General features: G+C 34.0%; 11 protein-coding genes across 16 annotated transcripts; 8 read left to right on the top strand and 3 right to left on the bottom strand.

The window, feature by feature from the left end:
- The first annotated feature begins 27,374 nt into the window (after positions 1 to 27,374).
- Positions 27,375 to 31,047, top strand: LOC139520473 (ctenidin-1-like). Of its 3 annotated transcripts, XM_071313122.1 has the most exons (5): positions 27,376 to 27,530; positions 28,720 to 28,787; positions 29,528 to 29,554; positions 30,481 to 30,654; positions 30,712 to 31,047. In XM_071313122.1, exons 2-5 carry the CDS (start codon positions 28,721 to 28,723, stop codon positions 31,002 to 31,004), a joined length of 561 nt encoding a protein of 186 aa, XP_071169223.1. In that variant the 5' UTR covers positions 27,376 to 27,530; position 28,720; the 3' UTR covers positions 31,005 to 31,047. The 3 variants fall into 3 exon arrangements, with proteins under 3 accessions (XP_071169222.1, XP_071169223.1, XP_071169221.1); XM_071313121.1 differs by having other exon boundaries at positions 27,375 to 27,530; positions 29,528 to 29,557; positions 30,490 to 31,047; XM_071313120.1 differs by having other exon boundaries at positions 27,377 to 27,530; positions 30,481 to 31,047.
- Positions 31,048 to 35,218: 4,171 nt separating this feature from the next.
- On the top strand, positions 35,219 to 36,172 carry LOC139521523 (uncharacterized). The gene has a single exon (XM_071314999.1). It carries the CDS (start codon positions 35,219 to 35,221, stop codon positions 36,170 to 36,172), a length of 954 nt encoding a protein of 317 aa, XP_071171100.1.
- Positions 36,173 to 46,723: 10,551 nt separating this feature from the next.
- LOC139521522 (uncharacterized) lies at positions 46,724 to 48,999 on the top strand. The gene is made up of 3 exons (XM_071314998.1): positions 46,724 to 47,462; positions 48,003 to 48,143; positions 48,308 to 48,999. Exons 1-3 carry the CDS (start codon positions 46,724 to 46,726, stop codon positions 48,997 to 48,999), a joined length of 1,572 nt encoding a protein of 523 aa, XP_071171099.1.
- Positions 49,000 to 62,343: 13,344 nt separating this feature from the next.
- Positions 62,344 to 65,967, top strand: LOC139520474 (uncharacterized). 2 transcript variants are annotated; one of them, XM_071313124.1, is made up of 4 exons: positions 62,344 to 62,472; positions 64,633 to 64,688; positions 65,042 to 65,071; positions 65,464 to 65,967. In XM_071313124.1, exons 2-4 carry the CDS (start codon positions 64,634 to 64,636, stop codon positions 65,898 to 65,900), a joined length of 522 nt encoding a protein of 173 aa, XP_071169225.1. In that variant the 5' UTR covers positions 62,344 to 62,472; position 64,633; the 3' UTR covers positions 65,901 to 65,967. The 2 variants fall into 2 exon arrangements, with proteins under 2 accessions (XP_071169225.1, XP_071169224.1); XM_071313123.1 differs by having other exon boundaries at positions 62,352 to 62,472; positions 65,042 to 65,068; positions 65,458 to 65,967.
- Positions 65,968 to 70,926: 4,959 nt separating this feature from the next.
- Positions 70,927 to 76,610, top strand: LOC139521521 (uncharacterized). The gene is made up of 2 exons (XM_071314997.1): positions 70,927 to 71,112; positions 75,954 to 76,610. Exons 1-2 carry the CDS (start codon positions 70,927 to 70,929, stop codon positions 76,608 to 76,610), a joined length of 843 nt encoding a protein of 280 aa, XP_071171098.1.
- Positions 76,611 to 76,642: 32 nt separating this feature from the next.
- On the top strand, positions 76,643 to 77,518 carry LOC139521520 (uncharacterized). The gene has a single exon (XM_071314996.1). The coding sequence runs from the start codon at positions 76,643 to 76,645 to the stop codon at positions 77,516 to 77,518; it is 876 nt and encodes a 291-aa protein (XP_071171097.1).
- Positions 77,519 to 80,776: 3,258 nt separating this feature from the next.
- Positions 80,777 to 85,475, bottom strand: LOC139520471 (uncharacterized transmembrane protein DDB_G0289901-like). Its single transcript, XM_071313116.1, has 3 exons — positions 85,269 to 85,475; positions 84,310 to 84,374; positions 80,777 to 82,682 (listed from the first exon to the last, which is right to left on the bottom strand). Exons 2-3 carry the CDS (start codon positions 84,371 to 84,373, stop codon positions 80,791 to 80,793), a joined length of 1,956 nt encoding a protein of 651 aa, XP_071169217.1. The 5' UTR covers position 84,374; positions 85,269 to 85,475; the 3' UTR covers positions 80,777 to 80,790.
- A 19-nt stretch (positions 85,476 to 85,494) lies between these two features.
- On the top strand, positions 85,495 to 89,262 carry LOC139520472 (uncharacterized). 2 transcript variants are annotated; one of them, XM_071313118.1, is made up of 5 exons: positions 85,495 to 85,743; positions 86,452 to 86,558; positions 86,917 to 86,952; positions 87,727 to 88,947; positions 89,008 to 89,262. In XM_071313118.1, the coding sequence occupies exons 2-5, from the start codon at positions 86,453 to 86,455 to the stop codon at positions 89,205 to 89,207; spliced, it is 1,563 nt and encodes a 520-aa protein (XP_071169219.1). In that variant the 5' UTR covers positions 85,495 to 85,743; position 86,452; the 3' UTR covers positions 89,208 to 89,262. The 2 variants fall into 2 exon arrangements, with proteins under 2 accessions (XP_071169219.1, XP_071169218.1); XM_071313117.1 differs by having other exon boundaries at positions 85,496 to 85,743; positions 87,727 to 89,262.
- A 3,878-nt stretch (positions 89,263 to 93,140) lies between these two features.
- LOC139520469 (ubiquitin domain-containing protein 2-like) lies at positions 93,141 to 102,306 on the top strand. Of its 2 annotated transcripts, none has more exons than XM_071313115.1 (3): positions 93,141 to 93,519; positions 95,626 to 95,862; positions 96,526 to 102,306. In XM_071313115.1, the coding sequence occupies exons 1-3, from the start codon at positions 93,474 to 93,476 to the stop codon at positions 96,906 to 96,908; spliced, it is 666 nt and encodes a 221-aa protein (XP_071169216.1). In that variant the 5' UTR covers positions 93,141 to 93,473; the 3' UTR covers positions 96,909 to 102,306. The 2 variants fall into 2 exon arrangements, with proteins under 2 accessions (XP_071169216.1, XP_071169214.1); XM_071313113.1 differs by having other exon boundaries at positions 93,170 to 93,540.
- A 3,963-nt stretch (positions 102,307 to 106,269) lies between these two features.
- Positions 106,270 to 110,025, bottom strand: LOC139520468 (uncharacterized). The gene is made up of 4 exons (XM_071313112.1): positions 109,927 to 110,025; positions 109,020 to 109,134; positions 107,419 to 107,564; positions 106,270 to 106,665 (listed from the first exon to the last, which is right to left on the bottom strand). Exons 1-4 carry the CDS (start codon positions 109,979 to 109,981, stop codon positions 106,445 to 106,447), a joined length of 537 nt encoding a protein of 178 aa, XP_071169213.1. The 5' UTR covers positions 109,982 to 110,025; the 3' UTR covers positions 106,270 to 106,444.
- A 7,901-nt stretch (positions 110,026 to 117,926) lies between these two features.
- LOC139520467 (E3 ubiquitin-protein ligase RNF115-like) lies at positions 117,927 to 138,788 on the bottom strand. The gene is made up of 9 exons (XM_071313111.1): positions 138,672 to 138,788; positions 135,747 to 135,802; positions 133,108 to 133,168; positions 132,297 to 132,532; positions 131,134 to 131,184; positions 130,235 to 130,313; positions 128,191 to 128,284; positions 125,663 to 125,778; positions 117,927 to 121,029 (listed from the first exon to the last, which is right to left on the bottom strand). Exons 1-9 carry the CDS (start codon positions 138,753 to 138,755, stop codon positions 120,886 to 120,888), a joined length of 921 nt encoding a protein of 306 aa, XP_071169212.1. The 5' UTR covers positions 138,756 to 138,788; the 3' UTR covers positions 117,927 to 120,885.
- Positions 138,789 to 139,875: the final 1,087 nt, after the last annotated feature.

The following is a 139,875-nucleotide window of genomic DNA, read 5'->3' as shown; positions in this document are numbered from 1 at the left end:
TTCAGGCATTGTATTTTGATATCATATTAGAAACAACTTGAAATGAATTATAATTGACTCGAAGACAGATTACTGTGTTCAAGTAGGGTTTGTGTCTTCCTATAAACTGTTACCTTCTTGTGTACTAGCAGGTTTAAGATCCAGTTGAACAAGTTTGATGGCGTCAAATTATCTCCCTAACCTGGGACAGTAATGCAAAAGTACAACACCAGAACTTAGAAAATTAGTTGAATAGGCTTATCATCAGGACCAAGTTGCGCAAAACGTAGTGCAAAAAAAATTATCAACTAGACAGCCTTTCCATTGGAAAGCTATCCAGTGGTTGGTTTTTCATTGCTCAATCAATGGATAATGCTGTTATCCAGTGAATAATTGCTTTAGTCTGTGGCTTATTTCCCACAGTGCAGTGTCACTTGAAATAAAACAGACGACCAAAAACCTAAAAGAAAAAGATCGGAAGACTTTAGCAAAGCGACGTTGGCCTTAGTTTGTGAACAAATCGAGGGGAACATTGATGTTATAAGATCCAGACAAATTCTGTTACCAATGCAAGTCGCAAATTGATACAAAACAGGAAAAAAACACACGAAAAAACAAGGCAAACATAGCGTGGATGTGGCAGGTAATCTATATATCTACCACAACAACATAAATGACACAAAGTTCAGATCTGTTCATTCCACACTTACATTTTATGTCCAGGAGCTTAATCAGTTCATCTCGTCAAAGCGTATAAATCGTAGAACAGCGACAATTTAATCAATCAATTAATAAGTAAATAAGTTTCGGAGTTTTCTCACTAATTTACCTGTTTAATAATTTAATCTTTCTTCATTTTAGGAAAGGTAGTCTATCTTTAAATATTCCAAATGTTGAGAATTGTCTACTCAACAGATTATGTTCAGAGTCAGAGTGTGAAGAAGTGGGTTTTCGCCAACTGTCATTAAAAGAAAGATAATACCTTAACATCATTTGCAAAAAAGGGATATACACTATCTTTATCTTCGTTTCATTAGATGTCAAAACATTTCATGTTTGGCAAATGTGAATTTGAATTTAGATGCCGATTTAGTTATGGTTGTGATATTTTACTAAGAAGACGTACTTATAAAGATGTTCAAATTCTATTCAACTAAATTCTTAGTGTCAGTAGCAGGATCACGTTTAGAAATGATGAGAACTAAGATTTAGATATATGTATTGACTGGGAATTGAAAGAAGAGAGGAAGAATGAAAGATTCAACAGAGACCTGATTTTTATAGAAGCATTTTATCATGGGAAGTGCATGACGAATAATACAATAAAGCTAGATCACATAAGTTTGGGGATGATAGTTCAGAAAAGCGTATTCATGGTATCGTTCTTATGGAGCTCGTCTAATCGCGCATATACTCTGGTGTTATTGTAGTAAACATATTAGCAGACTGAACGAAGATGCACAGTTTGGATTAGACACATCTAGAAGATTGCATTCTACAGATATAAAAAAAAAAACTCAGTTCTTCCAGTAATTACAGACTTACAGACCCATAAACACAGAAGAGACGTGCTTCTCCTATTCAACGATGATGTTGGTGCTGCAATCAAACAGGCAACGAAAGCAAACGACGACGAGGCAATGAAACTGTATAAAGCTACACAGATAGTGCACTTTTTGAAGGAAGAACTTTATATGGAAAGTTAAAACAGTATTTACTTGTTAATATAGAAAAATTGCAATATATGCTATATCTGAAACTGATCTGTAAAAATTACAGCACAACAATAAGTGGATTTTTAGAATGTTGAAAACTAGATTCAGGAAATGTTTACAGATTTTTGTCCCAAATAGAAAACATGATGGACTTTTAATATAAAGAAATGGGACGAATTTGATAAATTATTTAATAGTCTAACTGTTTAAAATAGCCAGCTTATAAGTGAGAAAAATGATATAAACGAACAGTTGGTAGAAAAAAATCTTCCATTATAGCTCTGAAAAATAAAGCAACTCCAAAACATGAAATTTAGAGCGAAGCACTCCAAATATTGAGATCATTTGTTAAATTATATACTGCAGGTAAGACAACCTCATGTTTGCCTGATAAACAAGCTTTTGATGCTAAGCATGACATAAATCAGATCCCCCCAGTTGTGTGGAACTTTGTATATAAGGAGAGTGCAACTGACAATGAGGATAAAGAATTTATAGAAAAACTGTTGGTTCATGGGATCATCACTATATATGAGACCCCATTTAATGAGGGCATTTTCAAGATTGTATATATGTAGCTTTATATTTAATTAAATATGTACTAGCTGTATATTTAATTGTTAAAATGATCAGTATGTACAACCTTTACTACTTGTAACTGATATTTGTGACAAGTTTATTAATGCCTCATCTACATTTCTATCAATAAATGCCAGACTAGACCTTGGAGTGCCAAACGATTCCTTACGAAGGTACATTACCAACAGATATAATAGGTTAGAACAGCAGCAAAGCTTTCCGACTTCAAACTGTTTTGTTGTAGCTAGTTTCAACCACCAGGATAAAAATCAGTCGTATTCTGTTGTTGGTGTAGGCAAAGATAAGAGTGGTTTTCGTGGAAAAACAATACAGGTCGTAACTCCTTGCCCTTCTGTACTTACTAGTATCAGCAGTTCTAAGTCTTGTGGTACTGGTTTAGATGATAGTGCTGTTCCTTTGCGTGTTGGTAGTATTTCATCTGAAGCTAATGTTATTACTTCAGACATTGATAGCAGTTCATGTGAGGTAGACTTAATTTTAAGTGTTGTTGCTTTTGTTGATAAAGTTTAAACTTGCACAGCGTTATCTTGAGATCGTTCCCTAACATGTGATTTTATTCTGTCTATTGTAAATCCAAATGATAAATTTGAACCCTCCAATCCAACCGGGGGAATAAATTTGAAAATTTGAAGGCTTCATATTAGAATGTTACCCATAGAGAAGCTGCATCCTTTACTGATATCACATGTATAGGTTTACCAAATGTTTGTTACGTGTCAAACAGATACAGATACCTGGAATTAAGACTTTTCTATCCATTCCTTCAGAAAAAAATGAGAAGTCTAATTTTAATTTTCCTATAGTCAACTTTCCATTTCTGTGTTGCAACATCCCAGCGGCACCAGAATATGGAGTATATGTGTCTCAATTGATACGGTACTCTAGAGCTAGCTCAAAGTACGTTGATTTTATTAAACGAGGAATACTGCCTTCTCAAAAGTTGCTAAGACAGGGCTATGAATCAATCAAATTAAGGTCATCACTCAAGAAATGTTACGGTCGTCATCATGCGCTGATTGGCCATTATGACAAAAGTGTGTCAGAAATCATATCTGATATTTTTCCTCAGTCATAATAACCTTCCATCATTACCGAACTGAACAACGAAATAACACGACGGGTGCCGTATACGGTGCAGGAAATGCTTACCCTTCCGGAGGACCTACTTTCACTCCCGGTTTTTTGTGGAGTTCGCGTTGTTTCGTCATTATTATTTATAACTGTTGATGTAAATGTCCTTTGGTTTTGTGAGTCTTTGTTTACTCCTTGGTTTTTATTGTTATGGTCTTTACTGCTGTTGGTGTTTTAGATGATACTGCCGACAAAAAAAAACCAGTTCTTAAGGTGCTTAACATCTTGCACGCTAAATTTGAGATCGGTAAATCATGCAATTATTTTGTTGTAGTAGAAAGTAAAATCACAAAAATACTGAACTGAGGAAAATCCAATCGGAAAGTCCATAATCACATGGCAAAACCAAATGACAAAACACACCAAAAACGAATAGACAAGAACTGTCATATTCCTGACTTGGTACAAATGTACAGGCATTTTCAAATGTAGCAAATGGTGGATTTAACCTGGTTTTAAATAAAGGCAACAGTAGTATACTGCTGTTCAAACTCATAAATCCATGGACAAAAAACAAAATCGGGGTAACAAACTAAAACTGACGGAAACGCATAAATATAAGAGAACAACGACACAACACTACAATGTAACTAACACACACAGAAACGGACCAAGCATCAGACAAAATCCGATGAAAATAACAAATATAACATCAAAACCAAATACATGAATTTGGTATAGATAAGTACCGTGACACGTCTTATCGCAATGTCAATTTACACTCAAAAATAAGAGAAAACAAACGACGCAACGTTAAACTGTAACACACACAGAAACGAACTATAATATAACAATGGCCATATTCCTGACTAAACCTCTCACTTTGATGACAGTCTCATCAAATTCCGTTATATTTACAATGATGCGCGAACTAAACAGACATAATAAATAAAATAGTCAAAATATGGGTTCAGCAGTCATCATCGTGTAACAATTTTAAAAGGGACAATTTAACAGAACATAACAACATCTATCTACAAACACATTCATTGATTCGAGTGTGTGACGTCAGAAAATTTTATACGTCACATATATTTGTCGTTCAATGTATATATACAAACAATTTTAAAATTTCACATGGGCAATGTTAGCATACAGGGTTAAAAAATCAAAAGTATGTAAGAATTAATTTCAGAAATAGACCGAGATTTATAATAGTTCAAAAGTTATATAGAATTTATAAGAATCCACAAATAGTTCATTCCACTACGCGAGTGAATAATTTTGACGTTTGTGGTTCAACGAATGTTCTAATTCATAATAGAAATATATCATGACATATAATAGAACAATATCATACTGGCGGGATCTTTTAAAGTACAGAGTAGCGTTATAAGAACCAATGAAACACAAAAAGTCGCATATACAAAACACACCAGCAAAAAAAAGAAAGATAATACAAACACATTGACGGGATGTTTAAGTACCGAGCCACGCCAAATGGATATCACATAAAACAATCCAACAGTAAAAGTAATATTAATAATAGAACAAAGACAACTTAAAGAACAATATTACACGTTGTTAAGATGATAAACAACATCAGTACGCAGAAGCTATACATCAAGACCATCATTTATTTTTTGTGAAGTTGATACGAAATATTACCAAGGTCTTGGTACCTTCCGATGAACTTTTTTTTAGAAAAAGGACGAGACGTTCTTTGACATACCCCTGGTTCATCAACTTTCTACTCAGACACTGATGACATTTTACAAAGTCTAAATAAGAGCTGGAAGTCGAATAAGTTGGGAAATATATATCCCATGTGCAGGTGACGTCAAGACACGCAAATCAATGAATGTATTTGTATAGATGTTTTCGTGTTCTGTTAAATTGTTCCTTTTAAAATTGTTACACGATGATGACTGTCTTACCCATATTTTGACTATTTTATTTATTGTGTCTGTTTAGTTAACGCATCATTGTAAATATATAACGGAATTTGATGAGACTGTCATCAAAGTGAGAGGGTTAGCGCTATAAAACCAGGTTTAATCCACCATTTTCTACATTTGAAAATGCCTTTACCAAGTCAGGAATATGACAGTTTTTGTCCATTCGTTTTTTATGTGTTTTGTTATTTGATTTTGCCATGTGATAATGGACTTTCCGAATTGACTTACCCCTAAGTTCAGTATTTTGGTGATTTAACTTTTTGGTATATTGCTACTAAGGTGGGGGAAATTTATAATTTCAAAATTAAAATCGTCTCGTTTGTCATAGAATCTGGTACTGAGATGACTGTGTCAGTCAAATTCGAGATATAAGTCTAAAAATGAAGCTGAGGAAGCCGTGTCTGTTGTTTTTTTTTTAATTTCTAGTTCTGGGGGATATATATTAATGGAACTCATTAAAAGTTCGGATTGTTTATGGAAAGAAGATCATCAATATATCTGAATGTGAAATTAAATAATCTGGCTTCTTTGATCCTCTGGTTTTTGACAAGTGTCTGAAGGAACTCCGATTCATATGAAAGTAAGAAGAGGTCGACAAGAAGAGGCGCTCAGCTTGTTCCCATAGGAATGCCGACAATTTGTTGGAAAAGTCAAACTCAACAAATATGTTGTCGATAAGAAACTCCAGCATACTGACCAGGTGATGACAAAAGCTATGGCAATTTGATTAAATTAAACAGTGAGTATGATGCAAACTTGCCCTGGGTTCTTCCATACACAGGGGATTGGCACTTTCTTAAAAATCTGTAGCCAATATTTAAATGTGTGTTTGGATGCTGGTCTGAAACAACTTGCATCTAAATTACATCATGGCTCAACATACTGAATTGTAACAGATTGTTCTATATTTTTATTGCAATATCGATTCTTTGTGGACTTAAATATGTTCTAAGAAAATAGAGATTTTTCAGCTTTTTCAAATGATCTCCTGTCAGAGTTTAGAAACTGGAGATATGACGATGTTCAAAAAGTGACACATTCTCTTTTTGGAATTCTATTATTCATACAGATTTTATGAAATATCTTGGTTTTTGATGTTGCTATTAAAACAAGAAACTGGGAACGGAGAAATGCATGTTTGAAATAACTGGCATGCTTGTTTCATGCCTTTAACAATTATAATTATTCAAGGATGATACCTTATCACATTGCATATTTGCAAAACTTCCCGCCTCATGTTTTGGACTTTTTTTTCTAAAATGGTGTTTCTCGGTTTTTATTTCTGGCAAGCTCATGAGATGCAAAGTATTTGAAAAAAAGTAAAGAACGATTTAAATTCTTTCAGCCAGTCCTCGTTGGCAACATTAACATATTATCTGCCATACAGAGCAGAGACACTTGATAATTTAAAAACCCAATTAGGATTTAAACAGAGATTCTCGCCACCATACAGAAATGACAGTCCCATATCATATGTACATTTACCAGAAAAAAATATAGATGAATACTTTTCTCAGTTGGAGCAGTCCACATTGTTATTTTTAGATGACCAAAAAAAATCTACACCACATGATATTTGACATTAATCGACAGACGAACAACAGTCAGACAGCCTTTTGAATTACAGATGGTATGGACATGAGTACCTTATAAATTATGTAGTATTTTGGTAGATGCTTCTATAAGGAGAAGAAGAAACCTTATTACATTTTCTGTACCGAAGGTAACTGGTTGTAAACAGAAGAAGAAAATTAAAGATCAGAAGACAGTTATTTCCTGCCTGAGAAAACACAAATAAGTTTTATTCAAATTTACGAAAAAAGCTATTTCACATTAAAAACAGTTTCAGCAATTACCCAGGGCAAATATGTGATGCAGATGCAATACCAGAGAAATGTCAGATCCTGCGCTCCTTCTGTATTTAAGATGTATCCAGTATCCTTTATTTCAAGTTTACCCCCACCCCAACTTGATACTGACTATATAATTGAAACGATTCAGAAGAGATATAACTGACCAAACTGTTGAATTCGATCAATTAACCTATGATACTGATGCACCCTCTAACTGGAGGTAATTTCTTTCAGTGCATAAACAGAAAAGGCTTATGGTAAATTGTATTTCAGATCAATTCCTTACATTTGCAAATCAGAATTTTCTGAATGCTCATGCATCACTGCTGGTGGATTTGATAACGAGTTTAACGATCATAATACATTCATAGAGTACATGCTAACATGACACTATGGTGTGAACTGATGCAGTTACTTCAACTGCTCAAACAGTTGTGATTTATATTCCGGACACCGTTGTTTATTTCATAAGTCTTCCTCCTGTATTGGAAAGAAAACAATTTTTGATGTGTTTAGGGAGCATGCTACATTTATCACTGGTACAGAAACTGCATGTTTGTTAGATTTTGATTCAGAAGATGCACTGCGCAAACAGCAGTGTATTTTTGTCCATATTTCACTGCATTTTGCCACTGACTTCTTCTGTGAAATCCTAAGTTGACAGTCTTCATGGTAAAAATATTCATGATAAACATGTATCGCTAATATCTCAAAATTAGGGAAAATATGCAGGAGAGAATCTTTTCAAAACAGGAAATCCTGCCAATTCGGAGGCATTGAAATTTCAGTGGCCGAGATGAAGCTGGGTTTTTCAGTTGTGGGCACAAACTTCTGAAAATTTCCTCCAGTTCTCCTCTCTTTCACATTTTGAATGAGGGTAAATAATTTATTGGATGAATATGGGACACTGACGGAAATTTTCAGTAAGTATGCAGACTGACCGGTGGTAAACAAAAGGATGTTTATGTAAGACAGGTTGTACCTATTATCGCTGCAAATGCAGAAAATCTAAGTCAGGTTCTAAGGATGGTTTCTCTGGTCCTGGATGTAAGTGCACTAATTGTGGGAACAACATATTTATCTTGAAGTGATGACACATATTTTTGTTTTGCCTCTAAAAACGGGATGTGGTCGGCCATTCACAGTTTTCAACTTATAAAAAAGGGTCGAAATTAAAAAAATATAGTAATTGAAATTTTACGTATCTTTGACATATGTTTAAGAAATCGTCCATTTGGAATCATAACATGGATTGCACTGAGGACGACACCAGAGCAAGGGATGGTTGAAAAGAAATAGAACTACTCTTCGTCAAAATGGGTCAAATCAGGTCGCTAAATAATGTCAAGATTAAAAGTTGAAAATTGCGTGAATGATCGATTATATGGGTATAGAAACAAGCTATCCGTTGAATTCTAGCCGCCCGGCAGTTCAACCCTCGTGAAAGTGGCTAATATGTTTGACTGTGTGGGATTTATAAGTACACAGACACGTCCAAGTAATAGTGGAATTGTTAAATGCGATGTATCACACAGAGAGAGGGACATTGTTAAATGCGATGTATCGCACTGAGAGAGGGACATGCACACTATGCAATCAAGAACTCTTGCAACTAATGCATGTCCCATATCACGCTACAATAATTTTCAGCAGCATTCGAAATTCTCCCCCTTCATCCGAGGTGACCAACTATACAGATCCTACCTTTTAGAGAAACTTGTTACTTTTTTTCTCGTCCAGAAAATGCATGAAATATAAACCACTGGACGTAAAGCAAATATCACCAATCATTCATCAAGCAATACAATTGATAAAACAGATAAAACTGATGAAGTTATATATATAATTTAATGTTATAAGAAATAGTCAAGCTCAAGAGTTATCCCATGGCCATTAATCTTTTAAAATTAAATGTAGAATTGAATTGGTTTTTTTTTAATAGACTGATTTCTTAGTTTTTGTTTCAAGTTAGTTCATTTATAGTTTCTTATAGCCAAAGAAAAATCTTAGAATAAAATTGTTCTAAAATTTGAGAACATAACCAGGTCCTTCTTTGTCATAATAATTATGTACATCGTTCAATTTTCGCCTGGCGTACTAAATTATAATCCTGGTACCTTTGATAACTACTAGTGTGCTAATACCGGCCTTTGTAAAAATAAAACAGTAGGATATTCATTTAAATTGTCGTTAAAAGATTTTGTTTTGTGTTGTCACAAAACAGAATATGCATACTCTCTCAAGACATATTAGGAATAAGGTGTACTAAGAATGTAAGTGAAAATGGCAACCAGTGGCAAGATTTATTACACTTTTTTGGAAAAGTCATGTGGTACCAAATAAAAACAAAACGTGTCGATGGTTAACAAAGAAATACACGAATATTAGCATATATAAATACATAAACTATCAATGTATGCAAAACCTTAACCTTAACAGAAGGAAGAACCTTACAAAAAAATAAAAAAAAATAAAATATCAGCATGAAAACGATAAATAGTGAATATATGGTGGGCACTTAAAGTTAACCACCGAGAGTCGGTTTTTAGCCACGCCCATTGCACCTAAGAACGCCTACTTTTGGAGCTCTTTAGTGTGAAGATAGGAAAAGTATACGGACTTGCGGGGATGTCAACAATATTTTAGCTTCTTCTTTTTCCCATAGCTAGGATTTGTATTCCACCTCTACAGGTATGCTTTGACAACTAGGATTTGCATTCAACCTCTTTTTTGAAAATGCTTTGAACGAGAAGGAATGTTTTTCTTTTGCGACGCAGATGCATACACTTGCATTGGAGAACATGAGGTCGAGACGACCTCATGTTATTCTGCTCAGAAAAGCAGAAACCTTGGTGTACATGGTTAGATTTAAGTCTGTAGTGAAAAAAAAACCAACATAATTTTAAAATGAATATGTAGACGACTCCGAAGTGGATGAAGGACGCGACGTCCATACTGCCACGCCTCTATAGCCCAACTATCAAAGTAGTCCTCATAATTATAATGTTTTGCAACAAAGACGCCATAATTATTTGAACAAATATAGATGGACAAACTACCGATGACTAAATTGATTTTCCCTCCTTGAATAAAGTACACAATAATAAACTCTATTTTTTAGAAAGAACAAAGAACAAGATAATGCCAGTGGAGTATTTAAAAGCTTATGTTTGCTTTTTTTTATAAACACATTTTTAGGATGTGTTTTCTAACCAAAAGAGAGTGGTTTTGAAAATTTGTGACTTTACATTGAACGAGTATGAATTTTCTACACAGTTCAAGAATGTAAGCACAGCAGAAGACTTTGTACCAACTTTTGAACAACTGACACTAGTTCATTATATAATGTTCGTATATAATTTCAAGGGTTTATGTAGTTATTTTGTTTTTTTTCAGCATTTTTTTAGGGTTGATTTCAGCCAGAATTTTAAAATGATCGTTGTCTTAACTCTTAAGTTTTCAATAATCATGTTTGAACAGATATTTAATGCAGGTCTATTTATGTAACTTTTCTTATTTTACAGGGAAGGAGGCACAACAATTCCTGATACACCTGTACCATTAAATACACAGGTAAACATTTATATTTTAGCTTAAATCACACATTAAGTACTATACAACTATTAATCTTAGAATCTGCTGTCTTCTTATAAGTATTCAAAGACTAGGGGGTTGCACTTCAATGCTTAATTGATAGGGTGTCGCTGGGGTTCTATTATCCCTGCCCATTTTTCATATAATTTATATTTTAAAATGTTAATATTTGTATATATATTGCGTAGGTAAAGATGTAGCCTTCTCCCTTATTATTTGTGTTTCATGTGGTGTGTAATGTACGGATGGAATACCAAAGTACCAAAAGAGGAAAATAGGTTGATAAAAATACGACCGAGAACACCAAGAAAGATGACTAAGAAGTTACGGGAACTTTAATGACTTTATATATATCTAATAGTTTTCTCGACCTATTCACATAATTTTAAGCCTTATAATGTGACCCATTCCAACTGCACGTCCTATCGCCTAGTATATAGGAAGACAAGACATAATAGCTTACCAAGATTGGAAACCAGTACATATACACCTTGAAAAAAGAATTGCAACATCTTGATTTTTTTCACCTTGGAAAATCAGCCTCCTTTTTTTAATAGAATATGATACAATATTTATATAATGATATTGAAACATAACTACGAAAAAACTAACGGCATAATTTATGAACACAAAAAGAACGAAAAACAAATAAGTAACACATCAATAAACCACAACTACTGAATTACAGGCTCCTGACTTGGGAGACACCTACATACAGAATGTGGCGGGGTTTAACATTTTCGCGGGACATCAACCCTCCCCCTAACCTACATTTGTAGGACAGTGGTATAACAGTGCAACATTAAACGAATTATAAAAATCAGTTGAAAATGGCTAAATTCATCAGATGGATACACATAGAAATATATATAACAAAAACATAAAGTTGACGTGGCTGGGTACTTGTATATCACAACAAGACAATACGTACTGATCTGAGAGTACTCGCAGTTACTGACAGCTAGTTCAAAGCCCCTAACAACTAATTAAAAAAATCATGCATCGAAGACTAGTTTATCAATCAATACACATCCAGCATCCAATGGATTTAGTGTAAAAACGTCATAAACAGGCAGAGAAAGACATGACTGTGTGCAATGCCAAGATACAGGTATCGACAGATTGTTGATCAATAAATATGTAGATATATATAACAATAATAATTAGTTTGCTTTTAATTTATTGATACCAAAATCAATATTAATACCAATAAAAACAATATTCAATGATATAATTACAGTGTAGAATTGGTAACATTTTAGAATACATTTATTTAAAGGATCGATAAGTTTACCAGGATTGTTTTTAAATTTCCGGGCACGGTAAACAACAAATAAAGAACTCTTAAATATGTCAAGAAAGGGAAATTGTTGATATTTACATGCCTTCAGATTTCAAATCTAAGTTTCCGTCAACTTGATGTCACAGAGGTGCCATTCCAGAAACCATCCGACATAAACATTCAAAAAGCAACTTGGTCCTCATACAAGTACCATAACACAGTTAAGACAATGATTGGCTGCACACCTAAGGGCACGGTTTCCTATGTTTAAGACACTTATGTAGGCTCAGTCAGTGACAAACAAATAATTGAAAACTCAGATCTACCTAATGAGTCTGTGTTTCAGTAAGGTGCAAGTATAATGGCGGACACTGGGATTAAGGTGCAGGATTTGTTTGAATCACAGGATGTTATGGTAAACACATCGACAATGCTGAAAGGGAAGTGACAAGTCTCATTCGGAACGTTCCGATATATATGTTCTCGATAGAAGAGTTGCATCAAAGCGCATTCACACAGAGAGAGGGTTGTAGGCTTTAGCAAGAGATTTAAAATTTAAAAAGTGCATTGGCCCAAAGTCAATCCCTCTTAGTAGCCAGGATAACCAAAGTTTGTTTCTATCTGGTACATTTTAGAAAGTCGTTGTTGTCAAATTCGCATAATTTGGAATTTAAGTAAACATGTAAAATAAAAGTACCATTCATACCTATAGTTATTTGCCTATACCAAGTCAGGGTTATTCAGTTACATGTTTTTGCCACTATTCTGTTTATACTGTAATGGGATATGTAACAAATAAGACAGCAACATATATATATAATATAACATCCACACACGCTTAAAAAACACGTGTCTCATGTCTAGATTAGCCTTCCGTGACAAGGTAACACTACGACTATTGAAGTTATATTTTTTATATAGCGGATGTGGTCGAGTGGTCTAGAGCGCTGGACATGAGGCTAAGCGATTGGTGCTGTAATGTATCAAAGGTGTGAGTTCGAATCCCGCTGAAGGACGAACAAAACATTGTCAGTAGAAAATCTAACTCTAACACTGTTTGGAGTAATTTTCAGACTTATATATATCTTGATATATTAATTCATTTATTGGAATGCAGTATTTGCACATATATAAAGCAAGAATTACACTTTACATAAAGTAACATCAGACTTCATTTAGAAAAATACTTGATTATAAATGTCCACTTATAAGATGAAGGTATATTGCGAAAAATGTGCAATTAAAACATTTGCTCCAAACAAAAATATGAAATAATGACAATTTTCAACTTTATATAGAGGAACTTACAAAAACACATTGTATAAGTCCTATCAGTATGCTTTAATAATAGTGATACAATACAAAGTATATGTCTTACACATGTAAAATCACAAAAATACTGAACTCCGAGGAAAAATCTAAACGGAAAGTCATAATCCTGACTTGGTACAGGCAATTTCAAATGTAAAAAATGTTGAATCAAACCTGGTTTTATAGCACTAAAACTCTCACTTGTATGAAAGTCGCATCAAATTCCGTTATATTGCAACGATGCGCGAACAAAACAAACATAATAAGTAAATAAAGGCAACAGTAGTATACCGCTGTTCAAAACTCATAAATCCATGGACAAAAACAAAATCGGGATAACAAACTAAAACCGAGGGAAACGCATTAAATATAAGAGGAGAACAACGACATAACACTAAAATGTAACACACATAGACAAAATCCCACGAGAATAATATATATAACATCAAAACCAAATACATGAGTTTGGGATAGACAAGTACCGTGACACGTCTTATCGCAATGTGAATTTACACTCAAAAATAAGAGAAAACAAACGACACAACGTTATAATGTAATACACACAGAAACGAACTATAATATAACAATGACCATATTCCTGACGTGGTACAGGGCATTTTTAAAGGAAAAAATGGTGGGTTGAACCTGGTTTTGTGGCATGCCAAACCTCGCACTTTTATGGCCATGTGAAATATAACATCAAAATGACAACACAGGACTACAAAGAATCACACGAACAACAGCCAACAAGTTCAAAATTTTAATACGCCAGAAGTGTATTTTGTTCACACAAGACCTATGTGTGATGCACAGATACAAAAATTTGAAAGCCGAAACGAGTACAAAGTTGAACAGCATCGAGGACCAAAAGATCAAAAAGGTTGTGCCAAAAACGGCAAGGGTTTTCTGTTAAGTTACCAGAAAATCCCTATAATTTAGAGTAATTTATACTTTTGCAAACAGTAAATTTAATAAAATGAATATACAAAAGATGTACATGATAAAGCTGAAGTATTAACTAATTACAGGAAACAACTGAAATACATTTACATAACCAGACATTTGAAACACAAAAGTAGACACATCCGAATACGTTTAAACCTCTACGCCAAGTGACGTCCTATTTGAAACTGAAAAATGACGAAAAAATGACGTCATTTGAATTAGTAAAACAGAGCATCAAAAAATGAAAAATGACGTCACATAAGAATGAATAAGATAGAATTAGGATTAATTTAAGATTATATATTTGAACTAAATACTGATATTGCATTTAAAAGAGTCAAAATATGGGTACAGCAGTCATCCCTGTGTCACAATCTCAAAACAAACAAATATTTAACAAGAATGTGTCCCAAGTACACGGATGCCCCATCCGCACTATCATTTTCTATGCCCAGTTGAACTTGAAAATGGGAAAAAAACTATAATTTGGCATTAAAAATAGAATGATCATATCATAGGGAACATGTGTACTAAGCTCCAAGTAGATTGGCCTTCAACTTCATCAAAAACTACCTCGACCAAAAACTTTAACCTGAAGCGGGACAGACGGACGAACGGACGCACCACAGGAGTTTGAAATCCTATCAATAAGGGGGTAAAAATATATCAAAGTCGACTATCACAGTAGAGCTTCTCTCGAAGAGGTCAGGAATATGACAGTTGTTATCCATTAGTTTTATGCGTTTGAGCTTTTGATTTTGTCACTTGGTGTTGGATTTTCCGTTTTGAATTTTCCTACGAGTTCAGTATTCTTGTGATTTTGCTTTTTTAAGAATGTTTATGATTAAAAGAACTTCTCTTGTGTTAATCATATGATTGTAGTATTCATAGTTAGGGAACGACCATTTGATATTCTGGGAAAAGGGGGAGGATTTGTTTTTGATCGGTTGATCGGTTATTTATTTTTGTAAATTAAGAGGACAGATTATTCATTTTCTGCACTATTGAAGCAAGATTTTTCATTTTCATTAAAACAAGGGACTGATTATTCATTTTCACAACTATATTTATGATATTCGAAAACATACAATTTTTAAAATATTTGTTTATTATAAATAATACATGTATAGTCAAAAGTCATGGTGTACCATTTAATTAGAATTAATCATTATCTTCTGCAGAAATGAATCTTGTTTATCCCAACTGCATATACATGTATTGCCTACATACATAGTATAAAGGCCTCTTTTAATAGTATTGTTAAACATATTTCGCCGAGCGGAGCGTGGCAAAATTTTTTTGAAGGGTTTTGGAACCACTGAAGGCCCAAAAAGCTTTAGGACAAATGATGCAAAATCATGCTTTCTGGGTGTTCCCCAGACCCTTTCTTAATCTGAAAATGCAAGTTTTGTTTTAATAATTTTTTGACAATATTTTGGTCTCAAAGCAAAAAGTATACTTTAAATTCAGTGGAAGACTTAAGTTTCTAGGGACAACTTCAAAAGACCAATATGCATGATATAGCAAAAATGTAATTCACATATAGTTAAGTCCATGGCTGCTGGGTTTTTTTAAACTCATGATCAAGTTCATAACAAAATTACTAGATTACAAAAGGAATGCAACACTAACAGATTACAGAAGGGCAATCAATGAACAAGAGACAAATAAATAAGAAGCATTGATCCCAAAAAATCAGGGCTATGTCCGAGGGAGAACAGAGCTTGCTTCTTGCAAGGCACTCGCCGAGAACACAATTTGATATGGAGACAAGCGTTTGGTTTTGAAATGTCCTACAGGAGACATTTGCCTCAATGTAGTTACGACCCTGTAAATAAAAGTGAGGTAAGTGTTCCTGAGACAATATAAACTCAAGTTAAATGAAACCAATTTTCAGACATTTCAAGTATATTCAAATAACATTTATACTTTTATCATTAAAAGATTTGGGAAGAGTTTCCCGATTTTCTTTTTTGGAAAAAAGATGAATTTATGAAGAATTTGGTGCCACCTTATACTTTCGATTAGACCTGCTGAGTTATTTATTTTCAATACATTGCAAGTCATGTAATTTATTTTCAAACTACCACAGAACAAACCATTTATTTTTGTGATTATCAAGGCCGAGATATTTATTTTCAAAATCCTCCTGCCCCACCCACCCAGAATATCAAATGGTCGTCCCCCTACCAATTAAACAAAATTTTCGCCCAGTTAGGTTTGCTCCACGTAGCGATAATTCTGCCTTTAACTTTGGGATGGTCGAGGTACTGTAATTCGCCGTTGACATAGTTGATGTAATTCAAGCGTCTTCCTCAACTCAAGCGCTAAACTTACCACCGTTGGAACCACAACGACGCCCGACTGATAATGTCGTATTAAAATGAAAACCAATATTCATCAACAAGTGCGCGGACCAAGCATCTACGTCATAACTTTTGTGACGTTATGTAATATTGTTAATAATTTTATACACGTTCTTCATAATTTTCAAAATAATTTATACGCTACAATTTTCAATACAAAGTAATACATCTTTAACAAATCAATTACGATGGAAAAGATTGATATACAATTCTGCACTTCGACAAACCATTTTTTTTGTGTTTTTTTTTGTTGTTGAGTGAACAGATAATTTCGTTTTTGATACGTATAGTTATATGATTTTGCCATGTGATTATGGACTTTCAAAATTGATTTTCCTCTAAGTTCAGTATTTTTGTGATTTTACTTTTTAGAGTGTTTACTTTATAACACAAGAACGTCGATTTATATGCTCTGAAATTTTCAATGTCTCATAACTTAGTATTCGTATCAAGTAAAAAAATGATTGGTGTTTTTCATTCGTTGATGTGTTCGAGCTTTTGATTTTGCCATTTGATAAGGGACTTTCTGATTTTAATTTTCATAGAAGTTCGGTATATTTTGTTATTTTACAATTTGATAGAAGAGGGCGGGTTAAAGGGGTCCTGATCCCGAAATATCGGGCTTTAAACATGAAATCCCGAGGTCCTGAATTTAAAGAAATTAAAATCCCGACATCCCGAAATTCGAAAAAAAAAAGAATTTCCGGATCCAGAAAGGATCAATCCCGAAATCCTGAGCTTAAAAACACCCGATCCCGACGTCCTGAATAAGGTCTTATCTAACTTTACGAAATAACTTTTAAATTAATATGTTCTTTGTTGTTTTGCGGTTTACTTGAAAACGAAAAACGAACATTCTTCGGTACTAAATAAATTCATGAATTTACATTTACAGGAACATTTTGGGATGTACAAGTACACTGCCACGACTATATATTATTGCATTTTGTTTCATATATAGATATATTTCAAACCATGTCTGTTAAATAGGCGAGATGAAATCTGCAAATGAAACGCGTTAAATGTATTTCTTAAACAATCTGCGTACAATACAAGTTTTTCTGGTTAAGACGAGACAGACGATTTATTAGTTAGGCATGTTGTACGTAATACTCCAACGACCAAAAAGCCCTTACCGTTCTACAGGTGTTGTGTTTTTCTATCGTTGGGTCAAGGTATTTTATGTTTTCAGCAACTAACCATGATGAAAAGGAGGGGACAGCGATTTCGTTCTCTCACTTAAGGAACTTCTATGTTGTGTTTTTCCCCGAAAAGAAATTATTTGTTAATTTTATATATCTGCAGATTTTATTCATTTTATACATTTGTATTCTGCGTTGCAACCTGACCAACATTTGGTAAGTATAAATAATATTGCAAATTCTTGTACATTTTATTTACCAATGAAAAGTAACGCAGTGAATGGTATTTAAACATACGTGTTACATGAATGATAATAAAATGGAGAAAGGAAATGGGGAATATGCCAAAGAGGCAGTAACCCGCCCAAAGAGCAGATAACAGCCGAATGCTACTAATGGGTCTTCAATGCAGCGAGAAAATCCTTCACCCGGAGGCGTGCTTCAGCTGGCCCCTAAACAAATGTATTGATGTTTTCATTTGATCTTCGATTGAGTTGACTTAAATTATTTTTTGAGGACTGCATTATTTTCGATTAAATTGACTTAAACTATTTTTAGAGGATTGCATTATCTTTGATTGAGTTGACTAAAATTATTTTTAGAGGACTGCATTATCTTTGATGGAGTTGACTTGAATTATTTTTAGAGGACTGCATTACCTTAAAGAGATTTTTAGTTAGCATGTTCGTGTTTGTTAGTCTTTAGATTTCTATATGTTGTGTACTATTATTCTCGTTGGAATATAAATGAATGATAGGAGCTTAAAAAGTAAAAATAGCAAAATAATACCGGAAAAAAATGGAAAGTCCCTCAAATGGCAATATCAAAAGCTGAAACACATGAAACAAATGTGATATTCTTCACTTAGTACAGGCTTTTCCTTTACATGTAGAAAAATGATGGGTTAAACCTGGTTTTATAGGAAGCTAATAAACTCATCATAGATACCAGGATCAAATTTTTATATTTACGCCCGCGCGTTTCGTCTAAAATAGACTCGCCAGTGACGCTCGAATAAAAGAATAATTTAAAAGACCAAATAGAGTACAAAGTTAAAGAGCATTGATGACCAAAATTTCCTAAAAGTTTTGCCAAATACAGTTAAGGTAATCTATTCCTGAGGTAAAAAAGCCTTAGTTTTTCAAAAATTCAAAGTTTTGTTAACAGTTAATTTATAATCATGAACATATCAATGATAACTCAAGTCAACACAGAAGTGCTGACTACTAGGCTGGTGATACCCTCTGGGAAATAAATCTCCATCAGCAGCTTAACCCTTCACTTGATGAAAGTCGCATAAAAAGTAAGATCACAAAAATACTGAACACCCGAGGAAAAACCAAGAAGGAAAGTCCCTAATCAAATAGCAAAATCAAAAGCTCATACACATCAAACAAATGGATAACAACTGTCATATTACTGGCTTCGTACATGCATTTTCTTGTGTAGAAAATGGTGGATTAAACCTGGTTTGAAGCTAGCAAAACCTCTCACTTATATGGCATCAAATTCGATAATATTGACAACGATGTATGAACAATACAAACAGACATAATAGGTAAAAATGTCAAAAATAGGGGTACAGTAGTCAACATTGTGTTATAATCTTAATCACTAAAAGAACAAACAAGAAGCACAAAAAGGCATAGACAGCACAAATTAAAGACAATAATACAAATCTTTATCATAGCACAATGGCGGGATGTATTAGTACAGAGTCACGTAATATGTATCAAAGAAACACAACAAGGCAAATAAAGGCAACAGTAGTATACCGCTGTTCAAAACTCATAAATCCGTGGACAAAAAAAAATCGGGGTAACAAACTAAAACCGAGGGAAACGCATTAAATATAAGAGGAGAACAACGACAATGTAAAATGTAACACACACAGAAATAAATATAAAAAAGAAGATGTGGTATGATTGCCAATGAGACAACTATCCACAAGAGCAAAGCCCATACCGCCTAGTCAGCTATAAAAGGCCCTGATATGAACATTACAAAAATGAAAGACAATACAATTCTTTTTACAATATCACAAAGTCGGGATGTATAAGTACAGAGCCATGTCATATGTATCAAAGAAACTCAAAAAAAGGCATATAACAAAGCACACTAGCAAACATGGAAGACAAGAATACAACAATTATCATAGAACAATTAGTTATTTTTTGGGGCACTGTTCGGTGTGAGCCAAGGCTCTGTGTTAAAGACCGTACTTTGACCTATAATGGTTTACTTTTATAAATTGTGACTTGGATGGAGAGTCTCATTGGCACTCATACTACATCTTCATAGTAAAAGTAATATTCGTAAAGACAAATACAGGAGTATAACATGTTATTAGGATGACTATCAACGCCAGTACCCAGTCTACACATCAATACCATCGTGTATTATTTGTGAAATTGATACGGAGGAATATTTATAAAACTAGATATTGAGTGACAACGATACGGAGGAGTATTTATAAAACTAGATATTGAGTGACAACGATGTGTGATCATAACAAACACACATAATAGGTAAAAACAGGGGAACAGCAGTCAACAAATTACAATGTGTAATATTCTTAATAACTTTAAAAACAAACAAATATGTCATCAAAGAAAACAAAAACACATATAGACACAGTGCATTAGCAAAACCGAATGACAATAATACAAAAATTAAGCAAAGCACACACAATGACGGTATGTATAAGTACCGAGCCACGTCAAATAGATATTACCAAACATAAATTATACAGGAATAGCAATAATTTACAAGGACAAATTAAACAAAATATAAAACGTTTTTAAGATGATAAACAACATCAGTACCTAGAATATATACTTGAAAGATCATACATTTTTGGTTCATACGTGTCAAATTTGGCTTTTTTCAAATTGTTTTGTTATAAATTAGACGTTTGTTTTTCTAAATTGAATTGTTTCATATTTTTCGGACCCTTTTAAAGCCGACGAATTGGTATGGGGCTGTGCTCTGTTGAAAACGGTATGGTTGCTAATAATTGCTTGAACGTACTTCAATTTTACTTGTAGATAGTTGTCTCATTGACAATCATACCACATCCCCTTATTTTTATATATACAAACTGCAACAATTCAACTAAATGCTCCTGACTTAGGACAGGTACATACAAGTTGTGGTGGTGTTAATTATGTTTGTTGGTCCTCAATCATCCTCCTAAATAGTACAGTGAAGTAACTGTACAACAATAGAAATCAAACTGTACAAATCTGTTGCAAATGGCTTTACTCAAACGAATACTAGTAGTACGAAGAATTAACTAAATAATACATTGTTTATCAACCAAAAACGTGTCATTCATACTATTTGTCTAATCTACCAGAATCCGGTACTGATATTGGACAGCTGTATTAAACTAGCTGCGATTTTTTTTTAAATCATTAGATACGCATGTTCCACCTCCGACAGATAAAGTTGTTGTTCAGGGCCCAGTTTCACGAAGCTGTCTTAGGACTAAGACATGTCTTAGGATGGTCTTATGACATATCTTAGTCCTAAGCGGGTTTCACAACGTGGTCCTAAATTAGGACATCTCTTAAAGTTGGTCATAAAGTTAGAACTACACGAGAGGTGTCTTATGATGGTCTTAGGATAATCTTAAGTATATTTATATAAACTACACTCATTTTTTATATTAATTTTCAATTCATCTTGATGTTACATATTTATCTATTCTCCTTTTCCTGCTTATATCTTAATCTTTATAGATTGACGGATTATCATGATTTGTTGTCAACAATGAAAATTCAATGTATTGATATCAAGAATGCACGATTTTATCCTTTAACCTTTTATAACCGATACAGTGGAAAATGAATTCGATTCACTTGTACCAAGAAAAAAATGTCATAATTTTATTCTTTTTCCCTCACTTTTGTATTAAACATTTCATATATATATATAATGGTTAATTATTTATAATAGTTAATTTTTATATAATTATATCAATTAATACTTTAACTTTAAATACAGTAGTTTATGGTAAAGATATTCTACATTTACATGATTTTTTCCGCAAATCAATGTTTATATTTGAAAATTTTAAAAACTTCCGACAGGTTTATGATATCTTTGCTACGATCATCCTAAGACAGCTTCGAGACGAGATCTCAGATATGTCCTAGGATAGTCATAAGAGGATCATAAGACATGTCCAAAGATATATCTTAGGACAGGTCTTAGGATAGCTTCGTGAAACCGGCCCCTGTTGTTTTGGCTAATATATTTAGGTAATAATTTTATAACATATTGTTTTAAAAGCCATAATTGAAAATCCTATAGAATCCTATTAATATTTTCATAGTTGTTGACAGAAACAAGGTGCCTGACAAAATTTATGAAAAGTTGAGGGAGAATCATTTCCCGCCAAATTGTCAATGGCTTATATCTCGAAATCAAGCACACGCCCTCTTTATTTTTATGCCCCACCTTCAATAGTAGAGGGTCATTATGTTTTCAGGTCTGGATCCGTTCGTTCGTCCCGCTTCAGGTTAAAGTTTTTGGTCAAGGTAGTTTTTGATGAAGTTGAAGTCCAGTCAACTTTAACCTCAGTACATATGTTCCCTATGATATGATCTTTCTAATTTTGATGCCAAATTAGAGTTTTTACCCCAATTTCATGGTTCATTGAACATAGAAAATGATAGTGCGAGTGGGGCATCCGTGTACTTGGGACACATTCTTGTTTTTCTGCTTTTTTAGTAACTTTATTTATACTATCAACTTATAAATAAAGGCAACAGTAGTATACCGCTGTTCAAAACTCATAAATTCATGGACAAAAAAAAAACAAAACTAAAACTGAGGGAAACGCATTAAATATAAGAGGAGAACAACGACACAACATTAAATTCTCACACACACAGAAACGGAGTAAGCATTATACAAAATCCTTTGAGAATAACAAATATAACATCAAAACCAAATACATGAATTTGGGATAGATAAGTACCGTGACACGTCGTATGGTAATGTGAATTCACAAAATAAGAGAAAACAAACGATAAGAGTTTTAACTTTGTACTTGTTTGGCTTTATAACTACTTTGATCTGAGCGTCACTGATGAGTCATTTTGCAGACTAAACGCGCGTCTGGAGTATTAAATTATAATCCTGGTACCTTTGATAACTATTTACACCACTGGGTCGATGCCTCTGCTGGTAGACCTTTCGTCCCCGAGGATATCACTTGCCCAGTAGTCAGCACTTCGGTGTTGACATGAATATCATTAATATGGTCATTTGAATAAATTTCCTGTTGACAAAACTTTAAATTTTTCGAAAAACTAAGGATTTTCTTATTCCAGGAATAGATTACCTCAGCCGTATTTGGCACAACTTTCTATTTTTGGATTTAAATCCCACTAGTAGTAAACCCAAATACCGTAAAAATTAAGGCTCAATTTTAAATTCCCGGTATGATAATATCGTTAATATGATTTCGTTCAAATAACGAAAGCAATATGTGGTACTGGACGTTATGTATCTTGTTCGTGTGTCTTTAGTGATACTCCTAACTTAAAATTTATCAAAAATCAGAACTGTTAAAAAAAGAAAGTACATGTAAGTCCAGCAATACATCTGAAAGCCCACCGTGCAATATTCTGATAAATATAAAAGGCATCATCGGAGTTTATTAGTATAAAATTATTTACCCCACCATACCCGTATGAGTATTTGGACCATATAGGTATTTTATAACCCTCTTAGTGGCATTTTTGTTTTTCGGTCTGTGCGTCCGTTCATCCGTTCGTATGTCTGTCCGGCTTCAGGTTAAAGTTTTTTGGTTAAAAATTATTGATTCTAATGCAGTACTTTTGTATTAATGGTTCTGATTGGATGACAGTTCGCGTAAAATTCTCTATCTCCTTGTCTGTAACTGAGGAAGCCGACATTTTGAATTGCTGAATGTATTGACATGTAATTTCTACAATAATAAGCCAAAAAACTCACATGTTGCACCGAAAAATCTTCTTTTTTCAAATTTTATTACATTCTGAAGCGGCACAGAAGCTAGAAATCGCCCGGTATTTATATTTGATGCCGGAAGCATACGTATGACGTCACCTAGTGTAGGGAATTTTCTTAAATGAAGATTTTACACTGAAATAATGATTGAAATTTAATTATGAACTTGTTTTGCATTAGAATAGAGATAACTAACTGTATTGTATTTGAAGCTTTGCGGACGTCAATCGGTAGTTTTACTGTCGCAAATACCCGGCTACGCGACGCCAGGTAAACTAAATTTGCGACACTAAAACTGCCGATAGAAGTCCTTAAAGCTTCAAATACAATACAGTTATCTCTTAATTGACTGGTTGTTATTTGTTGAAGAATATTATAATTCATCCAGCTATGCAAGTGCATGGAATGGGGAGTGTGAAGGGAACGAATGAAAAACAACTTGTCATATTCTTAGGTAGGAATTTGCAGTAAACGTTACATACCGTAACGCGTCTTTTCTTTCTGAAATACTTAACAATATATTAACCGACAAAAAATGAAACTTTTTCTTCTCTTTTTTACACGGACGTCGCATTTAATGTTCCCAATCGTACCATTGCACTTTTTAGAAATAAAAACTAAAATAAAAATAAAACTAAGAACACATTATAAAAAAATCGAAAACAACACATTTAATAATTTCTTGCGTCCGAAGCGCTTTTCTGGATTTACCTTCACCAGGAACGCTCAAAGCCAAACATTTGAAATCCGAAGATGTATAAATCCCGAAACCGTTAAAGAGCTATATGTAAAACAAAACTAAAATAAATAGCCAAATTCAGCTAAAGCCAACTTTGCCTGAGGGAGTTGAAACCTTAGTTATTAAATAATTGCCTGAAAAACCTTAGTTTTTTAATAATTTAAAATTTATAAACTGACAATTTTAGTAAAGTTTGTTAAATCATGTCAGTACCGAAATATTGACTACTGAGCTGATGATATCATAGGGGACTGATAGTCCACCAGTAGAGGTATCGACCCAGAGATGTAAAAAAAAAATTGAAAAGAACACGTTTAATAATTTCTTGCATCCGAAGCTCTTTTCTGGATTTACCTTCATCAGGAACGCTCAAAGCTAAACATTTGAAATCCGAAGATGTATAACTTAGTAGACATACCGATAACAAGCAAACACATTCATCCTAAAATAAAACAAGAGGCTCTCAAGAGCCTGAACCGCTCACCTTAATTTTTTTGGTAAAATCTCTCATTAATGATTATTTTGGCTTTTCAATTTATTTAAATGTTCTTTGAATCGTCCTATTTTCTTCAAAAGCAAAAAAAAAAATCATTTTCTCCTAAGTTCTATTTTAGCCATAGGAGCTATGTTTCTTGACATACAAGGAAATAAAATATAAAATTTATACTAGATCCTCTGAAACTCATTTAGCCTAAGTTTGGCTGAAATTGATACAGCAGTTTCAAAGGAGAAGATTTTTTTAAAGTAAGTCAACATGATGAACAAATTGTGAAAAAAGTCTTTAAAGGGCAATAACTCCTTAAGGGGTCAATTGACAATTTTGGTCAATTTGACTTATTTGTAGATCTTACTTTGCTTAACATTTTTGCTATTAACAGTTTATCTGTATCTATAATAATATTCAAGATAATAACCAAAAACTGCAAAATTTCTTTAAAATCATCAATTCAGAGGCATTATACCTGAAAAACCAGTTACCCAATTCGGCTGAAAATTTCAGGACAGGTAGATCTTGACCTAATAAATACTTTAACTTCGTGTCTTATTTGCTGTAAATGCTGGAGTTTTTGAGATATAGGCCAAAAACTGCATTTTACCCTGTGTTCTAATTTTAGCCATGACGGCCATGTTTTTTGACGAAATAGAAAATAAAACACAAACTTTATTTAATACAGCCTACTGATCATTCAGTTGAAGTTTGGTTGAGTAGTTTTAGAGGAGAAGATATTTTAAAGTTAGCAAATATGATAAACAAATTGTGAAAAATTGTCATTAAAGGACAATAACCCCTTAAGGGGTCAATTGACAATTTTGGTCATATTAACTTATTTGTAGATCTTACTTTGCTGATCATTTTTGCTGTTTACAGTTTATCTTTATCTATAATAATATTCAAGATAATGACCAAAAACTGCAAAATTTCCTTAAAATTACTAATTAAGTGGCAGCAACCCAACAATGGGTTCTTTGATTCATCTGAAAATTTCAGGGCTGATAGATCTTGACCTAATGAACATTTTTACCCCCATGTCAGATTTGCTCTAAATGCTTTCGTTTTTGAGATATAAGCCAAAAACTGCATTTTACCCCCATGTTCTATTTTTAGCCATGGCGGCCATGTTTTTTTTCACAAAATGAAAAATAAAACACAATCTTTATTCTAGATACCCCAAGGATCATCCAGCTAAAGTTTGGTTGTAATTGGTTCAGTAGTTTCAGAGAAGAAGATCTTTGAAACAGTTTACGACGACGACGACGGACGCCAAGTGATGGCAAAAGCTCACATTTCCTTTTAGGAAAGGTGAGCTAAAAAGGAAGGTTTATTCAGTTAAATTTGAAAGTATACATGTATAGTTTTAACCACGTATCATATAAAGAAGTCGAAATTCCTATTCCCTCAAATTAAGGTTTTCAAAGGGCATAAATATTTGGCATCAATCATTCGTCTTATGAGGAATGTTATTTTCTCTCTCTCTTGAGACAAACAATAATTCAAGTGTATAAATCCAAACAAACATTCGCGAATAACATGAAGAAAAAGTATCTTTGATTTTAAATTTCTTTAAAATAACATTTTCAATAGAAACATTTTTTGTTCACTTTCTTTTCATTTTGGAATTAATCAATATATTTTAAAAGGCATCCCCCTAATGCACAGTGAATTATTTCTACGATATTTAATCTTCATGCAATTTGAGATTAGCAATCGCTTAACAACAGCTATATATTGTAACATCAGCATCTTTAGAAATTTGTAAACTAAAACCCCTAATTATAATGGCAAGATTGGATTATCGTTATAACTGATATCAAATAACTTTGTTATACTAGCGTTAATAGATATAAAAAGATGTGGGACGAGTTCCAATAGGACAACTCTCCATCCAAGTCACAATTTGTAAAAGTAAACCATTATACCCCAAAGTACGGTCTTCAACATGGAGCCTTAGCTCACACCGAAAACTTAATTGCAAATGCTATACTTACATAGAATGGAGAGTGAATTTCTTCTGGTTTATATAGTGATATTACTAAAAAATTGAAACGGAATTTGAAATTGTTTGTTTTTAATTGTTGTTTAATGTACAGTGGTAAAGTTAGATATTTTTTTTCTAATCGTGTAGCAAAAACTTGCTTGGGCGAATATTGAAGTAAAAGGGGATTTTCAAAATTCTGCAACTTTTACAAATTAAAAAAATAAATCGTAAACAAATTTTGTAATTTGCACTTAAACATAAAATGTAATTATTGTTTCCTGTTGCAAAACACAAAATGTTCATCGTACGACATCTCGTTAATTAACGAGGTTTGTAAATTTCCGCATGGCCGTAACTTCCAAACAGGTAGTGAGAGCACGAAACCTGCAGAAAAAGTCACCACAAGTCTGGTCGAATGGTATAAAATAGGTAGCTACACAACATCTTGATCAGAAAAGCTTCAAGGAAAGTCCTCTACCGCAGCAAAATATTCAGGTAAGTTTATAGTCTAGTATAGATGAAATTTGATATGAATTTAATCTACAAAATCTATCCATTGAAAAAAAAGTATATAAATTTTCAAGATTAAGTATTTTTCGCTTATTTTAAAAATTGCGAGGGCAAATAGTTGTCAATGTATAGGAATTTTATGAGACTGTCATACAAGTGAGAGGTTTAGCTAGCTATAAAACCAGGATTAATCCACCGTGTTCTACATAAGAAAATATCTGTACCAAGACAGGAATATGACAGTTGTTATCCATTCATTGATGTGTTTAAACTTTTATTTGCCTAGGGATTTTCTGTTTAGAAATTTCTTCAAAGTCGGTAAATCTGTAATTTTTATTTTTTACATAACCTTACTTTTTGCAAAATGCACCTGGACTTCATAAAAATGAAGCTTTCGGTGGCCGGGTGTTACGACCCTATATTAAAACTGACGTGGAAAGGTAACACCTGGCCACCGAAAGCTTCATTTTTATGAAGCCCAGGTGGTCGTGGGGTCTAGCGGGACGGCTACAGTGCAGGCGATTTGGTGTCACGATATCTCAGTAGCATGGGTTCGAATCCCGGTGAGGGAAGAACAAAAAATTAAAAAATTTGCGAAAGCAAATTTACAGATCTAACATTGTTGGGTTGGTGTTTAGACAAGTTGTATATATATATATATATTCACACAATCATTATTTCAGAGAATAATTTTGATGATCAAAGCTATGTCAAATGTCATTTTCGGGTCTTATGTACATATTTTTTTAGTCCAGATAATATTTTATATAATTTTGATTCTCAGTATATATTTCGGGCTAGGGTTATGTCAGTCCGCCCATATATCATTTTTTGGTAATTCGAATAATAACATATATTTTGTAAGTTTATATATATAATTGATTTGTCGACAAGTTGAAGGTTTTCATAATTTGATGATACAACAAAATAAAAGTAGTAGCGTGCATTCATATTAACCCTGTAACTATAAACTATAACACATTTAAAGAAGTAAATCCATTTTATATTTGAGTTTTGTAAAGTTCAGGGGGAATATTGAAATAGATCTTCATTTATTCACAATTAAGTCTAAATATTAAACAAATTGCCCTCAACATATCATCGACAATTAAACCAAATCTCCATATTTTTATATATAAAATCTGTGTAAACGGAATCTAAATTATAATTTCAGAATGCAGTTCATAGTTGCTTTGTGCCTTTTGGTTGTTTGTGTTTCTGCACAACAAGACTACAGGCAAGGTAAGAAACATAATTTGAAACTTAGTTCATCATTGTAAAGAGATCAAAAGAAGCCTTTCTGAATCAAATCATTTAATAATGTGTCTGCCTTGTGGATTCTTTACACATGCGATAGTACTTAATCTATTTACAATAAAAGGTCAAAAATTTCAAAAACTTTTCATTATAGTATATGTAAAATCATCAAATTTTCAAAAAAGAAAAATGAACATTGCAAAAATTCTCAAATATTTGAATATTTACATACTGGTTTAAAAAGTGAAGTAACAAAAATACCAAGCTTCACGGAGATTCAAAGATTTGAAGATTCACATACTATTTAAAAAAGTAAAGTAACGGTTTTCGAGCTCCAAGGAAGATTCAAAGATTTGAAGATTTACATACTGGTTAAAAAAGTGGAGTAATAAAAATACCGAGCTCCAAGGAAGATTCAACAAATGACCAAATAAATTTAAAGCTTAAAGACACCAAAATTGAGTCAGCACTTCTGTGTTGACATGAATTGTCCTTGATATGGTCATTAAATACTAAGGCTTTTCTACCTCAGGAATAGATCATCTTAGATGTATATAACAAAACTTTTAGGAACTGCTGATCCTCAATGTTCTTCGACTGCGTACTTTATTTGGCCTTTTTAACTTTTTTAAATTCGAGCGTCACTGTAGACGAAACGCGTGTCTGGCGTTTCAATCCTGATAACTATGATGAGTTTTTTTTTTTTTTATTCTTTTCTTCAACAGAATACAGAAGAAAGAGATCTGGATATGGTAAGAGATTCCTTTATAAATGTAAACCAGTTATTTGGGAAATATAATTAATAAAATTAAAAGTAATATACCGCTGTTCAATAGTCATAAATCGATTTAACTGAAACAATTCAGGGTCACAAAACAAAACTATCAACTATAAGAGGAAACATTGTATTATATGTAAAATAAACAAAATCATATTTGAATGCTAAATGGCAAGTGATTCAGAAGATCACATTGACTACTCTGCATTCTGAAACATTAAGTAATTTTTTAACTTCATGTTTCTTGCCACTTAAAGCATTAAATGAGTTTAAATAAGTTTTTACATATGTAAATACCCGTTTAATGGCTCCGCTAACGCGTCGCAAGTAAACTTAATTTGCGACAACCAAATTACCAATTGATGCCGTTGAAGATTTAAATACGATACAGAAATCTTCTAAATTGCGCTATGATCCTACATTCAACGAGAAATATAAATTTAAAAACTGGCGTAGAGTTGATTTTTCTAAATCTGGTGAAGAATTTGCAAAGAACGTATACAATCATTGCGAAGCAAAAATATAACGAAATACCGAGGCTATGGACATTAAATTCTTGGAAGAAAATAAATTGAATTTTCCTTTAAAATGTCACTTCAAATAAAACGTTTTCAACTCATGGCATATTGCCATTTCGATTTTAACATTACTATTAAGGTTAGCATGTGTACCATAGAGCGTCCTAATCACTCGTTAAATTTGTGACAGTTTTGAAAACATTTAAACATGGCTTTTTTTACACCATTTATGATAAATTAAAAAAATGAAAAAAAAAACAGTTTAGCTTTTGGTTGATAATAACAAGATTCTGCAAAACACTTATACAATAAATAACACCATTAAACTTTTGTCTTTATATCAGAGGAATCAGATCAAATATTTAAATACTTTTAACTATAGGTAGTGGTGGTGGTGGATCTGGTCACATCGGAGGTGGAGCTGGAGGAGGATTATCTGGTGGACTTGGTGGAGGATTGTCCGGTGGTGTAAGTGGCAAACTCGGCGGTGGTATTCGTGGAGGTGTTTCAGGTGGACATGGAGGACTTTCTGGCAGTGTAAGAGGTAACCTTGGAGGTGGTGTTCGTGGACATGGAGGAGGACTTGCCGGTGGTGTAAGAGGTAGCCTTGGAGGTGGTGTTCGTGGAGGGGTTTCAAGTGGACATGGAGGAGGACTTTCCGGTGGTGTAAGTGGCAAACTTGGGGGTGCTGTTAGAGGAGGACTTTCCGGTGGACATGGAAGTGGTATAAGTGGTGGACTTGGAGGAGGAATTTCCGGAGGTGTAAGTGGCAGACAAGGTGGTAGAATACATGGTGGTCTAGGCGGTGGTGTAAGCGGAAGTGTAGGTGGTGGAGGAAGAGTTGGTGGTGGAAAATATGGCGGCAAATCAGGAAAATGGGGTGGAAGTTCCGGAAAGTGGCACTAAAAACCCACACATGACTTCTTATAAAATAAATAAGTTCATTCAAGCTTTGATTTCGTTTTGTTAGAAGATTTTTTAACGCTGTACAGTTAAATGGTGATAGTATTCATTTACAGAAGCTTTCATACAGCTAGACATATAATTAAATATTGTTCATTATAACTGTTTCCATTTGGCCAGTTTTGCATCATTCAAAAATGCACAAGTAGTCGCGAAAGTATTTGATTAACAACATTTAGATTAAAAACATCAATATGTATATTCAGAATTCAAATCAAATTAAAAAAATGTGACTACATTGTAATGGCCAAGTTTTACAATTAAACAGTAAAACATGGATTTTAGTATTTAGAAACTCAGTTATATGAACAATATCTCAAGAAAGGTTATAAAAAATGGACGAAAGATACCAGAGGGACAGTCAAGCACATAAATCGAAAATAAACTATCAACGCCTGACTAAAAATAAAAAATACAAACAGACAAACAATAGAACACATGACACAACATAGAAAACTTAAGAATAAGCAACACGAACCCCACCAAAAAGCTAGGGGTGATATCAGGGGCTCCGGAAAGGTAACCAGATCCTGCTCCACATGTGACACCCGTCGTGTTGCTTATGTTATAACAAATCCGGTAAATTGCCTTATTCGAGGGGGGCAATGGGTTTAACTGTTATGCGGTTATGGGGCATTTTAATTCTTTGTTATCTGTTATTCTGAAAATATATTTACTGTTAGCTGTTATTGTCTTATTCTTTGTTAGCTATTATAGGACTATATTGTCTATTTTGTTATCTGTTATTATGAGAATCTATTTGCTGTTAACTGTTATTGAAAATTGGAATGTTAGCATTTTGACAGCCAATCTTCCGTAGAAATAGAAGATAATTGAAAATGATTGTGATTTGAATGGATAATAGTCTCATTGGCACGCTCACCACATCTTCTTACAATGTATATCTATTGGGGTCTTTCTACTGGTAATATCGGGTGGCCCTGTATTTGCAGAAGAATTTCAGTAACAGACATCACATAAACATATTAAAATCAATTGGACCCAGGACCATTCCAGTATATATTATTATTATCCTTTGTAATAAATTCCGTTGTCTGTGAACATGTAGCATTTTGTACAAATTATAATTCACTAATTACTTGCACAATAACTTATAGTATGGATTTTGTTATAAAAAAAGCATTGGTACACCCTATAGATTTTTTTTTATTCAATGACCACATAATAATCTTTATGCTGTACTATTACACCACTGCCCCTGATTAGGGGAGGATTGGACACCAACTAGCATGCTTAAGTTGATGCAGTCACATTCTGTATGTGCCTATTTCCAAGTCAGGAGCCTGGATTCAGTGGTTGTAGTTTGTTACTGTGTTACTAAGTTTCTCGTCCACTATTTTGTGGATAAATTAGGCAGTTAGTTTTCTCCTTTGAATTGTTTTACATTACTAAGTGGTATGGGTTTGAATTATCGCTTTGGGAATTATACAACATCTTTTTCTTTTAGCATTTATATTATAAGTACTACTCCCTCTCTTTTCATTTACATGAAAGAGAATCTTGACCACCATATTTTTAAAAGCTTTTTAACTGCTTCACATGGCGAAAATTGAAGCTCAGAAACCATTGATGCAAATAAAAATGTGTCTTCAGTTTAATTTTTCGACAAATTCCCTTTTAAAAATCCTACAGCTTCTACAATGCTGTAACCAAATTTTCCATATTCTATAATTTCACATAAGATGCATGATTGGTGTTTCACTTGGTGTCATCCAAATTTTCACTAGGTCCAATTTCTATTATACTATCAGAATTGTCACTTGAGTCAATTTCTATTATCAGAATAACCATAACTGGCATGTGTGTGTCAGTTACATGTCCTGTCTCCACTGATCTGGGTATTTTGTATTTTATAAGTAAGTTTTATCATGAGGTCATTAAATAAAAAATATATATTGTGCATCAATGTTTTTTTTTATTACTTTAAAGTACATATATATATATATTGCTTTTCAGAAATAAAAAATCTAAAAATCAAATTGATAATAAAGTGTCACTGGCTGCACTACTTTCAAAAATTAAATAAAAAAACCTAAATCATTAAAAATTGATCCCTCAAATGCCCTAGATTACAAATATCCGTATATCAAAAACAGAAACTAGTAATTTCGTTCGGAAAAAATCAACATCAATACTGTAACTTGCTTGTTGTACAAGTTACGGAAAAAAATCAACCAAGGCCGAACTGCCTCAACGGCCGAAACGTCTTGTTTACACAAATTACATTTTTCTAGGTCCATACCACAAGTTATATACTAAGATCTACGAGTCATCTACTGGATTGGTCCTGGACAGATTTATTTTCATATTTCATTTACTGCTATCTGTTATTGTCCCTTTTCAATTCCTTGTTATCTGTTTTTCACCAAATCAATTCACTGTTTTGCTGTTATGGGGACCCCCCTTGCCCCCCTCTTATTCGGTAGGTCATTCATAAAAGGGGAGGGGATTGTAGTTATAACGTAAGGAACATATTATCATATACTATATCATTTGTGAAACGTTTCCATAATGGTCAACCAACTCGTGATGGCGTCCGTAAAATTTACGAAGGGATGATTTCAACTTCACCATTTGGAACTCTTGGTTTAATAGCTTCCTTGTGAGCAGCAGTCGTCTATCAAGAAAATGATGATAGGAAATGCAAGCACGGGAATATCGTATCAATTGAGATTATAAGCAGTTTTCTATCAACAACTACTGAATGACATATGATATGTCGATCTTGCACGGCTAGGATGAAATTTGAAAAAAATAGGCAGGACAGGAATTTTGAGTAAAAAAAAGGCAGGATGAGACAGTTGCAAAAAAAAAAAGTCGGGATGACAATTTAGGTAAAAAAAAAGTCAGGATAAACTTTAAAAAAAATAAGGCAGGACCAAATAGAGTGAAAAATAAAAAAGCAGGACAGAGATTACAATTAAAAAAAATGCAGGACAAAATTTTTCATCCTAGCCCCCCCAAAAATATCAAATGGTAGCTCCCTAAATATGATAACATTTTTAAATTTTATGAAAAATTCCAATTTCTTTTAAGAATGCAACAGTATTTGTAATTGGAACATTATTAAATAAATTATACATATTATTGACATTGAAATGCTTCCTACGAATATCAGCAAAGTCAATGCAATTAATTAGAACATGTTTAGTAATGTACTTGCAGTTACAAGGTATACATTGTGGTTCTTCATTTTTCAAAAGATATTCGTGTTTTATTCTAGTATGACTAAACGACATCTAGAAATAACATTCTGATCTTTTCTGCACATGAAATTATTGAAAGGTTTACCTAAATTAGGTTTAATTTCAGGTAATTTATTATCATTACTATAAGACGTGTTACGGTACTTGTCTATCCCAAATTCATGTATTTAGTTTAAATGTTTAATGTTATATTTGTAATTCTCATCGGATTTTGTCAAATGTGTTAACGTCTTTTCTATTATATTAATGTGTTATGGTAAATTTATTTCAATTCCGTTATATTTGGAATTTCCCTATTCTATTTCTATCTTTAGACTTCAGAAGTGGTCTGATGTTACTGTTGTTTTCTGCACGAATATTTCGAGGGCGGTAGTACGGGTGGGGTTTTATAGGCATATATAAGTCCTGATTACGTTTGATTATTATCGATATGCTCGAGTAACTTTGATAGACGAAGTTAACGTTAAGCTCTGCATAATATGTCCGAGGAAGGCTCCGACCATGATGAACGCCGTGCTACTACTCAACATGCTGAAAATAGTAACGAAACAGAGTTAAGTACGGACGGGGCTATTTCGCTTTTCACTTCAGCTCTAAACAATGCTTTAGAGAAGCAAAAACATTCCTTGATTAATCATTTCGAAGCTCGTTTAGGAAAAAGTGTTAAAGCAACCGGTGTCGATCAACCAGAATTTGTATTCCATAGTGAGGGAATTAAAGTGCAACATTCGTTTAATACCGAGCGTCTGGAGATGCTTGCTGCCGTTGAAAGTTGTATAAAGCTTGGAAACGCTTCTGAAGTTAGTGAAATCATTTCCAAGGAAAAGGAAATCATCCGTAAGCGTAACAAAATTCTAAAGATAGCCGACAAGCATTGATGGGACACGGTTAAAGAATACTTGGATAGTCCGTTGGCCGACAATAAAGAAGATGCTAGTGATTTGCGTGCTGCTATTTCCAGGGCTTCTCGTAAAAGAAGTTCCAAGCCGTACAGTAAACCAGAATTTTCCAATAGTGGTTCCAGAAAAGGAGAATTCAATTCTAGGAGTTTTTTTCGTGGCCTTGGCCAAGTCAGTGATACCGAGTTCTCCAAAGCAGGCAAGTCAGAAAGTTACAAGTGTTTCTATTGTAACCAGCCCGGGCACTTTGCAAGGAACTGCCCCGAAAAAAGGATTCCTACAGCGACAGTTGGTGCAACAAAGTTCCAGGAACAGAACACAGGAAAGACCCAGTAACAAAACAGATACAGACATAGATGAAGTTGAGTATTGTTTTCAATTTGTTAACAAGTATGAGAAAAAATCTGGTCAAAATCTTATAAATGTGAAAGGAAATTTAAGAAAACATGCATTGTTTTGGAAAAATGTACATAACGCTAATGATTTTATAATGAATGTTATTAATTTTGGTTATAGAATTCCTTTTCTGAGTGAACCACCGACTATTTTTCTAAGTAATAATAGATCCGCGTTAAAACACTCAGAATTTGTAGAAAATTCTATTGAAGAACTTTTAACTAAAGAATGTATAAAAGAAGTAAATCGACCATTTGTCGTTAATCCACTTACTGTGTCGGTAAATAGTACGGGTAAAGAAAGATTAGTCTTAGATTTGAGACATGTTAATAAATTTGTCGAGAAACAGAAAGTTAAATTTGAAGGGGTTAAAGAAGCTATGACATTTGTAAATTTTAGCGGTTTTGGGTTTAAATTTGATTTAAAGTCTGGTTATCGCCATATAGAAATTCACCCTGATCATCAAAAATATTTAGGATTTTCTTGGCAATATGGTGATACAGTGCGTTATTTTACTTTTTCGATTTTGCCTTTTGGACTTTCATCAGCTGGTCATATATTTACCAAGACAAGTACGTGTGTTAGTTAAATACTGGAGATCTTTAGGATTTCCCATGGTGGTTTATTTAGATGATGGTATGGGTACAGCAGAAAATTTTGATACATGTTTTGAATTATCGAAAACAGTAAAAAATGATTTACTGCTTTCCGGTTTCATTGCTAATACAGAAAAGAGTGTCTGGGAACCAGTACAAAATGATGTGGTGCCGCTTATGTATACATAGAAGAACCAGTCCATATCTTACAGTATGCCAAGCAATACCTCTGAACGACTGACGTCACGAGGATTCTCTTCTACTTCCGTTTACTGTATTAACCACATGTATTATTATATTGCTGTCTACTGATTCATCAGATATACAGAGATTTACAGATATTAAAGGTATTCTGTTTATTACACATACACTTTACTTATTTGTACCATATCGGCACAACATTGGCGTCGTCGACAAAGAACGAATAAATTTTTAGCAAGTGAGGCGGACTCCACGAGGGCGCCTTTGCAGATTTGAAAACTTTTCATACTTCATTTTTTTGTAAATTCATTACGTGCGTATTACCATAAATTTACATCAGATTGATTGTAGATTAAATTGCATCAATTTTTTACAGTTTAGCACGTATGAAATCTTCATATTTGCTATTTTTCATCAGATAAGGTTAGGAACTTCCGGTTATCGCCATTAGGTCCTTCTTCACGGAAGTCATTTGTCTGCAAAACTCCATTGCGCAGACGCAAACCGGAAACAGTCTTCATTTCAGTAGATGGGTTTCGTATAATATTTTATACTGAACTTAAGACTTATATTTTATATTAAAGAAGGTATATACACTCATAAATATTTATGAGCAACATATTATACACCGTATAATAAAGTACAGTTTGTCAGCTGAGTCTCTGTTCCAGTTCTGCCCTATTTTGTTGCCTGCATTTTTTAAATTGTAAAAGTAGTAGCTTTTATTAAAAAGCTGCATTGTTTATGTCTTGAGTCACACATAAAAGTTGTGATTTTGAGATTTATTTGCCTTGAGTAATTACTCAGTGCATATTGTCATATTGTTTTGAGTTGCATAATATTGTAATTTGAAATATTTAAGAATATTGTAATTTGAAATAAAGACAACATGTCAGGAATTGGGGATGAGAATGAACTGAAGGAAAACATTGAAACAGAGGAGTTGATACATGATGACATATTCACAAAAGAACATATAGCTGATAATACTTTAACAGAACAAGCTGAAAATACCAAAATGTCATTGGAACAGCTATACCAAGAGTTTCAGGCGGATAGAAAAGCAAATGCAATAAGAGCTATTGAGACTGAAAACAGAGTGAAACAAAGTGAGGATCGCATTGAACAGATTTTTCACGGTTTGTTAAATATTCAAGCCGAACAAAAAGAAGCAACAAAAATCAGTTCAGAAAACATAGTGGCAATATCCCAACAAGTGCAACGGTCAGAACAGAGAATTGACGAGAAGATTGATGCTAACGGTAAACGTTTAGAAGAGTTAACATCGGATAAGTTTAATGCCTTGGGAAGACACCTAGACAAGATGGCTGCTGCTAATGATGAGGCAAGTACTGTGCAATTTAAGAGCGCATTTGAACACCCAGGTTCATTTCAGCAGATGGCATCAAGTGTCAGCACTTTGATTGACAAGAGGAATAAGGAAGTCAAGCTCCCTTCTATGGATACTCCTCTTAAACAGAAATCTGAAGCTATTCCGTATATTGCCAGTACTCCATTACTGCAAAATAAGCCTCCAGCATTTGGTCTCTCACCAATTATGTCATTTGATCACACTACACAGCCTGAATCTAAGGCAGGTACAACTCCAGTATCGAGTGCCAAAGGTAATGTGTTAGGGCCCTCGGCTCTGCACAACACAGTGTTGTTTCAACAGTCTCAGGGCAAAGGTATGCCAGAAATATTTGGTAGTGAGCAGGAGATTTATCATATGCAAGGTTCGTTGCCGCTACTGAGTGACAAGGGAAGCATGCCAGGGCCCTCGGCTCTGCACGGGACAACCTCAGGTATGGTAACACAACATCCATTCAAAGGCATAGAAGGAGCATCCACTGAATATAAACCCCAACATTAAACAACTCCAGCAACGGCTACTTTTGTATCGTCCTATGTTGGTACGCCATATGTATCTCAGGGTATCAATGTTAGTACACCTTTACACGTTGCACCAGCTACAAGTAGCGAATCATATGCAGCATCCTTAGTACAGAGTAGACCAGCTCTGTACCCTCATATAGGATCAATGATACAACAACCTCCGCCTGCGTTTATGACCCCTGTGATGACAACAGTCGCATCGACAGGCCCGTCACCAATGCAAATTGACACTAGCAGGTCATCAAGATCACGCACTAAAAAGCAAAAGGAAAGAAGTCACAGCTCTTCGTCAGACTCCTCTCTTGATAGGGAGTACTCTAGATGGCAGGAAAACTCTGGGGCGAGAGACAGGAGTAGAAGTCCCCAGCTTCCTAAAATGCAAGTTTTCACAGGAAGAGGTTTTCTTACGTGGGAAGCCTTTATCTATCAGTTTGAAAGAACAGCAGGAAGGAGACAATGGGAAAATAGGAAGAAAGTTTGCCGACTATTGGACTGTCTAGCTGATGTGGCTTTAGAATATGCAAGAAAGGTCAACATCGATGATGACTATAAGGCTTTAAGGAAAGCACTGAAACAGCGTTTCAGCAAAAAGGACGAACCTGTATCAGCAAGACGTCAGTTGCAGTACGTGAGGCAGCAAGACAGTGAAACACTGGAGGAGTTTGCTTAACGGGTCCATTTTATTGCAATGGATGGGTATGATAAATGTGACAATTCTGTCATTGATCAAATTGGCACAGAGGCATTCCTCAGAGGTTGCAAGGACAAGGAGGCTGCCCGTCACGTGATAGAAAGAAACCCAGAGTCCATCAATAAGGCGTTGAAAATCATGAAAACGTCCATAGCAAATCAGAAGGCTATTTATGGATCTAGAAGTCCAAATTTTGCTCACAGACAGGTCTCATTTGCTGATAGCGCTGGTAAATCACAGGATAAAGAAAGTGCTAGTACTGTTAATAGTCCATTGGAAAAGGAAGTAAGGAACTTGACTCAACTTGTGACCAAATTGACAGAGGTGATGCTTTCTTCTGATCAACATACACGTGGTAAGTCTCCTGAGAGATATACACCACCTAAGTACAATGCGTATCGATCACCTACACCACCTCCTAATCTAAGTTCATATAGTCCTCAACAAAGGTCATATAGTCCTCAACAGAGGTCATTTAGTCCTCAACGTCAACGTTCACCATCACCACGTCCAAATTCTAGAAATCCAGGCTACTTTAAACAACGGTCTCCCTCACCTGGCGACAGAGCTTATCCTAGCTCTAATCCAACAACTGAGTCGTTAAATGCCAACGGGTCGAGCCGGTAGGCCAACACTCGACTCTTAAATCACATGGCCAAGGGAAAATACCACCCGACAAATCAGGACCGAGGCCCACGGCTTCGTCTGATATTGTTATAAGACGTACGATTGGGAAAAGTTTGGCAGTAAGGGGAACAGTGTTTCAACAAAATGCAAGTATGATTGTTGATACAGCAGCTATGATTACACTCGTCAACGAGAAATTAATACCCGAGAATATAGAATGTTCCGAAACAGTGACGCTACGTGGTTTGGGCGAGCAACTGGTCATTGGCAAGATCATTAGGAACACACTCCTGAATATAGATGGGTTAGAAATAAGATGGGACGTGTGCAGGGCACCACTTACAGATGATGTCATTCTAGGTCTAGATATCCTGGATACGCTTGGTGCAGTCATAAACCTCAGCACTCCATCACTTACAGTTAACAACAGAGTTATACCTGCATCATTCGTTACTGGATCTGATGATAGTGCTTCTCAACAAGTCTGCATTAAGCGTACAATCACAGTCCCGCCAAATTCAAAAATGATCCTTAGCATTGATACACACAGAGGATCTGAACAAGAGTTTATTTTGGAGCCATGCTCTCTTGCCAGTGGAGTTTTAGTTTCGCATGTTGTCGGAAAAGGCAAATCTTGCCCTGTAGCTATTTTAAATGATGGGAATCGTTACATACGTATTCAAAAGGGTACACCGATAGGTTATTTAGAAGAGATTGGCAGTATAATGGAGGAGACTTCGGAAGAAAGTGAAAATCGAACTCCAGATGTCCGTCGTGGCATCGTAGAAACACAAACCAAGGTGCCCATGGCACCAGGTTTAAACCAAGAAGAATCGTCTACGTTGCCATCCCATTTAACAGACCTGTATGAACGTTCTATAAAGCATGTGATTAGTCAAGAAGATAAGTTAAAACTCAAGAAGTTATTAATCGAATACCAGGATGTTTTTGCACAGCACGACCTAGATCTCGGTTGCCTTACAGCTGTCCGGCATAAAATAGATACAAAAGACCACGCTCCAGTTAAACACCGGATGCGAAGAACACCTCTTGGATTCCAAGATCTCGAACAGCAACACCTTGACAAGATGTTACAAGCAGGTGTCATTGAGCCATCATCTTCTGAATGGGCCTCAGCTCCAGTGCTGGTAAGAAAGAAAGATGGAACCGTGCGCTGGTGCATTGACTACAGAGCTTTAAATGACAGAACAATAAAAGATTGCTTCCCTATTCCTATTATTGAGGATTGCTTGGACTCACTCCAAGGCACCACCACGTTCTGTACATTGGACCTTGCCAGTGGCTATTATCAGATTGAGCTTGAGCCAGAAGACCGAAAGAAAACAGCATTCATTACAAGATATGGGTTGTTCGAGCACACCAGAATGGGAATGGGCCTTTGTAACGCTCCAGCAACATTTCAGCGGGCCATGCAACTCGTTTTGAGAGGACTTACTTGGACACAGGTGTTAGTTTATCTTGATGATGTCGTGGTTCTCGGTCGCAACTTCGAGGATGGTCTCATTAATTTGAGGGCTGCATTTGAAAGATTTAGACAGTATACCCTGAAGCTGAAACCGAAGAAATGCCAACTGTTTCAGCCCGAAGTTGAGTTTTTAGGAAAACTGGTGAGTGCTAATGGCATCTCCGTTTCTCCTTCTAAGATAGAAGCAGTGAAAAAGTGGCCAACTCCCAAGTCAAAGAAAGAACTCATGTCATACCTAGGGTTTGTCAACTACCACCGGGATTACCTGCACAACTATGCAGAAATGACTGCATGTCTATACGACCTTGCTCACCAAACAGGAGAAGTTGAATGGCAACAGTGTCACGAAAAGGCGTTCCAACAGTCAAAAACGGCGTTAATAAGTGCACCTTGCTTGACATATCCTAATGCCAATGATAAATTCATATTAGATACCGATGCATCTGACACCACCATAGGTGCAGTTTTATCACAATTACAAAATGGTGAAGAAAGGGTTATATGCTTTGCAAGCCATGTTCTCTTGAAGCCTCAGCGTCGTTATTGTACAACAAGGAAAGAGTTACTGGCCGTTGTTAAGTTTTGTCGGCATTTCCGTCACTACTTACTTGGTAGACGTTTTATTTTACGCACTGATCATAACAGTTTGGTATGGATGATGCGCTTCAAGCATATTGAAGGACAACTAGCGCGATGGTTGGAAGAATTGTCATCATTCGACATGGAGATCATCCATCGTCCAGGAAAGAAGCATTGTAACGCTGATGGTCTAAGTCTCATCCCAGACGATGTTCCTGAATGTGACTGCTATCGGGCAGGACTTGATCCCACCACACTGCCATGTCATGGTTGCAAATATTGCCTACGAGCTCAAGAACAGTGGAGCAGATTCGGAAATGACGTAGACGACGTGATTCCATTAGCTACTAAGTCAGTGATAGCATCAGTACGCACTGTTTCAGTAGTCACTGAAAATGACAAGGACATGTCCACTGACCAAGAGCCCACGGCTCTGGCAGGGGATTGTCACTCAGATCCATCACCGAATTTAGACGACACTCTACCATATGCTGATGGCAACCCATGTAGCAACTGGGCACCTGAATACCCACCTGAACAGTTAAAGATATTTCAGCAAGAAGACCCTGATTTGGCTCCAATATTGAAATGGATGGAGGAAGACGTCGAGCCAACACAGGCTGAACTACGTTTGCAAAGTAGGGCAACTTGGTCGCTTTGGTTGTGTAGACCTTGCTTTGTCAGGTTTAACCACGTTCTATACTATAAATTCATAGGTTGTCCAGCACGCCAAGGTCTTTGTTTAGTTGTTCCATCAGAATTAAAAGGAGAGGTGCTTAAAAATTGTCATGACACTAAAACATCAGGACACTTGGGTCAGAAAAAAACGCTCGATAAGTTGAAGCAGGCTTTCCTGTGGTATAACATGCGCAAAGATTGTGACGATTATGTTAGTACTTGCGCCACCTGTAGTCAAAATAAAAAGGCACATGTGCAACCCAGAGCACCACTTGGGCAGTTCCACGCTGGGTATCCGATAGAGAGAGTACATCTCGATATTCTCGGGCCTTTTAATACAAGTAATAGCGGCAATAATTATGTTTTGATGATGGTGGATCAGTTCACAAAATGGGTAGAGATGGCTGCATTACCCGAACAGACTGCGAAGTTGATTGCTGAGAAATTTATTGTGCATTTCGTGGTGACATTTGGGTGTCCCTTGGAAATCCACACTGACCAAGGACGAAACTTTGACAGTGACTTATTTAAAACACTATGTGATGCCTTGGAAATTGCAAAGACCAGAACAACCCCGTATCATCCTTCATCAAATGGCCAGGTAGAGAGGTACAATACCATTGTATTGGCCATGATTAGATGTTTTATTGAGAAAAATTGTCGTAACTGGGACAGAGACTTGCCTTTCTTATCTATGGCAATGCACTCAATGGTGAATAGGCAAACTGGATTTACGCCGAATCAAATGATGTTGGGTAGAGAGACTATCCAACCTGTTCATCTTCTCCTCGGCATGCCACAGTACGGTCAGAACAGAATGACCCCCAACGTTTGGGTAAAACATTTAGTCGGTAGGATGCAAAAGATTCACGAATTTGCAAGGCACAGTCTTCACACCTCGCAACTAAGACAAAAGCGGGATTATGACCTAAGAGTTGTTGAACATAAACATCAACCAGGCGATTTGGTGTACAAAGCTTAAAGCAGGAAGCTTAAATCACCATGGTGTGGACCGTTTCTTGTCGTGTCTAGTAGACCCCCATTGTACACTATCCGAGGAAGAAAAGGAGACTCAGTAGTGCACCATGACAAGTTGAGACTTTGCAACGACAGGGATATCCCGACCTGGATCAAAAGACTAAGGCATGCGTTATTCCAAGCTGAAAGTGAAATGGATGAGAGCTGGGATGATCTTGATGATACAATACCCTATGGTGTTGACTTTAATGTTCAGGGCATGTTCGATGCAAATCAGCCCACTTTTGAGAGTGTTGTTTTACCCCAGTCATTAGATGACCCGTCCTATACCCAAACTCTGTTGACACAAGAACTGGAACAGGGGCCCCAGTGTGATACAGTTACCTCTTTAGATGCTACTAGTAATAGCATTGATGAACCTCAAAATTTAGACCTGGGGGGAATTTCAAGTTCAGATAACGGTTTCAATGGGGACATTGTAGATGCCGAACTCAGCAGCACAGATGACGAGAAGAGGCCCTCGGCCTCTCTGTCTTCTGAGCACACATCAAGGTATGGTAGGCCAATCAGATGCCCACTACGATACCAAACGTAATAGATATTGTGTGGAATAATTTCATATGTATATATGTATATATTTATTTTTGCGTAATAAATGTGCATCATTTTCGCTATTGTATTTCTAATCATGTTATGTTTTGATTTCATCTCATTCTAGGATGGAAGAGGGATCTCGTTCAGACCAAGATGTGTTGTCACTGAGTCCACACAGCGAGTGTACCGATCTTGACGTGGCAGATATAATGGTTATAGATGAAGTAGGGCCAGATGAAGACGTATGTCTAGATGAAGCAGTCGGTCCAGCTGAAGAAGTAGGTCCAGATTACCAGACTGCTGGTGTAGCTTCTGGGGCCCTAGGCCCTGTTGAGACACACAGCAGTGTGGGTATAGATACTAGTATTGGTATATACCATAGTGAGATCGATGAGGAGAGAAGCGGTGCGGTAGCAGTCTCGAAAAACAGATTACGGCAGTGTCCAATATGTGGGATGGTGTCCAGGGAAAAGACACGCCGTCATGTCCTCAAAAGACACCTTCCATGGTTTTGGTCGGGTACTACTGCCTGTTGGGATTGCTGTGAGCAGGAAATCCAGGCATCTTCTCTAGCCAGGAGACACACAGAGGAACATAGGATTGGTTGTTTCTTTGATGAAGAACACCTTCATCTGTGGTGCCAGTTGGTGAGTGGCTCTCTTCACCTTGTTAAATCGTGGTTTGGCTTAACAGATCTCGAAGGCTTGTTACAGTATGTACTTGACCGGCAATTACATGAAACCGTCACCAGTGGTTTCAGTGACCAACAGCAACAGCTACTGGTGTTCTATGCACAGAACTATAGTCCTGACCGCCTGTCGCACATCAGTGCTAACCCTCCCAACCATGTCATCAGTCTGACCAACTGGGAGATTATGACTAGCCTATTACGCAGAGTAGGACCTGCTCAACAACAGTCTCTGTTATCCTGTGATAAATTTGTTACTTACGAGGGTGCATGGATTGTGGACACTGTACCAGTACTTCTAGAGCCATTTGTCTTTGTAGACAGTCATTTTCATTTAGATTTAATCCTCAAGAGACTACATTTTAACACATTTTTACATATGAGCTCACGAATCTCTCCGGCTGAGCATAACAACACCTTTTACTACGGAGTTGCCAACTATGTATTCCCAGAACATTGGGACAGCTGGTCAGTACAAGTTGGAGCTGCAAAGTCAGTGTATGTATCATTCGGAATACATCCCCATATTGCTGCCAGAGGAGTCAGTCACAAGCAACTTGAGGACTTGGACCACCTGTTGGGAAACTACAAGTGCGTAGCAGTCGGCGAAATAGGCCTTGACTTCACAACCAGGTGCGGATGCAAGCGATGTCACACTCCACAGCAATGTCAACAGCGAATGCGGGACTGTCAGGAAAAGGCCTTGTTGGAGATGCTGCAGATCGCACAACGTCGACAGTTGCCTGTCATCTTGCACTGTCGTGATAGAGGTAGTGGTGATGCTGCAGCCCGTGTATTGGCCATCATTCGCAGTGGTTTTGCTGAATTGCACTATCATCGCCATTGCTTTGATGGTAGTATTGAGGAATTGAGAGAATGGCAAAGCCTTCCTAATGTTGTGTTTGGAATCACGGGCAAGTTTCTAAAGGACACGAACACAAACAGTGATGCGATCTCAAGGATCTTACCACATCAGTTAATCCTTGAGTCCGATGCCCCGTTTCTTTCGCCAAGGTCATGTTGTGAGGTGAACCATCCCTGGAATTTGATAGACGTTGCTTTGGCAGTGAGTCAGCGCAGAAACATTCCGTTGAACATTTTGAACTGGATGGCTAATGATAATGCCCTCCGATTCTACGGTATCCCAAAGTCGAGACAAGAGCCAGCTAGCTGGGGCCCTAGGCCTCGTTAGCAATTTTTCAATAATAACAGTTTTTGATGGATTCTGTAAATAGTTTTATCAGTACCAGGAAGGTTCCGATATATGTATATGCGTTTCTTTTGATATATGGATGACTTTGAGTTTCTTCGACTAAATATTTATACAGAAACTGAATATTTTATACAGAGTATTTTAATTTGCATCTCTAACTATTACCCGCAACATCAGAGAGTTATGAACTTGCGTTAAATTCTTGGCTGTATTTTATGTTGTTTTTAGGTTTATTTTTTAGTTTAAATATGTGACTGATTCTACATGAAGGGGACGGATGTGGTGCCGCTTATGTATACATAGAAGAACCAGTCCATATCTTACAGTATGCCAAGCAATACCTCTGGACGACTGACGTCACGAGGATTCTCTTCTACTTCCGTTTACTGTATTAACCACATGTATTATTATATTGCTGTCTACTGATTCATCAGATATACAGAGATTTACAGATATTAAAGGTATTCTGTTTATTACACATACACTTTACTTATTTGTACCATATCGGCACAACAATATTGATTGGTTAAGTTTTGCTTGGAACTTTGAAGATTGTACTTTAGAAATATCGCTTAAAAAATTATTTGCTTTAAAGCTGGTAATATCGAGCGTAGTAGATGGCAAAACTATTTTGACTTATAGATGTATTGCTAAAATATGTGGAAAAATCATTTCTATGATTCCTGCTCTTGGTAACGTTTGTCAAATGATGACGAAGCATATGCATATGCTAGTCTGTTGTAGATCTGCATGGGACGATGTCATCCCTATAAATGACAACATTTTGAAGGAACTAAAATTTTGGTATTTTGAATGCGAGTCATTATCTTTCCAACGCATTGTACCTATAAATAGAATACCACATCGTGTAATTTTCACTGACGCTAGTCAGTATGCCGGAGCAGGGTTTATAATGAATGATAACAAAATTGTACATTTTATGTTTGATGGTCATGAAAGAAGCAAAAGTTCTACATGGAGAGAATTGAAAACTGTAGAAAAGAATATTTCTTCTTTTAATTCTGATTTAACAGGAAAATTTGTTAAACTTTATACAGATAACCAAAATGTAGTACAGATTGTTAAAAAGGGTAGCATGAAAGTAGAATTACAAGACATTGCTTTAAGCTTATTTCATATTTGTTTGTCACATAATATTTTCTTGGATGTTGAATGGATACCTAGAGATAAAAATACTTATGCAGATTATCTGAGCGAAATTTTTGATTATGACGATTGGGGTGTTTCCTATCAAATTTTTATATATTTTGATAAATTATGGGGACCATTCACATGCGATCGTTTTGCAGATTCGAAAAACAAAAAAGTAGACTATTTTAACTCTAGATATTATTCACCGGATACTTCCGGGGTTGATGCTTTCGCATATGATTGGTCTGCTCATAATAACTGGTTAGTTCCACCAGTTTGTTTAGTTAGCAACTGTTTAAATCACATGCGATTATGTAAAGCTAAAGGCACTTTGGTTGTACCTAAATGGCCATCAGCGTTATTTTGGCCTATCTTAGTGAATAGGTTTTCAGACGGATTTAAATCTTTTGTTATAGACTTTAGAGAGTATGTAAAACCTATGAACTTTTTTACAAAAGGTTCACAAGAAAAGAGTATATTTGCACAGAGACCTTTTAACAGTAATGTATATGTTTTGTTGTTGGATTTCTCGAAGTATTGAGATTTATGCATTGAATGTTGTATACAGACTGTAGTTGATTTAGTTTTCTGCGATGGTTATTTGCCGCAGTTATCAGATATGAGACTATATTCGAAAGAACGTTAAATTTAACATTGTGATGTTTTAACTGCAACAATTAGATATGTCATTGTTAACATTGTTGATTAATTGTTTATGAATACAGTGAGGGTTAATGCCACTGTATATATATAAGTATATGACTTTTTTAAATACTGTGAGGTTGAATGCCACAGTAAGTGTGCGAGGAAAATGCCGCATTCGTTTGTTTGCGAGGAAAATGCCGCACTCATTTGTTTGCGAGGGAAATGCCGCATTCATTTGTTTGCGAGGGAAATGCCGCATTCATTTGTTTGCGAGGGAAATGCCACACTGGGTTGTTTGCGAGGGAAATGCCGCATTCATTTATAGTAGTAATGTTAATTATATTTACTTTGTTTATAGTTATTACTTGGTATTCATTATTATATTTATTTTACAGATCAATGGAAACAATTTGAGTGTTATGCCAATGATTCAAGATTTGCCAGTATCATACGAGATTTACCCTCTTTTGTCGAATCGTCTAGATCAAATTCTACAATTAAGAAATACAAGTGCTATTTTAAAAAGTTTGAAAATGGTGTGTTTCATGTTCACTTGAGTGTTTACCAGCGACAACTACTACGATTTCTATGTATATAGGTGGACTCATTCAACAGGGATCCAGTGTTGCGATTTTAGATGCAAGTTTTTATTCAATAAAATGGTTTCATGACTTTAATTTCAAACATAATCCTTGTTCAGACAAATTCCTTGGTCTTATTTATGAAGGAGGAAGGAGATTGCTAAGTAAACCTATAAACAAAAAAGAACCTATTACGCCAGATATATTAAGGAAAATTGTTTTGAAGTTCGGAGATCATAATAATCTAAAAAAATTGCGTGTAGTAGTATTATTTCTGTTAGGATTTTCTGGATTTTTGAGGTATAGTGAATTGGCTAACATTAAGATGAATAATATTGAGTTTCAAGTCAGTCATGTTAAAATTCGCATTGATAAAAGCAAAACTGATTTATACAGAAGGGGTAATTCTGTTGTTATAGCTGCAACAGGTACAGATTTATGTCCAGTTTTTTGGTTAAATAAGTATATCAATTTAGCTGAATTGAGTAAAAATTCTGATAGCTATATTTTCAGAGCACTGTCTTTTATGAAATCGAAAGATGTTTATAAATTATGTAATGTAAATAGTCCATTGTCCTATACCAGAGCGAGAGAAATTTTGTTAGAGAGTTTATCAGATATTGGTTTAGATAAGCTTAAGTTTGGGCTTCATAGTTTGATAAGTGGTGGCGCTTCTACGGGGGCTAATAGAGGAGTCTCTGATAGGTTACTTAAAGTCCACGGTAGATGGGCTTCTGATAAAGCCAAAGATGGGTATATTAAAGACAATTTAAAATCTCAAATGGCTGTTTCCTTGAATCTTGGCATATAGTTCTCAAATTATTTATTCCTTTGTTTTATCGAAGTTACTGCGAGCAAACAAACCTAAATTATGACTTGTCTCTTATTTAGCCATGTATTTAGTGGGTCTCATTGGGGTCTAAGCGTGACACGTGAAAGTCAAATTATTGTGGCGTGAAAACGGGAAATGAGGTCTTGCGGGACCCGGGAAATGACAAAAAAATGAGAATTGCTTACGTACATAGTGTAAGCGGGATACGGGAATCTGACAAAACAGTAAGCGGGATCCGGGATTGGAACCCCCCAATGAGACCCACTATTTAGTATAGAAATGTTTTAAATTCGGACGAATTCATGAGGGAGAATTTAAAGAAAATTAATCATTGCATTAGATTTTGTTCAACGTAATCAGTACGATATTTTACGTTTGAAGTTAGATTCAAAACAAACCGGACATAGCTTTATAATAAATAGCTAATTGCTTCTTTAGTTTGCTATTTATAAGTATTAAAATGTACATTGTTATTAAATGCAATATCAGTATTTAGTTCAAATATAATCTTAAATCAATCCTAATTCTATCTTATTCATTAAAATGTGACGTCATTTTTCATTTTTTGATGATCCGTTTTCAAATTTCATAAATTCAAATGTGACGTAATTTTCGTGCTTTTTCGCCATCGTATGTGACGTCATTATTATGATTTATTGCGTTGAAGCCTGGACTGAGTCGGGTGTGTCTATTGTGTTGGTCTTTGCATTATGTATTCGTGTTTGTTTTCTGTAATTCGTTAATACTTCAGTTTCATTATATATATCTATTATATTCATTTAATAAAATTTACTGTTTGCAATAGCATTAATTGTTCTAAATGATAAGGATGTTCTTATCCCAAGCTTAACAACATAGCCGTATTTGACATAACCTTTTTCAACTTTTGATCTTCAGTGAACTTTGTACTTTTTTTCACTTTCGATCTTTTATATCTGGGCGTCACCGGTGAGTCTTGTGTGGACGAGGCGCGTTTTTGGCGTATTGAATTTTAAACCTGATGCTTTTTGTTATCCATTAATTATGTGTTTCTTTGTCTAACACGTTTTCCTATTTATTTGTATTGTAGTCCTGTAATATTATGTTGTCATTTCAATGTTATATTTAACATTGCCATTAAAGTGCGAGGTTTGGCATGCCACAAAACCAGGTTCAACCCACCATTTTTTCCGTTAAAAATGTCCTGTACCAAGTCAGGAATATGGTCATTGTTATATTATAGTTCGTTTCTGTGTGTGTTACATTTTAACGTTGCGTCGTTTGTTTTCTCTTATTTTTGAGTGTAAATTCACATTGCGATAAGACGTGTCACGGTACTTGTCTATCCCATATTCATGTATTTGGTTTTGATGTTATATTTGTTATTCTCGTGGGATTTTGTCTGATGCTTGGTCCGTTTCTTTGTGTGTTACACTGTAGTGTTGTGTCGTTGTTCACCTCTTATGTTCTAGTTCTAGTTTGTTACCCCGATTTTGTTTTTTGTCCATGGATTTATGAGTTTGAACAGCGGTAGGGGAGAATGGGGTAAGTGAACACATTAAGCGTATACACACGTTTCAGCTCGCTGGGACATGGATGATATTTTCCACCTCCGTTCCAATAAATTATGTGTAGACCTTTCTTCATATTTTTAGGCATTTTTTTCAGTTCCTACCACGGGCTTGTTGGAAATCAAGGACTAGATCAAACAGCGAAAAAGGACCACTTACCCCATGTATTGGGGTAACTGGTCATATACGAGTAAATGTAAAAGAAGTGCTCTAAGTCCATTTTCTTGGGTTAATCGCCTCGATTCCACCTTTTATTCCTACCTCCGAACTCTGTCAGATTGATTGATCATAAAAAAAAAATGTATTTGCGCCCAACTTCCGACTGCCAACTGCATGATGCTAATATTAGCCAATATATTAGCTTTTCATACACCATGTTACGTTTTATCAATTCAGTGTCTATCTCTCCCTTTCAGAAATGTTCTGCAAATTTAGCAAGAAGAAATTCAGAAATTTTGCTTTCATATTTCAGTCATTGTCGGTTTTTTTGAAAGGGTATGTGTGGGATGATTTTCGAATATTGCAAATTTTGATTGGTTTGGGATTTTTTTTTTTTTTTTTTTTGTGTTTTGGATGGAAATTTAATCATGGTTATTTTAGTTTTTTTGTGACTTTTTGAAATATCCCAATGGGAACAACGGTTTCGTCATGATTGCTGCGTTCTAAAATCGACCAAACTCTTCCCTTTTAATGGTATGCTATTCTGTTCTGTTTAATTTGTGTTTTCGTCCTGATTATGCATGACACGTTTGTAACTAGATGTCAATCAATCAATCTTACAAATACATGTATGTATAGTTACAAGGGAAAATTTAAAGCCCTTCTGGAGCACCTGAAGTCGCCTATTAAAGTGGTTTTTTTCGGGTCCGTGTTTCTCATTTGTTTTTAGTTTTCGATGTTATATGTTGTTGTTTGTCCTTGTGTGTCTTGTCTTATTTGTTCCCGGGTTTGTCTGTTATCCACTTTTTTTGGATAGTGCTTCAGCACTTCTTTTTATGAATGTTTTGATTGGATAAATCTCTAAATTAATATTCAATGATATTAAGAGGATATAACATATTTAATGATCATGATAACTATTGACAACACAATCCACTATAATAATTGGTCATATTTTGAAACATGTCAATGTTTGTTACACACGAAGTGTGAAAGTTCATGCCCAAACTTTCCAGTACACGACTCGTGATACCAATCGCTACATCTCGTAAATTTAACCCAGTCTTCATCGTCAGAGTTGTCATCCATGTAGTTCCCGTTACAATAAGTAAAGGTGGAGTCAGACTGGTCTTAAGCTAGTGAACTGTCATTCTCCTTGTTTTTAGCCAAACGCTTCTTTGTATTCTTATTTGCCTTAATTCTCTTCTTCAATGTTTGATCCAGTTCTTTTTTCTTCTTCTTTTCCTCCCTCTCCATTTTCCTTTGATCCTTTCCCTCTTGAACTCGGTTTTTCTCTTCTTCTTTTCGTTTCAGTTCATTTAAAAAATTCTCTTTCTGTTAGACATCTAGCCTCTGTTACTCGTCTGGTCTTTTTCTCCGTTCTTAGTTTGACGACTTCAGGGGTTCTTTTAGAATTTCTCTCAAATAAGTTTTATCGGATGAAGTTGATGGAACTTGCGGGTTTACGGCAGAGACAGATTGCTCTTCATTGGCGGTTGTAGTTAGTCGCGACTGGTTCTGGTCTTTGCTAACATCATGGCCATTCTCTATTGATGCTTCAACCTCGACATTGAGCACATACGTCTTTGATGGTCCATATGCCTCAATTGGGATAGCATTCGGTTTAAATAGAAATATCCCAGTAGCTCTGAAGCCACTGAATATATTCACTAGATTCATTTTTTCATTAAAGGCTTGCTTGAATAAGCCACAAAAATCGTAGCGCGTGACTATTCTTCCTGGATTCTGCCTAAGAAATGCCTCACAGCATAGATTGTACGACCTTTTCAGCGGTCCAAATACGCTTCTATCGAGTGGCTGTGTCCAGTGCGTTGTATAGGGAGGAAGACAGAACATTTCTATCTGATTGGATACGGCTGTTTCCAACAGATTCACTGTTATGTGTGAAGAATGTCCATCCAGTATGAGCAGCACAGGTCTCTGAGGAGGAAGATTATGTATAAACAGCTTTTTAAACCAATTATTGAATAAATCTGAATCAATAAATGAACTCTTACTGCATGCAAATAATTGCCCATCAATGCTTGGCTTACTCTTTGTCCCTTAAAGATGAGCATTGGTGGTAGAACTCTTTCCTCTGCGTTCACACAGCATAACGCGGTTACATTTTCGCCTCGTTCTCCGCGTGTTTTGGAATGCACACTCTTTTTGCCTCTTTTCCCTACAACCTTTGATGGATCATGTACGGTACTCACGCCAGTCTCATCCGCATTGAAAATTTGCTGGGGCTTATCCTTAATGTTCAGTTTATCCATAAAAATTACAAGCTTTTGAAAGTAAGATTAAATGACATTTGGATTCAGCATTGAACTTCGTGCTGCGCTTAGACCCTCTGGTATGCGTACAGATAAACATGGATGTCGATCTCTTAACCCTTGCCACCAATCATAGCCGGCACTTTTCTTATCATTGTTAAAACAATGCTTTCTCCCCGACCTTACGGCTATCTCGTAGGCTAGCTTTCGGACATCTGTGATAGTTAAACCAAACCCTCTTTCCTCCATTCTTAGTATATGCCCAACCAAAGCTTCTTCATCCTTTATGGCAAGTACTGTGGGTTTTGTTGCTGGTGAATCCAGATCCATAGTTTTCAGTCTCCGAAGTAGTGTTGTTCTTGGTATACTATACAACTTTGATGCTTTCAATTTAGACATGCCCCCACTCTTTACATGGCGAACCGCTTCTTTCAGACCCTCTTTTGACCACTTTCCTTGCTTTGGAGTCCATCCTTTTTTCTTTCTAGCCATTTTGCTGAAATAAAAAAGATGTAGGTTGTATTGCTTTATATGAGTGTTTTATACACTACTAGTATATATATACATATTTAACAATTGAGACTGCCGTCGATATACAAAATTGCGGGAAACACATATTGTTTACAAACATTGGCTAGTATTTGCAACTTTTTATCAGATTCTCGAGCTCTTTGAGATGTATCCAATTAAACATGTTATTTACCCCCCTCCTTTTTTTTCTTTTATGATTTGTTCATATGTACCTACAAATCCTCTGGAAAACCTTTTATAAATAAAGGCAACAGTAGTATACCGCTGTTCAAAACTCATAAATCCATGGACAAAAAACAAAATCGGGATAACAAACCAAAACCGAGGGAAACGCATTAAATATAAGAGGAGAACAACGACATAACACTAAAATGTAACACATATAGACAAAATCCCACGAGAATAACAAATATAACATATATATATACCATCAAAACCAAATACATGAATTTGGGATAGACAAGTACCGTGACACGTCTTATCGCAATGTGAATTTACACTCAAAAATAAGAGAAAACAAACGACACAACGTTATAATGTAACACACACAGAAACGAACTATAATATAACAATGACCATATTCCTGACTTGGTACAGGGCATTTTTAAAGGAAAAAATGGTGGGTTGAACCTGGTTTTGTGGCATGCCAAACCTCGCACTTTTATGGCCATGTGAAATATAACATCAAAATGACAACACAGGACTACAATATAAATAAATTGGAGAACACAATTGACAAAGAATCACACGAAAAAACAGCCAACAAAAGGCAACAAGTTCAAAATTTTTAATACGCCAGAAGTGTATTATAACCTTTTTGTAAGTTTTCATAAATTTTGATGCACAACAAAAAACAATAGAAAAGTAAAGACACATACCAAGTATGTTTATTTTTTTAACAATACGAGTTGTCCACTTTCCCCATGGTAATGGGGTAAGTGGAAACCTCGGTTGGTATCGTGTTTTTCAAGAAACGGAAACACATTTATTCCTTGTCGACCATTTAAAGTGATACATTTTATTATGATGCATTTGTTGTGGCTATTGAATTATAACTAAGCATAAAGGGGGATTGTGTGCACTGATCTGCTTTAGGATATGTTTTATGCAAATTTTTGGCTTTTTTAATGAATGCTATGACGTCATATTGAAAGCTACTTGCAACACGGCACCGCTTCTTCTGTTTTACTCAAAGCAGCAATTTTCCGCACAAATAAATAAGTTTTTGGGTTTGAATCGTATTCCTTGATATCCAAGTTAGATCAAGTCAAGTTATTTTCAACGGAATCCCACATACATTTATTGTAAAAGACAATTTTGAGAACGTACATATTCGGCGGGTATACGACATGTACGCCGCCATATTGCAGAAGCAGGATGTTTTTATTTAGCTAGTTGTGTATTTTTTATGTCATTGTACTATCAAAATAATCATTGAAAGTCTCATTTTAAGGCCATATTTGTCGTTTTAAGAATCTCAAGTATGCATTCACGAACGTTTGTCGCCGAACGGGACAGATTTCTGTGTGTTATGTTATAAAAACAAACGTATGATTCATTAGAACTACTAATTATCTCTCACTTCCATTATCGCAACCAGCAAACAAATAATATGCCTGAATATTTACTGCTAATGTGCATTGACCTTCAATTTACCTTTTAACTTTTCTTTGACTTTGTCCGTTGTGTTGATTAGCTACGTGTCCGACGGGAGACAACTCGCATTAAGACAGCTACCGGAAATAACTAACGCGGTGACCACTTACCCCACATGTCCACTTACCCCAATCTCCCCTATACTACTGTTGCCTTTATTTAAAATTCCTCATTACATATAACTTTTTTTTTTTGTATTTTGTATAGCTTGTAAGCATGAAAGTGAATCAGAACATATAATAAATTTGAATTTATCTGAAGGAGCAATAAATTTCAAAGCTTCCGCTTCAGCAGTAAAGATGGATGCATCAGAGATCATCAGATTGCAAACGGAGAGTTGCAGCTCTGTCCCTGAAGACAGTAGCAGATGCAACTCTGTCACCATCTTTTGATCCATCGGTAAAGACAGTTGAAAAATCTAAATAATTGGCTTTAATTTAAGCACAGTGTTGCTGAATAAAAAGAGGATTTGTTTTATTTTTATTGTGTTCAAGGAGATCAAATATCATTTTTGGTTTGGGAAGTTCCCACGGAGGACATTTGCAAGTTTTTATTTAAGCAACATATTTTAAATCAAAAGAAGCTAAATGTGGTTTTAAACGTATACCTAACGGAGAAATTTTATTTTCATGTTTTGCAAAATTATCTTCATATATAAAATTGAATTAAAAACACAGCTGTAGGCAGGATTATCTGAATAGGCTTTCAGTTTGACATCATATTGAAGTCCAAGCCTCAATGGATTTTCTATAAAATCTCCGTATGTTTAGCGTTGAATCAACAGAGGGGTACATAATCCTTAAATAAATCTCATCGAAGATGCTAAGACATTTTTGATAAAAATTCCGCACCAACTTCACAAATAATACGCGATTGTCTTGAAGCATATATTCTTAGTTCTGATGTTGTTTATAATAAAAGTTTTCTTATTTTTTCCTTGTATATTTTTAACCTTTATAGTTTTGTCCATTTTTGATAGTATACATATGACGTGGCTCGGTACTTACTCATCCCGCTATTGTTTTACTAGTATTGTGCTATACTCAATTTTGAAATACTGTCTTCCATTTCTTTTTTCAACAAAAACAGCTGATCTACGTGCCATGATACATCGTGTACAGTGGTTCAACCTTAGAGACAGCCGGCGAGGAAAAGCGTCACTCGACTATAGATAGTTTAAATTTCACATAGTCTCATTGGTCGAATTGTATAGGGCGCTTAACACAATGCAGGCGGTGTCGCCACCATATCCAATAAGTTTGGTTGTTAACACGTGGAAGGAAAAACAAAAAAATAGCTAACACAAATATGCAAATTTAACAATGTCGCACTGATTTTCAGACGAAGCATTATAACTTATGGTGTTTCACCTCTATTTTCATATGTTCCCCGATGGTGAACTTGTTTCGTGAAGTTGTTGTAAAGTTAGACTTCAATATGTAGCCCATATTTGATTCTAATCTTATCCAAAAAAACTGTAAAAACAAACCTCAAATATTACATTTAGACGTGACTGCGTACTTTTACATCCCAAAATGTCAAACGATATTAACCCAACCAGTCCACTAACGCCTGTATGTCCATATGATTTATATCATTAATGCGACGAACATTGATTATTGTTTAACTGTTGCAGAGGGATTACTTGTGGGTCGTAAATTCATTATACATATGCCTATTTTTTTTCTTCGACTACATATATCTGAGGGACACGTAGACTGACAAAACGAAAAAACGGCGATCACTGCTATATTATAATCATAGTATACAGGCAGAATGACGCGAAAATAATTGTCCTGTCTCCAAGTAATTATGAAAATTATGTTTAAAGAGGGGTATCTGCCTGGAAGAAATGGGAAATCAAAATTGCCATTTCACGATGAACGATTAAAATTTGTTTGCACCTTGATCTTTTTATCGATTTCACGAAACACGATGAATAACGAATCTTTTTTTACGGCTGCAGTGAAATAAAAAGTTGCAAAACACGTTGCACGAAAATAACCATGTAACCCCTCTTAAAGTTTAAAATCGGAAGTCTTGTGTATGACTTAGAAGTCGGTATGATGACGGAAACAATATCCGGACGTCTTTTTCTTCGTTAGATGACAAATGATGATTAATTTATTGGATTGAAATGCGCATCTGATGCAGAAAAATTGGTACCGTAATGTTATTACTATAACTTGGTTGATGCCTCTGCTGGTGGACTGTTAGTCCCCGAGGGTATCACCAGCCCAGTAGCCAGTACTCCGGTACTGGCATGAAAATACGGATTTTTTTGTGTTATTAAATTTTGTGTTACAAAATATTAAAAATTATTATAAATTAAGGAATGTTTCTCCCTCATGCAAAGCTCTGATTCCTTTCACGGATTTGGCTATACTTTTTGGAACTTTTCGATTATAGCTCTTCATCTTTTATATAAGCTTTGGATTTTACATATTTTGGCCATGAGCATCACTGAAGAGACATGTATTGTCGAAATGCGCATCTGGTGCAGAAAAATTGGTACCGTTAATGTTATTACTACCACTGGGTCGATGCCTCTGCTGGTGGACTGTTAGTCCTCGAGGGTATCACCAGCCCAGTAGCCAGTACTCCGGTACTGGCATGAATATACGGATTTTTTGTGTTATTAAATTTGCTGTTACAAAATATTACAAATTATTATAAATTAAGGAATGTATCTCCCTCATGCAAAGCTCTGATTCCTTTCACGGAATTGGCTATACTTTTTGGAACTTTTGGATTATAGCCCTTCACCTTTTATATAAGCTTTGGATTTTAAATATTTTGGTCAAGAGCATCACTGAAGAGACATGTATTGTCGAAATGCGCATCTGGTGCAGAAAAATTGGTACCGTTAATGTTATTACTACCACTGGGTCGATGCCTCTGCTGGTGGACTGTTAGTCCATGAGGGTATCACCAGCCCAGTACTCCGGTACTGGCATGAAAATACGGATTTTTTGTGGTATTAAATTTGCTGTTACAAAATATTAAAAATTATTATAAATTAAGGAATGTTTCTCCCTCATGCAAAGCTCTGATTCCTTTCACGGATTTTGCTATACTTTTTGGAACTTTTGGATTATAGCTCTTCATCTTTTATATAAGCTTTGGATTTTACATATTTTGGCCACGAGCATCACTGAAGAGACATGTATTGTCGAAATGCGCATCTGGTGCAGAAAAATTGGTACCGTTAACGTTATTATTGGGGAAGGAAGAGAAGCGACACACAAAATAAGGTCTTCTCGTTTAATAGTATAGAAGAACAAAGCAGAATTTGTGAATTTGATTTCAGAATTATTTGGAATTTGGTCAAAGCTAGAAGTTAAATGTTTAGGTCCAGATAGTTTAAAGAAGCTAACACCAGACAGTATCAATTGTTTGCCAGTAGACAAAATCAGCACTGCGTATGGTCAGCTGACATTTCCTGCTGTGTTGGACAATTGGAACGCTGAGAATTTGTTCAAAGATGAATGGACAATTATAACAGAGGGTGGAAATAGGTATATTATAACACAGTGGTATGACTTCTGTTATGCTGAAGTAGTAAGCTCTCATCAGCATAAACATTTGTTATTGGCATAAACGTTTTTAAGTTAAAGATTTTATAAGGTGAAAGAAACATTTTTTTTTCTTCAAAATATTTTTTTATTTTTCATTTTTTTTAATGCCAGAAATGTAACAAATATTTATTATTCTACTGAATTATCATGCTTCATTTTAAAATGTCTAGTAAAATTAGAACAGTATGAGAAGGTCTTGTTGCAAATGGAGCATGCGTACATCCTACCAGTGAGTGCACTCCTGAGATGGCGTTGAAGGCCAGACTCGAATGTATAAGCTTTCCCACACTTGTCACATTTGAAAATGGACTCATCCTGGACAGCTTTTTCGTGGGATACAAGGTCTTTTTTGTGGCAATATTTCTTCTGGTATTTGCTACATGCATATTTTCTTTCCTGACAAAAAAAAATGTAAAAGTAAAAACAAATTATAAAACTCATTGTATACCATCTGAACATATCATTCATTATTGGAAAGAGTATGCAAGGTCTTTTTTTTCCATACACTTGATATTTGCAACCTCTTAAGGTCTTCTGAATTCAACTTCAAATATCTCAACTGTTTAACATCTACTTTTACATTTACAAAATTTTACGAATTCACCAAAGCAATTTTGTTGTAGACTGACAGATAAATTAAATTAGCTCGTAATTCTCAGTAAAATTGAAGTACATACATCAGCATGGAGAAGCAAATGAGACCTCAACAGAGTCTTTGAGTGAACCTTCTGCTGGCCTGCCCAAAAGTGTATCTCTGCTGATCATTATGCTCTGCAGTGTGAATTTTTTAGACCAGTGGCACTCAATACGATAAATCATAATATTTTCTATAAGTAACATGTGTTCTGTTAATTTTTGAAAAGTTCATTTGTCTCTTTTGATATGAACAACCGGTAGTGTGCGGTGTATTATCTCTTCTCCAACCTTCCATTCCTTTCTCATATATCCATTTTTCTTTTCTATTTTAATATTGGTTTACCTGGGTTTTTTTTCTCTATATTGTCAGCATATATTCTTCCCCAGCAACCTTTCCTGAAACGTTAGATATGTTTCTTATTTGCATTAATACGTGATAATGAGGCATAAGTTACAGTAACAGATTCAAAAAAAGGAAATGAAACATAAAATCTGAAAATTTATAATCAATTTCAAGTACAGAATAACTACCTTCCTATTATCTATCATAATGATGTAATATCGCACTTTTAAAAATGTATTTTTGATATAAATATTCTATTTTTTTTTTTAAATTTCAATGATATTCAAATCAAACTTAATTTTCTTATGAATCAATTAAATTCGTAATCAAACATAACTTTAAACAACAAGTAAGTACATTCATACACGCGGCATGAATTTTAAAATTCAAAATTACATTATTTTAAAATCCCCTAGTCCACAAAACAAAAAAAGCTAATTACAATCAAGAATATATGAATTTGGAAACTCGTGTGAAACAAATCAATTCAAAATGTCGCATAGTTAGGCGTAATTCACTCATAGCTGATTAATATGAACCAGAAGTTGCTGTTTGTGTGCTAATGAGACAACTTTCCATCCAACTCGCAGTGTATTTAAAGTTAACAATTATGAGAAACATCATTTTTTTCCCGATCGTGCCAGGGCTGAAAAACCAGTCAAGGTCGTTAAACACTTCCATCATCATCAAACATCAATGGATTGAAAGATTGCAAGTACTTCACGTCAGTGACAAATATTTCTAGAAATTAAGGACACTTGCCAATACATCATCCATTGAATTATGATCTTGTTCAATATCGTTATTAACAGTATCTTGAAAAAAAATAATGTTACGGTGATAATTTTTTTTTTAATTTTTCTGTTCTAGAAAAAACAAGAATACGAAAGAAAAGAAAAGAGATAAAAACCAGGATGATCAAATAAAAGTGTCAGGTACACACAGTACACACAAGATAAATTTTATCACTTACGAATATATGACACGTATTATTTTTAGCCAAACAATTTCAATAAATAATTTGTTTCATCTTAGAATTATTTGTTTTTTCATTGAACAGATATAATAACGCTTCTAAGTGATTTATTTGCACATCTCCTTTAAAACTACTGTAACTGTTAATAAAAACTATAAATTCCGAATTCCCCAAATTTAGCAGGAACTTGAAAGGTTCTATTGTCCCTACAAAGAGTTTGTCACGTTGTGTGTTGGAGAAAAAAGGAGGAAGTTTGTTCTTATTTTTGTGGGGATGTACCATTTTTTTTTATCAGCATTCACTGCAATAAAGTATCAATACTTAAATAAATGAATGTTTATCAAAAGAATCACCTTTATTTTTATAGAATATTGTGTTTATACACCAATACAAGAAAAATGACATTTATAATTGGTTCCACAGACAAAAATCTCAAATTTTACCAAACTGGTCACTAATATGAAATGTCCAGTACAATATGTATATAAGATATATGATATCAATACAAAGTTGTAAATTCTAAGGCATTTCAATATAGAATTATATTAAAAAATTACTAAATCTCACAAAATTAGAACCATTATCTGTGCACTTACCCATATACCAATCAATATGACGTTACCTTCCCCTGCAGTGGTCGTCCCTCATTATTATCACAGCTTTATATCTGATTACGTACCCTTTTCGCCTACCAGACAACTGTTTGAAAAAAAATATACGCTGGAACAGACGATTACCATCAACTTAAGTAAAAGTTACTAACATTGTTGATAAAAAATAAATAGAAGTTACGATCATCATCGGGTTGTTTTGGGTTTTTTTGTATCTCGATTTTCGTTCTTCTAGTTAATTTTCCATCATTTCGGAAAAGAACATTCAATGACCATGCTTGAATAATGATATAAATCTGAAAGTAAGTTGTTAAAGTTGAGAAATTGGCCATATAAAATTTACCTGAATTTGCGTCAGCCATATTGGGATGATCGTAATTGCAGTTTCGATCACCACGTTGACAACAGCGAATAGACCACAACGGCTATATTACTTCATTTGGTTACTATATATATACTTGTATTGTCGTCGGACAATAAAGATAAAGATATCAATGGGCCATTAAGCCTTATAACCTCGTAAAAAAAAGAGGAAAAAAGTACCATTGCCTCATAAGGTTTCCAAACTTCTCAACGAATTTATCTAAGCTAAAGAAAATGAACACCCTCGCTCTCTCCCTAAACGGTTTGATAACTCACAGTAAAAAATATAACGTTTTTTAAAATTTACATTCTTACGATTAGTTTAACAGTTCTCTTGCCAGCTGGTATTTTCCTTCTAACATTTATTCATTGTGATAGTTTTGAAAATATTAAAACAGTTAAGTAAAATGTGCGTCCGATTCGTGTATGAAAAGACTAAATTTAACAAATATCGGAAGTAAAAGGGGATTTTCAAAAATCTGCAACTTTTGCAATTCTAAAATTAATAGTAAACAAATTGTATAATTTACACTCTGACATAAACTGTAATTATTGTTTCCTGTTGCAAAACACAAATTGTACATCTTAAGACATCTCGTTAATTGACTAGATTTGTAAATTTCCGCATGGCCGTAACTTCCACACAGGTAGTGGGCTAACATAACCTGTAGAAAAAGTAACAACACGTCTGGTTGACAGGTATAAAAAAGACGCTGGAACATCTTCGTCAGATAAGCTCCAAGGACAGTCCATTACCACACACAAAAATCCAGGTATGTAATTTCCTATTACAAAACTTTTTTAAAAAAATCGGAAAACTAGGGATTTTCTTATCCCAGGAATAGATAACCGAAGCCGTATTTGGCACAACTTTTTGGAATTTTTGGTCCTCAATGCTCTTCAACTTTGTACTTGTCCGGCTTTAAAAAGTAAAATCACAAAAATACTGAACTTAGAGGAAAATCAATTCGGAAAGTCCTTAATCACATGGCAAAATCAAATAACAAAACGCACCAAAAACGAATGTACAAGAACTGTCATATTCCTGACTTGGTACAGGCATTTTCAAATGTTTTAACAATTTTAAAACCATTTTGATCTGAGAGTCACTGATGAGTCCTATTAATTTTTTTAATTTTTTTAATTATAATCCTGGTACCTTTGATCACTATGTATAAATGTGACAGTATAGTTAAATAAAATTTGATTAAATCTAGTTTAAAAAAAATATATGTTCATTTTCGTGATACCGGTCTACATAAGTATGTGTTCGTTAATTTTAATAATAAGAAGAGCATGCATATAATCTTTTTATATGACAAAATTGTCAAAATAAGTGTATTTAAGAAAAAGATATACACATATGAAAGCAATCATTGTTTTAAGTATCTGGCAGTTTAACTTGTGTGTTTCCAAAGCTATGTAATATTGCATAATGCTTTTATGTAATTCGGATCCTGTGAACATAATTATTATGTCAGTCCATTCAGATATCATTTTAGATACTGTGGGTCCTTAGTATATAATTGGTAGGTTTTAATATCAAACTGATTCGTTAGATAAGATAAGATAGATAAATACGTTTATTGCAATAAGCACAATTATGCTATAGCACATTTAAATTACAACATTATCATGTGTAAGCAACATGAAATTTATATTAATACATGGGTATACAAAACTGCAGAGAACATAATTAACATATGAACATTTTGTTAATGAAAAAGACAATTAGATGCATATATATAACTATGTTAATATGAAAGTTCTGAGTTTCCAACTTTCACGCAAAAAACACATCGAATTGTAAATAACAGTTTTTGTTTGAACTTGTAGTAGTGAATACAGTGTTGATATTTGGCCATGTATGATAATGTTTTGAGAAGTATTTAAGTCTATACTGTCTATATGCTGGACAAACCATAATAAAATGATATGCGTTCTCTATACATTGCATAGTACAACATTTACAAATTCTATCCTCCCTTCGTTGTTTTATGTAACGACCAGTTTCCATATTTAGTTTTAATACATCAAATCTTAATAAAGACAACATTTTAACATTGAAATTTTTCAATATATATTGTTCCATCTTAAAACCTGTTTTTATCATTTTGTACAATATTAGTTTTTCAGAGCTCTCTACAGACTCACACCAGCTCTGATAAAATTGATCTAACAGACGTTCATTCAAAATATCAAAGTTTACATTAACATTCTCTTGTGCATACCATAAATGATTAAATCCAAGTTGAAAAAGTAAATTACGAACATTTGTGGCCCAATTTTCTTTACCATTATCACAGTCAGCAACTAGAACTTGATATATTTCATATACAATATCTGGTTTCTTGTTTATAATATTAACCCGGTATTTCAACAACTTTTGTTTCCTAGTAACATACATAGGTAAATGACCAAGATCGCCAATAATACAACAGACAGGCGTTGGAAAGTTTAGGATCATCATTATTTGACAAACATCGGAATGCAATTACTGTAAAGTTTTAAATTTGTTGCATTTCGTCATAGACATAGTACGTTCACCATGTCACATATTTAAAAAAAAAACAAAGATGAAGTTGAATCAGATTTTTGCAGCATAAATTAAATTTGATTGTAGTGATGTAGAATTTCGGGGAGAAATATTAAAATACACCGTAACATCTTCATTTTTTCATATTTACAAACATGTTTGTGCAATTTTCATTGTTATTCAACATAAAATAATTATCTCGGGCTCGGGGATCTTACCATCCCTTTTGTTCGAGGGTCTTTTTTTAATATTTTTTTTATCAATACTAACTTATTATGGACATTTTACCAGCACTTGACCACTGCTTTAAATCTAGCATTGTCAATCATACCACATCTTCATATAATTTTTTTTTTTATCGAAAATCAATGTAATGAAATCTAAATTATAATTTCAGAATGCAGTTCATAGTTGCTTTGTCTGTTTTGATTGTTTGTGTTTCTGCACAACAAGGTAAGAAACATAATAAGAAACAAAGTTAATCATAGTCGCCGACTTGGTTAAATACTCCATGCTTAATCCTATGATCCTATCCCTTTACTTATGTTTTGGCGTGTGGATTATTTATAGAGACAAGTACTTTATTTTATCAATATAAATTTTTTTTAAATGGAAACAATTCTTATTTGTTTCAATATTCCTCTGATATCTTTCGCTTATAGTTTATTACATTTTAAGTCAAAAACGCGATATTTTCAAAAACGAATTATCGCTATTTCAGAAAAACTCAAAAAGATCTGAAAATTCAAGCAATGTTAAAAATACTTGCATATTCAACTGAAAAAAGTATTCTTTTTCTTTAACAGATTACAGAAGAAAAAGATCAGGATATGGTAAGAGACTACTGAAACGTTCATTGAGACAAAGGTGTTTCTTGTAAAAACAAACAAAATCATATTTGAATGCTATCAAAGTACGACAACTAAAATGAAGATCGCAGTAACGACTCTTCATTTTTTTTAAATTTAGAAGTCCTTTATAGCAATGTCATAACAAAAAAGATCGAATACTTTTGTAACATTTAATCGCAGTGACAGTTTTGAAAACATTAAAACTTTGATTTAGTAAAAATGGAATAAAGATCAGATAAAAGAGTTTTAAGTTTGGGGTTGATAATAATCAGATCCAGCAAAAACTTATACAAAAAACTCTTAAACTTCCGTCTACAAATTACGTTTATCATAGGAATCAGTTCAAATATTTAAATACTTTAAACCTGTAGGTGGTGGTGGTGGTGGCGATGGATCTGGTCACATCGGAGGTGGAGTTTCTGGTGGACTAGGAGGAGGATCGTCCGGTAGTTTAAGTGGTAACCTTGGAGGTGGTGTTCGTGGAGGGGTTTCAAGTGGACATGGAGGAGGATCGTCCGGTAGTTTAAGTGGTAACCTTGGAGGTGGTGTTCGTGGCGGAGTTTCCAGTGAAGGTGGAGGAGGGCTTACCGGTGGTGTAAGTGGCAAACTTGGGAGTGCTGTTAGGGGAGGACTTTCCGGTGGACAAGGAGGAAGTGTTAGTGGTGGACTAAAAGGAGGAGTTTCCGGAGGTGTAAGTGGTAGTGGAGGCGGTAGTATACATGGTGGTCTGGGGGGTGGTGTAAGCGGAAGTGTAGGTGGTGGAGGAAGAGTTGGTGGTGGAAAATATGGCGGAAGTTCTGGAAAATGGCATTAGAGACCTGAGCAGGACATTTGATGAGAAATAATTATGTCTATTCAATAAACTGCTTCATTAACTTTAAGTATTCTATATCTTTTCGTTTTCCTACAACGTTTTGCAACTCAGTGTAGTTTAATGTTGATAATTATTATTGCTTTCATTCAGCTAGAAAAAAACCAGAATGATATATTCTTCAGTATAACTATTTTAATTTGGCCTGTTTGTCGCATAAAAGTCCATTACTATCTGATTAATCAATAAGGATTTAAAACGTGCATATTTCAAGTCATCCGATGCTTCACGTAAATAAAAATGAATATATCTCAAAGGCTTAATAAAGGTAACGGTTGTAGGGGGCACGATATTTACTGGTGCATAAGATATAAGGATAGCATTTTAAGAATTTTCACTACTTTCTAACACTGCGAAAATTCTACATCAACAGTTAACTGAAGTACTTTCATTATGCAATTCAGATTGAGAAATGAATTTAAATATCTATCGTGACCGTATACTTTTTTTTTATATATCTTTAAAAAGCTAAAGCCAGTAGTGCTTTTATCATGCAGTGAATACAAAAGTCTCGAAAATTCTCAAAAAATAATTTTCACCTGCATCTGTGTAAAATTATTTCATATTCTACATTCTATTCATTTTTTTGTCGAATCACACTGTTTAGATGCATTGACTTAAGTAGGTTACACAAAAGAGCAACCTAAATCCTGGAATTCAAATACTACTGGGCTACCTGCATACCGGTGTTCAAAAGTTATAAATCAATTGAGAAAAAAAAAACGAATTCGGGTTACAAACCAAAACCCACAGAAACATATCAACTAAGGAGGGAAACAATAGGAACAACAGGAACAACAGGAACACTGAAGTGCAACAAAACAAACACCAACGTCCATAGAAACGAACTATTTGATAACTACTGCCATACTCCTGACTAGGTACAGGACATTTTAAGAAAAAAAGTGTGTTGAATCTGGTTTAATGGCTGAAAAGCTCCCGCTTTGTGAAAATGTAAAAACAAATATCGCAAAAATATTAAGTGAAAATATTAAGTGACAGAAATACAAGACAAACACACACAGGGACATTCATTACAGAGAAACGCACAATCAAACAATATAAAAGTCGACACAACATTCAAACTGCAGAACAACAACGAACATATAATTTTACTATAAAACAAGCTTACATGGACCTAATTATTGAAGAAATTCCTTTATTTTATTAAAATCTTCAGAGGTTTACTGCTATATGTTCTATGCGCCGTAGATTACACAATGGTTGCCACGTAGGGGACTGGCGTTTCTGCTCCTCTGGATACCTGATATCACCCACTGTTTTGATGGGGATCTTTTTTGCTCATTATTTAGTTTTCTATTTAGTATTATCAGATACATATATAATACATATGATATGGATAAATTGAAATTTAAATATTGCGCAACAATTCTTTAGTGTACATATCTTTTAAGTGAATAGTTTCTATTCTGCATTTTCGAATATATATCATATTGAACTTTAAATAACAAATACTACATATACTCATACAAAATATTAATCACTGCATACAATGTACAGTAAAAATTAATCATCTTTTATCAGTGAATTGGGAAAGGCAAACGGGGACTTCTTTTTCTGTAACTTCATCCTGTGGCTAGGAGCACATTATTTGCTTGATTATTCACAATGGCCTTATATTACACGGTCGAAAATAGCTAAAAATCACTTTGTTATTTTACAGTGTAAAACGCAATTGCATATTTAAAAGACGATGGGCTATTATTACACGGAAGATATCAAGTGACACACTTCCACTGCAAAATTCACAGTTCATAAATTCAATGAAGTTTACGGATGAAAAAAGGTGCACACAAACAAAATTCGACGCCAAACAATATCACTTCCGAGATTGAGGAGACCAAACTATTGACTCCAATAAGCATTTTCAAGAAAAATGATTTTTCACAACATTCTTTACATTGCCGTGAAAGGAGTAGGTCCAGTAAGACCCCTTTTTGGCCCCAAAATATAGCAGTTTTACAAAATTGTTAAAATGTAAACTTTAAGTTATTTATTGAACAGTAAAATGCTTCTGCTACACAAATATGTGCTGTTTTTGACAATACAATGCACATATATCGGGTACTAGCACCATTAAGTCATGCTAAATTACTGAAATCTTCACAATTCTAGCATTTTAGTTAAATTTTAGACGGTTTCCGTGTAAAACGAAAGTGGCCGCATTCGTGTTCATCCTTAATATTGACATGTAAGTTGTATTTGATGATAATACATAACATATATAAAGGTTGAGGATGAACACGGATGCGGCCACTTTCATTTTAGACAAAAACCATCTGAAAAGTGACATTTTCGGCATATTTGGTAGATTTTTCATATTTGAGCTTGAATCGGATCGTTTTCAATGATTAAATTATTTAAAATCTTTCACATAAACTAATTGAATCAAATGAAATAGACACTTAAGTGTTTAAAAAGTGTTCAAAATCTTTCGTCAGATGAACCTGAAATTTGAGGCCAAAATCGGTCCTTACCGGACCTACTCCTTTAAATTCTGAATCCACATTTCGTCAACATGAAACATGACACAAAAGCAAGCTAAATTAGCAACACACAAATTAAAATTGATATTTGGCCATTCAACAAAAAAAATATAATATCATTTAAACAAGTTCAAATAACTATACAAAATTCAAAGTAACAAACAAAGGGAATACTCTCTTAAACTTTATTCAAGGGAACAACAAAACCGAAGGTAATAGACCCCTGTTAATCTTTAAAAGCTAACGAGCTCTCGGTTTAACTAGACACAAATGAAAAGCAAATACCATGAAATACAACGGGATGAATGTTTAATGGCCCGACTTTCTGTCATTTCGAGGAATGGGTTACGCAGTATTAAAGTATCACGTACAGTTTCAACACCCTTCCATTCTTGACAAATAAGTTGGTTTGCTAATGTTAAAATTGGTGGTTAAGTCACTAATATGTTGATTGACAGAGGATCAGTAGTGACGCTGATTTCAAACGAAAATTAAGATGAATTAAAACGTGACAAATCATAATTGATTAAAATTACTTCAACATTAACAAATACTAACAAAGAACCATTGGCAGTATGTGGAAAACTAAACTGCTAATTATGCTAGGGGTTGAGATGTTTACAAATTATGTGATCGTGGCAGAACTAGGTAGTATGGCGGGTATTTTAGACTTGGCATTTTTTGGTCAAGAAATGCATTTGTAATAGACAAAATGCTCTCCGTTGGTTGAATTCAACCACGTAGGATAAACAATTTGCAAGATTACACTTCAAAGTAACTGTTCATATTCCTGCGTATTGTCAAACGTTCGTTACAAGAAAAATTCGTGGTGATTTTGCAAGCACTAAAAATAGAGTTATCAGACAGAATAAGGGGTTGGGAACATGTTATAATACCTGTCACTAATGATACAACAAATACAACATGAACATTGCATGACAATACAGACGCCCTATTTCAACGTCCACAGCGTTAAAGTAAAGAAAATAATTGTTTATTGTTTCAGTAATATTAATGCATGTCAACACAATAGATACTACCACCAAAACAGAACATAATTACAAAATACGTAATGTCAGCACTTCGGTTGACTTTCAAGAATCAAACCTCACAAAACAATGGAGTGCAACAGAAATAAAACAATAATAACATGACGACAGAACAATCGGTTCTATGAGAACGCTTCTTCAAATACAGAAAAAACTTTCTATAAGCATAACCGATCAAGATTTTAACATTTTGTTAGATAATGGGAGTTACTGGAGGTAATTAGTGATATTCTAACAGAATATGGAAAAACAGTGATGGATCATCGTATCAGCAACTAGTTCTACCAAAAAAAATCGGGGTATATTTTGCGTCTTCTACATGATCGTAAAACGGCTGGGCATATCAGTAGCAATAGAACTCGTTAGCGCAAGGTTCTATTGGTCAGGAATGACAACAGACATAACATTAACAAATACTAACAAATAACCATTGGCAGTATGTGGAAAACTAAACTGCTAATTATGCTAGGGGTTGAAATGTTTACAAATTATGTGATCGTGGCAGAACTAGGTAGTATGGCGGGTATTTTAGACTTGGCATTTTTTGGTCAAGAAATGCATTTGTAATAGACAAAATGCTCTCCGTTGGTTGAATTCAACCACGTAGGATAAACAATTTGCAAGATTACACTTCAAAGTAACTGTTCATATTCCTGCGTATTGTCAAACGTTCGTTACAAGAAAAATCCGTGGTGATTTTGCAAGCACTAAAAATAGAGTTATCAGACAGAATAAGGGGTTGGGAACATGTTATAATACCTGTCACTAATGATACAACAAATACAACATGAACATTGCATGACAATACAGACGCCCTATTTCAACGTCCACAGCGTTAAAGTAAAGAAAATAATTGTTTATTGTTTCAGTAATATTAATGCATGTCAACACAATAGATACTACCACCAAAACAGAACATAATTACAAAATACGTAATGTCAGCACTTCGGTTGACTTTCAAGAATCAAACCTCACAAAACAATGGAGTGCAACAGAAATAAAACAATAATAACATGACGACAGAACAATCGGTTCTATGAGAACGCTTCTTCAAATACAGAAAAAACTTTCTATAAGCATAACCGATCAAGATTTTAACATTTTGTTAGATAATGGGAGTTACTGGAGGTAATTAGTGATATTCTAACAGAATATGGAAAAACAGTGATGGATCATCGTATCAGCAACTAGTTCTACCAAAAAAAATCGGGGTAAATTTTGCGTCTTCTACATGATCGTAAAACGGCTGGGCATATCAGTAGCAATAGAACTCGTTAGCGCAAGGTTCTATTGGTCAGGAATGACAACAGACATAACATGATGTGGTGTTTCCGCAAAGTGGAAAGGGATTAATATAAGTTGCAATAACTTGTTTCCCAATCCACTATAAATAAATATGTTTAAACTAACACGATGGGGTCTATAATACCATCAAAGAAAACTGGCCCTGGTAGAGGCAAATCTTCCATGCAACATAGACATGTTAACAGACCGAAGGAATACATCGCCATCAACTCAATTACACTAATTAGAACAGCTACTTTACCATGTAGACTGAAGCATCAAACTCTCTCCTTGTGTTCGGACAGTGTCCAACAAGTTTGTAACGAGAATTTATTTCTCGTTTTGGGACGCCATGTCGTATACATACTGATCAGTGACGTGAGATCGAATCAAAGTAGTATTTGCAATCTATTGCAAATTGCCGAAACTGAAAATAACTCCCTTTCATCTGCAGTCAAACGGTATAATAGAGTACTACAAAAGACCCTTCAAATGTAGTCAATGTAGAATAACAAAAATACCGAACTCGAAGGAAAATTCAAGACGGAAAGTCCTTTATCAAAATCAAAAGCTCAAACACATCAATAGAATGGATAACAACGGTCATATTCTTGACTAGGAACAGGCATTTTTTTATGTAAAAATTGTGAAAATGAAGAAGATTGAGATATCTATCTCCCTTATGTTACCGTGTCATACAGAACATGTACCCACAAAAGAACTAAATGCCAAAAATTATTAATATTAGAATACACAATATTCTTACCAAATGAATTGATATTGTAACCGAATCAAACCTCAATGAAAGTTTAAGCTACAGTCCGAATTCACGTAGGATGGATGCGCGACGCCATGCAAAGAATTTTTGATGTAGTTCATGAATTTATAGTCAAGATTCCATAGACAGAAGAAAAAAACTATGATTGGAAACAAAGGGGGGAACATGACTTTTTATTCTACAAGAAAGGGCGAGTATGATCTAAGGATACTCCTGTATACGTGCATGAACAATTGTTTTGCAAATTATATTAACATACTTGCGATACTGCGAGTACCTATATTGATTAATCTGTATCAATATTCAAATCCTCGAATTGGTCTATGTGTACCAATTTAGTATGAATATTCTGGATTGGCATATCCCATTATACGACAATTTGTTGGCCATAGACTCCTAGGTTTTCAGTCACGGTGATAAAACCGTAAACACCAATACCAAATAAACCCAATTATCATTTTCATACAACTGGCTAATGTGGGCTGTGTCAGAATTTTCAAGAGAAACGTTTGACATAACATATTGCATTATTTTTAAAGGGGATTTGCTTGTGATATCGAATTGACAGAAACATTTGTTCAGTGAAACAAAATGCATTGTCTCATTTCACAGTTACCTGTTAATTCGTATTTCAGATGGAAATAAAACTATTCGCAGATCGCGATTGAGATGAAAAAAATATGGAAAATCGTATTGAGTTCTTTTACACCCCAGGGTTGATCCAGTGTCGCATTGAAGGCTGCAATGGTGGAGAATTTGGACCATTAAGATAGAGGGAGTGTGGCAGTAGACACATGTTGCATTTTCATCCTTCCATGTTTCATGGGTTTAGTTAATTTTCGGCCATTTTCTATCACCAACCGGGCCACTTCCAGTGACTCAGTAGTTCTGCCGGGCCTATGCCGTTATTGAGGATAGTAAAACATAAGCTCTCCGGGTCAGGGTGAAGTGCACGGTTTTTTTCTTCCTTTTAGATGTATTTATTTTTTTAGATCAAATGGGTTTGGTAAATCTTTACTGACCAGAATTTTGAGAAGATTGTGGAAAGCATACGTTAGAGAGACATAGTGGTTAACGATTGGAATACCCAGATTTTAAAAAGACCTTTTACAAAAGATCTTCCCATGGGTGTAAGTTTTTTTGGTTTTTTTTATAGAAAATGCGATTCTTCAATAAAAATACAAAATCTAGAGGGAAAGAGATAAAAAAAAGTCTAGAATTAACTCAGAAAATAATATTGATAGCTTGGGATTACAATGAAAATCGAATAACAAACAACATAACCAGATATATACTGAAGGGTCAGTAGGAAAGGATAAGAAAATCAGAACAGATAGAATATACTAATACAGATGCACAGAACCGAAGCTAAAACATCAAAATTGATGGAAAACAAAGCACAAGAGGCTGTCAATTGACAGCAAACCAGATTTCCTGCATGAAAATTATATTTGCCAAAATGGATCCCAAAACAGGTTCAAATAAAAGAAACAAACTATTTTATGAAGGGGACCAGAAAGGGATAGGCCGAAATTGATTTAAGTATCACTTTTCGTTTCTATCTACAACTCAACAAAGACAAACGATTCAATCGAACTTGCCTTTTATTAGTTACAGCTGTAAAACCCTTGTAAAAGTAGAACATCCTTCTGGTTGTGCAGAATATATGAATACGCAGCTTCGTCCGAGCAAAATAGGGGTGTTAACACTGAACCCTAGTTTAGAGTGCCGTCACGCTAGAGTGCTTTTAAAAATAACTCTTTCATGCAAGTCAAAATTACTATCCTTTTCCAAACTAGTCATAGATACCAGGATTGAAAGTTTGTATTTGCATCAAACGCGCGTATACACACTTATTTTTCAAAGGCAGTCCGAATTTCACAGACCTTCCCCTCGGACGGACTCTATCACAAAAACCTACCTTTTGTATTTATTGTTATTTTTTTCTCGTCCTAGAAATGCATGAAAGATTTTTAATTAAGTTTGGATATGAATTTAATAAACTTATCACCACTTCTTTTCTTTTCATTGAATTGATTGTCGCATTTAAATATATAAGGAATTTAAACATTAGGTTTGTCGAAGAGAGTCTTAATTTTTGCATCTGTCAGATTAAATTGGCAATTTATGAACATTTATTATTAATCAATAGTAATATTTTCTCTTTGATCAAATAATGTATAATTGACGTATAATTTCTAATACTAGTTCCAAAATAACCCTTAAATGTAACACGTAGTTTTCCGTCTTCAATGTATAATTTATTGGTTTTTTTTTCGCAATGTAGTCTTATATTCTGACAAAGTGTAATATAAATGTTTGACATTTTGATGGTATGTGGTGTTTTCTTTCTTCAAATAGCTTTTTAAAACACTCATATGTAGGTTTTAACTAGGTTAAATTAAGTGCAATAATTTTCAATACTATGCTAGTCTCCTCCCATAACATGTGTTTATATATGTGAGAACTCGGGGGAAGACGTTCTAACTCAGATACAAGCATAGGGACTTGACTACAGATCAGATATATATGTCTATTTGTGTGAATTTAATGAAACCGTATGCCATCAAATAGTAAGGTGACCAGACCCGATATTTTTTAGATTTAATCGTCAAACATACTATATTGCTATATTATATATCATTAGATTCGGGAAAATGAGTACTATTTAAATATCGATGTCGTCAAAAAGAAATGTGATGAATGTTTTGCATGAAATAAGGTCAAAGATCAAATTCTGTTTGTATTTGTTTTCTTCCATACTTTCAAAATTTGAAGACATATACAACAATTTAGGTTAAACTTCGGATACAGACATTTTTTCAAATCAATTGACAATCATTTATCTGGAAAATGTAAAACAAAACTGAATAAGAATTTATTTTGGAAATTGGCGTTTTTCAAACATTTGTTTTCTATTATACAAGATCAACGCATAATCTGTTAAAGTTACAGTAGTTACCTTGCCGACTGACATGCAACCTCATCAATAAATGATCAATATTATTTTTACCTGAAGCCTACTTAATGACGGCGTATTTTGCATAAGCTCAATCATGTCATTCATTAAAACTAAAAAGAACTCAATACCTCTAAAACATTTACAATTCAAAAATCCAATCAAAGAGATCCACACAACAGAATTATGCCAGGAGTATCTTCTGGTTCATCCGTCAAGGAACATGATTTGAAATTTCTACATAATTCTTATCCTTTACAGAAGCCAAGTTCCGAACATGTAAGGCTTTGTTGCGAACAAACACATGACTTTTTTACCTGCAGATATTCCTCTTCAATGAAAACACAAGATCCTACAAGAGTTCTGCTGACATATGTCCTTTAAAATACACGGGGTGTAATGAATCATTTCACTCAACCATATTCTAAAGGTGACCGGATACGGGTTTAGCAATGTGTAATGCGGTCCAAATTTTTAGTTTGAAACGAAGTACGTAAACATGCTATTTCAGTGCCGACTCACAGGGAGGTAAGATGACTAAACTTACATCTGTACTGGTGGCAAGCTTGAATAATTATTATGATGGAACGGTTTTAAAGAGATATTTTTTTATCATAAAGCTTTGAAATTAACTTTCATGCCCAAACAAGGGCTTCATCTTTGTCAATATTACCGAAACTCTAAAAACCACTGAAATAGCCGTGCGTGTCCTTCGAAGTTTTGTCGACAGTTTGTATATCTACTCCAAACAAAGACGAAGTTGTGTCGCTTCCGGTAAGTTCATGTACAGCAGACAATAGTTTACAAATTGTTAAGGAAAGACAGACACATAGTTATAGTGAATGGTTTAAAATATTTGCCTATCCTTTACACTGCTTATTGTCCTCATCTGCACTCACAACTCGCTTGTATGTGTCATATATTTTTAGTAGCAAACACACAGAGCAATCACATTTGTATTAGAGGTCCGTATGATTGTTCTTTCGCATTTTTACATTTCCATAAACTTCGTGTCAAAGTTTAAGGCATTGAGTATCGGCCTCCTCTTGAGTTTTTTACAAAGTTCTGTCTACGTAAAGGTCACATCAGGTGGAATTATAGGGGATTTGTAGAGTTTTCGAGTCAGGAATACTTCTCCCCTCAAAAATCTGATACACTTTTGTCGAAGCTGTATTCTTTGTACGGCGTTCCCTTTCAGCAGACTTTATAGAGTTGTTAATGTCGGATCGGGCAAAAACATGTGCTAGTATGTGCGATATAGAAATTTATTGGGACATATTTTTTTTATAGTCAGCTGCAAGGTCACCGAATGTTTTACATTTTTTAACATCAATATATTGAACCAATACCATACCATCTCCAAATGCTGACTATTGGTGCCCTGAATGTGATGAAGGACTGTGTTCCCCATGTCTAAAGCATCACAGTGCATCCAAATCCTCACGTAACCATGGAGTTATATCTGTCGACAACTACAAACAATTACCACCGTCAATCACTAATATATCACAACACTGTCAACAGCATGACAGAAAATTCCAGAATTATTGTCCCCAACATGAAAATGTCTGTTGTCCACTATGTATTCAGTCTTACCATGCTGAATGTGTTGGGATATTATCGCTGGAGAATGTCATACAAACAGCAAAGACTTCAGTCTTATTGGAAAGTCTTGATCAAAATCTGAAAGATATCAAACTGAATATCGATAGAGCTGTTAAAGATCGAAAACAAAATCTTTTTGAAATTCAGAAACAAAAGCATAAATTTAACGATGAAATAAAACACGTCCGTATTAAAATTAACAATTACCTTGACTACCTAGAACAACAAATACTTCAGGATTTATATGCTGCGGAAACGAAAGTTAAATCACAAACTGAGGACTTGCTGGGAAAGCTTGCTGAAAATGCAGAAAAAGTTAATTCAATGGAAAATGATATTTCAACAATCAAAGAATATGCATCAGACCTTCAAGCATTTCTAGGTAGTAAGATGATTGAAACAGAATTAAAAAAGTTGAAATATTCATGCAGTCTTTATTCGATGATGAAAGTTTACAGAAGATGGATATAAACTGTAAAATTGAGAACAAAATAACCGACGTAATGTCAACTGTTACTTCACTAGGTACAATATCCATCGAATTGAGCTCTCCATTGGTAGAAGTGCAGATTGGGAAAGCAACACAAGCACAGACAATGTCATTAGAACACGTGTCATCTAAAACTATCGATGATATAACAATGAAATTACAATGTAAATTTGATTGTTTTTATACCACTGGTTGTTCAATTTCTAGTACAGGAGAAATCGTTCTGATAGAATACGGCTATCAACGTCTTATGATTTTAAAGGTAGATGGAACCTTGAAGCGTCGCATACCTCTATCGACTCCACTTCCGGTAGATTGTGCCTGTGTGGATAACAAGATAGTCGCTGTAACATTTGCTGCATCGAAACAATTACAAATTATTAACGTTTTAACTGAAACAATTGAACGCAAAATAAGCACGAACAATGCTTGCTTCGGTTTATGTTATTCAGATGGCTATTTGTTATACTTTGAGTATGGCACAGGTATTCAGAAAGTAAATATGTCAGGTAATTGCTCTTCTACTTTGGTAAAAGACCACACCTTGCCACATTGGAGTTATGTAGCAACATTGAAAGAAAAGATCTACTATACCAATAACTCACACCACACAGTAACATGCTGCTCGTTGACTGGAGAGAAGATGTGGGAATACAAAGATCAGTTAGTTCAATCTCCGCGGGGGGTATCTGTTGATAAAGACTCAAATGTGTATATTGCTTCAGCTGGTAACGATAGTATAATTGTATTGTCGTCGGATGGAAAACAAGCAAAAAAAGTGCTTGGAATTGAAGATGGAATCAGGTGCCCTTTTGGGCTGGCATTTGATTTAAAGAAAGGAAAACTAATAGTTGTGAATTATGATGCACCTGCATTGTACGGCCTATAGTTTTGATTACGTAGTATATAGCTTCAAAGTAGATGTTGTACAACTATTAGAATATGTCTGAAGTCTATTAAAGTGACAAACAATAAAGATTATAAATCAAATATACTAATACCTTTACCAAATTTCATTTCTGATATTTTTTAAGGTGTGATAACATATGATGTCAAATGCGTTTCACCTGGATTTCATTTTTTTATTGTAATGAGCATACCTGGTGAACATGTAAATCTTGAGTTGCACCAGATTAATAATAAATTGTTATTTCTATTTATTTATACACGTGACAAAGTAAGCAGTTTCGTTCAATGAGAAATTTCTAAACTTTTTTGCAATTCTACTTCGGATGAAATGTCATTTTTTGTTTCCAGAATGTGATACATAGGCAAGCTATTCTAGCGGCTGTGTCGTTAGCTCTGTGTGTGCTACTTACTATTTCAGCAGTTGAATACCTGAATACCTGAATACTTCATATTTTGTATACTTAATGTATGCTTAATGTTTCGAAGTTTCTACCTGTCATAGATATCAATTCTCCTTTTCTTCGTACAGAGAATGTTAAAAACTATGGGTTTGTTTTGTCTAATGATTTTATACAACCGGAAATTGGGTATATGTCAAAGAGACAACAAACCGACGAAAGAGCAGATATTATCCGAAGGCCACCATGTATTGATGTGGAAGAAATTTAAGTACAAAGTTCCATTCCACAATAGCAGGGCTATGATTGACTTTGGGGTTATTGTCTCAGTGTTTTGCAATTAGGGCCAGAAAGGGACCAAAACAGTTATCAGTCTGATTTTAAGACTAACTTTAAAAGTATTTAAATAAGGGCAACAGTAGTATACCGCTGTTCAAAAGTCATAAATCGATTGTGAGAAAATAAATCTGGGTAACAAACTAAAAACGAGGGAAAATAATGGAACAATAAAACCACTGAAATGCATCAAAAACAAACGCCAATGCTACATACATAAAAAATATTTGATAACAACTGCCATATTCCCGATTTAGAACAGGACATTTTTAGAAAAAAATATTTATTTGGTCTATATTTTCGCACAAGGTTCCCCACACCATTAGAAAGGTTGGTATTAATTTTTGGGGGTTATTATAATAGCTGTAAAGGAACTAGGGGCGAAAAATGGTCGAACTTAAACTTTTTTGTCAGATTCACAGACAATTACTAGGGTGTTCCCTACCACAATAGAACGGTTGGGGTTATAGTCATAGCTATTTATGCATTAAGGGCCAAAAACAAGCATGTTTCATGTATTAAGACAATGATGTGTGTATAAGAGTATAGATTACTATGAAATTAAACCAAAGGTTCCATACTTCAAAAGGAAAGTTTGAAATGTTTTTGATATCGTTAAATAATTACGGGTTAAAAAGGGACAGAAAGCGCACAAGGTTTCATACCACAATCGTGTTATTGTTGTAGCAGTTTAGTAATTAAGGACAAAAAAGTGGTCAAAAGTAGCATTTTTTAAGTTTCAGGATATTAGTTTGTAAAAGGGTCTTGCTTTGTATGAAATTTTACTACAAGGTGCCATATTTTAAAAGAGAAGTTTCGATTGGTTTAAGGGGGTCATGGTCCAAATCTTTTCCATGCGTCAATTTGTAGAGTCGATACACATAACTATTTCTAAACTTTATCAATGTTTACCAATGCGCCAAGAATGAGTTTTGGCAGCGTCAACAATTCGTCGGCTCTCCTATTCGCTAATTAACCACGACGTTTCGCTCAACATTATTTAGCTATGATTGGTTGTTATTATAAGTGAAAAAGTCAAATTTACTATTAACAGCTGATTTGAATAGTGGCCCAATGCCCAACAGGTTTCGGTATATACACTGTTTATCTTACAAGGTGCACAGGACTAGTCTCAGCGAAATTGATAATTTCAAAGTTATCAAAAACTACTAATATGGGTTCTATAATTTCAGACAATTAGTTTAAAAGTATAATAATCACAATTGCCGAATCTCAAGTGCATAAACAACACTTCTTTTTCCTCTTGATCTCATGATAGTCGAGAAGTCGACGTGTCTTGTAGAAAGAAAAGAAATTAAACTTGCTGCATTATCCTTTAACATCCCTTTCAACTTTATATAATTGATTCTTTCTCTTAATAAGTTTGGGGAAAATGCTTAATGCATCTCTTACTTTCAACAAAAAATAAATTATACCACATTTACAGTAAGGTCTGATCAAATAGTTGGGGGAGGGGTCAACATTGCTGCAAGTTTTGTTAATCCAAAATCGATTTTACATATATCCAGAAAGGTAAATCAATTTTTCCCAAATTAAGTTAACAGGGGGTGGGGGGTCAGTGAAAAAACTATGTGAATTAAGTTTTTTATCCTACATCGATCTTTTGATGTCGTCCCTTAGTGGTTTTTTAAACGTGCTTCGTCTAAGACTTAATAACACAATTTAACACAACTGCAAACCATGTAAACCAGGCTCTAGAAAATACATTACTGGGCTGTATATTGTATCCGAGGATGTCACAAGCCCAGGAGTCAGCACCTCTGTTTTGACATAAATTATCATTGATATGGTCTTTTTTAATCATTAATTTACAGAAATTTAAATTATCTAAAATACTGAGAATTTTTATAACCCTGTATACTAGTAGATAATCTTGGCTATATTAGGCCAAAACTTTGGAAACTTCGGGTTCTCTTTGCTCTTCAATTTCGTACTTTATTTTGCCTTTTTGTGTTTTTGGATGTCTAGACGAAATCTGCGGTTGACGCACAAAGTTTTTATGCTTGGTATCCAAGATGAGTTTTTTTACGACCACTGGGTCGATGTCACTGCTTTTGGAGGTTTCCTTCCCGAGGGTTTCACGAGCCTATAACTTCTATGTTAACATGAATTATCATTGATACGGTCATTTTTATGAATTAATTATCTACAAAACTTTGCATTTTTCGAAATACTAAAAAGTTCTACCCCAGGAATAGACAACTTGGGCTGCATTTAGCGAAACCTTTCATAATTTTGGGTCTGCAATACTCTTACTCTATACACCACAGAGGCGCGTCTGACGTACAAAATGTTACGCATGATACCTATAATATGAATTTATTGCTCACTGCGGCAAAAAAAAATACTCTTATTCATTTTTTTTTCAATCTGGAGCTTCTAGAACATCTGCCACATGTTACTATTTATAATATATATATAAATTTTATTATAGCTATATAAAAGCAGTCCAATAACGCAAACATATTTTAGAGTAATTTATTATGTTTTATATGAATTACGCATTTTCTTTATATTTTCCATTCCATTTCCCAGAACTTCCACCCCATTTTCCTCCACCTCCTAACTTGGCCCCACCTGCAGCACTACCACCAATACTGCTGCTAAAACTGGAACTAAAACTTGAACCACTGCTATTGGAACTTGAACTTGACTTTGCACTTGACTTTGACGAACTAGAACCTTTTGCAAAAGAGCTGCTATGTGCATTTGATCCACCACCCATTAAAGCTCCTCCAGAAGATGGGACACCTCCACTTGACGAAATGCCTGTTTTTACGTTGATTCCAGACCCTGTACCGCCAGTCTGTGCTAAACTTGACCCAAATGAGCTACCACCATCTACACTGCTAGAACTGGAAAATGCCGAAGTACCACCACCTCGAACGCTACCACCAGCTACACCCATGTTGCCTCCAGAAACACCAGATTTTATCTTTATCCCAATATCTTCCCCAACCCGTCCTCTGATAGTCGCAGATTTGCTAGTACTACTACCTAACCCAGAAGATCCAGCACCGATAACACTTCCATCTACTCCACCGCCGATGTTACCAGATATTCCAGAATCTTGTGTAACCTGTAATCCTCCTTGACTGACACCAGCAGAACCAGAATGTGAAAGACTGGATGAAATACCAGAAGAACCACCGACACTGCCACCAATCTGAGCAACTCCATTACCAGCGACACCGCTGCTTCCACCAGAACCACCAACACTGCTGGCAATCTGAGAACCTCCATTACCAGACATACCCACACCAGCGGCACCGTTGCTTCCACCAGAACCTCCAGTTTGTATACTCATTCTTATTCCACTTACGCCACTCGTACCACTGCTTGTCTGTGAGGATTTTACATTAACACCTACAGCCCCGTTATTGTTATCTGCACCGGAACTAGAACCAGAAATGCCAATTTTTGTTTGACCACCACTCCCACCAGAAATTCCTATTCTTGTTTCACCACCACTTCCACCAGAAATTCCCAATCGTGTTTCACCATTATTTCCACCAGAAATAGCCATTACTGTTTCACCACCATTTCCATTATCATCATCGTTACCATTACCACCGACTGAACCATTTTGATCGTTATCACTACCAGATCTAGAGATACTTCCAGCTAAATTTCCACTAACTGAGCCAGATGCTCCTCCGCCTATGCCACCACTGCCAGTCATCCCCACTCTGTTTACACCTGAATGGCCAGTATTGACTTTCATACCAATGCCTCCACCGATATTTCCACCAAATGATCCACTGCTACCAACACTGACTTTTGAGATACCACCAGCTGATGCACCTCCAACACTAGCACCAGAAATACCACCTGCACCGCCCACACCTATACTACCACTACTACCAATCCCACCACCAACTCCAGTTCTCATTCCTACGCGTCCTCTCAGTCCAACACTACCACCTTGAGAAAATCCACTCTTCATTTTTATACCAATTCCACTAGACATCGAGTTTGATAACCCACCACTAGCACCGAATCCAACTCCACCACTGACACCTGAGCTTGTCATCGAGTGTGATGAACCACCACCAGAGCTGAATCCAACTCCACCGCCTACATGTGAGCTTGACATCGAGCTTGATAAGCCACCGCCAGAGCCGATTCCAATTCCTCCGCTTACACCTGAGCTTGACATCGCGTTTGATAAGCCCCCACCAGTGCTTAATCCAACTCCACCGCCTATACCCAAGCCTGATCCGCTGCCTATACCCATGTTTGATGATCCACCACTCGATGAACTGAAGCTGGATTTGAATTTGCTACTAAAGGATCCACCAATTTTGCCACCAACTCCACCTCCCAATCCAATGCCATGGTTTGCATTACCTCCACAGTCATCATCGCAAGCATGTCTTTTACCAGTTGCTATCAAACAATTAAGAAAATCAGGTGATATTTATTTGGACTTTACCGGCAGGCAAATCTTATTGCTATCATAATGAAAGTTGTCTTATGTCAATCAGGACCTTATATAACCCCAAAAAAGAGGGGGGATAAAAAATTTGATTTATTCCTGAAGGAATATTTTACAAAAATAAAAACATAAGGTACAGAAAATTATGCATGATAGTTAACAAAATCATATAGTATGGGGGTTTTAATTCAATGTATCATACGGTTGAGCGGTAGCAAAGTTTTTTTATGCCCCATCTAGGGGTATTATGTCTTTTCGGTCTATGCGTCTGTTAGCCATGCGTCAGTCTGTTTAGCTTCCTGTTAAAGTTTTTGGTTAATGTAGTTTTTGGTGAAGTTTATATCCAATCAACAATACACAAATCCTAATATTAGTGAGACTTGATACATGCAGAAGGACTAACAACACATGTTCCTTGTAGCCTGACTTGGTACATGCAAAAGGACTAACAACACATGGTCCTTGTAGCCTGACTTGATACATGCAGAAGGACTAACAACACATGGTCTTTGTAGCCTGTCTTGGTACATGCACAATTAGATGTAGATAAATATAGATGTATTGTCTTCTTGTCGTAGTCACAATTCATACTTAAGGATGACATCAAAAGATCGATGTAGGATAAAAAAATTAAATCAAATAGTTTGGGGTGGGGGGGGTTAATATTCTGCAAGTTTTGTATATATAAAATCGATTTTTACATATATCCCTATTGGTAAATCAATTTTTCCCAAATTAAGTTAAGAGGGGGGGTGGGTCAGTGAAAAAACTATGTGAATTAAGTTTTTATCCTACATTGAACTTTTGATGTCGTCCCTTACTTCCATCCCTTTCGACGTTTAACCCGATTGTTTGTACTACTAGAAGAACAGAAATTGTTTATTGTTCAAAGGCCACCTTGTTCCCTCTTGTTTGTTCGGGGTTCTAGTTATTAAAATTTTAGTTTTATTGGGTTTCTATACATATTTTCATAGTGTTGCCTGTCCTTGAAGCTTTCACTTCGGATAATCCTTTTGTATCTTCTATAGCATGTTTTTGTGGTCATAAGATTAATTCTTTTTGGCATAAATAACTAGGTGCAAGTGATAACGTATTAAATGTATACCTACCATAACCAGAAGATGGGCCACAACCACAAAGTGACCATTCTCCTTTTCCAAGTTGTCACCAACGTTTTTGGTTTTGTTTTATCATTTTATAATTTTTGAAAGTTTTGAAATTAAGTATCACAATCACAATCTGACTGATACCTAAATGGGACAGCTTATATCGATTGCTTAAACAAATATTTCATGCATATGCAAGTGAAGGGTCTGTCGTGCTGGTGGAGGAAATGGACAAACAAGTTGTTAAAAGGACGTATCGGGTATGACCTAAGTAAATAGAGCACGTTCTTAACGGATCTCTCCGAAATGCTGTTAAAATAATTCATTCGAACTATATAATAAACAAATCGTGTTACACCCCCTCCCCCTTTTCTTCCCCTGGCACTAACCATTTTGAAGCCCTTTTGAGGGTCTACTTCTTTTTGACATAAATAACTAGGTGCAATTGATAAGGTATTACATGTATACCTACCATAACCAGAAGCTGGGCCACAACCACAAAATAGTAAAATACTGAAAGCAGCAAGCATGTTCATCCTATATATATATAAAAAGAAGAAGTGGTTCATCAGTTAAATCTTAAAACAAAAAAGTTTATGTTTTGTTTAATCTCTCTCTCGTTAAGACAGGAAACTAAAGTACAATTAATGATCAGATATTTACAATGAGCTATGTGTAGAATATTGCTTTTCAATATGATTTATTTTTTCATAATTCCGCGTCTTATATTTGCTTCTGTTCCATTTTCTATCAGTAGTTTTGTTATTGTTTAGAAGTTCAAATAAAAATACAGTACATCTAAAACTGAGATGAATTCTGGAAATTTTAATTGGTAAGAAAAACTTGAAAACTTCTTTCGGAAAGCTCTCCTTCCGAAACAATTTCGAGTTATTTGAATTAGATCGTCAGCTGGCCAGCTCTTGTGTTTTCCCACCAAAAGTGTATAGTTATTGAACAGTTATATAGTCATATGGTAAATCAAGCCACAATAAGACATCGATCATTCATATATATACTCGGGACTTTCAGTCAATTTTTTTAAAAAAAAATATAGGAACAAGCTTCTTTTTTTTTTTATTGAAGCTGAATTTATTTTTCTACTTTTTTTTTTCGATCAAAACCAATTTTTTTTTTATCTCTCAAGATATTCAAAAACACATGTCCCTTACGTACAACGGTGAATGATCGGTGCCTTGTGGTATTCTGTCGTTAATTGACTGTTTGTTTGATTTTCATTTGCAAATAATTAATACTTCATCTAATTGAAAGAAAAAAAATTACAACTGTATATCATAACATCAGCTGCTTCGTGGATTTTTAAACTAAGAACTATATTTTCGTTTGACAATATTGTGTTTTCTTTATATTAAAAAAGTTTAAAATAATTGCATAAAATGAAATTATGTTAAGATTTGTAAATCCTAAACTTACCTTAATATTAGACCGTGTTGACAATGTGCTGCTACTACTCCTGTTTTTAAAGTGAAAACTTCTGAAAAGGCGTTTGGTTATTCTTTGTAATTAATTATGAGTTAAATGCAGTAGTATTGTACGTGTATGTTTCCAATTCGTCTAGGGTAGCAAAAACCTACTTTTAAAGTGTGTCTAAACTAAAAGGGGATTTTTTACAGTCTGCAACTTTAACAATTGAAATTAATAGTAAACAAATTTTAACGTAAAATGTAATTATTGTTTCCTGTTGCAAAACACAAATTTTACATCTTACAACATCTTACTAATTACCTATGTTTGTTAATTTCCGCATGACCGTAATTTCAACACTTGTAGTGGGAGCACGATACATGCAGAAAAATTAATAACAAGTCTGGTAAAATGGTATAAAACCAGAAGCTGCAACATCTTTGTCAGATAAGCTACGAGGACAGCCCATCAGCAAAATATTCAGGTATTTATATACATGACGGTCTCTTAAAAGTTAAATTTGAATTAAATCTTCAAACTATATTCAGTTTAAAAAGATAAAATAATTTCGTAGAACCGTTCTAAGTATGTAAAGTTGTTTTCGATAATTTTCACAGATATAAGACTTAATAAGTTTTCTCAACTTTGGGCAAAATAGTCTAAAAATTGCATCTAAGAATCTGATTTTTAAATACCTAAACAATTATTTTTTAATATCTATTTAAGAATTTAATTTTGGTGTTTCCAAAGCTATATGTAATATGGCATAATAGTTTTAGATAATGCGTGTCCATTGTACATACTATTTCAGTCCAGATATATTTTTTAGATAATTCAGGTACTATGTTTCTTACCGCAAACTCATTTCTCGACATGATATTTGATAATACAACTTTTTTTTTGGCGAAGGAACGCAAATATTGCAGAATTTAACAACATGCATGTGTATGCATCGATTTTGAAAATATTAACTACAATATAAACATATAACTTGAAACAATAAGATACTTTAAAAAAAAAGATGAAGTTGCAGCAGAGAATTACAGTACAATTAAATGATATTTGATTGAAAGTTCGAAAAAGTCATATGTTACAATTAATGTAAACCTAACATTGGCAATTATACCACATCTCCCATATCACATTTAAATATAGAAAATCTTTATAAACGATAGATGAATTATTATTACAGAATGCAGTTTATAGTTGCCTTGTGTGTTTTGGTTGCTTGTGTTTCTGCACAACAAGAGACATACAAAAAGAGGTCTGTTGGTGATTACAACCCAGACTACAGGCAAGGTGAGAAAACATTACTTGAAGCATAGTTAATGTTGAAGGCCGTACGGTGACCTATTGTTTTTAATTTCTGTGTCATTTTGGTCTCTTGTGGAGAGTTGTCTCATTGGCAATCATACCACATCTTCTTTTTTTATGATGAATGTGTTATTGTCAAAGTTATCATGAAAGCAGCCCTGGTAATGCTAATCCTTTAACTCATGTGTTTCACTTGTAGATCATTTTTACATGCAATAGTAATTCATTTGTAAAAAAATAAGTTTAAACAACAAATTTTAAGAAAATATGTAGCCCCATTGTAGAAAGACTCAAACATCTGAAAATTTCAAGTATCAACTTACAAAATGTTTCTTTTCAACAGATTACAGAAGAAAGAGATCGGGAGGTCACAAACATGGTAAGAGATAACAATAAAGCTGTTTACCTTAAATAGAACATAAAACTGATGTTTTCAATGTAGAAGAAACCAAATCATTTTTAGGTAAAAATTGCATGAAATGCAATCAAAATCTTATGGGACTGACTTGATATCTAAATTTTCCAAGGATCACTACCTTTTTGATACACAAAATATAGCGCATTGTTCATAACATTCTATACATCCTATCCATGAACATTCCAGAAATTTATCGAGTAATATATGCTCAGATATTCAAGGCATAAAATGATGTTACACTTGTCAAGAAAATAACATAACTTTTGCAAGGTGCAGAAATCTAATATCTGTTCTTAAAATATAAATGATGTCATTGTTGAAATCATCTTTAAAAATTTGGAATTATCTTCCTTTGTCTAGAATTGCTGTTAAATCTACAACCAATGCAATATTCAATTCTACTTCCAACTGATAAATTGAAGCAATCTTTACCGTTCAGTGCTTACAAGCACTTTGGTTGAATGCTGTATGATATAAGTCGAGATCACTGAAGTTTGGGTTAACTACCATTTGATGTTACATTCACGTCATGTCAGTCTTATTGCTCCTTTTTGCAAGGTCATAACAAATAAGATCAAAAACTTTAAAATCACAGTGATAGTTTGGAAAACATTAAAACAAATTCAATTAGTAAAAATTTAATAAAAAAACAAATAAAAGTGTTTATGTTAGTGATCACAATCAGCTTTTGTAATTTTCCCAACAAATGCTAATACAAAACATCCAAACTTGTAGGTCATGGTGGTGGTGCTGGGTCTGGTCACATCGGAGGTGGAGTTTCTGGTAGCCTTGGAGGCGGACTTAGTGGTGGCCTTGGAGGCGGACTTGGAGGTAGCCTTGGAGGGGGACTTGGTGGTAGCCTTGGAGGAGGACTTGGTGGTAGCCTTGGAGGAGGACTGTCTGGTGGTTTAAGTAGCAATGTTGGAGGAGGAATTTCTAGTGGACTCGGAGGAGGACTTTCTGGAGGTCTAGGAGGAGGACTGTCCAGTGGAAATGGAGGTGGCCTGTCCGGTGGTTTAAGTGGTGGACTTTCAAGTGGACTTGGAGGTGGTCTTGGAGGAGGACTTTCCGGTGGTTTAAGTGGCAAAGTTGGAGGTGGTGTTTCTGGAGGACTTGGAGGAAGACTTTCTGGGGGTCTTGGAGGAGGAATTTCAGGCGGACAAAGAGGTGGTCTGTCCGGTGGTTTAAGTGGCAAGGTTGGAGGAGGTGTTTCTGGTGGACTTGGAGGAAGACTTTCTGGGGGTCTTGGAGGAGGAATTTCAGGCGGACAAAGAGGTGGTCTGTCCGGTGGTTTAAGTGGCAAGGTTGGGGGAGGGGGTTCTGGTGGACTTGGAGGAGGAATTTCTAGTGGACTCGGAGGAGGACTTTCTGGTGGTCTTGGAGGTGGAATTTCTAGTGGACTAGGAGGAGGTCTTTCTGGTGGTCTAGGTGGAAGAATTTCTGGAGGACAAAGAGGTGGGTTGTCCGGTGGTGTAAGTGGTGGTCTTACCGGAGGAACTGGTGGATCATTAGGTGGTAAGATCAAAGGAAGCCTTGGTGGGTCAACTGATGGTGGATTAAGTGGCGGGCTAGGAGGCGGTGTAAGAGGAAATATTGGAGGTGGACTTGGAGGTGGGCTGTCCGGTGGTGTAAGTGGTGGACTTTCAAGTGGACTTGGAGGTGGTGTAAGTGGTGGGCTTTTAGGTGGCCTAAGCGGAGGAACTGGTGGATCATTAGGTGGTAAGATTAAAGGAAGCCTTGGTGGGTCAACTGGTGGTGGATTAAGTGGCGGGCTAGGAGGCGGTGTAAGAGGAAATATTGGAGGTGGACTTGGAGGTGGTGTTAGTGGTGGACTTTCTGGTGGACTTGGAGGTGGCCTTACCGGAGGAACTGATGGATCTTTAGGGGGTAAGATCAAAGGAAGCCTTAGCGGATCGACTGGTGGTGGCTTAAGTGGCAATCTAGGCGGTGGTGTAAGTGGTGGACTAGGAGGAAATCTAGGCGGTGGTTTAAGTGGCGGGCTAGGTGGAAGTCTAGGCGGTGGGCTAGGTGGTAGTCTAGGTGGTGGACTTGGAGGTGGTCTTGGCGGTGGTTTATCTGGAAGCAGTGGAGCTGGTATCAAGATGAAAAGTAGCAGTAGCAGCAGTAGTAGTATTTCTTCTGGAGGAAGAATTGGTGGTGGAAAATATGGAGGAAGTTCTGGAAAATGGGGTGGAAGTTCCGGAAAATGGGACTAAAGACCTCAGCAGGACTTCTACTTAGAATATAGTGTCTATTAAATAATTTGCTTCATTCATGTTTGTTTTCATTTTGCCAGAAAATTTTGGAAATTTTTTTGTATCTTTTATTTACTATTTACTAACAATTCCAAGTTTACTACCCACAGCCTTATGTCTCAATGCTTGATGTATTACACGGATTTGGAAAAAAAACAGTGGAGGGCTAAAAACATCATCAGGTCCCCAAGTACCAAGGTTTCAATCGGTTTGCAATACACTACTGAAAAATAGGAACGTTTTATTTGGTTTTTGTGTAGTGCAAAGGCACCTGTGATCAAATATTTGTAAAAACAAAGTTCTCTTTTATTGATTGTTGGTTGCTTAACGTCAAGTGAGTTCTTTAAATTTTTAAATTGAAAAAACAAATTATCATCATATCATTTGTATGTAGACTATTTCCGGTCAACTGTAATGTCATGCGGAACACACATGTGTTAAACATCCAAACAATTTAACAAAGGTTAAGAATGACATTTTGGAGTCTTTACCTTAATGTTAACAGAACTAGCAACAATAGTTGCATTAATTACAATCTACATTCATTGGACATGTTAAACATATGAAACTTTTGTACGATGCAAATTCTTTTGACAGATCAACATAAATACGGAAGCAATCGAGAAGGTGTATTGTTTAGACACCTTTTTTACGTATTTACCTCGACTGTGACACGCAACACAATGAAACACCAAACACGATAATTGCAAGATGTGAGGCAGAAATTTATGCTTGCCCTTTTGAGGTACTTGATATCACAATCTATTCTTGGTTGGGTATTTTTTGCTCAGTCTGTTTTTTTTACTATCCCTTGGGTCATTTTTTTCTTCTTTTTTTTTTGGCTCACCTGGCTCAAAAAGGCCAAGTTAGCATTGCTCATCATTTGGTGTTCGTTAAATGTTACATAGTGGTAACAAATAAATTTAGAAATGTCCATTACCTTGAAAACTGCTATAAATCGAGAAAATAGTTTTAATCTGATATACACAGAAATGTTTGTCCATTTGTATCAAAACTGTCATACAATTTCTTAACAGACATGATTACGTATTTTGTTTTCCAATTTAGATAATTATCCTGAAGTTAAACTAGAAAAAAAAGAGTAACTTTTTAAAGCAAAACTGATAAACAAGACAAGATCTACAAATAACTGAAATTGTTAGTTGACTCCTCATTGGAGTTGATGCCCTTTGATGGCGATTTTATATCAATTTTTGGCGCTTTTGTTTATTTTCTTATTAAACATTAAAGTACATTTTACTCAAAATAGATTAAAAAATCTAAAATTGTCAGCAAGCCAAGTTTAAATCAGATATCGACTCCTTAATGATTGTTCTGTAGTGTCGATGTTTACCATTTGTTTATGTTAGCCTTTTATCTGGAAACTTACATTTCGTAGATAGACATGTTAAATAGCAAAAGAAAATCAACAAAACAGTATCTACAAATAAGTCAAATTTTACCGAAATCGTTAGTACACTCTTCATTAGAGTTATTGCCCATAAATGACGATTCTTTGACCATCTTTTAACCGATCAATTGACCGATTTCTTGCAGGAATCGTCGTTATTGAATTTTCGAAACTTCTTTATTTTGACAGAGCTTATGTTCTTTAAACTCAGTACATACGTTTAATTTTCCTAGATTTACACAATTTGTTTGTGCATTATAGAATCGGATCTCATTCTTTAATGTTATTGATTATATATATTACATCTTTCCTTAAACACTAGGGTTTCCATTCATTTAATTTGTTCAAAAAGCTAGTCAGATATGGATAAAAAAAAAAGTCAGATATGATTAGTTCAATTTTGAAAAGATATACTAGTATATAGCGGAAAACGACGATAAAGAATGGCCATAGCATATTTTTATTCTTCTTGAAACCAACTTCAAAAAGTCTGCGTCATACAAATAAAAAAAAATGAGGACAAGAGGATGAAGAAAACGTCATTATTAGAAAATAACTCAAAGCCTGTCTGTTGGGTTCTTAGGTGTCTTACCAATGATAAGGCTTAACGGTTAACCATGGGCACATTATAATGTGAATCTATGTGCAACAATACCCTAGTGTAAATATATTTTTGTGCTCATCATAAGTTTAAAGGAAGCAAGTGTCCTCAATTGCTATGATTTGCAAGTCTTTGTCTATCTTCCATTTATAGAACAGCAATAGCAAAATACTCAGTGACGGCTTTATAGTTATTTTTTATATGGCCAATCAGGAACATATATATTACAATTCCCAGGGCCAATTCAAGGATTTTATAACTTTTTGTTGAAATTTGTCTATAAACTTTTCATGCATCATATATAAAAACGTTTGGTTTTTTTTGCCTGATTTTTGTGTCGATGCAAAGACCCATCGAAACAACATCTGATAAACAAATTTAATAATACTTTTAGATATTTGGATGATATTTTGGCTCTCAATAATGACGACTTCAGTATGTATATTAATGAAATTTATCCTGTTGACCTTACTTTAAATAAAGCTAATACTAACAATGACCACTGCCCTTTTCTCGATCTTGATATCTATATCACTAATGGAAAGCTGAATACTAAAATTTATGATAAAAGGGATGATTTTTCATTTCCTATCGTTAATTATCCGTTTTTAGATGGTGACGTTCCCTTGTCACCATCTTACGGTGTTTATATATCTCAACTTGTACGATTCGCTCGTGTATGCAACAATGTTTTAGATTTTAACGAGAGAAATTTATGTATTACTGAAAAATTATTACACCAGGGTTTTCGATATCACAAACTAGTCAAAACATTTACTAAATTTTATCATCGGTATAAAGACATCATTCGTAAATATAGCTCAACATGCAGACTGCTAATACGTTCAGGTATTTCACATCCAATTTTTTATGGTAATATTCTTTATAAAGCACAAAGGTGTCAGTATTCACCTCAGAAACTTACAAAACCTTTGAATAGACTTATTAAGAAGGGATATAATTATGATACTGTTGTCAAGTCATTAAAGATTGCATATTTTGGCGTTAATATTGAGTCACTGATAAGGTCTTTGCATCGGAACTAAACACATTTATTCTAAAAACAGTTGTTGGCATGACACGGGTTATGTTCTTCTCATATATGTTATGATGGTATGATACTAAACCCCTAACGGGAAGGATTGTGCCTGATGTTCATATGATGAAATCATAATCTTTCAGTCAGTTTAGTTGAAGTCTGGAGCTGGCATGTCAGTTAACTGCTAGTAGTCTGTTGTTATTTATGTATTATTGTCATTTTGTTTATTTTCTTTGGTTACATCTTCTGACATCAGACTCGGATTTCTCTTGAACTGAATTTTAATGTGCGTATTGTTATGCGTTTACTTTACTACATTGGTTAGAGGTATAGGGGGAGGGTTGAGATCTCACAAACATGTTTAACCCCGCCGCATTTTTGCGCCTGTCCCAAGTCAGGAGCCTCTGGCCTTTGTTAGTCTTGTATTATTTTAATTTTAGTTTCTTGTGTACAATTTGAAAATTAGTATGGCGTTCATTATCACTGGACTAGTATATATTTGTTTAGGGGCCAGCTGAAGGACGCCTCCGGGTGCGGGAATTTCTCGCTACATTGAAGACCTGTTGGTGACCCTCTGCTGTTGTTTTTTATTTGGGCGGGTTGTTGTCTCTTTGACACATTCCCCATTTCCATTCTCAATTTTAAATATGATATATTGACTGTTTAGATATACTGTTCCTACATTTATGTCATAATGTGTAGTCGATTTGAAAAGTTCACTATAAACTGGAATGCGCTTGTTTTTAACACCAGGTTCAATCAAAATGTATAAGTTAAAAACTTTGAATTTAAATGCAATCAAATATGAATCGGAAGATGAACACGGGATCAAAACTTTAATTTAGGCTTATCTGTGTTTTCCGGAACACCCAGTCCATCCGCATTTCTGATTCTTTCTTTTATTTGTTTTTCTTTCTTTCTTTCGATCGAACAGAAATAGAAATACAGCTAATATAAGAGAAGAAACGACATATTTCAATCTATTTCAAAGTAGGGATTCAACAATAGCTCCCTTTAAAGTTGAGGATGAATTTCGAGTCAAGCGAACCTGGAATGAACCTTTAATTTTATCCAATCAAAACTCGTCTTGCCATTCACACGACAGAAAATCATCAACACAAACAGCATCCTCGTTATTTATTATACATTTCGGACCTGGTGCCCGCCCAGAGGGCTATGGGAGGGTGTCTAGGATCCCGGAGACACGGCGATAACTCATCAGGCGAGTCTTCTGATGCTGCAGGTAGTGGGAGTTGGGTGGGGGTTATTGAACAAAAACTAAAATCACCCCGGTCATTTCCTGTGATCAGCTGATTACTTTGTATATCCATTACTATGTAAACTAGGCAGTTGTTTTTATTAAGATTAAAATGAGTTTTAATATGAATGAACTTGTAATTTGAACGACCTTATTCTTATTTTCTTCTATATTAGCTTAATTTTTTCTTAAATTTGATATAAAAAAAGATGACAGTGTCAGTGTGTAAAAAATCTTGAAATACTTCCTGTCCATAATGCATAAATAGATGAACACTTGGCCACATTGTTTACAACCAGGGGCTGAATTCTGCTTTACGATTGTCACAAACTGCAATTTTTCATCTGGTGACCAAATAGGACTTCAATGATATTTCTGTTACGGTACCAACATTTACACATGTGACATTTTAAATTCTTGACTTAAAGTAGTAAAATTGGTCTTACCGTCTATTAGAGCATTTACAGGTTAATGAGGTGTATGTTAGCATCTGCTGGTAATCTTGTTTACAGGTAAAAAGATTGCTTTAGCATTAATGAGTGAAAATTTAATTGTAATTATCAATAATTATTCATAAAAGTTGATCATGATTGATAGGTTTTTCTACAATCAATCGGCAATCCCAAGGGAACCAATAATGCTCCTCTTTTTGCCAACTGGTTCCTTTATTCATATGAGGCTGACTTCTAGGGATGAATGAAGGAAGTAAGCATTATCCTTTAACTCAAAGTTCCACTATGTACATGTAGATGATGTCCTTCCAGTGCTCTCGCAAAATTCGAAAGTTCTGATTTGTACAACTGTTTTTTTGTCTTATTATCCAAGATTGGAATTAAGTTCTGCCATGCTTGCCGGTAGGCAAGAAAAAATCTGCTCAGGGCAAGTTAGTGAAGTAAAATTAAACCATCTCATAATTGTTCACTGGACAAGATGAAATATTGTGCTTGTGTATAACTTTGTCAGAAGTAGATTTCTCCGAGGTGTGTGTATTACTAATTCTATTCCTTATTTGTTTCATATGCGTATCTCTGGAAGATTGTACACATCATGGTTTTCCTTGAATAATTCTGTTGGTTTTGATTTGGGGATGTATGTATGTTTGGAGGCAGGCATCCAGGCGGGCAGCTGGCAAACAGTGTTTAGATATGTTGTTAACAGTGACTAAATGAAAGTTCAATTTTGACGATTTTAGGTTTTATGGTTGTGGAGTTAACATCACAGTAGACCTTTCAGTAGCGAAAAAGTGTGATTTTTTTAATAATTTAGATGTGTTGTTTCCTGTGAATAAATGAAGGTCAAGCTCCATTTTCTGACATGCTTCTGACAATTTAACTTATGTTTTTACCTTTGTTGATTTAAATATAGACCTTTAAGAAACAAAAAGTGATATTGTCTGTGTAATGACTTAAAAATGCTTTTAAGAAATATTTTCAAATTTAGATATGTTGTTTCCTTTGACAAAATAAAGTTCAAAATCATTTTTTACTATTTTAGCTTTTATTGTTGTTGAGTTGTAGACCTTTATGTAGGGAAAAATGAAATTTCGATGGATTTTAACCTTCCCAATTTTTAATATATGTAGATCCAGGGAGGGGCCTTTTTTGTGGGAAAAATTTGGTTAGTATGGGGAATCAGTGAAGCATGACGGAAGCTGGCCCTCTTAGGTCAGTCAGTGGGCCCCCTCTTATGAAGTTCTGGATCTGCCGCTGGTGAACCCTACCAAAATTCATTTATTTTTGTACTAGTTGATCTTATTTGAGGGTCCAGATTTACAAATATCATATTCATGGGAATTTCATGCAGGAAAATCTTGTTTGCTTTCACCCTGATAGCCTCTTGTTTCAGTTCTTTAGTTTTCTCACATCAAACATAAACCCTGTGAAGGCCTCTATACTACTACATGTAAGTAACTTTGTATATGAGTGCATGATTATAATATAAATGAAATGAGGTTGAGTTATTGACCTGCACTCTTATGAATGTCTACATGAATTCAAATGATTTTGGTGATGACAAAGTCAGATGTAAAAGTAGTTTTGGTATATTTAATTTATTTTTTCTTGTTTATAGTTTCAATTGGAAGAAATCAACCATTGAAACCTGAAAAACCCAAATGGAAAAGTGACATTCCACTGACAGAAACACAGCTTCGAAGTAAGAGAGAAGAGTTTTGGGACACAGCACCAGCATTTGAAGGCAGAAAAGAAATATGGGATGCTTTAAAAGCTGCTGCATATGCATTAGAGACAGGGGACCATGGTTTAGCTCAGGCAATAATAGATGGTGCTAACATATCCTTACCGCATGGTAATCTATCTTGTTTATGATATCAAGTTTAACCTATATTTAACTTTTTATGAATTCCTATATTAAACAAGTTAAGATGTAACTCAGATATGATTTTTTGGGTTGTTTTTTTTTTGGGGGGGGGGGGGGGGGGAAGGCCAAGAACAGTTATCTATTTTTATTACTTGGCGCTTTGTTGTCTATAAATCTTTTTTTCTGCTCTGAAACAACTGTGCCAAATATAACCAAACTTGGTCTCAGTCATCTTTGTCTATCCAAGTTGTAAAATATTTTATCAAATGATCACATACATGTACATGAAGTTTATGAGATATATAAAAGTTTTCACTCATAACTGATTAACCAAATAATCCGACAATATATTAACATATTGATATTACATGTATATATACAAATGGTAGGAGATGTGGGACAGAGGTTAATGAGATAGCACCACTCAAGAACAAAAACAGGCAACAAACATGTAGAGGGCAACACAGAGGGTTAAACAAATATGCTGCAAATAAAAGAATATTCTTACTAAGAAACTAAAGAAGTTGAACATACACAAAAATTGACTAAGTTCAATATCGGAGTAAACATCATTTTGTTTACCGTAAACATGTTTTCAAAACTAAAAAAAAAAATTGTTTTACATGTATAAAATATATTTTTCTATAACAGGAACATTGATGGACAGTTATGATGAGTTGGGGAACAGATACCAACTTCCTGTCTACACCTTAAGTGCTCCAACAAACTTACTAGAAGAGACAAGTGAAAGTGATGCTGGGCTGGACTCAGAGAATGCTTCACCAGGGCTGGAAATCCCTCTCAAATTCAGACTATCAAATCATACTAAAGATATCAAACTCTATGTGAGGACTTCTGATACTGTGATGAAACTTAAACTCCGATTGTCGGAGGAAGAAGGTGTCCCACCATCAAGACAAAGATGGTTTTATTCTGGACGGTTGTTGTCTGATAAAATACGCATTGAAGATGCAAAAATTCCAAAGAACAATGTAATTCAGGTGATTGTCTCACCTGAGCCGACAGAAAGTTAATGGAAAGGTTATTTAATTTTTATCTTTTCTTTAAATGTTGTTTCACGAAGTAATATATAAAAGTATGTGTGTTGTGAGAATTAATGAGTGGAAAGAGGTATTGTTATTATACATACATTGTACTCAGGTGGATTTAGCTTTCTCCACTTGTCCACAGTTTAGAGTGGGGACAGGGTTGCTGCTCCATATGCCCACACTATGATGTGGACATATTGATTTAATTGGTTAATCATTACTTAATGTTTTTAAATGAACATTCAAGCATTTTTATTCAATTATATTTTTGTAGGAAGAAATCAAAACTTGAATAAAGAATAGACATTAATAAGATGCACATTTAACAGTGGACAGGTGAAAAAAACAAAATATACCTTAGCTAAAGTGTACTTTTTAGGTCACAAACTATGTCTTCTCATGATCATACATGTAAAATGAATTGTGTGTTCACACACATTTTTTTTAGCACCTATTTTGTCTGATAAATCAATTGACAAAAAAATTCTTGAAAAATTTCACTTAATACACAATATTGATAAAACAGCAAGATTGTAATTTGTTTTAGAACTAAACTTTGAAATTTATAAAAAATAATGATAAAAATATCAACATTGGATGGTTGCATTTTCAAGACATCTTACAAAACAAAAAACATGTATGATTTTTCAATGTTTTATCAGATTTATACACATGCAAATGTTGATGCTGTTGATCAGGGTAATAAACATGTACATGTAAAATGGATCACTATATTCTTATATTAGTATTTTATACGGGTGATTTAGAAATTTCGACCATTAAGTTATAGATTTAAAACTCTTATGAAATCTTAACCAAAATATAAAATCATTATTGCATATTGCCTCATTTGTGAAGATTAAATTCTGAAGAATAAGCATTTATATTTGGGTTCTACTTTTTAAAGATTCTGAATTAACTGGTTGTACTTTCAAAGAGATGAGGTCATGGTACATGTTGAGAACCAAAAAAATGGTGGTAAAAATAATGATACAAAAATTCTTTGTTGATAGATCCTGATTCTGTTCCATCAAATCTTCCATGGAGACTTGGTATAAAACAGAACTATAACTGCATGTACTGACAGGTTCATTGCATTAATGTATTTTGAAATATCTTGTCACTACAATGGGGGAGGGGGGTGTTGGGCGTGGCAGCTGTGATGGCATTCCAATACAACTAGTGGATATCCACAATGTTCTATTTTCCATTAGGGCTGTTCTGTTAAAACATACATAGAGCCAGGGAAGGCACTTTAAAAACACAGTGACCACCCATAGAAGCAATTTTAGAGTCCTGCATACATTTAAAGCATATTAAACACAAATTATATATCACACCCACCCATAGTGGCAAATTTAAGTTGCCTTCCCTGGGTCCCATGTATGTTTTTATTGAACAGCCCTTAGCACCATATGCTGATAAAAATCCAACAACTACTATGCTTGGTCTGTACATAAAGTATGCAATCAAAAGTTTTATGCATCATTATAAATATTTTCCTTTTAAACAACTTTCCTGATATCGATTTATTTCTTAAATTACTATTCTGAGTATTCAACTTGTTTATGTTGCAATATACGCATGCAACTGTTTAAGCGTCTTTACTGTTTTACCGTCTTTTTTATAACCCTGTACTTACGAGGGGTATATAGTGATTTTAGTGTGTGTGTCTGTATGTATGTTTGTCTGTTCATTCATCCATGTTTTTCTTTCTATACTTTGTATCCACAACTCAAGTCATAAACAGATTTTCATTTTCTGATTACTTACTCATCATTGACTGACTGAGAAAGTCTTTTTTAAATATGCATGTACTAAACTTTCTTATTGACTGTGTCTCTGGAAGTATAAAAGCTACAATTTTTTTTTAAATAAACATGCAATTAAACAAGTTTCATGGAAATTGAAATATTCAACCATATATACATACAAAGACATACTATATCTTAACATTTATTTCTCTTGATTTGTCCGAATAGTTTTTGACAAACGTTTAGTGGAAAGTTTAATATTTTAATTTTAGTTTTAATATTTGACTTTTTAAAAACTAATTAAGGTAAAATACTTTCTTTTTGCTACTGTGCATGGTGCCAATTTTTTCATAGTGTATTTAATGGTTGACTTTGTGGAGTTTCTTTTTTGTAAATATTCTGTAACGTTTCAGACTTTTATCAAGTTTTTTCTTCTTCTTCAGATATTTAGTTTTTGGAGTTAATGTTGTAAATGATTGATTTTGAAGGATTTTTTTGTCAACAATTTTTTTAATGGTGATATCATGAATATTGAATATTGTTAATAAAATTTTATATTATGAAGGACAAAACTAATCAAAATGCTTTTTTTTAAGCATTATATTTCTCTTGTTTAAATCACAGTTTTGTAACAAAGTCAGAGATTGCTGATTACACAATATTAATGAAGCTGTAACTGTATACCAGAAGAAGAAGAAGAGTCTGCTTGTCAATTATTTCTAATGGACAATCAATATTCTATAGGGCCAGCCTCATTCTGGCTACACATGAGGGTCTGGATGGGGTTAACAGAATAGAGCATAATGGGAATGGGATAAAACTTCAGATACTGTGTATTCATTTATTTTCATGGCTACCAATTTTCATGGATTTGGGAAATCTTGCATTTTTGTGAACATTTGATTTCATGGTTTTGTCAAAGTCTGTATACAACCAAATACATGTAGCAAGTTTGTGATTTGTGGAATATATAGATTTGTGGGTCACCTTTACCAATGAAAAAGAGAAAAATTTGTTTCCGACGAATGATAATGAATCCACACCATGTGATCCACAGTAGAATAAAAATATGAAGAAAAGAGAAAAAAGGCAGAAAAAATAAAAGAAGAAAAGAAAAAGGGGGAAAAAATAACAAAAAAATAAAGGATCCCATCCAGACCACAAATATCTTTGATTTTAAACTTATTATTTTATTGCCAAAAATTCCACTAAAAAGCTATTCTGGATTGTGATTAAACTGTTTTATTATATTTTTTTCAGCAAATTCATATAGGCCTTTAATTGTTAAACCATTTTTACGGGAAAATTGTTACTTTATGGATTATCATATATTCAAACAATCAAATGATAGATTTTTGTAAAAGATTTAAAGTTATACATAATTTTGTCTTTAAGTTTTGAAGCCTGATTACAGGCCTTGTTGTTGTGAATGAAATTGTCTCAGATATAGTTACAATACCAAAATGGTTTTGTGTGATAGAAATGTATTTTGTAATCTCTCATAGTCTCATTTGAATTTCTCCACATTGTTTGAGTATCTGTGGAGGACATGTATAAAGTATGAAGAGTGGTCAAGACTAATTTTAATGGTCAGTCAGTTAGTCTGAATGTTGGTAACTCTTGAGTTACACCTTGAGGCCCCCAAGTTTGCAAGAAAGCTTATGTGACTTGGTATTCGACAGATTGTTCAAGAGAAAAGTTTGATATTTTAGCTTTAATAAGAGAAATAACATCTATAAAGTAGAAGCAAAATGGATCAGAGGTCCTATGATCCAGATGCTATTTTTTGTTTACAATAATTTATTTTCATGAGTTATCCAGTCATAAAATGAAGGTAAACACATCATTGTACACAATGTATATAATATTTTTTGGGGCATACAAATATTTTACCATAATGATTTTGAACAGTCCGTGCAGAAAGTTTATTGTTTAAATAACAACCAAGTTATTCAATTGAACTATTACAAATGTACTAGTAACATTTTTGATTGCATTTAAGAAGTCATAGAATAAATAACTTTGCATAGCACAGGTACAAAATGAATATTCTGTAAAAGAAAGTGCAGGAAACAGTTGTGAAAAAAAATTGAAAATGAATTTTATAATTGTTAAAAAAATAAGCACTTTTAGCAAGAAATGAAAATGAACATTCAACAGAGAAAAAAACTTCCCCCTTTCTGATACATTTATTGGTTGGTTGTCACCTTAATTGATTATTCATAGCCTTTAAATAGACATGAGCTTCAGAAATTGAATTAATAGCAAACACCACTTCATGTATTATTGTGACTGCCCTTCTCTAATTCAGAGATGAACACATTTCTGTTTTAAATGTGCAATATCCAGTGTTTGGAGTAACAGTTGCAATGTCATTTATTAAACAGACAAATTCAAAAACAAAATATCATTCATTGTACTTAATTTCATTTAGATTTTATGTTTTGGGACATAAGTTTTTATTTTCCATTTAACATATTTTTTATTGTTGTCAAGGAACATTTATATTGTATTTTTGAAGAAAAATGTGGTTTTACATATAAAATACAAATGTACAACAAACAACTGTGATTGAGTTTGATAATTTACATGTACTAAAATTTCTTTTTTTCTTAACATAATAATCAGACAAAATATGGTAAAACCTGTATAAACTTTTGTATGGTTATCACTTAAGACTATGCCATTGTCCTGAAGTGATTTGTGAGTGTAGTATTACAACAGGGAAGTAATTTAATGTGATATACTTTTTTCTGGAGTTGCTGAGAAAGTAGAAAGATGATTGAGATTATTTAGTTATGATATTTTCCTTGTAAAATGATTCATCTATAATATTTTTTCCACTATGACTTCTCTTAAAGATAATACCGGAAGGGGAGTTACCATTTGATTTTTTCATGGGTGGGTGGCTCGGATGAATAATGTTTAAAAAGACAGAATGACAATTTATGTAAAACAAAAAGTCAGTAAAAACTAATAAAAAAAAAGGTAGGACCAAATAGATTGATTTGTCATCCTTTTCTCCAACCCCCCCCCTCCCCCGCCCACCCGAACCCTAAAAATCAAATGGTAGCTCCCTATCTAATGTGTATGAAAATTCATTTGATATCTGATCAATAAACTAGATTGTACTTTGGACTCTTCTCTGAAGAGTTTCTATTGTCATTAATAGATGTACTTTTAAAAACAACCAATCATTGATAAGCATATTCTTCCTTGTCATAGAGAGGAATGTAACATCAGTTTTACAATTACATGCAATGAAACTTGCACTAACTTCCCAAACACTAAAAAATAAATGGCTGAAGATGATCAATTTGATCTATAAAGAGATTATAACTTTCAATATTTTTTTAATAATGAGTATATTAAAACTCTTTTTATAATTTTCCTATGTAAGACAAGTTTTACCAGTTATCTTTTAGAGAGATGATTTGTGTGAAATATTACTGCCTTTTAATAAAGAAAAATCATGTCATTTAATATTGTGAAATTAGTTTGATGGTAATGATTTTCATTTGTCACAGTCATGAATGGCAAAATTTTAAATCATTGAAACTTGTACTATTATTTTCATGTTGAGATTGAATACGGTTATGAGAAAGAGTCTGATTAAAAGTTGTTTATAATGTTTCAGTTTATTTTTTAGTTTGCCTTATATGACATGGGAGGACTATCAGCCCTATGTATTCTCTACTTATATACTGTAGCTTCCTTATTATTTTGGGGTATTGATTTTGGTGAAATTTGTGCTGTACTGTACCTGGAAATTAGTGATTATGAATTTCCTGTATCGTCTTTAGCGGTTTTAACCGCTAAAATATAGTATCCATGAATATACAATATTTCTTAAATGATGTAAACAAATGTGACAGTGTCGCAGGATTTTTTCTCAATGTAGGTATCAGGGGCGGATCCAGCCATTCAAAAAGGTTCCTAACCCAGGACAAAGGAGGGGTTCCAATTACATGTCCTCATTCAAATGCATTGATCGTCCAAAAAAAAGGGGGGTTCCAACCCCCGGAACCCCCCCTCTGGATCCGCGCCTGGGTATATATTGAAGGTTGAATAATAAACAAACATAATGAAGTTAAACAACAACACAGAAGATTGAGCAACTGAAACCCTACCTATGTCTGGGTTCATCAGGAATTATTAACATTTCCTGCCCTGCTAGGGACACAACTTATGTAACCCTATTAATATTGGATGCTCAACCAACACCCTCTACCCCCAAAAAACAATTTAAGCAAAGGCAACTTTAAACTCTTAGAATTATATATGAACTCATGAGCTTAGGAAAGGTAAACCCTTTTTGCTTATTATACGACCGCAAAATTTGAAAAATTTTTCGTCGTATATTGCTATCACGTTGGCGTCGTCGTCGTCCGAATACTTTTAGTTTTCGCACTCTAACTTTAGTAAAAGTGAATGGAAATCTATGAAATTTTAACACAAGGTTTATGACCACAAAAGGAAGGTTGGTATTGATTTTGGGAGTTTTGGTCCCAACATTTTAGGAATTAGGGGCCAAAAAGGGCCCAAATAAGCATTTTCTTGGTTTTCGCACTATAACTTTAGTTTAAGTTAATAGAAATCTATGAAATTTTGACACAAGGTTTATGACCACAAAAGAACGGTTGGGATTGATTTTGGGAGTTTTGGTTTCAACAGTTTAGGAATTAGGGGCCAAAAAAGGGCCCAAATAAGCATTATTCTTGGTTTTCGCACAATAACTTTAGTTTAAGTAAATAGAAATCAATGAAATTTAAACACAATGTTAATGACTACAAAAGGAAGGTTGGTATTGATTTTGGGAGTTAAGGTCCCAACAGTTTAGGAATTAGGGGCCAAAAAGGGACCCAAATAAGCATTTTTCTTGGTTTTCGCACCATAACATTAGTATAAGTAAATAGAAATCTATGAAATTTAAACACAAGGTTTATGACCATTAAAGGAAGGTTGGTATTGATTTTGGGAGTTTTGGTCCCAACAGAATAAGGGGCCCAAAGGGTTTAAAATTAAACTTTGTTTGATTTCATCAAAATTGAATAATTGGGGTTCTTTGATATGCCGAATCTAACTGTCATGACTGTGTATGTAGATTCTTAACTTTTGGTCCCGTTTTCAAATTGGTCTACACTAAGGTCCAAAGGGTCCAAAATTAAACTTAGTTTGATTTTGACAAAAAATGAATCAGTTAGGTTCTTTGATATGCTGAATCTAAAAATGTACTTAGATTCTTGATTATTGGCCCAGTTTTCAAGTTGGTCCAAATCGGGGTCCAAAATTAAACTTTGTTTGATTTCATCAAAAATTGAATAAATGGGGTTCTTTGATATACCAAATCTAACTGTGTATGTAGATTCTTCATTTTTGGTCCTGTTTTCAAATTGGTCTACACTAAAGTCCAAAGGGTCCAAAATTAAACTTAGTCTGATTTTAACAAAAATTGAAATCTTGGGGTTCTTTGATATGCCGAATCCAAAAATGTACTTAGATTTTTATTATGGGCCCAGTTTTCAAGTTGGTCCAAACAGGATCTAAAATTATTATATTAAGTATTGTGCAATAGCAAGTCTTTTCAATTGCACAGTATTGCGCAATGGCAAGAAATATCTAATTGCACAATATTGTGAAATAGCAAATTTTTTTTTAATTAGAGTTATCTTTCTTTGTCCAGAATAGTAAGCAAGAAATATCCAATTGCAAAATATTGTGCAATAGCAAGATTTTTTTTTAATTGGAGTTATCTTTCTTTGTCCAGAATCAACTTAAATCTTTGTTATATACAATATACAATTATGGCCTGTTGAAGAGGTGAATATCCAAAATTGTCAACACGAGAAGGTTATTTCATTGAGGGCGCAGCCCGAAGTGAAATAACTTTTGAGGGTTGACAATTTTGGATATTCATCGATTCTAAGGGGCCACAATTGTTTTATTATACCGAACTAACAGTGGAAGTGCATTTCGAACACAAACTGACGTTTGAAAATACATTTGTGTTCGATTTTCTCGAATATACAACAAAAGTAGAATCTTTTTGTAAAATATTGATGGCCCTGAAAAGGACCGTTTATAAGAGACATCATCGGCTGCTGCCACTCTCAGCTCTATCTATGTCCAATGCCGTATTTCCTCGTCTCTTGATGGGCTCCCAGTGTAACGTGAACTCTGCCATTTTGTTTATTTACGTTTGTGACGTCATTTTTATGGGAGGTAACTCAAGTACAAATAAACAAACTCAAAAGGTTATTCACCGGTGAATAATAGGGTTATTCACCGCTGGTGTAAATTCTTTAGGGTTATTCGTCCTTCCTTCAATTGAATGAAAATTAACTGAATTATTCCATGTCACGTGATTACGTTTCACCCAATAGAATTGTTTGAAATATACGTAAGGTATAATAATATACAATGTATATTCACTTTTTACTACCAACTGATAAATTAAAATAATCTTTACCATTCAGTGATAACAAGCAGTTTTTTTACATCTTAATATTTTATGATGTATTTAAATGAGTAGTTATTGTTGCAAACTCCATTAGAAATTTTAATTGAGATTAGTTTTGGAATAAGGGAAAGGGGGATGTGATTAAAAAAATTGGGTTCAATTTTTCTCATTTGAAATTTCATAAATAAAAAAGAAAATTTCTTCAAACATTTTTTTGAGAGGATTAATATTCAACAGCATAGTGAATTGCTCTAAGAGAAAACAAAAATTTTAAGTTCATTAGAACACATTCATTCTGTGTCAGAAACCTATGCTGTGTCAACTATTTAATCACAATCCAAATTTAGAGCTGAATCCAGCTTGAATGTTGTGTCCATACTTGCCCCAACCGTTCAGGGTTCAACCTCTGCGGTCGTATAAAGCTACGCCCTGCAGAGCATCTGGTTTTTAATTTATTTTTTATCCATTAAAACAAAAAACAGAAACATTCATCTTCCTTTCAGTCCTCATGAGTGTTGATGTGGCTGTTCACTGTTTTAAGAACAAAACCCATTCCACATAGTCAAGCTATTTTCAGCAAGACAGCCTTTTTAAAATGCTCTGACATGACCAAATGTCAAATATAAACCAGGAAAACTAACATACTAGTTTATGTACAAAACAAAAAACGAAATGCAAATATAAACACAGCAAACGAAAACCACATGTCTTGGGAGGAACAGACACGTACATAATGTGGTGTCTGTTGGGAGCACAACCACAGGCTCGTCTCTGTAAAAGATCTACTTCAATATTTTTATCACAGACAAGTGCCTGTGAGCACAACATAAAAAAAACCCTTTTGAAACGTGCCTCACTAATCATAACAGTACAAAACACAAACCATTAAAGACCAAAAGTATCGCAATACTAAGTTATTGCAAACTAGTTCCAAATATTAACAAACATGATGTATCTAATGCAAATGCCAACACTTAAATCATTATTACCATTTCATAAAGGAACCACACATGTAAACCAAAAAGTAAAGTAGTTTAAGACAGTTTGCTATGTAAGAGTTCACTAACAAAGCCGAGGTGTCCATCCTTCCGTTTGCCTTTATTGACGTTTTTATTTACCAAGTAACTAAAATCACACGTTTCGTATAGATCATCGTTATCAATCGGGACATTATAAAAATGTAAATAAGAACAATTGTTAATAGTGGTAAAAATAGTTTTATGTACATAAAATTGTTCGGAAAACTATACAAGTGAATTGTTTAGTCATTACACATGGAGCAAGGCAAATGACATTTTCCATATTCTCTATTTATAAGGTGGTGGATCCATGTGTGATGTGGTCATCATCCCTCCTGTTGCCTGTCCTCCTGTTGTCATGGGCATTCCATGTGGTTGTCCATATGTTGATGGAGGTGGGTATGCCGGGTTCCCACCCATCTGACCACCAGCTGCAGGACCGAAAGGAGAGTAGTCAGGTGGCGGATGTGAATATGGCATCCCGTGATTTTGCATTCCACCGGTGTGCACTAAGTTAAAAGAAATATAAATAATTGAAATACCGTATTTATAAATTAAAAATCTGGAAATTATCAAACATACAGATGTTATATATTTTTTTATCTCTCTGAGTAATGAAAAAAATGTCTATAAAATCTAATATTTTACTAATTTCATACAAAATATTAAAACAATACACAACAGAGTTGTATTGAATCAAATCGATTTTTACTTTATCAATGTCGACTATAACAACATATACCATGTCGAAAAATACCACTGATACATTAAAGCTGAATTATATCCGTAATTGGTTGGTCGATCATTAATGTTAATTTTAACGAGTATATATACATAAGGGTAGTTTTTAAACTTTTTGTAATCGGTAGTATTCTATGAGGAAGCTGACCTTCCTGTATCATGCTAGAAAAAAGTAAAATCACAAAAATACTGAACTCCGAGGAAAATTCATAATGGAAAGTCCCTACTATAATTAATTGTCAAAATCAAAAGATCAAACGAATGGATATCAACTGTCATATTCCTGACTTTTCTTATGTAGAAAATGGTGGGTAGAACCTGGATTTATAGCTTCCCAAACCTCTCACTTGCATGACAGTCGCATCAAATTCAAATAGAAGTGCTTAATCACTGAATAACCAACATAAGGAGATTGGTATCCAGCGTTAAGATGGTATTTAAAAAGTAGCTCATCATTGTCAAAATGATTTTGGAACTCATTAGGAAACAAAGAATACAAACAATAAGACGATAGAACATACCAATAGTTACTATTCCTTGTCGTTGTTGTCTCTGTTTTATTCTTTTTTGTTGATGCTTATGTGTGATGACACAGCAAATTATGATTCCAATAACTATAGCAACGACAACCACTCCTCCAACAATTGACCCGGCTATAGTTCCAATACTGAAAAAAATAATTAACAGAAGGTCACCCGACAATACTGACCATGTGCATTTAATACGCTATATATTGTAAGATGTTTGGTTTACAAAAATCCTTGGTCTCGAGCATAATATAGACATTAGAAGGGTTGTTTTCGTTTCATGTAATTCAAACCCAGTCGGCAGATCTTTACGATACCGAAAATTTAATATTCACTATTTACTATATATTGTTTTATGATACCACATTCATCGGTTCAGTAATATTATATCCAACACAGTTTTCAGACAGTTCAGCCATGTAATATACAGGGCAGCCAAAATATGTGGCCAGACTTTAATGCTATCCGACGAATTTGGTTAGTAAAACACCATGGAGTTTCCGGAACAAGATCGAATTCCATCGTTGGTCAACTAATTTGTGTTGTAATGAAATATATGTGGCCCGCAGACTTTAGTAATATTTGAGGAAATAAGCTTAATTTAATTCAAGAGCAGCACATTATTTTCAAATATCAAGTTAAAGCTGTTGTGAAACTATTAAACAGCTTTGTGATTTTTGTCAATAACATACATTATCAAAGATTTTTAATTTAAGATTTCATTCTTGCCTATAATACATTTAGTCTTCCCATTAATGACAAGTTTATTTTTGTAAACACTGTTTTTGCTTTCTGTATAACCATTCGTTTTTAATGCAGCATACGAAACAGAGCTTTATACTGTACATCTATATACATCCAACTGTAGAAGCTCTCGTGGCCTGATCCAGATATCAGTGCATCGATATGTTAACAAAAATCATATCTTATACTGTTCATGAGTTTCATTTCCAAAATATATATAACATTGGTCTATTTCCCAAATTATCAAATGTCCAAAAACGTTGCATCTCTGTGGGAGAACAATCTATAACGATGTTATTCATCAAAAAGTTGTATCAAGTTAATGACCAAGATCTAGTGACAATAAATATCTGACTTCGTTCATTGCATTGTCACGATTGTGCTTTCTTTTAAGGGTTTAAAATGGGTTTACTATAATGCTAATCATGTTTGTATGATGAATGGCTAAGAATTGCTAGAAAATTATATTTAAAAAGAATGCAAAACATCACTAGTATCAAGCTTGAAGTGTATACCAAAATGTGAGAATGGAAATGGGGGATGTGTCAAAGCGACAACAACCCGACCATAGAGCTGACAACAGCCGAAGGCCATCAATGGCGCTTCAATGTAGCGAGAAACTCCCGCACCCGGAGGCGTCCTTCAGCTGGCCTCTAAACAAATATGTATACTAGTTCAGTCAATCTAATTAAAAACCGATCTCTCATCGCTCCTGTTTCTGATATGTCACGCGACATATCAGAAACAGGAGCGATGAGAGATCGGTTTTTAATTAGATTGTAGTTCAGTGATAATGGACGTCATACTAAACTCCGAGTTATAAAGAAACTCAAGAAACTAAAAAGACTTACTTGCTGCAACATTCTCGACTGTAGTAATAGCCACAGCATCCAGTACCACAATAGTAAAACGTTGTGCTACTGGATGCATAGCTGTAGTAATAACAGAAATCTCCACACGAACAACCTACAATACAACATTCAAAACACAGTGATATAGCAAGGACTTCCTATACTAAGTTAGTATAGAAAGTCCCTGGATATAATATCATAAACTATTTACCACTGGAAGTAAGGTAAGCAACAAATTGTCAATGAATGAATCATAATAAAAATCACAATAATTTTTAGTTTAATGTAACTGTTTGTGGTTGGGTTTTTTCGGTGTGTATTTAAGTATACCTGACTTCTTTAGGAGTAACAATACCGATTAACGATTTTACAGGAGAGGTTCGATTTATACGATACTAGTTTTTAAAAATATGTAGATGCCAACACAGGCACTTGTCTCTGAATTTTTTTTACCTATCAGTGTACCTTTACATTGACGGTGGATGCCAATTCACAAGATTTTTAAAGACGTGATTTTAGGAAACCATTAGTATCCGTATATATTGACTACAACAATGAGCAAAACCCATGCATTATATTCAGCTATATATAAAAGACCCCGAAATGACAAAATGAGAAACGATTCGAACGAAGACATCAAGTTTGATTTATAACAAAACTCAAATGTGAAGCCAACGATAATTTAATTCTACTGCATATATATAACAGGCACATATATTTGCGAGAGGTACATACAGAATGTGGGCGGGTTAAGCATTCACATTGCTTGTTTGTTTTTGTTTTGTAAATTATCTCGATTTAAATAAGTTAACGGATGATGGTTCCAATGAAGTATTAATTTCTAAACTTTAATAACGTTAAAGTTGGGAGATAAATGATCAAAAATTAAGTTACAAACTGTACTCACCAGTAATGAAATAAAGTAAGACTAAAAGAGATATTCGGAATCGTTCTAGCGCCATTTTGCAAGTGTTATGCAGAGACTACAACTTCAATGGGAGAAGTCTTTTAGATTTAAGCCTCTATAATCAATTAAACCAAAAAAGAATTAGGTCTTTAAATTTAGAAGTTTATATTTCAAAATATTAGCTTCTTAAGCTGTTGATCTCCAAACATTATTTTAATCGGTTTTCGTGTCAGAACTTTATTAGGGCGAAAATATCATTATGAAAATTTATTGTACTCCATAGCCAGCCGACCGAAATAACGGCTGGTTCGCAACTATATATATGTGCCTGCTATCGACCGTCTCCTCGCATTCGTAATAGGTGGAATACAACGAATAAATATAACAACGAGTAGATCAAGCGGTTATTAATATAAAGAGATTTCACTGAGATGTACACACAGGGACATGTTAAGTTTTTATCTCCAGTCTATTAATTTATAGTCTTCCAGTGAAAGTTGCCTATATTTTTATCATGAACCTGGCAGGTACACAGACAGGCAAAGCCGCAAACCTCAGTCTGCTCGGGCACAGGACGTTTGCGCTTTTTTACCTGTAAAACGATAGGACATTTGCGCTTCAAATAATATGGACATTTGCGCTTTTAATTTTGATTCACCTGTAATAAATTCACCAGACATTTGCGCTTTTTACCTATAGTCGACTACCTGTAATCTTAATGAGAAGTAAATCATTACGTAAATAAATTTAACTTATATTTGTCATTAGTTAGTTCACATTTACACAGTGAACATGGATTTTAAAGTTATAGTTACTAGTAAAGAAAAAAAATGAATATGTCTTGATGGATTTTTATATCGTTTCGACCAAACCCTAAAAATTGGAGACCTTTCAAGGAGATGTACCGTTGAAAAGGAGAAACTCGATCATTTATTTGAAATGTGGGCTAAGTACCAATCAGGACAGTTAACAAGAGCAAAATTTGTTCACTCATTGGGCTTCAAATATCAAGCTAAAACTGACCTGTAATTGTGATGACAGTACTTGATTTTATTTCTGTACATACACTTTAAACATATATCAACAATGTGCTATGACATATGAAGGTGCTATGAATTTTAAACTTTTAACCATAAAGAATGACTTTAACTCTGCCAGGTCAAACCTACCGGTCCCAAGCCCGGATAAAAGAGGAGGCTGGGAAGTTATAGATATATATATAAAAAAAAAGCGCAAATGTCCTATGTAAAAAGCGCAAATGTCCATTTTTAAAAAGCGCAAATGTCCTATGTTTTGAAGCGCAAGTGTCCACAAAAAAAAGCGCAAATGTCCTATGAAAAAGCGCAAACGTCCCGTGCCGTGATCCTGCTCGGAGTATGATCGAGAAGCCAGCATAGTCCTTTTGATTTGACCAAGTAAAACTATTCAGGTATTTTGATTTACAACTGGTCAAGATAGTTCAAAGATATGAAAACGCAATTCCCAATATCATTCATCTGGAATGAAAAATCTTTGGAGAGACCCTAATCATCATTCCTATCAAGTTTTTAGAGATGCCTTTCCCAATAGGAACAAAGAATTACCTCTGACAACCACATGTTCACAAAATTGTATCAAATAAAACAAGAGTGCACACACTGAAATATCTCGCCTTCTTTACAAACCATTGATATTATGTTGATATTCATAAATATAAAGCTTTTCTACAACTATCCGATAAACTTAACATGTTCCAAGAAAATGATGTCAAGGTCATATAAACCGTAGGAAAAGTACATGCACACCTTACTATCATTCAATACACTAAATATAGTTTACCTATTGCTTATAGTTTCTAAGAAACAGACGTAACCAAAAATAAATTGCTTCGCCGAGCGCAGCTGGGTACGACCGCAGAGGTACAACCCTGAACAGTCGGGGCAAAATTAACACAATATTTGCACTTGATATAGGTCTTAATTTGGATTTTAGTTGAATATTTGACACATAATAGGTTTCTGATACAGAATAACTGTATTCAAAGAACTTAATATTGGTTATATGATTTGAATTTATATTCAATTGTTTGCTATTGTGCAATACACCATGCTGCTGCGAATTGAACCCCCTACCCCCCCCCCCCCTTTTTTTACCCTCCCCTTTATTTTTTGATTTTTTTTCAATACCCTAAGCTGTTGAGAATTGACCCCACCACAAAACATTTTCTACTTCCCATCCAACCCTTTTTTTTTTTTGGCAAAAAAAAAATATTTGTAGAAATTTTCTTTTTAATTTTTGAAATCTTCTGAAAAAAATGTTCCCCGACAATTTCTTTTATACCCCCTCCCCTTTTTTCCAAGAAAAAAATTCTTTCCCTCAAGATATTATCAAAATCTCAATTCAAATGGAGTTTGCAACCAAAGTTACCCATTAAAAAATTTAAAAGCAGTGTAAGGGAGGTAATCCAAATTTTTACTTAAAAGTAATTGTTTATTAACCAGGACACCCTTGTTTTTTCCCCTTATTTCTAAACGTTTTGAGCCATGACCCCCTTAAGCCAATCATAACTATCCCTTTCTGGTATGGAACCTTATGGTATAATTTTAGAGAGATCCATACACCGTTCCATAAACTGGAAACTAGAACCAGATGCTCTGCAGTGCGCAGCTTTATACGACCGCAGAGTTCGAAACCCTGAACAGTTGGGGCAAGTATGGACACAACATTCAAGCTTGATACAGTTCTGAATTTGGATTGTGATTAAATAGTTGACACAACATAGGTTTCTGACACAGAATGAATGTGGTCTAAGAACTTAAACTTAAGGAGGCTCGAGGGTATACAAATTTCAGAAAAAAATCAAACATTTGTTTTTCATTACAAATTTTATTTATTTCCTTTTGTAATTGTTACTTTATCATATGGTACAAAAATCATTCAAAACAATCAATTCGTGTTGGCCCCAGATGACTTTTAAAATGTAAATATCATTGAAAAAGTTCCAAATTATCTCCCTTTGGTGGAAAAATGCCATTTTTTGGCTTTAAAATTGAAAAAAAAATTTCAACTCATCAGTGACCTATATTTTTTAATATAGTTTCCTTATAAGCTGCACTTAAACTAAATTATTGTAAAATCTGAGCGATTTCTGTAATAAATTTCTTTTTTTATTTCGATATTACCTTTATTTCTTCTATTACTTTAACAGAAAAAAAACAACTTTACAAAAATGTATGCTTCTTTCGAAGGCAGATTGTGAGCGCAAATGAACGGGGACCCCACTTTTTTATTTTATTTTTCTATTAACTACAAGATAAAGTTCATTTATAGAAAAATATAGAGAAATCCTATATAAATGATTTTGGACCCTTTAGACCTCAATGTTGACCAATTTGATAACCTGGCCCAAATATCAAAAATCTAAATACATGGTTAGATTCAGCATATATCAAAGAACCCCATATATTCAATTTTTGTTGAAATCAAACAAAGTTTAATTTTGGACCCTGATTTGGACCAACTTGAAAACAGGACTATAATCAAAAATCTAAATACATGTATAGATTCAGCATATCAAAGAACCCCAAGTATTAAATTTTTGTTGAAATCAAACAAAGTTTAATTTTGGACCAGGATTTGGACCAACTTGAAAACTGGCCCCATTAGCAAAAATCTTAATACATGTTTAGATTTAGCATACCAAAGAAACCCAAGGATTCAATATTTGTTGAAATCAAACAAAGTTTAATTTTGGACCTTGATTTGGACAAACTTGAAAACTGGGCCCATAATAAACAAGAGTGCACACACTGAAATGTCTCGCCTTCTTTACTAATCATTGATATTATGTTGATAGTATATACTTAGTATAAAGCTTTATTACAACTGTCACATAAACGTTACATTAACCAAGATAACTAAACAAAGACCAATGAACCATGAAAATGAGGCCAAGGTCAGATGAACCATGCCAGGCTGACATGTACAGCTAACAATGCTTCCATAAAACAAATATAGTTGACCTAATACTTATAGTTTAAGAAAAATAGACCAAAACACAAAAACTTAACACTTAACCGTGAAAATGAGGTCAAGGTCAAATAAAACCTGCGCGACTAATATATAAATCATAAAATATTTCCATACACTAAATATAGTTGACCTATGGCGTATAGTATCAGATAAAAAGACCAAAACTGAAAAACTTAACTTTGACCACTGAACCATGAAAATGAGGTCAAGGTCAGATGACATCTGTCCGCTAGACATGTTCACCTTACAATCATTCCATACAACAAATATAGTAGACCTATTGCATAAAGTATGAGAAAAACAGACCAAAACACAAAAACTTAACTATAACCACTGAACCATGAAAATGAGGTCAAGGTCAGATGACACCTGCCAGTTGAACATGTACACCTTACAGTCCTTCCATACACCGAATATACTAGCCCTATTGCTTATAGTATCTGAGATATGGACTTGACCACCAAAACTTAACCTTGTTCACTGAGCCATGAAATGAGGTCGAGGTCAAGTGAAAACTGTCTGACGGGCATGAGGACCTTGCAAGGTACGCACATACCAAATATAGATATCCTATTACTTATAATGAAATAAACCTTGTATTTAAATTTCATAAGATTTCTTTTTACTAATATTCAACATTACAAAAAATCTGAACTTTTTTTTCAAGTGGTCACTGAACCATGAAAATGAGGTTAAGGACATTGGACATGTGACTGACAGAAACTTCGTAACATGAGGCATCTATATACAAAGTATGAAGCATCCAGGTCTTCCACCTTCTAAAATATAAAGCTTTTAAGAAGTGAGCTAAGTTAACACCGCCGCTGCCGCCGCCGGATCACTATCCCTATGTCGAGCTTTCTGCAACAAAAGTTGCAGGCTCGACAAAAATCTAAGTACATGTTTAGATTCAGCATATCAAAGAACCCAAAGAATTCAATTTTGGTTGAAATCAAACTAAGTTTTATTTTGGACCCCGATTTGGACCAACTTGAAAACTGGGACCATAATCAAAAATCTAAGTACATGTTTAGATTCAGCATATCAAAGAACCCCAAGAATTCAATTTTTGTTAAAATCAAACTAAGTTTAATTTTGGACCCTTTGGACCTTAATGTAGACCGGGAACGGGACCAAAAATGGGACCAAAAATTAAGAATCTACATACACAGTTAGATTCGGCATATCATTTCATTTTATGGTCATAAACCTTGTATTTAAATTTCATAAGATTTCTTTTTACTAATATTAAATTTAATGTTTGAAAACCAAGAACCAGATGCTCCGCAGGGCGCAGCTTTATACGACCGCATAGGTTGAACCCTGAACGGTTGGGGCAAGTATGGACACAACATTCAAGTTGGATTCAGCTCTAAATTTGGATTGTGATTTTAAAAATAGTTGACACAGCATAGGTTTTGGACACAGAATGAATATGGTCTAATGAACTTAAAATATTTTTTTTGTCTTTGAGCAATCACTATGCTGTTGAATATTAATCCTCTCAAAAAAATGTTTGAAGAAATTTTCTTTTTATTTATGAAATCTGAAATGAGAAAAATTAACCCCCCCCCCCCCCCCACCCCACCATTTTTTTTCACATCCCCCTTTCCTTTTTTTCAAAACTGATCTCAATTCAAATTTCTAATGGAGTTTGCAACAATAACTACTCATTTAAATACATCATAAAATATTAAAATGTAACAAAAAGTGCTTGTTATCACTGAATGGTAAAGAGTGTTTTAATTTATCAGTTGGTAGTAAAAGTGAATATACATTGTGCATTGTATAAAACAATGATTTAAGTTGATTCAACTACTATTCTGGACAAAGAAAGATAACTCCAATCAATTGAAAATTTCTTGCTATTGCACAATATTGTGCAATTAGATATTTCTTGCTATTGCGCAATACTGTGCAATTGAAAATATTTGCTATTGCACAATACTGTGCAATTGAAGATTTCTTGCTATTGCACAATACTGTGCAATTGAACTTTTTTTGCTATTGCACAATACTGTGCAATTGAAGATTTCTTGCTATTGCTGAATACTGTGCAATTGAAAATTTCTTGCTATTGCACAATACTTAATATAATAATTTTGGATCCTGATTTGAACCAACTTGAAAACTGGGCCCATAATCAAAAATCTAAGTACATGATTAAATTCAGCATATCAAAAAAGCCAAACAATTCAATTTTTATTAAAATCAAACTTAGTTTAATTTTGGACCCTTTGGTATTTAATGTAGACCAATTTGAAACGGGACTAGAAATTAAGAATCTACATACAGTTAGATTTGGCATATCAAAGAACCCCAATTATTTAATTTTTTTGGCCCCTAATTCCTAAACTGTTGGGACCAAAACTCCCAAATCAATCCCAACCTTCCTTTTGTGGTCATAAACCTTGTGTTTAAACTCCATAGATTTCTATTTACTTAAATTTCATAGATTTCTGTTTACTTAAATTTCATAGATTTCTATTTATTTAAATTTCATAGATTTCTATTTACTTAAACTAAAGTTATAGTGCGTAAACCAATGTGTCTTCGGACGACAAGGCCAACGTCATACCAATATACGACCTCAAATTTTTTTGCGGTCGTTTAATAATGCTTATTTGGGCCCCATTTTGGTCCCCTTTTCCTAAACTGTTAGTACCTCAACCCTCAAAATCAATCCTAACCTTCTTTTTGTGGTTATAAACCTTGTGTGTAAATTTCATAGATTTCTATTCACTTATATACTAAATTTATTTTCCGGAAACCAAGTGTCTTCGGACAACGACAACATGATAGCCATATACGACCGCAAAAATTTTACGGTCATATAAAAACTAAACATTGACCAATGAACATGTAAATTAGGTCAATGTCAGATGACTAAGCCATGGAAGACATGTACAGCTTATAATGCTGCCATACAACACATATAGTTGACCTATTGCTTATAGTATAAGAAAATAAGACCAAAACTCAACAAGAGTGCACACTCTTGAAATGTCTCACCTTCTTCACTGATCATTTATATTATGTTGATAGTACTAAATATAAAGCTTTACTAAAACTATCACATAAACTTAATATGATCCAAACAAATGAGGTCAAGGTCATATAAACAAATCAAGAAATTCATGTGCACCTTACAATTATACAATACACTAAATATAGTTGACCTCTGGCTTATAGTTTCTAAGAAACAGACTTAACCAAGAAAACTAAACATTGACCAATGAATCATGAAAATGAGGTCAAGTTAAGATGAACTATGCCAGGCAGACATATACAGCATTCAATCCTTCTATTCAACAAATATAGTTGACCTATTGCTTATAGTTTGAAAAAACAGACTAACACACAAAAACTTAACACTGAGCAATTAGTTTTGGTCTTTTTATCTAATACTATATGCAATAGGTCAACTATATTTGGTGTATGGAAATATTTTATTATGAACATGTCAGTTATGGAAACAGATCAACTGGCTCCTGTAGTGATTTCATTTTCCCTTGATGCACCTTTTACAAATCCAATATTTATATGCATGCTTATTATACCCCAGGAAAAGATTACCTTTGCTGTTTCCTGCAAAACCTTTCAGAATTTTACTTCGTAAATGCTCTTCAACTTAAAACTTTATTTGGCCTTTTCAACTACTTTTTTTCAAGCATCACTGATGAGTCTTTTGCAGACTTACAGGAAAATGCCAAATTGTAAGACTGGTGTCTTTTGTATTGCTTAAGTTGACAAACTTACGAACATATAAGTTGTTAATTTTCATTAGCATATTTTTCTAAAATTTATCCTATAATAAGTCCTTCAGAATGTCAGAGTAATGAGCAGGCTTACCCCTCCCTTTTCATATGCTGTTTAAATCAATGGTCAATGGTCTCATTTTATGTCTGAAAAATTATAAAATTAAGGTTTTTTTTGTAGCTCACATATCTGGATGATAATTTCTAGCATGGCATAAACAAAGCTTTCTAGTCATTGTTTTTATTTTTATTTTCAATACTCGAAAAATTTGGCTACAGCATTAATACATAAAATCTTGTTGCAGCCAGATTATTAGATGCAACTTTCAAAAATGGTTTGTTAATTTAAAATATAATATTATAACCAAACAAGATTTGTATGGTGTTAGAATTATTCAGGGAAACTTCATGCAGGAAAACTCACAAGAATTTTCATACATCAACATCGTCCTAAAAGCACTAACATCTTATGTCAAAGTGCTTTATTATTCACAGAATTGTATACCAGTTTCCTGGATTGTGTGAAAGACAGGCATTCCAATCCTCCAGGGCTGTAACACAATATATATGTGTAGAAAATTAGACATTAGAGATCTAAATTGCATAATATTCACAAAATGGATAAAACTAACCCTTGAAGTTACAACTTACATGGATTGCAATGCCAACAATTTTAAATACCAAGTATGAAATGGAGCTTCATATAATAAATAGCCAATGTTGATCTAGTATATGAGGTAAGATGGGGTACAACATCTGTTTTTTGGTTTTGTTTGGGAAGAGTGAGTTTAGATAGACAAAAGGGAAGAGGGATGATTGTGTCAATTTAAAACTGATTTGACAACTTAACATTTTGTGTTAGTACCAACTTGGTGGGCAAGTCAGGCTATATGAAACATATGTTTTTTATGTTTGTTTTTGGTCTGTTTATATATTTATTTTTAGTAGGAGTTGGCTTTTAGCGATTGGTGTGGCATGTTTTGCTGTGTCCAATATTCTAATGATTTTACCGTTTTATGTATTGTAAAAATGCAAAAATTTAAATGAAAATGCAAATTGTCATATCATCGCTACATGTAATAGCATGTTCATTTAAATTTAGGTTGCTTTCATAGAATTTGCAACATTTCTTACTACAGGTATTTTTTTTTACCACTCGAGTTATGTATTATTTTAATGCTTAACAATCACTGGCACTGAATATTGAGTTTCATCATGTTATTGGACTAAAAATAACTAACTAGACAATGAAAGCATCCTGAACATTGTAAAAGGAGAATGTTGGATAAATAAGGGAGATAACTATATGTTTCAATAAATGATACAAAAAAGATTGAATTCTGGTCATCATAATACATGTATACATTTTCATGCACACCATGTCTAAGATCTCTCTTTTCCTAAGCAGTAATGAATGTTCATGACTGGACAAGGACAAGGATGTTGAATATCAAATCAAAATCACAAAAATGTAAAAAAAAAAAATACCAGTAAACAATAACTTCTTACAATTGTCTATAAAACTTTTGAAATTACAAATTCAACTTTCCTTAAATCTTGAACCATATTTTCTTTAGAGTTTTGAAAAATTTTGACAACTTTCATTGAACAATTATATCATCATCAATATCAAATACAAACCTATCAACATATCTATGGTGGCAGCCATCTTGGATTTCAAAACCACATCAACATTATAAATTTTAGGAGGGGCCATTATACTTTTAATACATACATTTTAATTTTTCTCAAAAAAAAACAATTACACCATATAAATTAGTCAGTCAGCTTCGAAGGTGCAGCCAATCAGAAACCATCATCATAGCTAATATTAATCTAGAGTTTTGATTTGAAACTAAATACTATTGAGAGCTTTCAAATTACATTGGTGTCAAATTTAGCTCCATTAACAGTGGTTTCTCATAATAAGCTATTGTTTTTACAATTTTAAATAAGTAATGCAATAAAGTTTCCAAAACAGCCATGGGAGCTTACAAAACACTGTTCAGTTTCAAATATATTCGTAACTTTGAAAGGCAAAATTTCAAATTTACAAATATACCATTAAATCTAAAAAAATATTTTAATACTAAGACATTTAATTCTAAGCTTTAAAACCTTTATCATTCTGTACCTCTTTTGCTCAGATATTTCTATGTATATCAATACAAACAGAATATCAAACTCTATAAAAATAATAAAAAAAACGTTCTCAAAGAAAGTGATTTCATTAAAAATCCTGTGTGATTCCAGAATAATGGGATATCCAATGCACAGCATGAATTCACCCCAGTAAATAAATATGAGCTTCTTGAAAGTAATATTTTTTAAAGGGAAAAACTTGAAATAAATCTGTAATCAGATATGCATTGTACATTTTGTAATAAGGGAATTCAAAACTGCTTTTTCAAACATTTATGTGAACAAATTTTAATAATTTGTCTTCCTTTGAAGCTTCGAATATATTTATGAAAATGATTGAGACAAGCGTACCAGTGATTATTAAGAGTTATGTCCCTCACAAGTCTGCTTTCCTAAAGGTAACAAAAAAATATATTTTCTTAGTTCTTACAGTTAATACCCAAGGGAGCCACTGAAAACGTTCAACACCTTTTTGGATGAAACATGAAGTTCTATATGTCATAGAATAGTGCCATTAAATCTCTGTGCAGTAGCTGAATCAGATTGGAGTCTTTATACCATGCAAAAGAAAATTGGTAAAACTTATAAAACGATTGAACTTTGACAAAAGTTGTACAGAAAAACTCACCAAAAACCTAGATATCAACAAGGAGTAACAGTCATACACATGCATACCATAATACAACCATAAAAAAATCAGAGTGAATTGAGTCCCTGGCAAGCTTGAACTGTGATTGACAAAAAATCTGTCTATGTAGCACATTTTAAATAAAATTTTGGAAAAAATCAAACTGATATAAAGTCGATCACATCACAAGTTTTGCCTTACCCTCATGAAATATGCATCAGATGACAAGTTCTTACATGAAACACTGAATAAGAACTCAATATCACCATGCACTATAAACTGTTATGCATGTTAAAGAAATGACTTTTGTTGGCTCGATATGCATCGGCTAAAAATGATATCACATATACTCTGTATAAATTCATTACAAGAACTTGTTTTCATATAAAATAAAACTCTTTGCATATAAAATCACACAATTCACGAATCATCGTCTTCCTCTGTGTTATTATTTTGTGATGTCGCTAAATTACTGTCAAAAATATCTACTGGATTTGGATAATTGTCCTGTAATGAAGAATCTACTCCATTTAAATCTTTTCTACACACTGGACAAGTTCCATGCTGTAAAAGAAATAAAGGGTTCAGTACAGTACAACAATAAGACTAATGCAATATAAAAATTAGGAGATGCGGTATGACTGCTCAGTATACTTTCAATCAGAAACCGTATGATGAGGATGTAATCAACTGAAGGTTTCATTCTTATTTTGTACTGTTACATCACTGTCCCAGGTTAGGGGAGGTTTGGATCCTGATAACATGTTTAACCACGCCCCATTCTCTATGTATGTGCCTGTCCCAGTCAGGAGCGTGTAATTCTGTGGTTGTTGTTTGTCTATGTGTTACATATTTGTTTTTCTTCATTTTTTTGTACATTAATAAGGTGTAACACCACTAATTCAGGCCCGGCCAGAAAGCACATACCAGAAAGTAGTACATATTTAACACAAAATAGTTCCTACGCATGGACATAACTTTCAAAATATTTAGAATATTTTATTAATTTTGGTATCAAATGAAAGCTGCATGACTGGTGATCATTGCAGAACAATTTTTGACTGATAAATTTGAATAATAAAAAAATGGCATGAAATTTAAAAAGGAGGGTACATTTTGCCTTTTTGTCAGATCGGAAGTACCTGTTTTTGTACATCCGAAGTTCCGGGAACCAGTTCTTTCTTATATGCCATGTAAGGTATGTTGATTTTTTCAGTACAGGACACCAGAAGGTGTTTCTTTGACAGGCAATGATTGTCACTTTATTTTAACTTAAGATAAAAGAGCTGTGACCACTCGAAATTGAGGAATTTAACATAGAAAGCAATGGGGCCATTAATTAGTGGTGTACTTCCATAAGGCTGTTATTTTTTCTGTTTGAATTGTTTTACATTGTCATTACGGGGCCTTTTATAGCTGACTATGCGGTATGGACTTTGCTCATTGTTGAAGGCTGTACAGTGACCTATAGATGTTAATTTATGTGTCCTTTTGGTCTCTTGTAGAGAGTTGTCTCATTGGCAATCATACTTCATCTTCTTTTTTTATAATTATGGCCTTTGACAATGAGCTTTTAATGATTTAATTTTACTTCTAGAAATCAGACAATGAATTGTATTGGCTCTGCATAACTCCTTGGACTTACTATGAACAATTATGTGTCCATAGTACACAGATGCCCCACTAACACTATCATTTTCTATGATCAGAGGACAGTGAAATTTTGGGTCATATCTTAATTGACATTAAAATTAGAAAGAAGGTATCATAGGGAACATGTGTACTAAATTTCAAGTTGATTGGACTTCAACTTCATCAAAAACTACCTTGAACAAAAGCTTTAACCTGGAGCAGATGAACAGACAGAAGAATGGATGCACAGACTAAAAAACATAATGCCCCCATGGAAGGGCATTTAAATCAGCCCTTTGAAGAAAAAGCTGTTAGAAAGATTCCAATAAAGAGATTAGTTACCACTTCTTTAGTATTGCTGGGACACTTCTTCAAAGGAATAATTGATAAGTAATTAAGAATCTTAATATGAAATTGACTCTACTTTAATAATTGTATATGCATCAAACAAGCTGACATGATTGTTCTGATCTGACAAAAGTGTAACATTTTTTTGTTTGGTTAGGACTTCCAAAACTGGACAAATCTGTTTTTTTTTCAATAAATTTCTGTATATAAAATGAACTAGCATGTTAACCAGACAGGCAAACAAGTACCTGACATTGATCCTTCTCAAGTCGTCTAACAATTTTTGCTGGTTAGAAAATAATAAATTTTAGTAAATTTAGTTTGTCAAAATAATATCAAAATTGGCTAAATTCAAAACGATTATTTTACTAAAAGGGGAGGCACTTTTGATAAATTGTTTGTGGTTGCATATTTATTTAGAATCTTGTAAGAATTTTAAGTAGAATGAAATTTTCTGTTATGGGTGGTTGGGATAAATAAAAAATTTGTAAGGGTTCCACTGAATCCAGTGTCTCGCCTACTTTTGCTGTAAATCGCAGGCTCAACAAAAATGAGGAAAAAAATATTTCTCTTGATACTATCTTTTGATTGTAAGAAGCTTCTGTCCAAGTTTGGAAAAAAATCAGGATAGTTTATGAATCTAATATATGTTTTAAAAACTTTAACTGCAGACTATGTAATGTTAACTAGAAGAAAAAAACTAAGTCCATTTATAAGTAAAATACAGATACACAGGTACAAAATATTAACAAAATTTACTTCTTGATACTAACTTTTGATCATAAGCAAGCTTCTGTCCAAGTTTGGTACAAATTTGAAATAGTATATTGAAAGCTATTAAAATTTAAAAAAAATTTAACCACAGAGTGAATGTGTTGTTTCCTGGCAGAAAATCTATGTCCATTTAAAAGTAAAATACGGAAAAAATGGATTCATTTTTTTACCAAATATACTTCTGGATACTATCATATGACCTTAAACAAGCTTCTGTCCAAGTTTGGTACAAACCCAGGATAGTTTAAGAAATTTATTAAAATTTTAAAAACTTTAACCACATAGTGAATGTAATGTTTCCCTGCAGAAAAAACTAAGTCCATTTATAAGTAAAATACAGAAAAAATGGAATTTTATTTTTACAAAATTTACTTCTGGATACTATCTATGATCATAAACAAGCTTCAGTCCAAGTTTGGTAGAAATCCAGTATATTTTAAGGAAGTTATTAAAATTTCAAAAACTTTAACCACAGAGTGAATATTTGTGGACGCCGAAGACAAGGCCGACGGAATGAAGGATCGCTTAGTCTCGCTTTTTCGACTAAAGTCGAAGGCTTGACAAAAAGTGCCTTCTCTTCTAAATAGCAGAAAATTAATATCAAATCTTAAAGGTTATCAATATAATATTACTTAACTGCCAGAATAACAGTCAGTAAACAGAATGACAATCAAAATACCCTCTGATGTTGTGACCCAATTCCTAACACTTAATCCACTTTTATGATTATCCTTCTTTGGTACAAATGTCTTTATTGAAGAAACCACAAGATTAGAAAGGAATTGGAAAAAAGTGTAAGGCTGGCTTAAATTTTTTGTGGAACCCCATGTTTGGGTAAAATGCTTAAAAGTAACAATTCAAAATTTACAATAAATGTTTTATAGTTTCTTGAGAAAACTTACCATTTCTAACCATTTAACTATACAGTCATTATGATAATAGTGATCACAGGGTAACCGTTTTACTTACCATTTCTAACCATTTAACTATACAGTCATTATGATAATAGTGATCACAGGGTAACCGTTTTACTTACCATTTCTAACCATTTAACTATACAATCATTATGATAATAGTGATCACAGGGTAACCGTTTTACTTACCATTTCTAACCATTTAACTATACAGTCATTATGATAATAGTGATCACAGGGTAACCGTTTTACTTACCATTTCTAACCATTTAACTATACAGTCATTATGATAATAGTGATCACAGGGTTGCCGTTTTACTTACCATTTCTAACCATTTAACTATACAGTCATTATGATAATAGTGATCACAGGGTAGCCGTTTTACTTACCATTTCTAACCATTTCACTATACAGTCATTATGATAATAGTGATCACAGGGTAACCGTTTTACTTACCATTTCTAACCATTTCACTATACAGTCATTCTGATAATAGTGATCACAGGGTAACCGTTTTACTTACCATTTCTAACCATTTAACTATACAGTCATTCTGATAATAGTGATCACAGGGTAACCGTTTTACTTACCATTTCTAACCATTTAACTATACAGTCATTATGATAATAGTGATCACAGGGTTACCGTTTTACTTACCATTTCTAACCATTTAACTATACAGTCATTATGATAATAGTGATCACAGGGTAACCGTTTTACTTACCATTTCTAACCATTTAACTATACAGTCATTATGATAATAGTGATCACAGGGTAACCGTTTTACTTACCATTTCTAACCATTTAACTATACAGTCATTATGATAATAGTGATCACAGGGTAACCGTTTTACTTACCATTTCTAACCATTTAACTATACAGTCATTATGATAATAGTGATCACAGGGTAACCGTTTTACTTACCATTTCTAACCATTTAACTATACAGTCATTATGATAATAGTGATCACAGGGTAGCCGTTTTACTTACCATTTCTAACCATTTAACTATACAGTCATTATGATAATAGTGATCACAGGGTAACCGTTTTACTTACCATTTCTAACCATTTAACTATACAGTCATTATGATAATAGTGATCACAGGGTAACCGTTTTACTTACCATTTCTAACCATTTAACTATACAGTCATTATGATAATAGTGATCACAGGGTAGCCGTTTTACTTACCATTTCTAACCATTTAACTATACAGTCATTATGATATTAGTGATCACAGGGTAACCGTTTTACTTACCATTTCTAACCATTTAACTATACAATCATTATGATAATAGTGATCACAGGGTAACTGTTTTACTTACCATTTCTAACCATTTAACTATACAGTCATTATGATAATAGTGATCACAGGGTAACTGTTTTACTTACCATTTCTAACCATTTAACTATACAGTCATTATGATAATAGTGATCACAGGGTTACCGTTTTACTTACCATTTCTAACCATTTAACTATACAGTCATTATGATAATAATGATCACAGGGTAACCGTTTTACTTACCATTTCTAACCATTTAACTATACAGTCATTATGATAATAGTGATCACAGGGTAACCGTTTTACTTCTTCATCTAAACTAAAATCTTCAAAACATATAGCACAATGTGCACCTTTATCTGAAATGAAAGGAATTTTATATCAACTATTTATCTGAAAGTAACCACAAGATTTCAAAACTTCATGACAATTCCTGTTGCAGGGTCAACACAACGACAAGCAAATTTTTCTTTTTATTCTTTTGACATCTTCTTGTACCTATAAATCCATATTTGTTTAGAGTGTTAACACATTCAGATAACAATTTTAAAGCTAAAATTAAGATTGATTGACTGTATGATGCTTAGTAACACATTTTCAAGCATATTCAGGAACAAATTACAAAACAAATTCACTTCATCAATGTGCAGAATCTAAAATGTTTGATGGATAAGGCCAACTAACATTAATTAGTAGATTTTCATCCAAATTTTTGAAAAAAATGGGGCGGGTGGGAGGATTTTATTTTTTAAATTTTATTTCATATGAAACCTTCTTGTCGCGTGTTATTCAATCATATATGCAAGTGTAATAATAAGCTTATATCATATAAATACATCAATAAGGTATTGTGTATAAGACCATAACAATCAAAACCAAGGAGTAACCAAAGACTCTTAAAACCGAAAGACATTTACATCAACAGTTACAAATAATAAGTTAAGGAAACAACACAAACTCCACTAAAAACCAGGAATGAAATCAGGTGCTCCGGAAAGGTAAGCATTTCCTTCACCGTATACGGCACCCGTCATGTTATTTCTTTGTTCAGTTCGGTAATGATGGAAGGTTAATTGTTATGACTGAGGAAGAATATCACTGAGATATGATTTCTGACACACTTTTGTCATAATGGCCAATCAGCTCATGATGGCAACCATAAAATTAAGTGATGACCTTAATTTGATGATTCATAGCCCTGTCTTAGCAACTTTTGAGAAAGCAGTATTCCTCGTTCAGCAAAATCAGCGGCGTACTTTGAGCTAGCTCTAGAGTAACGTATCAATATTGAGACACATATACTCTATATGCTGGTGCTGCTTTTTCAAATTCGTAAATATTTATCTCTGATTGGCAACCACTGTTCTACATGTATTTGCCGCTTTAGAAACCTATTTTTGTAGTAAACAGCAGAAATGTGAAGAAATGCTCTCTTCAGTTGGACTACCTACATCAAATGTATTTTGCTTTCTAAGCTATGTTTTGTTGTCCTAATAAAATGAAGCAAATACATTGGTATGCAAGATGAGTACGATAAGTACAGAATAAAATGAAAACTCAAACAGTGTTGAAATAATAGGGTTGGTCCTTAATATGCAAGATTCAAATATAATTACAATGTAGAACATAAAGTTGTTTAAAGACTCTATCGTGGGTATTGGGACAGAGGATGTTTGCTGTTTGTTTTTTTTGGTTTTTTTTACAAAAAACGAAAGGCATGGCTAAATTTATTGCTAAGAGCTTGCTGTAAATTAATAAATTAAAAATGCGTATGTTTGTCGATTTTTTTAACTCAAAATACGGTCATTAATCTAAAAAGTTGATGCTTGTGTCAATTTCTTTATTCCAGTCAAATGTGTTCCACGATTCTGACGCTTTTGGGTTTCCTTCACAGTCCAAATTTCTTGACACTAAGTCATTGTATAAATAAAATAAATCCAAGGTGTTTTACTCACAAACATTTGTGTTATGTTTATCTTTTTAATACTGGTTAATGAAATCATTACAGTGTACTGGCTGGTCATTATCGCGTATGATACGATTTTGACACGCCTACATAGCTAATAAATATTCATGACTTGATAGATAAGATCAGCACGTGTAGCCATAAACTGAGAGTTGTAGATTTGTAGGATAACTGTACATATGTAGTTTTGAAAATATAGAATAGATACAAAAATATGTGTTTTTAATATTAGTATCCGAGCAAGTAAAACACGGATCTATCATTTGTGTCATGTATAGTGTACGGCGATTTGCGTTCTTGGACACAGCGTATTACTCGTTACTTAAATATTTCACGCCCTTCTCGTAATCAATCTTTATTATCGGTAATGAAGTTGTCATCATAGATCAGCAGAATATATCGACTTAATCATTCAGTTAGAATACTCTAAGATATACGAAAACCGAAATTTGAAACAGGAGGTTTTACACGAAACGAAATATCGACGGTTACCGGTAACGGAAATGAATAAAATCCGGAAATCGTAATTTTTTTCAAAAATAAAAAAAAATCGGGGCGGGAACATTTCAGAGGGGCGGGCGGGGATGAAAATCTATCAATTAATTTTAATTGGCCTAAGAAAGAAAACATAAATTTTACTTCTGTAAAAAGGTAAAGTCACATTGGGTAGGGGCAGAATATAAGTCTTACACTCCAGAGAGATTTTCAGGTGCATTCAGCTGATATGTGACTTAAATCTAAGAAACACAAAAAGTGGAGACTTTTAGGTAAATATGTCCTATTCTTTAGGATACAATTAACTTACCTACTAACTTTGGTGTTATTTTAATTGAAGGTAATGAATCTATTTTACTTTTCTCAGCAGGAGCTGGACCAGAACCTTCTAATTGATTCAATAACTGAAAGGAAAACAAATACTGATTAAGAATTCAATCACATAGGCTTTTAGGAAAGACACTTTAAAATCAACTATATAAATCTGTTTCATTAAAATGTGCTTTAATGTATTGGAGTAAACTTATCAATCCTTTAAAAAAAACTTATTCTTAAAGGTTACCTGTTCAACAATAATTAAATGTTACATTAGTTTTTTTTGTGTAAAGATTGATTTTGTTCTCAGTAAATTTAAACAATACAAAATATTACACATGTGAACTTTCACTGTATTACAATCTGTTGATATTTCTAGTTTGGCATTGTCAAAGTTCATGTTTTTCTCATACTGTTAATGATGCCTTTCAAATAAATCCATTAGATGTTGGATGTGTACTGATTGATATTTTAGTCTTAAAAACATGATTTTTTTTTCATTAGTTGTTATTGGCTTTGAACTGGATGTCATCAACTGCAAGTACTCTCAGATTTGTACTTATCATTCCTTCAATGAGTTACTACAATTTTCAGGTCCTATTATGAGAATTGTTAATAATAATTTAAAATTTGATTTCAAGAATTTATTCATGCTTCAAGGGATGAACTATTTGAACTTAATTTTTTTATAAACTTATGATGGAAGATAATTCACACATTAAAGGACAAATGATCTGTGTCGGATAATAATCAACCTTATGCAAGTGTACTTTTACATGTAGATCTACAAGACTTTGAACGATTTTGGTAGTCAAATTATAACAAACTAATTTTCAAACAGTTACAGACTTCTCCTTGAGATTTTTTTCAACATAAAAGAGGATCACAGATGTATTGATATTTATAAGGTCGATTTTTATCCGACGCTGCCGAAATCATAATTAAGCTGTTTGTAAATTTATTGAGCGTGAAACTTAAAAAAAACATTTTTTTTGCTCTTTCCTCAAGGTAGATTAAAATTATATTCTAATATGACGTGCTTCTTTAGCTTTGTAAACAACACCATGATAAAATTGTCCATATATCTATACTTCGTGCAGACTCAGAGATATACATAATAATGGCTGTTACAATATACTTTCCTCGTAAGTCCACATGTTTTGGAACCCTATTTGCAAACCATTTGCTGATTTTATTGTTTTAAAAATTGCAGTTAAAAAAGACAAAATATGTTTTATTCTTATATTTGGATGCATAATAAAAAGAAGTAATGCACAAGAGCTCTGAGAAATCAACAACACAAAAAAAAAAAAAAATTCTGCGAAAGTCTTTCAACGTTTTTGACACATTTAAATCATTTCAAAACATGACGTCATACAAATGAAAACGCTACGGTTGAACGTTTTCTGATCATGAACCATCGAAATTCGTATAATATTGTATTAAAATTGATTTGTAAGGTAGGTTTTGTTTTGTTTTCTATTCTATTGCATTTTTCACATATTTACTGATTTCAGCAAGTCAACATGGCGGCTCCATAGTTATGAAATGTCAACTTTGGATTTGATGGTAGCTTACGAGAAAAACATGTAAATTAAAAATGGCAAATGTTGGGTTTGAGAATTTAAAGAATTAAACAGATTTTTTTCTAGCGGTTATTCACGAAACAATCCATGCAAGCTACAGATTTTACGAATGTTGGAGCTTTATCGAACAGGGAGTAAAAAAAGAACAGCCACACATACAGCATACCTATATCCCTTCAGTTTTTTAATTACCGTATTTGTCCTATTAGAATAGAAATAGTTCATGGAAGCCATAGATTGTTGGAAATTTACACATGGCCTGGGCCGTGATATTCGTTTATTTTGTCCCTTGCTAACGCTCAGGATAGAATTTGAATATCACGGCCCAGGCCATGTGCAAATTTCCAACAATCTATGGCTTCCATGAATTATTTCTTAATTTATACATGGTCTTATGTTCTTTACATAAATAAATAAAGTATACATTTTTAGAAAATATTAGAATTATTTTACCTGTGTTACAATATTGTCTAGTCCATGGACACCCCAGGCATAATCTCCTGGATTACCATGCATCATGGGTATAAAATTTCTGAAGAATAAAATGTATATCTGTCATTTTAAAATTACAAGTTATTTTGGTTTCAAATGTCCAAATCCAAAGTTTACTAGTCTAAAATATGGCGGCAATAGACAGATTTGCATTAAATATGTACATTTTGTATCAATCCATGGACATAAAAGATAGTGGCTACACATATTTAAATACTGGAATATATCTACATAATTTTCAATTGGTTAACATAGGTAAAAAAAAAACTTTCCCTGTGTACAATTTTGTAGGACTTTTGGAAATTTTCTTGGTAAAAACAGACTTTTACAGGATAGAAGCCAGCACACCAGTTTTAGTTACACATTGAAATTACAATTGCTAACTGTCCATAAATGACTAAGGATCTGTTAGATAGAATGTTCCAAGTATTTCCAATTGACTTTTTCAGAAAAAGCTGTTAGAGGATATAAGGAACTTAAATATGAACCATTAGATGATAGTTCAAATGTCTTTTCATATTGTAAATACTCAGGTTTCTTGTTAATTGTATGGTTTTCGATTTGAATTAGAAGATATATTTCCAGTCAACTCCCTCATACAATTTAATATAAAGTTTTTCAAAGTTGTGTGTTTTTTTTTTATATCAAATCTAATTGTTAAATTGAATTTTCATGATTCGTGCAACAAGAAATCTTAGCTTTTAATTAATTTCAATAATCATTGTTTCCGTCTGAAATATTGTTTTTAAAACGATTATCAGTGACATACTTGACCAGTAATAGGCTACAATATAATGTTGGTAAATAGAGACCAATTTTATGGCATTCACTATTTAAACATTTTAAAAAACTAAACTTACAGTGCTGGACCATGGGCATCTGATAATCTGTCTATAAACATTTGTAACAACCTGCAATACAATACGGAGGACTATTTTATTCAGAGTATTTAAAGCATAATGCGTTAAACATTTGTAAAGGGTTCAACTGAAATCTGTGTCATGCCTGCAATTGCTACCTTAGTGTAAAAGTGTAATATTGACAGCCAAAAAAACTCTGAAATGTCTCACCTACTTTTCTAAACGCAATAGAATTATTGTGTGAATTATATCTTAGAGAATAAAACAAGTTTATTCATAATATTATATCATCCATGTGAATGAGGTTAAGGTCTCATGAAATCTGCTAGACAGACATGTACACCAAATATATATAAAATTGAGAAAGGAAATGGTGAATATGTCAAAGCGACAACCACCCGACCATAGAGCAAACAACAGCCGAAGGCAACCAATGGGTCTTCAATGTAGCGAGAATTCCCGCACCCGTAGGTGTCCTTCAGCTGGCCCCTAAAATATGCATAATAGTACAGTGATAATGGACGTCATACTAAACTCCGAATTATACACAAGAAACTAAAATTTAAAATCATACAAGACTAACAAAGGCCAGAGGCTCCTGACTTGGGACAGGCGCAAAATTGCGGCGGGGTTAAACATGTTTATGAGATCTCAACCCTCCCCCTATACCTCTAGCCAATGTAGAAAAGTAAAAGAATAACAATACGCACATTAAAATTCAGTTCAAGAGAAGTCCGAGTCTGATGTCAAAAGATGTAACAAAAGAAAATAAATAAAATGACAATAATACATAAATAACAACAGACTACTAGCAGTTAACTGACATGCCAGCTCCAGACCTCAATTAAACTTATTGAAAGATTATGTCTTCATCATATGAATATCAGGTACAATCCCTCCCGTTAGGGGTTTAGTATCATACTATCATAAAATATATCTTATTTGAAGTATCGGAGATACAGACGAGACAAAAAGCTTATAGATCTGCATTTAAGAACGTTGACAGGAAATTCACAGAAGCATTTCTAAATAAGAGCTCATATTTACATTGAACAAATTATAGGGGAATATTGCAGGCTCAACAAAAATCTCACCAAAGGCATCAGCCTTATATTGCACTAAAATATCTAACTGAACTGAAACAAGCGTTCTTTTAAAATTACCCTTGAAGATACGGAACTTGTCTAGGGTTCTGTGACTGTTGATTATTTCTTGTTCTAAGTTGTATTCTGGTAAAAGGAACAGGACCATTACGTCTCATTACAGATGGATGATCCGTGTCTGTGTCCTCAGAATCTGATTCTGTCCTGTCTTCAGAATTTGAAGACCTCTGTGGACGATCTTGACTTACACCTGAAACTTGTTGTTGGAAGTTTTCAAGAAAGGCTCTGCCCCATATCTAAAAAAAAATGTTGATCATTTTAAACTAATAAAATTAGTATTTTAAAAGAGCAGAATATTATGGGTGAAATCACTTTGTTTATTTCCAAATCACATATTTATGTAGAAGATGCTTAAATATAGGCTTCTTTAAAATAGAAACTGTATTTTTATATACCTGTCCTAGCTAAACCAGAGACTTAAACACAGATATTTTCGGTTTTTCCATCAAGCATAATAATAAAAAAAGACAGCCACACAATCATAATATTGAGTCAAAGTAGTTCACATTGAAGTCTTTCCTATTAAAATAAGACCAAGTTGACAAATATAATGTGTTTCAAGAAGAAAAACGATTTGTGGTAGTCAATTTTTGTAGTGGTACTGTGTATAGCAATGTACTTATCCTGAATATGGTTGACAGTTTATCCAACATCAAGCAATCTGTAGGTCATGAAAAATTAGAGAGTGTTTATCTACATGCTACATGTTAATTTTCGTGTCATTTGGTCTCTTGTAAATAATTGTTTCATAGACAATCACATCACATCTAATTTTTTATACATATATGAACCTTCTAAAGAATAAACTTGCCTCTGCAAAATTTGATGCCGGATCAATTATTTCTTGTGGAGAACTATTATTTGGTGACTCTCTGAAAGACATATGAATTATTTTGTTAATGAATAACACAAAGAAAATAACTTTGAGATAAAATTTAACCTTAACTTGAAAAGTATCAGGTTAACCAAGCAAGACAGACGTGTAAAGTGGAACACCTGAAAAAAAAATATTCTTCAAATATTGTTGACAATATTGTTTAGATTCAGCATATCAAAGAAGCCCAAGAATTCAATTTTTGTTAAAATCAAGCTAAGTTTAATTTTGGACCCTTTGGACCTTAATGTAGACCAATTTGAAAACAGGACCCAAAATTAAGAATCTGAATACACGGTTAGACAATATTGCTTATACATTGTACATGTACATGTAGTATTGGAGAAACAAACTTAACCAGGAAAACTTAACATTGGCCAACCACCATGAAATACAGGTCAAAGTCAGTTGAACCCTGCCAGACAGGTACCTTTAAATCAATCCATACACAAACTATAGTAGACTTACTGCTTACAGTATCTACGAAGACCTTATCCCATGATTAATTCCTGTGATTATTATGAAGTGAATTTCTGAAGTATTTACTTTTTGATAACTGATAATCAATGTTCATGTTCTCTCACTTTACCTTTGTTTGATTATTGTTAATAACCATTAAAACCATTACCAGAATTTATATATTATAACCAGGGTTTAAGCTAGGATTGTAAGGGCTTTAGTCACTTTTGCGTGCTATTAAAATCAACCTCTTTTTTGTGTAACAGCAAGGGACCAAGGATGTATTTTACTAGCTTCAACTTTGACTTTGTCAGATTTTAAAGGACGTATAGGCATGATTGGGAGTCAGTATTGTATGATTTGACACTATTGGACTATTGGCCCTTATTTTAAAAGATTCTGACATGGGGTCCAGAAACTTTGTTCACAATTTCTCTTCAGTTTGTTCCTTTGGATTCATTTTTTTCAAACAAGGAATCACAGAAGAAATCAACTTGCAACGATTACCTCGCTGCATAATCATTGTCCTTAAAAACGTCTAAATCCTTACTTGAAAATCATTTCTATGAAGTTGGGGCTGTATAAAATGCTTTTAGAAACGATTATAATGACTGAAAGGAGGTTGTAAACAAATCAAGAATAGATCACGTTTACTACTTTCTGTTTAAAAATTAAACGAAAATGGGAAGTGACACGTGGATAATAAATTCAAAACGAGTCCAGATTCATCATGAAATTATAATTTTTATACGACCTCAAAATTTTTTTGAATCTTATAATGGTATGATGTCGTCGTCCAAAGACACATTGGTTTCCGGATAATAACTTTAGTTTAAGAGAATAGATCTTTATAATTTTTTTAGAAGGTTCAATACCACAAAAGGAAGGTTGGGATCAATTTTGGGGATGATGGTCCCAACAGTTTAGGAATAAGGTGCCCAAAAGGGGGTCCAAAATAAGCATTTTTCTAGTTTCAGGATAATAACTTGTGTTCAAGTATTTCAATTGCTCTGAAATTATACCACAATGTTTAAAACCACAAGTAGAAGGTTTGAGTTCATTTTCGGGGTTTTGGGGCCAAAGTTTAGGAATCAAGGGCCAAAACAAGCATTTTTCTAGTTTCCAGACAATAACTTGTGTGTAATTGTATGGATCTCTCTGAATTTGTACCACAACGCACCATATAACAAAGGGGAGGCTGGAATTAAGTTTTGGGTTAATTGCCCAAAATATGTAGGAATTAGGGGCATAAAAAGGACCAAAAAGAAGCATGTTTCTAGTTTCCAAACAATCATGACAATAACTTGTGTTTAAGTGTATGGGTCTCTCTGAAATTGTACAAAAAGTTTCAATACTACAAAAGAAAGTATGGGATTGAGTTTAAGGGTTATTGCTCCAAGGGTGGGTTCAAAAAGTTGGGGGGGGGGGGGATTTTTTGTTTACCATTTTTCAAAGGGATTCATTTTTTATTTCACAATTTTTCAAATTTTGAAAAGTTTCAATCTTCAATTGCACAGTATTGTGCAATAGATTTGTTAGATCTTTGACCACATTAATTTTGTGACTTTAACCCATATTATGTAATTTTTTTTATCACAATCCAAATTCAGACAGTATCAACTTGAATATTGTGACCAAATTTGCCCCAACTGTTCAGGGTTCGACCACTGGGGTTATATAAAGCTGCGCCCTGCGGAGCACCTGGTTCGATTTAAAATCCTTAAATCACAACTTGTAACACCTGTTGAAAATGTTAAGTGGGGTCATAAACTTGTCAAAAACATGAAAACAGGTAGACTTATAGTATTTACATGCAAAAATATTTTTACACTTTCAAAATTTAAGTGACGAAATTGATTTGAAATACTTTCGTCAATGCGGAAACCCTTTCGTAAATTACGAAAGTGACGAGCGCTAGCAAAATCACTGATTATAACATAAATATACAGAGTATATGTATGAGCCAATACCTTTTAATTTGTGTTATTTGTGAGCTGTCTGGTCAATATATACATGTATGTAACACTTTCTTCTTTTAAAATACTCATTTGGCAATATGACTTAAGAACATATATGAAACTTATATTCAAGGTCAAATTATAAATTACACTACGTACTCTGATTCTGTTATTTCTTCAATGAATCCATTCTCACATTTAGGACATGTATAATCCTACAAAAAAGAAAAAAAGTATTTAAACAAAAAATCCTACACTGACATGTACAGTCTGTGAACAAATGCAATTTTCATAGCATCAAATCATAATGACAATAAAATTGAGAATGGAAATGGGGAATATTGTTGTTTTATGCCATATTCATGGTCAACTCATTATTTTGACTTGCCATTCCAGTAATTAACAAAATAGTTAAATAACTACATGTACATGTATTATAAACACAAAAAGTCTTTGAGTGACATTATGGAAATATGCTTCAATTGGTTAATAAAGAGCGCTTTTTTTAATACAAACAAGTTCCAATACTCCTGAGTCCTTAATGTCATATATGAACATATATCAAAAGTTTATAAAGAACTAAAGGGAACTTATTTTAATAGATACATGTATAAGCCATTCAAAGTCTCATGAAAACTGCTTTTTAGAGTTTAATATTGTCCATAAACTACAAAATCCTCCTTTTTTATGAGTAAAATTTCAGAACTCAGAAACAAAGAGAGCTTAAGTTAATATATAAACAATTCACCAAAGTTTCATGAAAATAGGTTAAAGCAATTTAGAGTTATTTGTACATGTTGACGAAGGAGGGACAGATGCCAGATGGACAACAGCATACATGTACATTGTACTATAATATCTCACGTAAACGTAGGCATTTCAAAACAGTCAAGGTCCTATAACAACCACAAAGTGACAAACATTGTCTAATTATTATATATATATATATATATTGCCACATATATGAGGGAAAATTTGTGAACATACACAATGTACATTCTAAGAAATTTAGCTTTCATCAGTTGTTATTACATGTATGCTACAATAAGGAAAAATGGTTGAATGAAGTGTGATACAATGTAACTCATGAAAATATTGTCATACAAAGTACATTTGTACATGTAACATCCATGACAACATGACACGTAAGTATGGCCAACTACACATACTCATTAAAAAATCCAACAACTTAAACCTTCTGGTAAATGGTCGAAAATTAAATGGTGTTATGCTTCAATAGGTCAAATAAGACTATAAAATATTAAAACCTTCTGGTAAACGGTATAAAATAAGTACAGAACCAGTACTGAGTAGTACATGTATTTTAAAGGTGGCATTCTGCTACAATTGGCCAAAATTAGACTTGTCATTCTTATACATGTAGCTCTTAAAACCTTAAAGGTGTAATACCACCAAATCATGGTACAAAAATGTACGTCACATCCGGTTGCATACGAAAGTAGGCCTAAAAAAATAATCCCTTGAATTTGACAGTTGTAGAAAATTAACCCTGCATTTCAATGCACTTAAATTTTTCTGAGTCGTAAATATGTATGTTGGATGTATGAAAGCATCATTCTTTTTTTTTTTGATTGTCTTATAAAATATTTTGGAACGTTAAGGTTACATACATGTAGTTACCAAAGCAGGTAACCAGTAAATAACAGTGTAAAAATTGGGTTGTTTACTTCCGGCGGTGGTTACTTTCTGATATGCAATGAAATGTAGTGTGAAATTTTCACTGTATCACTGGAAGGATTGAACTTTACACATGCAAAGTATTTCTTTGGTTGAAATAAAGGTAAATACTGTACAATTTTTTTTAAAGTGCCAATTTTAACAAAGACTAATAGGGAAAAATCAATGGTGGTATTACACCTAAACACAAATTCAATCAATGGCAATAAAGTATGGCCATTCTGGGCAACTTCATATATATATATAATGAATATCAATTAATGTATATCAAAGTATGAAAGCCATCTCAATGTAACAATGTTCACAATGTTTTGTAAAGATATAGAGTTCTGATAGCACATGTATCGTACATATTTATGCACATTCGATTTGTGATACTGATACTCTGCCAGAGAAAAAAAGAGCATATATAAAGTATCATTTGAATTGCAGAAGATGAGTGTCCTACAATTTTTTGCTACAAATGTATTTGAAATTTCTATGAGTTTACTGAAATACATGTACATTAATATTGTTGGTCATTTCTCAGAGTAATCATGATATTTAACTAATTCATATGGTTTCATGGTTATTTGTTCAGAACTTTAATACCAGCTGTTTATTCAATGTACGTACGTAACATTATACAATCTTATTTGGACATTGGAATTAATATTCAATATTAAAATATTGAATGATTCACAAGGATTCTTTGAAACTATTTAAAAAGAAGTAGGTGATCAACCTGTCGGTTAGAATTGTAACTTATTTCATCATTACTTTTGGATATTTCTGGAAACATTATGCACCATGATCGAGAAGCCCACAAAATGAAAAAATAATAAATGCAAACATTTCAAGTTGTCAGAGAAGATTATTTGACAAGACTTGGTTTTAAAGAGTAGAAAATTCAATGCTAATTGTCAATGACTCTCAAAGTCAAAGTCCTGCCCAAAACAAATTTTGGCTTTGGCCTTGTTAGAAGGGGTCACAGCAAACGGACCCAGCCAACTTCAATAGCCATTTCGAGATGTCATAACTATTTGGACAAGTTATATGACTCACAAGCATGAGGACAAAATGTAAACAGTGATGGTATGACACTAGGCCTAGGGTGAGAAGGACACCTTTTTTCAAAGATCAGCTTCTCTGTTGAGGGTAATCTAAAACAAAATGAAATGCAGTTTTCTACAATAAATAAATATCTAAATTCGTATTTAGGGGGTCTGCTACTTTAAAACATGCATGTGGGGAAAAAATCTGGCAACTGGCGTTGTGTTTACAAATTATAATAGTGTCCAAATTGGGTAAACAGCGACTGGTTCATTTATAGAATTTGGGGCTTTCGGTTGAGGGTAAACTGAAACAAGATGATAACAATCTTCTATAATTTATAAATTTTCTAACTGGTAATTTGGGGTTTATTTCTTCAGAGCACGAATGGCAATAAAACTTGGAAACTGGCAGAGTGTTTACAGCAGCTTCAGCCATTTCTCTTCCCAGTATGACGTCATATAGTCTTGATCAATAAAATGTTTGAGAGAAGTAAATCTAATAACCAACTTTTAACAACATAAAGAGAAACAGTCTAATGGGCGTTAATTGTTGGGACAATTTATTTCTCTGGTTGATATGCAGTTACCGTAAAACGCAATCACCTTTTATCTTCTGTGACATGTATTTATACTGCTAGATATGGTAGAGATTCGTGTATAAGTCCAAGGTATCACCAAATAATTGATTTCCGTGCCATTTAGAATTCAATCAGACGTCACAATTGTCATAGTACAAAATCATATTACCAGATACATATATGGGTCATTTTCAAAAAATGTCGAATTTTCAGTACACCCATGCTAAAATTTGTATTTCTAATGGAAATTTCAGCTGTAATGGTTTAAATGAAAGCTTGTCGGATTTGTGATTCAAGACATTAATAATAAACACACCATACATCTATTTTGATAAGATTAAACTGCATTTAAGTCCGATTTTGGGGGTATTTGTGTGCGTACATTGTCAGAAAAACACATTTCAAATGATTTTTTCCCGATTTTCTGATCGCCTTGATATCTGCAAAAGGGACTTTTTAAGAACGTTAATTATAACTCTAACGAAAAATCGTAGCTTCTTTATCATTGTATGTAATAGATTATCTACAAACTAAATTCAATCAGCGTACAAGAGGTTCGTGTCTATCCTGTTACCGCTACTTAAATCAGCCGTTAATTTTTTCTCCCTATGAATATTGAATCAGTCAGTGTTGATTTCAAAAATGCAAAGTAATCTTTACATTCAAAACGCCTCGTTTCTAGAACGACAGTGTAGAGAAAAGAAATTTCAAGACATTTAGTGAAAAAAATAGAGCGTACTTTTTTTCATGTCTATGCTGTTACCAACCATTTTGATTAATTACACTAACAGTATGGTTGTAAAAAGTGCAATAACGTGTTGGAAACCAAATTCACAATAGAAAACCATAATCACTTCACCAAAGGGAGTAGTTATTTCACAACAGCAATCAAAAACGAAGAAATTTGTCTATCCTGTTATGTCTATCCTGTTACTATGGTTGCTATGGTTACAGTAACAGGATAGACAATTATAGACA

This window comes from Mytilus edulis, chromosome 4, assembly GCF_963676685.1.
Source record: "Mytilus edulis chromosome 4, xbMytEdul2.2, whole genome shotgun sequence".
NCBI lineage: Eukaryota > Metazoa > Mollusca > Bivalvia > Mytilida > Mytilidae > Mytilus > Mytilus edulis.
Note: the sequence above shows the minus strand (reverse complement) of the source record. Positions and strands in the feature narration are given on the sequence as shown.

What these genes read in the sequence shown, in the direction of transcription:
- LOC139520473 (XM_071313120.1), top strand. Translation starts at nt 28,721, where the DNA reads ATGCAGTTCATAGTTGCTTTGTGCCTTTTGGTTGTTTGTGTTTCTGCA. An exon ending in ACAACAAGACTACAGGCAAG is followed by an intron (nt 28,788 to 29,527) that starts GTAAGAAACATA and finishes TTTCTTCAACAG; the next exon opens with AATACAGAAGAAAGAGATCT. An exon ending in AAGAAAGAGATCTGGATATG is followed by an intron (nt 29,555 to 30,480) that starts GTAAGAGATTCC and finishes TTTTAACTATAG; the next exon opens with GTAGTGGTGGTGGTGGATCT.
- LOC139521523 (XM_071314999.1), top strand. Translation starts at nt 35,219, where the DNA reads ATGCTAGTGATTTGCGTGCTGCTATTTCCAGGGCTTCTCGTAAAAGAA.
- LOC139521522 (XM_071314998.1), top strand. Translation starts at nt 46,724, where the DNA reads ATGAATGATAACAAAATTGTACATTTTATGTTTGATGGTCATGAAAGA. An exon ending in TGCACAGAGACCTTTTAACA is followed by an intron (nt 47,463 to 48,002) that starts GTAATGTATATG and finishes TTTATTTTACAG; the next exon opens with ATCAATGGAAACAATTTGAG. An exon ending in TTTTAAAAAGTTTGAAAATG is followed by an intron (nt 48,144 to 48,307) that starts GTGTGTTTCATG and finishes ATCCTTGTTCAG; the next exon opens with ACAAATTCCTTGGTCTTATT.
- LOC139520474 (XM_071313123.1), top strand. Translation starts at nt 64,634, where the DNA reads ATGCAGTTCATAGTTGCTTTGTCTGTTTTGATTGTTTGTGTTTCTGCA. An exon ending in TTGTGTTTCTGCACAACAAG is followed by an intron (nt 64,689 to 65,041) that starts GTAAGAAACATA and finishes TTTCTTTAACAG; the next exon opens with ATTACAGAAGAAAAAGATCA. An exon ending in AAGAAAAAGATCAGGATATG is followed by an intron (nt 65,069 to 65,457) that starts GTAAGAGACTAC and finishes TTAAACCTGTAG; the next exon opens with GTGGTGGTGGTGGTGGCGAT.
- LOC139521521 (XM_071314997.1), top strand. Translation starts at nt 70,927, where the DNA reads ATGGGGTCTATAATACCATCAAAGAAAACTGGCCCTGGTAGAGGCAAA. An exon ending in GTTCGGACAGTGTCCAACAA is followed by an intron (nt 71,113 to 75,953) that starts GTTTGTAACGAG and finishes CCATGTCTAAAG; the next exon opens with CATCACAGTGCATCCAAATC.
- LOC139521520 (XM_071314996.1), top strand. Translation starts at nt 76,643, where the DNA reads ATGTCAACTGTTACTTCACTAGGTACAATATCCATCGAATTGAGCTCT.
- LOC139520471 (XM_071313116.1), bottom strand. Translation starts at nt 84,373, where the DNA reads ATGAACATGCTTGCTGCTTTCAGTATTTTACTATTTTGTGGTTGTGGC. An exon ending in TGGCCCAGCTTCTGGTTATG is followed by an intron (nt 82,683 to 84,309) that starts GTAGGTATACAT and finishes ATTGTTTGATAG; the next exon opens with CAACTGGTAAAAGACATGCT.
- LOC139520472 (XM_071313117.1), top strand. Translation starts at nt 86,453, where the DNA reads ATGCAGTTTATAGTTGCCTTGTGTGTTTTGGTTGCTTGTGTTTCTGCA. An exon ending in CAACCCAGACTACAGGCAAG is followed by an intron (nt 86,559 to 86,916) that starts GTGAGAAAACAT and finishes TCTTTTCAACAG; the next exon opens with ATTACAGAAGAAAGAGATCG. An exon ending in ATCGGGAGGTCACAAACATG is followed by an intron (nt 86,953 to 87,726) that starts GTAAGAGATAAC and finishes CCAAACTTGTAG; the next exon opens with GTCATGGTGGTGGTGCTGGG.
- LOC139520469 (XM_071313113.1), top strand. Translation starts at nt 93,474, where the DNA reads ATGGGAGGGTGTCTAGGATCCCGGAGACACGGCGATAACTCATCAGGC. An exon ending in CGAGTCTTCTGATGCTGCAG is followed by an intron (nt 93,541 to 95,625) that starts GTAGTGGGAGTT and finishes TCTTGTTTATAG; the next exon opens with TTTCAATTGGAAGAAATCAA. An exon ending in TAACATATCCTTACCGCATG is followed by an intron (nt 95,863 to 96,525) that starts GTAATCTATCTT and finishes TTTCTATAACAG; the next exon opens with GAACATTGATGGACAGTTAT.
- LOC139520468 (XM_071313112.1), bottom strand. Translation starts at nt 109,981, where the DNA reads ATGGCGCTAGAACGATTCCGAATATCTCTTTTAGTCTTACTTTATTTC. An exon ending in AGTCGAGAATGTTGCAGCAA is followed by an intron (nt 107,565 to 109,019) that starts GTAAGTCTTTTT and finishes TATTTTTTTCAG; the next exon opens with TATTGGAACTATAGCCGGGT. An exon ending in ACAAGGAATAGTAACTATTG is followed by an intron (nt 106,666 to 107,418) that starts GTATGTTCTATC and finishes CTTTTAACTTAG; the next exon opens with TGCACACCGGTGGAATGCAA.
- LOC139520467 (XM_071313111.1), bottom strand. Translation starts at nt 138,755, where the DNA reads ATGGCTGAAGCTGCTGTAAACACTCTGCCAGTTTCCAAGTTTTATTGC. An exon ending in CAAGTTCCGTATCTTCAAGG is followed by an intron (nt 131,185 to 132,296) that starts GTAATTTTAAAA and finishes ATTGTATTGCAG; the next exon opens with GTTGTTACAAATGTTTATAG. An exon ending in GATGCCCATGGTCCAGCACT is followed by an intron (nt 130,314 to 131,133) that starts GTAAGTTTAGTT and finishes TTTATTCTTCAG; the next exon opens with AAATTTTATACCCATGATGC.